This window comes from Halichoeres trimaculatus, unplaced genomic scaffold, assembly GCF_033239565.1.
Source record: "Halichoeres trimaculatus isolate MK-OKI-2021-1 unplaced genomic scaffold, fHalTri1.1 fHalTri1_scaffold_7, whole genome shotgun sequence".
Taxonomy (NCBI): Eukaryota; Metazoa; Chordata; class Actinopteri; order Labriformes; family Labridae; genus Halichoeres; species Halichoeres trimaculatus.
Window position 1 is genome coordinate 817,007 of NW_027437185.1, and position 144,179 is coordinate 961,185.

At 43.1% G+C, this 144,179-nt stretch overlaps 6 protein-coding genes across 16 annotated transcripts; 2 read left to right on the forward strand and 4 right to left on the reverse strand.

Annotated features, from left to right (window-relative positions):
• Positions 1-2,755: 2,755 nt before the first annotated feature.
• On the reverse strand, positions 2,756-12,764 carry rab33ba (RAB33B, member RAS oncogene family a). The gene is made up of 2 exons (XM_074674613.1): positions 12,301-12,764; positions 2,756-6,576 (listed from the first exon to the last, which is right to left on the reverse strand). Exons 1-2 carry the CDS (start codon positions 12,526-12,528, stop codon positions 6,073-6,075), a joined length of 732 nt encoding a protein of 243 aa, XP_074530714.1. The 5' UTR covers positions 12,529-12,764; the 3' UTR covers positions 2,756-6,072.
• A 2,010-nt stretch (positions 12,765-14,774) lies between these two features.
• fam199x (family with sequence similarity 199, X-linked) lies at positions 14,775-28,027 on the reverse strand. The gene is made up of 8 exons (XM_074674345.1): positions 27,944-28,027; positions 20,396-20,573; positions 19,463-19,682; positions 19,204-19,362; positions 17,574-17,735; positions 16,361-16,544; positions 16,143-16,246; positions 14,775-15,922 (listed from the first exon to the last, which is right to left on the reverse strand). The coding sequence occupies exons 2-8, from the start codon at positions 20,560-20,562 to the stop codon at positions 15,749-15,751; spliced, it is 1,170 nt and encodes a 389-aa protein (XP_074530446.1). The 5' UTR covers positions 20,563-20,573; positions 27,944-28,027; the 3' UTR covers positions 14,775-15,748.
• Positions 27,967-32,943, forward strand: commd5 (COMM domain containing 5). The gene is made up of 7 exons (XM_074674346.1): positions 27,967-28,299; positions 31,536-31,696; positions 31,782-31,810; positions 31,924-31,974; positions 32,230-32,325; positions 32,421-32,496; positions 32,763-32,943. Exons 1-7 carry the CDS (start codon positions 28,179-28,181, stop codon positions 32,862-32,864), a joined length of 636 nt encoding a protein of 211 aa, XP_074530447.1. The 5' UTR covers positions 27,967-28,178; the 3' UTR covers positions 32,865-32,943.
• A 2,024-nt stretch (positions 32,944-34,967) lies between these two features.
• Positions 34,968-46,354, reverse strand: dcps (decapping enzyme, scavenger). Its single transcript, XM_074674892.1, has 7 exons — positions 46,212-46,354; positions 43,446-43,731; positions 41,757-41,907; positions 41,533-41,678; positions 41,139-41,252; positions 36,817-36,927; positions 34,968-35,393 (listed from the first exon to the last, which is right to left on the reverse strand). The coding sequence occupies exons 2-7, from the start codon at positions 43,629-43,631 to the stop codon at positions 35,127-35,129; spliced, it is 975 nt and encodes a 324-aa protein (XP_074530993.1). The 5' UTR covers positions 43,632-43,731; positions 46,212-46,354; the 3' UTR covers positions 34,968-35,126.
• A 3,489-nt stretch (positions 46,355-49,843) lies between these two features.
• Positions 49,844-71,230, forward strand: hars (histidyl-tRNA synthetase). Of its 2 annotated transcripts, XM_074674925.1 has the most exons (14): positions 49,848-50,059; positions 51,500-51,851; positions 51,962-52,051; positions 56,590-56,709; positions 56,794-56,889; positions 57,115-57,240; positions 57,349-57,456; positions 58,397-58,495; positions 60,904-60,997; positions 67,063-67,190; positions 67,366-67,638; positions 67,756-67,872; positions 68,359-68,505; positions 70,745-71,230. In XM_074674925.1, exons 2-14 carry the CDS (start codon positions 51,717-51,719, stop codon positions 70,802-70,804), a joined length of 1,593 nt encoding a protein of 530 aa, XP_074531026.1. In that variant the 5' UTR covers positions 49,848-50,059; positions 51,500-51,716; the 3' UTR covers positions 70,805-71,230. The 2 variants fall into 2 exon arrangements, with proteins under 2 accessions (XP_074531027.1, XP_074531026.1); XM_074674926.1 differs by lacking the exon at positions 51,500-51,851 and having other exon boundaries at positions 49,844-50,059.
• A 2,116-nt stretch (positions 71,231-73,346) lies between these two features.
• Positions 73,347-85,748, reverse strand: dnd1 (DND microRNA-mediated repression inhibitor 1). 10 transcript variants are annotated; one of them, XM_074674203.1, is made up of 5 exons: positions 85,552-85,748; positions 76,900-77,005; positions 76,185-76,510; positions 75,846-75,978; positions 73,347-73,846 (listed from the first exon to the last, which is right to left on the reverse strand). In XM_074674203.1, exons 1-5 carry the CDS (start codon positions 85,573-85,575, stop codon positions 73,542-73,544), a joined length of 894 nt encoding a protein of 297 aa, XP_074530304.1. In that variant the 5' UTR covers positions 85,576-85,748; the 3' UTR covers positions 73,347-73,541. The 10 variants fall into 10 exon arrangements, with proteins under 10 accessions (XP_074530304.1, XP_074530306.1, XP_074530308.1 ...); XM_074674205.1 differs by having other exon boundaries at positions 76,900-77,057; positions 85,552-85,747; XM_074674207.1 differs by having other exon boundaries at positions 76,900-77,079; positions 85,552-85,747.
• Positions 85,749-144,179: the final 58,431 nt, after the last annotated feature.

The following is a 144,179-nucleotide window of genomic DNA, read 5'->3' on the forward strand; positions in this document are numbered from 1 at the left end:
GCTTGTTTTTCCCTGAGGAAACACTGGACAGTTTTGCACTGGTTGATGCTGAATTGCTTGGTAGAGTTTTCTCCCAAGTAAAACCAACAACCTGCCTTTTAGATCCTATTCCAACATCACTTTTTAAATCGCTTTATGGTTTCCTTGAAGTTGAGCTTTTAAACATGGTAAATTGTTCTCTTCAGACGGGCTGTTTCCCTGCTGACCTTAAAACGGCAGTGGTGAGACCCCTTCTTAAGAAGAACAATTTGGATCCTGATGTTTTTAATAATTACAGGCCAGTGTCCAACTTACCATTTTTAAGCAAAATTCTAGAAAAAATTGTTTTTATTCAGCTGAATGATTTTTTAAATAAACATTCCATTCTTGAGAAATTTCAATCTGGATTTAGGACGAACCACAGTACAGAGACTGCCCTACTAAAAATTGTTAATGATTTTAGGTGCAACCTGGACTTGCACAAACTCACAGTCCTTGTGCTACTGGATCTTAGCGCTGCTTTCGATACAGTGGACCACACAATTCTTTTAAATAGACTAAGACACCATGTAGGCCTCTCTGGTACTGCCTTTCAGTGGTTCAGTTCCTATCTCACAGATAGAAAATTTCTGGTAAGTCTGGACACATGCTCCTCAAGGACCCATGAAGTGAAATGTGGTGTTCCCCAAGGCTCAATTTTAGGCCCCATACTTTTTAATATATACATGCTCCCACTAGGAGATGTCATCAGGAGGCATGGTATTATGTTCCATAGTTACGCTGATGATACACAGCTGTATATATCCATGTCTCCTGATGACACAGGGCCCATTGATGCCCTTTTTAATTGTATTCTAGACATTAAATCCTGGATGGCAGAAAACTTCCTACAGCTCAACCAGGGCAAAACCGAAGTTTTAATTATTGATCCTAAGGCTCAGGGAGAGAAACTTTTTTCAAAACTCCAAACCCTGTCTTTAACTCCATGCAATCAGGTTAAGAATCTGGGCGTCATTTTTGACTCTGAGCTCAATTTTATTCCTCATATTAAAAATGTAACTAAAACAGGGTTTTATCACTTAAAGAACATAGCCAGAGTCCGCCCGTTTCTCTCCCGGGCTAACACAGAGACGCTAATGCATGCTTTTATCTCCAGTCGTATTGACTATTGTAACGCCCTGCTTTCTGGTCTTCCAAAAAGAAACATCTCAAGTTTACAATTATTACAGAATTCAGCAGCACGTGTGCTGACGAAGACCAGAAGGCGGGCTCACATTACCCCGGTTTTAAAATCACTGCATTGGCTCCCTGTGTGTTTTAGGATTGATTTCAAGGTTCTTTTAATGGTTTTTAAATGTCTTAGGGGTCTTGGACCTTCTTATCTTTCAGAACTACTTTTACCATATGAACCCTCGCGGACCCTGAGATCCTCTGGCACTGGCCTCTTAATAATCCCTAAAGCTCGAACACGGACTTACGGTGAGGCATCTTTCCAACATTATGGCCCCCGTCTGTGGAACAGCCTGCCAGAGGACCTCAGGGCTGCAGAGAATGTTCATATTTTTAAAAGTAGACTCAAGACCCACCTTTTTAATTTAGCATTTAATTAATCCCATATTTTTATCTGTTATTATTTATTTTTTTTATTTTATTTATTTATATAATCTCGCCTTTTTACTTGTTACTCTTATTCTATTACTATTTATTTCATTTACTAGTGTTTTATTTATTTATTTATTTTATTCATTTTATGATTCTTAGCATATGTAGTTTTATGTTTCTACTCCATATCTCCAGTGTTTCCTCAGCAGGGGGCTGCCTGCACTGGGGGCCGCTGTTGGCTCTGGCTGGGATGTCTCTGTCTGTGGCGGGCGTCGTCTTGGCCAGGTGGGGGTCTGCAGCAGCGTGTTGCTGCAGTGGGCCCCTTGCTGGTCCTGTAGCGAGGCATGCCCGGGTGGAGGCGTCCTGGCTTTAGACTGTGGACGTCGCCCAGTGCAGTCGGCCTCCTGGCGTTTCCTGACCTGGCTCCTCTGTACTCAGCCACACGATTTTTTATCTACACATTTAAAATCATGTATTGTGTGTGCATATGTATGTGTGTGTGTGTGTGTGTGTGTGTGTGTGTGTGTGTGTGTGTGTGTGTGTGTGTGTGTGTGTGTGTGTGTGTGTGTGTATATGTGTGTGTGTAGGTGGGTGGGTGGGTGGTGCTCTGGGGTGGAGTTTGAATGGGGGGGCGGGGACTGTTTTTAACATGTATAGCACTTTGTGCTGCATTTCTTTTAATGTATGAAAAGTGCTTTATAAATAAACTTGATTTGATTTGATTTGATTTGATGAAACTGATCACATCAAAGCAGTAGGAGAGAGAAAATAATTTAGTCATGAAATAAGACATTAGAAAATAAATAACTAAAGGGCATGACATTTTTGTAAGATTACAGAAACTTCCTGACACACACATACCAAAATATTGTTTATGAAATACAATAATCAATAAAAGCCTTCCCTGACTCACAACACTCAGGTAGTAGAACAAAGTAAGGAATTAAATGAAACAATATCTCTCTCAGCGTAGCAGCCGTACTCTAGCTAATATATTCAATCTGAAAAAGCTATGAAAATGGCAGCCATCTTTGATTTTTGCCAAACCATAATACTCAAAAACTCAGTATTTGAATAAAAGTTGATTCCCTACACAGTATTGACTTCAAATAGCAAAAGAAATTACATTAAAAAGTAAATCATAAAAGAATTAAGACCTTTTTAAAAAAAAACAAAAAAAAACATAAATTTGATTGTGGCAATTTTGGAAAAGGAGCTGAAAAACAATTTTCTTTCCATCTGGTTTCTTGACCCTTAGACAAAAATTCTTTCATTGACCCTTCTCTCCAATTTGGAGCAAAAAAACAAAACTTTTGTGTTAACTTGAAATGATGGAGTGCCAAGGCACCCCACTAGAAGGGGGGAAATGTCCACAGGGAGGAACATGCAGTCTGAGCTGTGCTGTCTGAGCCTGTGTCCTCCTTCCACTGGCCCTCATTTATCAAATGTGCGAACGCCTGAAAAATGGGTGTACGCTCCTTTCCACGCATAGATCAGCATTTATCAATCTGAACGTGGGCGTCGGGTACGCTCAAATCCCACGCCAGGTCTGAGTTCGTGTTCACAAGTTTCATGTCGGAAGGGAGTGTGTTGCAGCGAGGGAAATCTGTCTGTGGAGGAGAATTATTAGATCATATGAGCACAAAACATTTTCAGAATTAAAAACTGATGTTCTTGGATTAATATTTAGATCCTTGAATTAGATATGACACCAAGAATGTTTCTAACATTTCACTCTTCTTCGGCCAATCTATAAAATCCTTTGCTATGAAAGAGCAGCGCGAGCCAGCAGCTGATTTCTCTGTTTAAAAAAATGTTTCCTGCTTCGGTTTATTTAAAAAAATAAAAATCAGAGATGCAGTTATCAGTTTTTAATACACTCCCATCTTCATGATACAGTCTCCACAGAGAACATTCAGAAGACATTGGATCAAACTTTTAGCCTGGATTATTTTTAAGGAAGCTGTATTGATTACAGGAGTTACTGTAAAGATGATTATTTCACTAATCACAATGTTATCATATAAACGTGAACTGTGTACGAAAAAGTGACTATTTCATAACAAAGGATGTTCATTTACATGAACACATCCTCAGTCTGTGACAGGTTCAGGTTCAGGCTGGAGTCTGCAGCTTCTTTCAGAGCTCACACACATTTTTAAAAGACAACTTTTCATGTTTCTGGACCTGAACGGAAACAATTAATAATATTGTGGCTTCTAACAGTTGGACAACACGGATTAATTAATCAAGGTGTAAACCAAGGCTGTGTAAATTAAATGTTTAAAGCTCTGCTGTATTTTAGTATGTCACACCCACGCTGCTGAATCACTGCAGTGATTTCCTTGCAGGTGAGTTTTTTCTGATACATTCTACTCTTCCGGCTGCCAAACAATGAGGCGTCATTTCCTCTCTACCCGTTGCTATGGCGTTGTCAATTACCAGCATGGAGAAGTTCCCTTTTTCCTGTAATGCGTCCCTCCATGTCTTAAATTCAGTGGGTTTGGCCAGCTGAACCTAGAATATTTAGGGGCGTGTTATGTAAATTACGATTGGTTTCAGCCGCCACATTTATCAACAGCTGATCAGGCGTACGCCCTGATTGGCCCTGGTACGCACGTTTCATAAATCACACGTGAATGTTGCCGTAGGATTGTATTTACGCCCAGAATTGCGCCGATTCCCACAGGATTGATAAATGAGGGCCAATGTGTCCCTTCTCAGAGTGTGTGTTGAATCAAAGAGAAGACAACAGCATTTTAAAGATTTGATGTTCTTTACTCCAGTGCTACACACACACACATTAACAATGCAGGCTTGTCCTTTTACATGAATATCCATTCTGACATTGGTTCTGTCCTCAGTGTATGTGTTCAGCGGTGCAGCAGTGTTTCTAGTTTCTGGCAAAGAAACGCTCTTTTGGTGTTCAGTCCAAAAAAGCCCCAACTGAAGAGAGGGAAGCAGCCAGCAACATGGAACTTAAAACTCATCACAGAGCTCATCCTGTCCCTCAGCCAGCTCTCACGTAAAGGCACAGACAGACCTTTGATAGTCCAGATTAGACATGCACCGATCGATTGACTAGCCAGTCAACAGGTGTCGATTTCCTTCATTTTGGGGGATTGGTGATCGGTGACCAGCCATCGGCCCATCCTTGCATATGAAATGGATCTTATACACCTCCGGGAAGGTCTGACAGCCAGCCATTGTTGCTTTTTGCTCTGAGACCTAAAACTCAGGACACTTTATTGATTGTTAAAGTTAAAACATAGAGATTTTATTTTTTCACTGGCACTGTTCAATGATTTTCAATAAAATAAGATTGGAAAATTGAAGGTGTATGCTGTTAGTTACAAAAATTAAAAAACACTAATTGGTATCGGCCAAAATTGGTATCGGCAGGTCAGGCTTTTTATAGATCGGTGATCAGTGATCGGCCAGTAAATTGTGATAGGTGCACCCCTAGTCCAGATCCTTCAAGAAGCCATTCATGTTCAGCAGAAGAGCCACAGGACCAGCTGAGACCACAACAGATCCAGGCTGCAGTAAGGCTGTATTGTATGTCTGTATTGTGTTGCAATGCAATGTGTCTGTAAAGTCCTGTTGTTCCTGTATTGTGACTGACACTGGAATGTCGAGCATGAAGTGCTGTACCGAAGACAAATTCCACCAACTCTGTTGTGAGGCCATTAATAAATGATTCCGATTCTGAAGACACACACAGCCAGAGTTTAGGGCGTAGCTGGGACATGCTGCATGAGGGACCAGGACAGAGAGACAGAGGTGAACAGGATGTGTGTGTGTGTGTGTGTGTGTGTGTGTGTGTGTGTGTGTGTGTGTGTGTGTGTGTGTGTGTGTGTGTGTGGGTGCCCCCCATCTCTCGCTCTAACCCCATCCCAGTCTCCTCAGATGTCCATCTAACATGAGTCACACTCAAACCCACACACACACATACAAACCCACACACACACATACAAACCCACACACACACATACAAACCCACACACATACCCACACCCACACCCACACGCACGCACACACACACACACGCACGCAGGCACGCAGGCACGCACGCACGCACGCACGCACACACACACACACACACACACACACACACACACACACACACACACACAGAAACAGACACTGTCACGTTTGGTTCCTTTTTGGTTCCTCTCTGGCCAGCACAGACGTGCAGGATGGATCTGATGTCACTGAGTCAAGACTAGAATCTAGTCTGACCCCCTCCCTCTGAACCAGAGCCAGCACAGAGCCACCAAGTGTTCTGTCATGAGGAAGGTCTCACAGGAAGGGAAACCTCATGAACCTCATGTGGATTAGGACTTTTCTGGAGGGTCTGCCCACCCCCAGTCCCCCTCTCAGGTTCCCCAGCATCTCTAGGTTCCTCAGCCCCCCCCTCGTCAGGTTCTTCAGCCCCCCCCCCCCAGGTTTCTCAGTCTTGTGCAGTCTTAGGTTGAACTCCTCTCCCTCTCAGCAGCTGCTGCAGCCCCAGCTTCTTGTTCCATCTCCCCCCTCATCCCTCCCTCTTTTGAGGTTGACAGTGACCCCTGACCCCTCAAGCGGCTGGCTCAATACCAGGGGTTTCTGAGACTTCAGCTTGTGTGCCACGGTCATAAAAATGGCCTCCACGTGGTCGCTGTTGGCTCCGCCACAGCTCTTATCGTCTTCCTGGCCGTGTGGATTCTTGGCAGACGTCTCAAACACAGGCATGGAGTGGGCATCTGCGAACTGTTGTGCCACATCCGTGCCCACCTGGACAGAGTCTTGTAGGTCACACTTGTTCCCTACAAGGATCCTAGGCACCTCTGTGCCCAGTGCATGCTGCTTACACTCCTCAATCCAAGCGGGGAGGCTGCGGAAACTGGCAGCGTTAGTCACATCGTAGACAAAGACCACGGCGTGCACGTTCCGGTAGTAGTGCTGTACCATAGACTTACGGAAGCGCTCCTGACCGGCAGTGTCCCACAGCTGGATCTGTAGAGGGGCAGCAGGGAGGCTGGTCAGCAGAAATACTCACATTTAAGAGAAGTGTACAGTGGCCCTGAGAGCTCACAGCACTGCAACTTATGAAAACACATGCAAAAAGACAAAACACAAGCAAATTAAGAAAACATCTTCATCAGTTTTACAACACATTGCAGCATTTAGAAAAACGTGCTGCAAAGACCACAACACAACACTTTAGAACAGTGTTACCCAACCCTGGTCCTGGGGTACCCCTGCCCTGCATGTTTTAGATGTTACCCCACTCCAGCACACCTGATTCAAATGAATGGCCCGTTATCAGGCTCCAGCAGAGCTTGATGACGAGCCATTCATTTGAATCAGGTGTGTTGGTGTGTTTATGTTCCTGACTCCAACACACCTGATTGAAATGATCAGCTCGTCATCAAGCTCTGCTCGAGCCTGATAATGAGCCATTTGTTTGAATCAGGTGTGCTGGAGTGGGGTAACATCCAAAACATGCAGGGCAGGGGTCCTCCAGGACCAGGATTGAGAAACACTGCCTTAAATCACCTTCCTTCCCCATTCTGATGCTCGCTTTGAACTGCAGCACATCGTCTGGACCATGTCTACAGGCCTCAATGCATTGAGTTGCTGCCACATGATTGGCTGATTAGAAATTTGCATAACCAGTAGTTTAACAGGTGTGCCTGATAAAGTGGCCAGTGAGTGTATGTTGAGGGTAAGTTAAGGCAGCATGCTCTCCCTGAATTGTAATAAACTTCCCAGTCCTCTACAGCTCACAACTAACGTTACTGTAAGCCCAGTGTTATGTAAACATAAGTGACAGCTCTGCTCACTGGCAGTCCCTCCAGACGTGTTCGTTGACCACATGAATGTGTGTGTGTGTGTGTGTGTGTGTGTGTGAGAGAGAGAGAAATGTAGAAACCTAATGTACTCTCTTCTTTGGCTCTGTTACAGATCAGCTGCAGAGGGTTGATGCCCACGTGCCGGAGTAAGGCTGCGTGCGCGCCCCTCTGTGGCTGAGCAGTGACATTTGTGCAAGTCTTTGAGTTTTTGTTTGTTATCATGTGCCTACATGCTGAGGTGTTTTTTCCTGGATCTCTAACTACTCCCCCTGTTGGTAATAGTTTGGAATTAACCTTTTTTCCCCCTCTCTTCTCCCATTGTTTTTTCATATCTGTTGCAAATGGGCGCTGGGTAGCCGGCAGCTCCTTGGTACATCTCGTTTCTGTGTTTCCCCATGTTTGTTTTCTTATATGTCTTGAAAGGGATGTAAGTAAAATGAAATTTCCCCTCCGGATCAAAAAAGTATTCTGATTCTGATTACTCTATTCTCTCCTCCCTGAACGTGAGCGCTCAGCTCGGCAGATCGCTGAATGGTTCTCAGTGAAATGACAGACAGTTGTTGATTTGGTCATTTACTTAAACTCAACACACAAAAGCACTATAAAACAGATGGAATACTATAACTAACTAAGCAAAGGAAAGTGATTCTTTACCAGCTAGCTTTGGCTAGTCGGCTAGCTTAATGCTAATATCCATGGAAAATCCCTTTGACGGGCTAATGCAATCAGCTCGTGACTATCTTACTGTCTATGGGCTTATTTTAACTTTCACTGACACAAAAATCCCTCCTCTTATCAATACCCACAGCAATTTGTTTTTCTGCCTCTTAAAAAGTGACAAGGAATGTTTTAAACTGCAGACATTCAGGAGCTGCTTGTTGATGCTTCTCTGCCCAGTTTCCCCGTCTACGCTATGGAAGCTCTAGATGGTCAAAACATTGAAAATCAGTCATGTAAAAAATATAACTGAAAATTTATTCTACTGCGTTACATGCCTGCAAAAGGCAGCGCAAACTCAGTTCTGTACAGTTTTTTATTGCAGTAAAATTAAAATTTTGGAAAACTTTACTGTAGAAAACTTTAGCTATTTATTTTTTTAAGTTTTCATTTAACTTGATAAAATATGCTGCTAAGCCTGGGAGCCATTTAATAAACATATGCTTGAAGGCTTTTGAATGAAGTTAAGTGTTGGAGTTTGCATTATTCAAATTTTTATGCCAATATTTTCACTTTGACTGCAAATGAATATTGGCTTCTTCGGTTATCGGCCTCCTTGCCTATGAATAATCACTATCGGTATCAGCCCCCAAAAACCCATATCAGTCTATCTATACTTTGCAATAACTTCCTTAAAATAAATAAATAAATAAATAAATAAATAAATAAATAAATAAAATGAAATAAAATAGATGTAATCCACCAAACATCGATTCAAAGCTAATGAAAGGAAGTATACAACCACTATGTGTCAGTTGTCATACAAATATGATGTGCCAATGTGTTTTTTCATTTGATTTTAAAAAATAATTTTTGTATGAACATAGTTAAAAACAGCAGTGGGGGATTCCATGCCTTCATTGCTCTGTAGGCTCGTCTATGTTTCAGGAAATGTGTATTTGTTTTTGTTCATGAAAACTGTCCATTGGTTGCCCGTCTAGTGTTATAGGCCTGTCCCGTTCTCAGTGAAGTTTCTTGTGATTGTAGAGTTTTTAAAGTTTCCATGTTGCCAGCAGTGATGAAGCAGTCATCTCCTCCTCCACCTTTAGCCAGCCCAGACTATGCTGTTCATGCTAGCGTCGAATGAACACAAGAGCCAGGCGCGCTGCCTTGTTTTGTAACTGCGGTCAAGCCAGCCTCCATTTTGAAATCCTGTGTCAACCTAGCCGCCACTCAAGTTGGCAGGGCCCTTAAACACTGGTATTACAGTAATGCAGTGCCAGAACAGATTTCAAAACAAAAGCTGCCGATTTCAATGCGTCTGTCTTTTATCTGACAGATGAACGATTGTTTTGTGTGTGTCATTAGTCCAACTTAAATATAAACACAGGAGCTGGGGAGTCTGGTAGGGAAATACAAAAAAAAGGCCCACATAATAGTCAAATGTTTAAAATACTTCCCTCAAATTCAGTTAAATAAGATGAAGCTTCCTGTTTCCACAAACTCATGTCACTCCAGACCAAAATGAATGACTGATCACATCACTTTAAATTCAGTGAGCTTTAATTTTGAAAATCCACATCAGAACTTCCTGTAATTGTATGAGTAAGGGTGCTTCTCAAAGCTCCAAAGTTCCATCCTCGCCTCCTCCACTCGCCTCCTCCACTTGCGTCTTAGTCCCACCCACCAGAGATGCATGCCAGAGACGCGAGGAAACGAAGAGAGGAGAGAGGAGACGAGGAGGTTCATTTTATGAGCATTGAGATGTCCTCTCCTCCGGAGCGTCACATGAAGCGACGTCTTTTAGTGATGACGGCGTCACAGCTGGATAAACCGGTCTGAACGCACGGGAAAAACTAAAATAAGGAAAATAATGTAAACAACAGGGTGCTCGACCGTGGAAAATTCATATTCACTTTTAGATCAGTTTAACATGAATATGTTCATGAATGAAAAAGAAAAATGTCACGTTTTCCCAGCCCCAGAGTGATAGTTTTTAAGTCTAATATTGGGGCCACTTTGTGTTCATAAATAATGTGTTTATTCTGCTATAAGCACTGCTTAGCGCACTGGTGGGACAGGAGGAGAGAGAAGCGGAGCTGTCTGCAGCGGTGCCTTTCATCCATTACGCGTACGCAGAGGGACAGAGGTGAAACTGTTGCTGTATCAGCCAATAATGGCATGATCTCACATCAATCACTGATAAAACAACAGTTTGCTACTGTATGAAAATGGCGTGGTTATGTGTTATTTTTAAAGGCATTACTGAACTGGCTCGAGTGGGCCAGTGGAGTGCGCAGTCAGCTGACCCGGAGCCTTTCAGTTTCACTTTAAGCCTAAATTTGTTGACTGTTGTCCGGTCTCTGGGGCTCTTTCTAATTCTCTGTTGTCATCCTCAGTGAGAATGAATGTTGTAATCATCCAGATAAATATCAAACATGTCTGAAAATTATCAGGGCGGCTCCAAGGAGTCTGTGAGACGATCGTGGGGCTAAAGATTCATCTGTCAACCGCTCACATTAGAAGACAATCTTTGCCGAACGTCGGGGCTGATTTTAGTCCACGACCAGATTTCGTCCCTGATTGTGGGGAGGACTGAATCTGGGTTAAATCAGGACGAGAATCCTGTAGTGTGAGCCAGGCTTTACACTTAAACAGCTTGTCTTGCTCCATGGTGCTCACGTTTCACACATGTGGACAGCTGATGCTTTATAGCCGGCTCTGATACGTCACGAGGGGGCGTGTCTGTCAGTGAAAAACCTTCCGCGAAGCCTGCACTTGTGTTTCCTCAATTACGCCTCCTCCAGCTCAGTTTCCTCTCTCCTCTGTCCTCCGAGCGCATTTGGCGCTTTGGAATGTCCTCCAATATGGCTGCTCACAAAGTACTTCCGGTGTCGCGGAGGAGAGAGGAGATAGGAGACTGCATTTTGGCACATTGGGAAGCACCCTAAGTCTCTTAAGTTGACTACTGTCATTCTTAACTGAAAGGAGTTTGAAGAAACGGGCAGTTTTCTGTAAATTGAATCTAAAATCCTAAGGAAATATGATTACATGACTTTACTTTCAGTGGGCTTTAATTTAGAAAAATCACATCAGCACTTCCTGCACTTGTATGAGTGAGTCTTTGGGTTCGGTACTGTCAATCTTTAGTGTAATAAGTTTGTGGAAACAGGCAGTTTTCTTTAAAAGTTTATCTTAAATGGTAGGGAAATATGATCAAATGACTCTAATTTCAGTGAGCTTTAATTTTGATATTTCACATCAGAACTTCCTGTAATTGTATGAGTGAGTCTCTGGTGTTGAGTAACAGTAACATCAATCTACAGTGAAAGGAGTCTATATAAACAGGGTGTTTTCTTTTAATGATAATCTAACTTTAAAAGGGTATTAGGATCACAAACTTGACATTTCAGATGGCTTTTTCTGTAAAAATCCAGATCAGAAGTTCCTGTGATTAAATGAGTAACTTTGGAGTTGAGTACTGAAATGAGTTCGTAGAAAGAGGCACATTTTTTCAAATTTTCCCTTAAATTATAGGACAATATGATCAAATAACTCTAATTTCAGAGGGTTTTAATTTAGAAATTTCACATCAGAACTTCCTTTAGGTTTATTAGTGACTCTTTAGGGTTGAGAACTGTCAGTCTGGAGCGACATGAGTCTGTGGAAACTGGTAGCTTTCACGTAACTTCAATACAAATTTGCATGAAGTATTTTAAAAATTATTAATTGGGCTTTTATTTCGTAATTCCCCACCAGACTCCCCAGCTCCTGTGTTCTTATTGAGGTTGGACTAATGACACACAAAACAATCGTTCATCAGTCAGTTAAAAGTCAGACCCACTGAAATCGTGTGATCGTGCAGACAGCTTTTATTTTGAAATCTGTTCTGGCACTGCATTACCTTAATACCAGGTGTATACAGGCACCGCCAAATTGGGTGGCGGCTAGGTTGGCTGGGTTGACCGCAGTGTTTTTTTATGAGCTGCAGTCTGCTTCAATTTGTTCATGTTGTCTTTGACCATATATACTGACAGCACTCAAGCTGTGAGAGAACAAGAGTATTCAGTATAGGTTCTGCTTTCCCCTTCTGCTGCTAAAGACCGTCCTATTTAGCTTACAGTAGAATCTAAATGTTCTGACCAGGACACTTTGATTTCCTTAAGCTGCTCTATCGGTGAATTATTGATCAAGAGTTTCAGCAGTGTCATGTGGCTGCATCGCACACCTTGATTTTCTCGCCGTCGATTTCCACCAGCCTCTCCCTGAAATCAACCCCGATCGTGGCCTCGGTCTTCTCAGGGAACCTCCCGGCGCAGAAGCGATAGGTGAGGCACGTCTTCCCAACCCCCGAGTCCCCGATCACGATGATCTTAAAGATACGAGTCCTCGGAGGAGGAAGGCTCGAGCTAGTCAGAGTGCCGGAGAGCTCCACCGACGGCCCGATCTCCGTCATGTCAGACCGACGGGCTGGGTGGTCTCAGGGAAGAACCGGATCCTGCTCAGTCCTGCTCCCGCTGCTGAGGACGCGTCGATGGGACGTGTGAGTGCAGCAGAGACCGATCCTCATGGAAACATGGAGACACATGAAGAGACCAGAGGTTGTCAGTCTGATTACTCTGACCCCAACATCACAGTCAACACTCCCACACCACAGATCAGGACCAGCCACGTCGCGTTGTCGAGAACAGTCTGCTCTGCTCTCGCGAGATGAACCTGATGTGGCGTTCACTGTCCGGTGGGAAAGCTAAGAGAAGAGAGTTGTGTTCAAAATAAAGCAGTACGGGGTAAATTTCTTAGCTGTAATCTGCATCCAGCTTTGTTGAGGACTGCATCCTTAGTTCTCTGTTAGATCAAGAGGACCCCACGGTGGGACTATTCACCAAGGCTCGTCAGAACCAGCACCAGCACCAGTTTATGTTCATTCAAAGAAAGAAACCACACATTTTAATTAGATCAATTTACCTCTTCATCATAATAATCTTCCTCTTTTCTACTTTTCTCCTGTCCCTCCTTAGCTCACACTCTATTGATTTTTTCTTCTGTTTAACAGTGTTTGATTTGTTGACTGCTTAAATAATCTCTGTATGTATGTATGAATGTATGTATGTATGTATGTATGTATGTATGTATGTATGTATGTATGTATGTATGTATGTATGTATGTATGTATGTATGTATGTATGCTCTGTCATTACCCAGGGCAGTAATGACAGAGCCAATTGAAAATTAAACAAACAAACAAATAAAACATATACAGAAATTAAGTATCATATAAGGGAAATGTTATGTGAATGTGTATGAAAAGTATAAATATGTAAAAGTTAAGATATCACCGTAGGAGGTGTACTAGGTACTAGGGGTAGGATTAAATAAGTTTAACTTCTTCCTACTCCTTTTCGAGCATGTAGATATGTAACACATGCAGGTTGTTGCTGCAGTCTTCGTTTTTCTTTTAAGTTTAGTATGCATGTGTTTGTTTATAGTGACGACCTATTTGTTTTTTTTTCTTTTTTTTTGCATGTTCGAAATAAATTCATTCATTCATTTATTCATTCATTCATTCATATGTATGTATGTTTGTATGCATGTATGTATGTGTTTATTTTTCTTTATTGAAAGAAATTGTCAATAACAACCTGAGGAACATATGCAGATTCTAAACCCATGTCAAATTGAAGAATGAGAGCTGTGGAGACCGGTTTCTGGAGTTTGGAAGGTGCAATGTCCTACAGAGGAATTCTATGAAGCCCTGGAGATGACATCAATGGTTTTTTTTTTGTAAATATCTTTTGATACCATCTCACAGATAATGAAGTGAAACAAAGCAGGAGCAGTGAATGCAGGCTCATTGTCCAATCAGATACAGTTTGTTCCTAAACTAAACCATGATGAACCTTGGCTCAACTTTCACTCACTCCGGGGCACTATGAGAGCAGCTCGGGAACCAACACTAGTTGGCCTTCTGCTGAACATGCATGTGTCATAGGCAAGCGGCAACCTCCGGTCTAAGAATATGAGACAATGCAGAAGTGCTAAAAACCTGCTGTTTCTCGAGTGTCCGCTTGAGGCTGGCTCCGGAAGTACCGGAAGTCACATACACACCTGGCCAAAAAAAAAAAAGCTGTTTTCAAAGCAGAAATTAACCTTTTTACAGCCTGGTTCAAAAAAACGTCTCTTGCCTGAGTTGCTAAGTTTACACACACTGCACAGGGGGTTAATTTTTTTTCTAACTCTGCAATTCAGAGGATATGAAGATCACAAGCTCATCCAATCAGAGGCACAGCTCAGGGTCACGTGACTGACAGGCGCCCTATAGCTGTATGTGAAGCCCTTGCCACTACCACCATGGCTGTGATAGCGGATGTGCTTCATTTTCTGTATCAGAAACAGACGGGTGACGTCGAGGAGACTTCATACATGTTCTATACTGTCTATAGTCATAGGTCAAATGACCACAAAGTGAGGGGAAGACTTTGTGTTTGTATTGTGGCGCCCCCATGGACAAAGTGCTGTGACTACTTTCGAGATACACTGTATAGTACCCTTACAGACATTAGCATTGTGTTTTCCATTATAGGAGTCTTTGCATTGATATTGTGTTTTAGTGAGGAAAATGTTCCTTTTTCACCCTTCAGCCATATTTCTCCATCCAAATGTCCCAGAAAAGAGAGAAAGTCAAACTTTGGACTCAGACAGAGGATAGTCCAAGTTTATTCATGACTTTGTCAAGAAACTCAGTGAATGCTAGAAAACAAGTCAAGAAAGCATGTCTGAGTGTGTCTTAGAGAAGTGCCACCTTATCTACTGGAAACAATTCAGCTAAATGCATCAAAACAACGTTCAGATACAGCAGCAAAACAAAGCTGGAAACACACACAGAGGGAGAGGGAGAGAAGGAAAAAAAACATCACAAGAATATCCTCAAAGCAGTCAGTAACTGAGCAGATTTCTTATCTTAACACAACACAAGTTACATTTAGACAAGTGTTTTTAAATGTTAATGCTGTTATTTATTGGACAACACAGAGGTTGGTGGGGAGACGACTTAAACATGCATGGTTTCAGTGCTCCCTCTAAGCCTTAGAACTAACGACACGCTGCCGGAACACCAAGCACGTGGACTCAGACCAGTTCCTCCAACCTGGTCTGAGGACAGAAGACATGGTTCACTTCCTCAGGTCTGGACTTTAATGAGCGTTGTGTCATTATATTTCAGGTGTTTTTCTCTAAATTGACTCTGGAACAGACTCAGTGTCTATACTAACAGTATAAAGCATAGATTCTGGATCCACAAATGCATCTGTTAGGCCACCTTCATCCTGATTAATTAACCTTATCCCTAACCCCCATGACACACATGATCAGTGCATCAGCTAACTGTGACTTTAAAAATCTTCCTCAACAATGCTGCCTGCAGCATTTTCCATTACAGCCCAGGACGACCATAGCCGCGCAGAAACAGCCCTGCATACTGTGAATGTCAGTGTGGCTCAGGTGAATACCAGACAAACCAGTAACACCAGCCATAGCCAGGCTAAATCAGCGATGTACCACTAACTTGGAGAGCTAATCAGAGCAGGTGGATGGTGTCGGTTTTTTTGTTCTCGTGGTGTGTAGGCTCTAAAGGTAGTGAGAGGACAGGCGTAGAGGGAGCACTGAGTGATTCACTGGTGTCACATCAGTATGTCCAGGTCATCAGCATGGTTGTCCTCCTCTGTTACTCGCAGCGACAGAACCTCCTCGTTCAGAAACAGTCCACTCAGACGCTCTTTACGGGCCTGTCGCTGCTCCTTTAGCTGTCGCTTACGGAGGGCTTTCTGCTGGAGTTTACGTTGCTTTGAACGTTTCTGAGACAAAAAGGAATAAAAAGCACTCAGTGACATGATGCAGAGGAAATGGAATGTGTTCCAAGAATCAGGTGTTCTTGTTTGTTGTTGTATTTTAAGAACCTTTCAGACACAGTGGGAAATAAACAAACTTCAGGATCTGGTTCAAATTTACCTCAAAAGATCAGATTGGACTTAGTTTGGTTAAGGAGGTCTTTCTTCTCACACAATCATGTCTTACTTTGGAGTCTCGAATGCGCTCTGCAGCACTGGAAAGGTTTCCGTCACTGTGAGCTCTGCTGATGTTGGCGACACTGCTCCCACTACAGGCTGACGCTGTTCCACCTGGGAAGGCAAAGAAAAGCAGGAGTTAGACCAAAGACAAACCCAACCAGGGTCCCACTGAAAGCTGAGGAATTCTCCATGGAAGGACCAGTGAAAGAGCAGGTATCTTCTCACCTGTCACAGAGTTGGAGGCTGTAGAGCCAGTGGAGGAGCTAGCAGAGCTGACCATGCTGGCGTTACTGCTGCTTGCTCCACTGATGCCACCTGTGCTGGCGCTGCTGTGGCTGCTCCTCTTCCAGCCTTCTCTGGTGCCACTGGTGCGCTGCCGGGGGCAGTGCTCTCTGATGTAGTTACGCACCTGAGAACACACCAATGCTGTAAACATGTCTGTGTTCTGTTTCTTCCATGTTACTTAGGCACTACTGTGACCGTTACATCCACACCAGGGTGCTGTGAAACTGCACCCACATCAGGTACAAAGATCTGACTCTGAGCTGGATTTCCTGTGAGACAGTAGAGCTGGTCGTTACACACCAACCTGAACAGGCATAAAAAAAGTTTACAGGCGGTCTCTGAAAGATTCAGAAAAAGTCTGTAACTGATGAGGTAAGAGGGCAAAACCACAGGTGCACACATCATCAGGGCCTGATCAGGACTCTCTACGAGGAGGTGTTGATGAAACCTTTTGTCCTAGTCCAGGTCTATCATCAGGGCCTGATCAGGACTCTATCCTTTTAATAGCAGAGCTGATTTCTGCTCTGTCCTTGTCTCTTCCTGTAAACCTGATCCTGACCAAGGTTCAACGCTCTGATCTCATATGTGTTCTCTGTGAGCTGATTATGACCACAGTTAAACACTGACCTCACAGTGCTCTCTGGAAGGTGATTTTGACCACGGTTCAACACTCTGATCTCAAACACGCTCACTGTCAGCTGATTCTGACCATGGTTCATTGCTCTAATCTTGTACATGCTGAGGTCTCATACATGTATACTGTAAATTGATCCCAACAACGGTTCAATGCTCTGATCTTCTATGTGCTCACTGCAAGCTGATTTTGACCAAGGTTGACAGCTGTGATCTCATACATTTTCTCCTTAAGCTAATTCTGTCCATTGTTCAAGGCTCTGATCTCATAGGTGCTCTCTGTAAGTGATTCTGACCACAGTTCCATGCTCTGATCTTATACCTGCTCTTTGTAAGCTATCCTGTCTACAGTTTGACTTTCTTATCTCATACATGCTCACTGTAAGCTGATCCTGACCACAGTTCTATGCTCTGATCTAATATATGCTCACTGTAAGCTGATCCTGTCTACAGTTTGACTTTCTTATCTCATATGTGCTCACTGTAAGCTGAACCTGAGGTGCTGATGCTGGGGACCCACCTGCTTGAGCTTGTCGTCTGTCAGACAGTTGAGCTCTATGATGAACTCGCTGTCTGTTGGGGAGATCTGAGCATTAGGGTCGATGATCTTGATTATGTCCAGCTGCTCTCTCAGGCCCATCTCTGTGCTCACCTTCCGGCTCAGGTACTCGATGTACTCCACCTAGATGTGGACAGAGAAAAAAAAGAGTGTTTGGTACCTCTGTCCAGGAGTCTGTGCACTGCAGACTTCAAAGAATGGCAGAACCAGACATAAATGTGTGCAATGTTTGTTGTTGGTGTTGTTGTTAGTCTGTAATGTACAGTCAGTGGAAATGAATTTCCCCTCCGGCGACCAATAAATCTAAATCTAAATCAATGCTACATTATGCTAAGCAGCTCATTATAAATAGCTGGTTCCTTATGTTCCTGACAGAAACTTTGTGGATCAGCCCTGATCCTGGAGCCGGCTCTAGACCTATGACAGAAAAGTGCAAAGACAGCTTGAGTTTGGGGTTTCAATGTTAATGGCTAACAATTTGCTTTACAGAGCCTTAAGATCCCAACAATAAAGGCAAAAGTTGCTCATTATTTCCTTTCCCTTTAAAAGTAATGGCACCAGAATCAGGACTCCATAAGACCCAGAACTGAACAGTTAAACTGGATCCAACCAGTCACTGGATCAGTGACATGTACTCTGACTCAAGACTTAGGCTGTTTCATGGCTGATACTGTACCTAGGACTGGGTTAACATGGCAGCATGAACACACACACACACACACAAACACACACACAAACAAACAAACACACACACACACACACACACACACACACACACACACACACACACGCACACACACACACACAGAGAGTAAGCTTGGTGGCAGCCAGAATGACTGCTTCAACTGGGTCATTGTTCAAACCTGAACTCCTAACAAGAGTCGGTGGAAGGGTGGGGTAACAATTTCATAGTGCGGCCACACCAAACACGAATTTGTGGCGCGATTACATACAACATGGTTGCCTATAACACATGCACGGGCTATCACTGAGTCCGACTGTGTTTTCCTCAGTGGAGTTTTGAGCCTGATAGTGGGAGGAAAGAGCGGGGCAGGGGCAGAGCCAGGGAAAAGATGGAAGTTCTCTGTGCTCCTCTCTTTCCTCCACCCCTTCATTATCCCCAGGGAGACCTCCAGGAACATGGGTCGGGGGTTCGGGTGGTCGGGGGTTCGGGAGGTCTCAGGGAACAGCCAAGCAGGGCTGGTGGATTACCAGGGAGAGGCAGCAGGCATTGATTGTGATCTCCAAAGCTTTCACACACTCTCCTGTCATGCTTTGTTTTTCAGCTGCTCTTTAGGACTTTGGGTCTTTAAATGAACGAGCTCTCTACTCCGCATGCGCAGTACCGCGCTAACGCGCGTTCACCCCTCAGCTTGTCAAAAAAAGTCCAGCGGCGAGACTCGGGTGTTCACGCGGCGCGTGACAGGCAATTCGCGCGAGTAAATTCGCGTGTTCGCGTTTGGTGTGGCCGCGGCATCAGACAAAGACTAGATTCAGTCTAGAAATGGGTTAGGTGGACTCTGTGTATCAGATTCAGCAGAGAGGTCCTGTGCTCATAGACACTGCTTTGATAAATCCCTCTTTTTTTCACCTGCTCATCGTTGGTCATTGCGCTCCACGGCAGCTCATCCAGGTTACGATGTGGGTGGCTCTTTGGCTTCCTCTTGGAGAACAGACAGGGGGAGCTTGGAACGCTTGGGATTATGTCAGAAAGCACATCACTGCCACTGGCAATGTCACTCCCTGGTAACTGGAAGAGAACAAAGAACAAGGAGCAGGTTCTCATTATCCAGAATTAAAGCTCATCAATGAATCCTACAAAGAAGACTTAAAACATTCCTGGTACCAACCTGCCATTCAAACTCACTGTCTGACCAGTCCCAGTACGTGCTGATGGAGGAGGACACATCACTGCAGACGCTGCCCTCTGGGAAGAAGTCCAGAGACGTCAGCTCCTGGTCATCCAGAAGAGAGAAACAGTCATCCTGGTCTCCCACAGATACGGAGGAGAAGAGCTCCTCGCTGCACTCTGAACTGGCAACACTGGTCCCACAAGAGGTCAGGTTCCACCTGAGGAGAACCATCAGTTAGTGCTGCATCAGTCCTGTGAGAGACGATCCACCTGCTAGAGGACACTAAACATGCTTGATCAGGGTAAACCACCCAGAGTTTACATCAACAACAACCAGAGGATGGGGTTGGGGGAGCAGACCATCAGCGTATGCTGGATCAGTCCTGTGAGACAATCCACCTGCTACAGGACGCTAAGCACGTATGATCAGTGCCAACAATCCAGAGTTTATATCAACAGCAACCAGTGGAGGAGGAGAATAGGAGAATGGGGGTGGGGGGTGGGGTTCCTGAGTCTAGTGGACCTCCACCATCAGAGGAGGTGTTAGAAAAAAAAAGTTAATGACACTAAATGTAGTCCCTGATAAACACACCGCTCCACTGACCGTCAGATCCAACTACCCACACACACACAGACAGACACACACACAGTGCTCCATATAAACCCACTGAGCCACACACTCACACATCAAACACACACACACGCACACACACGCACACACACACACACACACACACATACACACACATACACACAGTGCTCCACATGAACCCACTGGGCCCCACACACACACACAGTGTTCCACATGAACCCACTGGGCCACACACACACTCACGGTGCTCCACATGAACCCACTGGGCCCCACACACACACTCACAGTGCTCCACATGAACCCACTGGGCCACACACACACTCACGGTGCTCCACTCACCTGTTGCTGTGGAAACGATGCAGAGGATCTGTTCTGTGACAGGAGGACAGCTGACAGCTGAAGTCACTGACATCCAGGTTCCCCACATCACTCAGGTTGGCTCTTTGGGAGAGGAGAGGGAAAGGCTCCTCTGGGGCCAAGAACTTCTCGTACAAAGACTCAGACATGGCCAAAAGAACTAAAGACACATACACACACCATACACCACACACCACACACCACACACAAACACACACACACACACACACACACACACACACACACACACAAACAAAAGAAAAGGGATCAGACATGTTGGCAGAAGAAGCTCCTGAATTCAGAAAGAACTGAGCCCAGAGTAAGGCTGCATGGACGGGGAGGACCTGTTGCTTTCAGTGACACAGTGAGCAACTGAGGACTGTGGTTAGGAGCAGAGCCAGGCAGCTCCTCCATCTGACAGCTCCTCCTCCTTCAGATATCAGCTCCTCTAGCTAACTGCTCCTCCAGCTAAATGCTTCGCCTCCAGCTTCCAGCTAACTTTTCTCCTCCTTAAGCTAACAGCTCTCTCTCCTCTAGATTACTGTACCACCAGCTTACTGTTCCCTCAGCTTACAGCTCCTCCTCCTCCTCCTCCAGTTTACAGCTCTTATAGCTCTTTCAGCCAACAGCTTCCCCAGTTTACGACTCCTCCTCCTCAAATTTACAGCTCCTGCAGCTAAAAATTGCCCCAGATAACTGCTCCTACCTCCACAGCTTACAGCTCCTTCAGCTAACAGCTCCCCAAACTTACAGCTCCTCTTCCTACAGCTGACAGCTCCTCATACAGCTGACAGCTCCTCCAGCTAACAGCTCCTTCATCTTACAGCTCCCCCAGTGAACTGCTCTTTCAGCTGACAGCACCGCCTTCTACAGCTTGTCCTCCTTGTCCTCCTCTTTGTCACAGCTGGTGATGATGTGAAACACTCCAGCAGCCTAGTTCTGCAGCTTTAGCTTCAAGCTGTGAAACTGTGGCACAGTCATGTGTGTGAGTTGATCAAGGGTTAATAGAGGGCCTCACAGAGCTCACACATAACACAAAGGAAGATCCAAACACATGCTTTCATCTCTACACATTGTCCCTGTCTCTTCCTCCCATGTCCCTGTCTCTTCCTCCCATGTCTCTGTCTCTTCCTCCCATGTCCCTGTCTCTTCCTCCCATGTCCCTGTCTCTTCCTCCCATGTCCCTGTCTCTTCCTCCCATGTCCCTGTCTCTTCCTCCCATGTCCCTGTCTCTTCCTCCCATGTCCCTGTCTCTTCCTCCCATGTCCCTGTCTCTTCCTCCCATGTCCCTGTCTCTTCCTCCCATGTCCCTGTCTCTTCCTCCCATGTCCCTGTCTCTTCCTCCCATGTCCCTGTCTCTTCCTCCCATGTCCCAGTCTCTTCCTCCTATGTCCCTGTCTCTTCCTCCCATGTCCCTGTCTCTTCCTCCCATGTCCCTGTCTCTTCCTCCCATGTCCCAGTCTCTTCCTTCCATGTCTCTGTCTCTTCCTCCCATGTCCCTGTCTCTTCCTCCCATGTCTCTGTCTCTTCCCCCCATTTCCCTGTCTCTTCTTCGCATGTCCCGGTCTATTCCTCCCATGTCCCTGTCTCTTCCTCCTGTATCCCTGTCTCTTCCTCCTATTCCCTGCTATGTCCCTGTCTCTTCCTCCCATGTCCCTGTCTCTTCCTCCCATGCCCCTGTCTTTTCCTCCCATGTCTCTGTCTCTCCCTCCCATGTCTCTGTCTCTTCCTCCCATGTCCCTGTCTCTTCCTCCCATGTCCCTGTCTCTTCCTCCCATCTCTCTGTCTCTTCCGCCCAGGTCCCTGTCTCTTTCTCATGTCCCTGTCTATTCCTCCCATGTCCCTGTCTCTTCCTCCCATGTCCCTGTCTCTTCCTCCCATGTCTCTGTCTCTTCCGCCCATGTCCCTGTCTCTTCCTCCCATGTCCCTGTCTCTTCCTCCCATGTCCCTGTCTCTTCCTCCCATGTCTCTGTCTCTTCCGCCCATGTCCCTGTCTCTTTCTCCCATGTCCCTGTCTATTCCTCCCATGTCCCTGTCTCTTCCTCCCATGTCCCTGTCTCTTCCTCCCATGTCTCTGTCTCTTCCTTCCATTTCCCTGTCTCTTCCTCCCATGTCTCTGTCTCTTCCTCCCATGTCCCTGTCTCTTCCTCCCATGTCTCTGTCTCTTCCTTCCATTTCCCTGTCTCTTACACCTATGTCCCTGTCTTACCCTCCCATGTCCCTGTCTCTTCCTCCCATGTCTCTGTGTCTTCCTCCCATGTCCCTGTCTCTTCCTCTCCTGTCTGTTTCTACTGGCTTTGTCTCTGTCTCCACTGTCAACTTCTCCACTGTCTCATCTCTCTCTGTTCTCCCCTTGTCCCCCCCTCCTCCTTCCATATCTCTGTCTCTTTCTCCCTTGTCTCTGTCTCTTTCTCCCTTGTCTTTGTCTCTTTCTCCCTCGTCTTTGTCTCCATCTCTTTCTTCCCTCTTTCTCTCTCTTTCTCCCCTGTCTCTTTCTCTTTTGTCTCTTTCTGTTCCTTCCCCGTCTCAGTCTCTACTAACTTTGTCTCTGTCTCTTGCTCCACTGTCTCTTTCTCCATGTTCTGTGTCTCCCTCTGTTCTTCCCTTGTCTCCACCTCTTCCTCCCTGTCTCTGTCTGCAGCACACTTGAGAGCTATGCTTTGCGGAGGGCGGAGGGTTAAGAGGGGCTGGACTAGCAGAGGCTGTCTCTCTGGGTCAATCCTTAAGCTCTAAACCACGTCTCTCCTCTCTTTTAAGGCCAACAGGAAGTACTTAATGAGCCGCCATGTTAACGTTGCTTCCCGAAGCTTTTCATGCTGCCAAGATAAGAGAGGAGACATGATACTGGACCTGAAACTCCACATCACTCCATCCAAACTGTCCCAGTCACCAGGACAGAGACTTGCCACAAGGTTTTAACTGTTTTCTGTCTGACAAATCCTCAAATGAGTCCATTTAGTGAGTTCAATAACACAGACAGTAAATAAATATGATCAGCTGGTTCTTTGTTTCTTTATGAAGAGATACATACATTGTGGTAATGTATCAATCAATATGTAAGAATTTAAAAATATTTTTTCTGTCATGAATGCAACTGGTTATCTATTTTGTATTGACCTTTTTAATGTTGTACCAATAAAATGTTTGCATTCTTGATGTATTGATAAGAAATAACCAATCTTAGAAGAAAAAAAAATATATATATATATATATATACATGAACTTCTCCAAATTAATATTTTATCCATAAGATTCTGAATCTGGAGGTGATTCAGGTATGGAGAACTGTGAGTCTGACATTTGTTTGTCCTTAAGTTGTAATATTATTGCTCTCTAGCCGAATGCTGTCGCATGTCCGACAGGCCACCTCGGGCATAGAAAGCACTTTGCTACAGATTTTACCTTGTCCTTTGAAATCGCTTCACTCACACTCACATCTGTGCTTTGTCTTCCTTTGCTTTTCAATGAGGCACGGTGCGGAGTGCCAGATGCAGCCACAGCCGCAGGCTGTTAACTTCTGATTTCCTGTGACTGTCTCTCACCCAAATAAAGATGAGCACTTATTCCACACTTAAAAACAACCTACCAACTGCTGTTTCTTGTGTGCGGATGCGAACATATGTTGAATTTAGGCAGAGCGTTGCTGCGTTCAAGGCAAACTGGAAATACAGGACAAACTGCGTCCTGTATTGATTTAATACGGGACCCACTGTTCAAGTGCGGGAGGATTCTGTATTTTAAGAGACAGTGGCATACCTGCATTATCCTTTGACAGGTGTACCGCCCCAGTCATACTAGACTGGAATAACCATGAATCAATACGAGTCAGATATTAGACTGTCTGTCCCTGATGCAGGAAAGTCAGTGGCTGAGTGGTTCGAGTGCAGGACACAGGCTCGCAGTAATCTGTGTTTCACTTTCAGCGTGGGTTTGATCCCACCAGTGGTAACTATTTGAAAATATCTGATTTTCTTTCTTCTGTCACCCTCAAAGTACAGTCAACATATTACAGAATAAAGACACAAATTGTGTGATGATATAAAAGGTGACAACAGCCACAATTTTCAATAGAAATACCTTCCTTTTACCAGCAGTCCGTTCTGATCATGATGATAACACTGGGTAACAAAAAACTTTTTTTTTGAAAATTGTCTAGAGTTTTTTAACTGATTTAGGGGGATTAAGTGGCGCTTAATCCAAAAATGACATCCGTTTTACTCTGTCAGGTCAGGCTTTGAAGCTATACAGATTGGTTGAAAATCTATGTTTTTGCCCACCTTAAGGGCTGAGTTATGCCAATAACTTATCTAAGAATTCCTTATCATGCTATATTATTGTTACCATTGTGTAGTAGAACACATTTTAGGGATCGCTTGCTGCTATCAATGAACAGTTTCCAATCTTTGGGGTCGTTCTTTGGCACTCCTAGTTTGTGCAAGAGACCCTCAATGTCTGAGCAATACACCGAATCATTCTCCTCAGAGAAAAAACAGAGGTATTCCTGATGTCTGTTTCTGTAAAATGTTATGCGAGTACTGTCTGCAAGAAGGTTCTTTTCCATAGATCGGGAAGCCAAAAGTTCAGCAGAGGACTTGGACAAGCTTAGATCACGAACTAGTTCATTTAGCTCTATTTGTGTGTAAGGATGTGGAGCATCATCATCAACAAACACATGATTCTCTTGATCATCGTTGTCACTAGAGGAATCTCCCTCACTTATATCTGGAAGCTCTCCAAAGACAGGTACTGGGATTTCATCACAGTGAGCAACAGGATGGCGTGCTGATTCTAGATCAGGATACGTAAGGCAGCCCCTGTTTTTTCTGTTGATCCCAGTTACATTGACCACACAGAAGTAGCAGTCGGTGACATGGTTTGCTGGTTCTCTCCAAACCATGGGAACTCCAAACTTTAGACAACTCTTCTTGCCTTTTGTCCATTGATGGAGATACTCAGTACATGCTTTGCAAACCATATGTGGGGCCCAGGCTTTATCTTGGTCACCAAGCTTTATACCAAAACAGGAATTATAGGCACACTTTATGAAGCTTGGAACAGAGTTCCTGTTAGGTGCCAATGTGTATTCACGACAGATGTAGCAGAATACATCAGGGTGATTTTTGCAAGCTCTTCTACAAGAAGCCATGGAACTCACCTCTGTGATAAGAATGAAGATGAGTCATTTACTGAAGGTATTTCAAGAAGAAAAACTGGGTAACATCCAAAACGATATAGGATATAGATATACACCAAAAATAAAGTGACTGTAAGTTGTAGATGTGTGAACAATAAAGCAACCATACACGTAAAGATAAAGAAAAGGTGAAAAACAACAAATGGTCATAGTTTAAAAAGTTGACCTGATAGAGCAAAACTAATGTTATATTTGAATTCTCCACCCCAAAATGATCTTAAAACAGCTTTAAAACCTTAGACAATTTTTTAGTTGTTAACCAGTGTAATGTAAAGGTGATTCCAAATGGTGAGATGACTCTGTGTCTTCCCCCTTATTTAAATATAGAACACTGTCATCATTAAAAAATGACATCTCATCTATACATGTTTTTTTTTCCTACTGTTTTATTCAGTGTTAGATGAAACATCATCACATTATATATATATATATATATATATATATATATATATATATATATATATATATATATATATATATTTCGACAATCGACGCGTCAGGGCAATAGCCCGGCCATTTTTAGCCAGCTTAATGGAATACTCCCGATCCGCACTCAGAAGGTGGAGCAACAACACTGCAGATCGTTGATTGGTCAAAAGAATTGTCACTTACCCTGCGACTGCTTTTGCCTGTAGTATGACTGTTCTGCTGGGTCTGTTTTGTAGTACTCTGGTTTTCAGTCTTGGTAGGCAGAGCTACAGATGATGTTGGATTTTTTGCCTTAAATTTAATATACAAAACAAGTAATTCCAGGTGCATTTGGTTATTTTGTTAATCATATCAAACAGAATCATCATTCTTGGTTTCTAATCTTCCACCAAAAGTTGTATTGTTTACTGAAAATAAATCTGAAAGGGATTATTATTATTTACAGCTGATGTTAAAAAAAAAACACTTTTAAATGTTCTACGTATGGTTTAAAAAGTGAATTAGTGGTTCATATGAGCTAATGAATTTGTAGAAGTAAACGCCTCTTTTATGACTGGAAGTGACCAGATATATTACTATCTCATGGATGGTCCAACATAGGTGTTGTGTTGTGATTATAATGCTGATTTATTCCAGTAGATGGCAGTAATTCACCAAAACATGCCACCTGCATCGACAAACAGCATTAGCGCCGTGCATTGTGGGAAACAGTATGACAGATAGACTGGTCCGTTGCATACTGAGAAATGTTCCTGGATCAGTAGGACATCAGTGGATTTTTAGTACACTGCAGATTTTGCGAGTTTTTGCAAACTACCTACTAAATACTAAATTACAGCCAAAATAGGAGGCACTGCTAGTGCAGTAGGCGGTTTGGAAAACAGCCACAGTCTTCTCTGAAACAAAGCTTGGTTGTTCTTTGTATCAAACAGCTACATGCCAATCACAGAGAGGGCGAAATGCTGCATGTCTTTTATCTATGCTCTTCATTTATTGTGTCGCGTTTTTCTTCTTCGTTGGATTTATTACTGTGCCGCGCTGCTACGGCGTCACGCTGTTATGTAACAGATGCGGCTTTCGGCATCCGACTTGCACGCCGCCCACCACAAGAGGGCACAGTTTGCTGTGGAAACGCAAACGGGATTAGGCTTAACTGTACCAAACCTTGCCGAACGGTACTGAACTAAAGCAGACTGCTTGGTGGGAGGTTTACTGTTTGTTTCTTAAAGGTGTTGACACCAGCTCAAAGTTCAAACAGGCCTGACACCACTGAACACTTAGAGGCACAGTTTGATTTTCCAGCATTAAGAAAAACGTAATGTAGTTTGAGCATGAATGACGCATGACGAGTTATTGTTTTCAGATCAGTAACAGTCAGTGTTCAGCCACAACAACAAAACGTTATATCACGTTTTACCACAACTGACGCAGACCGCATCGTTACGGGGAGTAACTGTGGTTAAAACAAGGAAAATGCAAGAAACTGGATGCATGTCTGTGCTTTAGGTTCTCTCAAAGTTCCCCTCTGAAGCTAGCATCTATCAAACTGAAGCACGGACCGATCCACAGACTGAACAACAGACCGAAGCACGGACTGAAGCACAGAAACGGATACCCGTTTACCGACCCTTATACTGTGTTTAACTGATGATCAGTATAACAGGCATAAAGTAGGTGATCCCTCAGACCACCACATTAAATGAGCCGTGTTAGTCAGCTGAAAGGAGGACATCCCGTCACAAGACGGACTGGGTTTAAGTTAGCTTGTTGCTAAAGCTCAACTGTCCGTGTTGCGTTCAAAGAGGGCCAGCTGCTCCTGGAGGATCTTTAACCCGCCATGGTGGGACCAAGTGTTACAGAGCCTGTCAGAGTGATCACCCACCCGCTAACTGTAATAGTGCACTGACCTTTAGACGATCAATTTATGGTCATTTCTCCTGCCTCCATTTGCAAATCTGTTTTCTCCCAGCAGCGATGACGTAAGTAAGATGGCAGCGCGAGACTGCCTGGATCAAGACGAGAGTCTCGTGACAATAGGCGGAAGTGGTTCCTCAGACAGTAAACAAAGCAGGTATGACGGTTTGGGTGACTGAACTCCGAGTTGTTATCGCCTTAACCAACCCATCCATCTCCGCTTAAAGGATGTCCTCAAGTCACGCTAAGGATTCCAGCTTCCTGGGGGGCAGGGTCCCTCCGGAGATAGAGGCCATGTCCAAAAACCTGAAGGATGTGGACCAGGACATGTTCAGGAAACTACTGAAAGGTCAGCTGCTGGACTTGATCGTCAGCTATCGGGATGTTTAAGCCTCTTTACTTGTGGCGTCCAGTGTTTCATTAAAACGATTCAGGGCTGTGTACGTGGATAACCGTTAAAAGTTATCGTGCTTTCAGTCCCCATGGTTCAGAGTGGGTTTGAAGACAGTTTACCTGTCCAATGGCTCTGCTATTGCCAACTCTAAAAGGTAACACCACAAACATGGGATGAGTGAGTAAACAGGTTTATCCTTATAGAAACACATTGTTAACATTAAAGCTGCAAGCAGCGTTGGACGGGCCCTCCTGCTCTCGATCACCTCGATTACCTCCACTGTTAGGGTTTCAATCCTTTCTGGCCACCTTTCGCTATGAGTTGATACAATGTATTATGTCCTATGCTGAGTCAAATGACCAGCAGCACGGAACTCCTAATTATTGTGCGACATCATCAACTGTAGCAGAGTGAAAAGTGAAATTTATTCACAAAAGTTTTGGAAACAACTCCACACAGAGGCCATAAATTTACCCAAATCTGTGTCAAAATATGATATATTTGTAAGGGATGTTGTCAGGAATCCATCCATGCCATTTGTAAAGCTTCACAAGCATTTTTACTTTCTGTCTGGAGCAGTGTTTCCCAAACTTTTTTTCAGGTGACCCAATTTTTGGGGGGAACAAGCCATGGCGACCCAATCCAAAATATGTCATCTGTAAATCAATTGACAGGATAAAAAGGGTTCTTTAATCATGTTTCTGCATCATCTTACATCTTTTGTACCAGCCAACAGGCCTAACATATTCAACAAATGCATTACAACTTTATTAGGCTTACGCTCTAAAAAATACTTGCATTTTTAGTATATGGGTTAGCCTGCTTGCTTTTCAGAATTGTATCCCAGTCATGTGATATTGAGGACAAGATATTAAGATGCAATGTTTATCCAAAGGTAAAACCAAGGTAAACAAAGGTAACAGCATCTCTCCATTCCTCTTTTTCAGTGTGACGCTACTGCACAGCTGTAACAAGCTGTAACAGCCCTGTTTCTGCAGCTGGTGTCTAACCAAGAGCCAGAAATGATTTTGGACTCTCAAACTCAAAGGGGTTTTGAATCTGACTTCAGATCTTTCTTTTGGAAACTAGCAATCAGAGTTATCAATGGGTCAGCTCTTTCATATGTGTGATGGTGACACAGTGACAGTGTTTTTCTCTGAGTGCTGTAAAATAGCAAGAAAACATACAGTGGTTTGGCTTTGGTTTTTTGACATCGCCAGCTCATGGCTTCAGACTTTTGAAAAACAGTTACATGTTTCCAGTTACAGTAAACACTGTGGCAATGACCCTTCACAATGAAACCATAACCAGCTATGACAGTGTGAGGAGCCAATCATCAGTAAACAAATTAAAATTAGATTAAATCAAAACTAATTTGGTGACCCATAAAAAAATCTCTGGCGACCGACCTTTGGGTCAGGACCCAGACTTTGGGAATGACTGGTCTGGAGGACCAAAAGCGGCAGCCTGCGCGAGCTGGCTGGAGGGAGTTGAGAGGGCCTCTGTGGGGTTCATCGACTTTGAGGGCTCGTCATTCGAAAACCGGGTCCAAAACGTCAAAATCCATAAGAACTTTTGTAAAACAAAGTCTTCTCTCTCATGTGAGCCATTATCAAGCTGTCAAAATGTATGTTTTCGGAGGAGATACAGTAATTTTTGCAGAAAGGGTAAATAATGTGGCAAAATCTTAATTTGGAAGGCAAATTACTGGCCGCTAGGGCCGTTTAAGTGTGCCTAGGTGGCACAAGAGAGCATAGTATTGGAGGTTGGGGGTTGTTATTTGGAATTTATTTGCGATCGTGAGGTGCGTGCCAATTTTGGTGAGTTTTTGAGCATGTTAAGGGGGTCAATTTTGAGCTCAAAGACCGGACAGAGTACTAAAGAAACGGACGAAGAACAGGGGCTCTTGGCTTGGGCAGAGTAAACTGCTTCAGTCTTCCTTTGGGCGAGGACCCTAATAATGGCTCATGTCTTTTTCAGGTTTTGTAACTGACACATAAAACCTGAACCAGTTATTAAAAGTATGATAATTATTAGTAATAATTTCACGCTTACTATTGAAGCTTTGCAATAATAGATGACTACTGCCATACTAGTAACAAAGTCTGTCTGTAAACTGACAAACACACCAAGTATTTAAGGTGCCTGCCTTATATGAAACAGACTTTGGCCTGGGTTCACATTTCAACCACAGCGCCATGCTCAGTGGTTGAGGCTGATTGCTTTGTGGATCAAAAGAGAGCATCTCTGAGCAACAAGGAAAAACAGACCCACACTGGGATGTGTTTGGTCTCAAAGGTGGGATAACTCTGAAAAACATTTACTGCCTTTTACTCACATGGATCAAACTTCCTCAGAGATCCCCAAAGGGGTGTGCATAAGCTGTTCTGAAGACTGACCAACAGTCAGAGTATTATAATACAGTGGAAGTGATTTTATAGCCACTCATTTATGCTCACTGAATAAACAACCTGAGAAACGAAAACCCTTTGACATTTTTTAAAACACTTCATTTTCAGCTTTTAAAACTTTCAGATCTTTCTGGATAAGATCACGTAATATTAGAATAAGGAGAAAGAAACTGTAGATGAATTGTTTGAAAAGAGGAAATATTTCAGTCTCCACATGTTGCTTGCTTCATGGACTTCACTATACAGACTAAATAACTATATTCACAGTAAACTTTAATGCTTACCCACAGGGTACGAGCTCTGATCATGATAATATCCTCAGTGGTAGATTTTGGTCTTCTTGAAGAAGAGGCCACTTTGAAAAGTGTGTAAATTGCCTCTGTCATTCTGCCTTTTGGCTTGGGCAGAGTAAGACGCCTCAGTCACACTCCTGACAGAGGCTGTTACACTCCAGAGGTTTAATCACTACATGATCTGTTTGGTTGAGGGTGGAAGAGGTTGACAGCTCCATGAGGAGATGGTTCTAGCCAAAAACAAACAAACAAAAAAAAAAAAAAAAAAAAAACCTTTGTCAAGAAGTGAGTTAGGCCATTTCTTTTATACTGATATTTTGTTTAAATTGATATTAATGCAATTTGTGTGTGTGTGTGTGTGTGTGTGTGTGTGTGTGTGTGTGTGTGTGTGTGTGTGTGTGTGTGTGTGTGTGTGTGTGTGTGTGTGTGTGTGTGTGTGTGTGTGTGCTTGTGTGTGTGTGTGTGCTTGTGTGTTTGTGTGTGTCAGCTATAGTCAGTTCCCTGGAGGGGAAGGACTGCAGAGCCTCGATGACATCTATAGCAGAGAGCAGTACAGTGCCACAGGAGAGGCTCAGTCTCATCACATCTGGGATGTACAGGATTTTATTTGAGGCCATACGCATCCCATCATCCTCTCTAAAGCCTGAGGTAAGCTGGTGTGTAACACTTTGACACAGGTTTAAGCTCCTGCCAAATAAAGTTCACACTTCCTTTTGTTTGTGTCACTTTTTAGGCTTTCAAAGAAGATCTCAGAGAGCTGAGGTACCAAGTCAACTTCTCTATCACACCCTGTGTTTGGATCAGTCGTACACATGCACAACTGCATTTAATGCTGACTCTGTGTGGGTCTCTGTGTCTGTGTCTCTGTCTCCAAGGATACCTGAAGACTTCATCTCAGACTTTGCCAGTGTGGTTTTTGGCAGTCGGTGCGTGGTCTCTTCCTTTACTTTGTCTAAATATGGACAGAGAGAAGTCCTGCTGTGTCTGCTGTTACCCCAGGCTGTTAGATGAGCATTCATGTTATTGAACAAACAGAGCCAGCATGATGAGTTCACAGACAGCCCTCTCCTCTTTCTGTCCGTCTCTGTCCTTCTCTAACTGCTGGGGAACTTTGTTTCAGTACCTGAGCCAAGCAGACTAACCAGGGGCTCTCATCATGTCAAACCTCTTCACACCCACAGGCGAGCAGCTCTAGAGACAGTGACCTCCCAGAATGACCCTCACCTTCCTACATTACTGGACTTTAAATGGAGGGTGGATGTTTCCATTTCCACCAGGTAACCATGTTGTTGTCCAGGGTGAACATGTTGAAAATGTCAGTCTTGTGTGAGGCTAAAGTTGGGGGTGTTCTGTGTCTCCTGTGTGTCTGCAGCTCCTTGGCCAGGGCCCTGCAGCCCTCCGTCCTGATGCAGATGAAGCTGTCAGATGGGAGTCTTCAGAGTTTTGAGGTAATTTGTTGATTCTTTCAGATGGTAAAGTTAAGTTCACCCTGTGCTAAACCCCTACGACGCCTTCCTCCTGAAGTCTAATCATGACTTTACATGTAGCACAGCTGAGTAATGAGTCAGACAGCAGCGGAGTGAAGGAGTCAGACTGAACTTCTTCCTGAGTTTGGCCTTTGTAATGATGTCCAAGACCAGGATCACTGCTCATGAACCCTGACCTCTGGACACCTTGGCTGTTTTATCATTTGATTGTTTGTCTTCTGATCCAGGTTCCTGTGTCCAAGTTCCAGGAGCTTCGTTACAATGCAGCTCTGATTCTCAAAGAAATGACTGATCTGGAGAAGAGGAACATCCTTCAGATCCAGGACTGATGAGCCAATGTCTGCTCTCTCCACACCTTAGCTTTGTTTTAATGATACTCATTAAACTTATTTCATGTATGAAAGATCACATTTGACCTGTCATGACTCTTAATGTATGTTTACACCACCCTTCGTGTTTGGCTTTGAGCTGGCTGCACCATGAGAGTTGGTACCCAGCAGGATGAGTCGTATCAGTATGATACTGTAATCCACTCCAGTAAACCTCCCGTATCCTCCGTCCCTACATGTCAGGTGATATCTTTAAACTGTCAGGTGATTTTGATGATAAGGGCTCAGATGGTTTCTATTCACAATCCAGAATCTCAAAATCCATGAACATTTCTGAAGGTCCACTCAAAAGGAAGAGGACACTGACTGCAGGTCGGGGGGGGGGGTCCGGTCAGCACAGTCATCTAATGGCCAGCCAACTGTTCGGGCTTTCTTTTGGCACTGTGGCAGTGGCGTGCGCAGACTTTTTGACGGGCAGGGGTGAAAAGAAAAAAAGGCACAAAGTGCGTTCTCACTCCTGAAAGAGGAACTCCATTCTGAATTTTTTTAAGGGAACATTTTCCTCCACCCAAGAGGGCAGTTCAGAGTCTTTTTCCAACCAGAACTCACACTTTGGTGTGTGTTTTGGCTCCTCCACCCTGTGTGGACAGATATTCTTTTTGTCTGGTGTGTATGACATGCTCAGGGTTTCCTTCATGCTGTGACCTCACGTGTAGTGTGTGTAACTCACAGTTACAGCATCAGAGAGGATCAGATCATCCTCCCTGCTCAGAGACACATCCATGTAATACTCAACCAAAAGAGCTGTGTCAGTGTGGGTTAATACAGAGCCTGGGAAAAGAGACCTGCCGAGACCACACTCAGCTGTCCAAGATCAGCTCTTCAGTTCCACTGATGAACTTGAACTCTTCAAATCAGACGGGTCAGTTCGCTGAAATCCAAAATAACCTTGCATGTGAGAGAAATGGCATGTTGATGAATCAAACATGCATATCTGACTGAGACGTTACGCTGGCTTTAACTGGGTACCTTTGGGTCAGGAACATAGAGCCATGCAGACCTTTCATTCTGAGGAGGGAACAGATTAAAGCTCCAACACATCACCCTCTCTTTGGCCCTATATGACTGAACATATCACATTTGATACATGAGTTTCAAAGACCTCTATCTCATCAACGTGGTAAGAGGTTTCCTTAAAACCCTGTTAAAAATGTGTTCTTCCCCCTTAAGGATTATCTCTATCTTCCACAGCACAACCAGCTGAAGTTGTACTTTAACTTTTTCAAAATGCCTGCTCTCCTGAAATCACCTGCAAACTTTTTTTCAGGGCAGTCATTGATAACCTTAGAGAAGGCGTGGTAAGAATAACATCCGGAGTGTTCCTCATTTTAACATGAGTATTTTCTGTATTTAAAGAACTCATATTTACTAAAAACTTCACTAAAAAAGTTTCCAAAATCTCACAATTTTCCAAATATGACATAAAATATATCATAAACAAATCGCTATAGAAAACTTTCTGTGGATTTTGTTAAAAGGGTTAATAAACATCTCTTTTTTTAATCTGTCTTTTTCATGTTTGATGGGTCAGGATTTAAAAACGCACTAATCTGAGTCAATGTATTAGCTTCACAGGGACATAAACCATTTCAACAGCCAGTCTTCAATCACACTGTCACTTAGAAAAGCTCCTTTATTTGCATCTATCATGCTTTGCATTGAATAGATTTTAAATTCAAGTCTCTTACTTTACATTTCACCCTCACTATTCAGTGCGCACACCTCACCTAGTGTTTGTGTTCTATTTTTGAACATTTTGTATTCTGATCACATAACCCTGTTCATACATGTCCAACGTCTGCTCTGTATGAACACCTGTTCACATGTTGTTGCCCCGCTGTCTCAGCCATGGAGTGAGTAAAAACCCTGCAGGTGTGTTTGAGCCTATCAAAGAAAGGAAGGATAAAAAGAGCACTGACACATGGAGCTCAGTCTCTCTGTCACACAGCTGAGGAACACAGAGATAAATAAAGAAGTATAACTATCAAGTTTAGTTAAAAAAAAGTTTATTCAGTCAGAGGAAAAAAATCAGCAGACTTATAAAAAATATTTTAAGTGGAACTTTACACCTTCAATGCTGTGACCTAATAGGAAAATGCCAAAGCAGCCTCAAACCCGTAAAAATCCCATGTAAGGCTGACCACAGAGTTCTTGGTAGCATAAAAAGCTCACTTCCTGTTTGAGCATCTGTGTGACAGCAGGTCATAACCTCCCTGAGTCTTTAAACCTCTGAAGGAGTCCATCTTCAGCCCTGAGGGGGAAGCACAGAGCCCGGGTCCTGTAGTACTGAGAGTCACTCTGCAGGTTCTGAATGACGTCTGACAGGAGGTGGGCTCGCTCCACACTGCAGCCTGGAGCCTCGTAGCCCAGCTTGGTAAAGTGAACGTGAAGGTGGTAGTACGACGGCTGGTAGTGCAGGTAGACTCTCAGCTGATTGCCTGGAATGCAGTACCGCTCCGTGATGGCCTCCTTTGTCACAACAAACAGGTGGGACATTATTCCTCTGTGACTGACATGACCTCACAACAGGACTACGGCTGCACCTAATGTAGATCTCATGACCTGTCCAAACACTCATTAACAGGAAACACTGACTCCTTCATATGGTTCCAATACAATAATCAAACTAAAAGTTAAACAATCAAACAGTCCAACATACAATAGATTAATCAATCAACCAACCAGGCCCACAAACAAACAATCAGTTAAAAACACAGTCAGTCAAACAATCAGTGAAAATAAATGATAGTCAAACTAGCAATCCTACCATCAAACAGTCAAACAAAAAATCCAACAGACAAACAAACAAACAATTAAAGGGCAACTCCAGTTTTTTGACACCTGGACCTTATTTATAGGTGTGTGCATGCTCATATACTCACTCAGACAAACATCGTGCAGTTCGGACTCCTTCAGAAGTTATTTAGATCCAACCGATTTTAGCCGCACTTCGCAGGGGCCACGGCAAGGGAGCTTCAGCGCGGGACATAATCCCTGCAAAATCGCTCATTCTGGCTATATTTTCTCATTCATCACTATCCATCATTATCACAAACACACTCCTCTTCTGTTGCCATAGGCGAACACTGTCCACAAGCGCACCACCAGTTCACATTGAGTGGTGGACGTGCTCCTGTTTGTTGTTCTCAAGCCAGCTCTTTGTCTCTCTGCCTCTGCATCCTTCTTTCATGGAGCTCCTCGTCTGTGTACTCAGGCTCAAACCGGTAAGGACAACCGTCAAACGTTTGTTTACCAGGTCAGCTCTGGGTCAGCTGACCCACCTGAAGACGGTAGACGAGCTGACTTAATGATAACACTGGCAATGGATGAAAAAATATAGCCGAAATGAGTGACTTTGCAGAGATTATGTCCCGCACTGAAGCTCCCTTGCCGTGGCCCCCGCTAAGTGCGGCTAAAATCGGTTGGATCTAAATAACTTCTGAAGGACTCCAAGCTGCACAATGTTTGTCTGAGTGAGTAAATGAGCATGCACACAAAAAATATATAATAAATAAGGTCCAGGTGTCAAAACCACGGAGTTGCCCTTTAAACTGTCTAAGCAAAAAAACGGTCAAACAATCAAACAGACAAACGAACAATCATACAATCACGCAAACAGTTGAACAAAGAATCAAACAGTCAGGGCAGTCATGAACTTAAAACAAAAAATCACAATGATTATGTTTTCTTAGGTCCAGGTTCACAGACAGTGTAGGCCCTAAATACAGTCACTGTGTACTGTACTAGCTTTAACTGCGTGACTAAACCACCTTCAGTGTGTATCAAACCATTTCTAGTGTGTACCAAGCCCACATCTTCTCTGACAGCCCTGATTCTTTCACTCTAAACCACAGTTCTGGAAGCTGCTCTATGGGTAATGGTGTCCCCTCACCTTTCCTTTCTGCAGGATGTTCTTCAGTAGCGGTAGATGCTCTGACTCCAGATCTCTGAGGCTCTTGATGTCTCTGCAGTGTGCTATGGCAATTAGGTATAGGTCATCCAACTGAAACATAAAGAGAGACTTCACATGTTCTGAAATATGACAGACACATAACAATGTGAGAGCAGCTCAAACAGCTCAGCTATCATACATGACGGCTCTCCTATTCAAAGTTAATCAACTAACTTAAGTTGACTTAATCAAAGCAACAATGGGATCAAGATTCAGTCTGACCACATCTCTGCATCTGAAGTGTAAAGACATGACCTGCTCCTGGTTTCCTGCAGCACTACCCTCCACCGTATGCACACACAGCAGTGACTGTAGACGCAGAATGAGTTTATAAACTCAACAGCTGGGTCCAGAGACTCACACACATGGGTCCACATGTCCACAGGGGTAATGGCCAGACTATGATTTGTTGATATTGAGAGCAGGAGTAAATGGGTCACTTAAGGACAGCCCACATTAACATTCAGTTGGAGAGAGAAAGCAGTATCCCACACAGACATTAATGCTTGAGAAGGTGTTTGACTTTTGCCCGGTTAAACACTGAGTTCATGTCTTTTACTGTTGTCTTCTCTGTATTAAAACTGACAACTGACACATTTAGCAGACACTTTTGTCAAAAGCAACATACAACACTGAGCAGTTGGGGGTTTGGTGCCTTGCTCAAGGGCATGAGCAAACTAACTGAATGTATGTGAGGTGAGGTACAGTGTGGAAAATAAGTATTGAACGCGCCACCTTTTTTCTCATTACATTTATTTCCAAAGCTGCATTTCAAACAATATTTCTACCAGACATTGGTATTAACTCAAATAATCCACACATGAAAAGAAATCACAACGTTCAGGTCTATAAATCGTGATTATGAGGAGTTAAGTACGATAACACAGGAAAAAAGTATTGAACACACTAACTGACACTCATCTTATACTTAGTGGAGAAGCCTTTGTTTGCAATGACAGCTTCAAGAAGCTTCTCGTATGTTTGAACTAATGGCCCACACTGCTCAGGTGTGATTTTGGCCCATTCCTCTGCACAGATTGTCTTTAAATCTGGAATATTCTTTGGTGCCCTCTGCTGAACCCTTTTCTTTTCTTCTTTCCACAAATGTTCAGTTGGATTGAAGTCAGGTGATAGACTAGGCCGTTCTAACAGATTGATTTTCTTTTTTTGAAACCATTTGAGAGTCAACTTTGCCGTGTGCTTTGGATGGTTGTCCTGGTGGAAGGTCCAGCCACGTCTCATCTTCATCATCCTGGTGGATGGCAGCAGATTCAGATCAAGAATTTTCCCATACATGGCTCCATTCATTGCTCCGTCAGTTATATGAAGTTTGCCAACACCATGAGATGAGAAACAACCCCATGCCATGATGCTTCCACCTCCAAACTTCACTGTTGGTGTAGTGTTTTTTTGGCTGATGTGCAGAGCCATTTCTCCTCCAAACATGGTCTGTAGTATGACAGCCCAAAAGTTCAGTTTTGGTCTCGTCTGACCAGACAACATTCTCCCAGTATTCTACAGGCTTGTTAAGATGCTGTTTAGCAAACTTTAAACCAGCTTCAACATGCCTTTTCTTGAGGAATCGAGTCTTGCGGGCTGAGCGTCCATAGAGACCATGGCGGTGGAGTGCATTGCCTATTGTTTTCTCTGTAACAATTGTACCTGCTGCCTCCAAGTCTTTCTAGAGCACTTTCAGGGTGATCCTTGGCTTGTTGAGTACTCTTCTGACTATCTTTCTGACTCTCTGGTCAGAAATCTTGGAAGGAGCTCCTGTGCGTGGCCTGTTGATGGTAAGGTGGTGCTTCTTCCACTTACGAATAGTGGCCCCAATGGTGCTGACTGGAATATTCAGGTGCTGTCTGTAACCAGTTCCATTGTGATGCTGAGCAACAATCAGGCTGTGAATGTCTTCAGAGAGCTCTTTGCCTTTACCCATCATGAGGTGTGTGGTATTTAACTGCTTGGTGAAAAAATGACATTTTTTATAGGACCATTAATTTGCTCTAGCCCAGCTGATGTTGGTTTGCACTAATTGGAAGTTCAAGTAATAATTACTGACAGATTTCAGGTGGTATGATGCATTTCCTTGCCAAAGTATACAGCCTGTCCATGGTGTGTTCAATACTTTCTCCTGTGTTATCACACTTAATTCCACATAATCATTATTTATGGACTTGAATGTCAGGATTTCTTTTTATGTGTGGATTATTTGAGTTAATACCAATGTCTGGTAGAAATATTGTTTGAAATGCAGCTTTAGAAATAAATGTAATGAGAAAAAAGTTGGCGTTAGCATACAAAGTTAGCATACATAGGGATGCAATCAGGCATGCAGAAAGAGAAACATGGGCTGTTTTCGAATTCGCATACTATACTAGCAGTGCCTACTGATTCGACCAAAATGCAGTATGCAGTATGCAGTATGCGAACAAATGTCAGAGTTGTAGTATGAGAAAAACACCCGGATGACGTACTGAATCGGGAAAAATCCACAGTATGCATCGGACCAGTCTGCTTTGCATACTGTTACCCACAATGCAACACGCCTGGTCCCATATCAGAAGTGAAAATGGCAGAGGGCGGAGCAACAACAACCAGAGTAGCAGAGGAATATAAATATGAGAGCCATTTCTTTTTTTATCTTTAAATCCTCATCATCTCCATCACTGAAAGTTAATATAAAATGCTCTCTTTGGCAATATATTTGCAGATAAGTTACTCGTGGTTCGTTTATTTTCTACATTTTCAATAAAGTTTTTTTGGGAAAAAAAGTCAGCCGTAGCCAACTTCCGTTTTCTTCGAACTGAAGACCAGCGTAGCATACTACAAAAATTAACCCAACTGAACAGTCATACTACATACTGCTTATGAAAGTAGTATGTAGTAGGCAGTGCCTACTACATACTACTTTAATAAGCAGTATGTAGTACGCGAATTCGAAAACAGCCATGGTCTACAACAGGGGTCACCAACCTTTTTAAGACCGAGAGGTACCTCGCGGGACATGAGTGGCATGAAGGGCTATATGTCTGATCTCAGTATTATTACTAGTATTTTATATTCTTGTTGCAAGGTGCCAACCAAGTGCCTGCCTGTTGCTGCCTGTCATTTTTTCGTCTCTTTTTCATCATCTTAGTATTTAGAGTGGATCATTTTGTTGCTGCTGTTAGCAGCCTGTAGCATATCAATGCTAACTGGTGCAAGGCCTGATGTTTCCCCACAAGGTTAGGAGAAGGAGGTGAGGACAACAAGCTGGTTCTGAGGTGAGAGCTAAGAAGTGACGACATCGACCTGTCCTTCCATCCATGGTTACTGGGAGCGTGAGGAAACATATTTGGAAAAAGTGTTGCAACTTCAACAAAGTCTCAAACAGCCATCACTACACGCATGGGCATGGATTACTTCAGGATGTGCACTGCACAGAGACCTTGGGCCATCATTGTGGACTCACTCTCTAAATCAGGGGTGGCCAACCAATCATAGACCAAGAGCCACAAAAATTACCATCGTACTACAAAGAGCTGCATCACACACATGGTCTTAGAAACGCACTTTCTCTCACACATAAATGAAATGACATAAAATGAAAATCAATACATTTCCAATTTCCAAAGTGAGATTTATTGTGTTTGTAAGTGTGTTTAAATTGGTACTTGGAGCTGTGTCAAAGACAAATGTCTGTTTTCACTTCAGAAGAGAGTTTCACCCATCTATCTATCTATTTACCTATCTATCTTTCTATCCATCTAGACAGCTATAAGCACATGAGCGATTGAGAGGAGCACATGTAAAGAAGAGAAACTGAAACTTAAGTGTCAATCTCATCACCCAAGTATTGATCAATACAGGTCCCAACATTGGCATCAGTATACCAATATTTTTGATTACTCATCACACCACTACTCAATATACAACAATATAACAATATATAAATACCTATATTTCTTTACATAAATTGATCAAAGAGCCACACCCCAAAAAGCAAAGAGCCACATGCAGCTAGCGAGCCGCAGGTCGGCCACTCCTGCTCTAAATGCACACAGAACTCAGAGGAGAGAGGATGGAGGTCATACAGGGATGCTGCTAGTACACATGAGATCTACAAGAGGTCACTGATCTGTTTATGCTGGACTAGAGTGAGACTAGATCTCAGCCTATAAAGGTGGGCATCTCTATCATCCAGGCCTCTGTATCAGAGTGTGTGAGCATGTTGCATGTTTGTGTGTGTGTGCATATAACCCATAACATCCACTGCCCCTCACCTGCTTCTGGTCCCATTTGAAGTCTGGAAGAAGGACAAAGCCAACCTTTGGGTCAGGATCTTCATAAACTATCCGCTCAGCCTCTGCCTTTTTCTCCAGGATGTTGTGAACCCACTTAATAATACAAACACACACACACACACAGGCACAGGCACAGGCACAGTCACACGCACACGCACACACGCAGGCACAGGCACATGCACACACACACACACACACACACACACACACACACACACACACACACACACACACACACACACACACACACACACACACTGTATTTCAGTATGAAGCTGTGGATTCTGTTTGGACCAAAGGTTTCCTGATTTCAGGTAAAACTCAAACCCTGAAGACAAACAGGTGAGTGGAGGAACAGGGGGATCAGACTTACCTGCACACTAAAATTGTGCTGCTGAAGGTAGGGCAGAGTGATGGACTGATAGTCCTCCCCGGTCTCCTCAACCAGGTAACTTTCCTGGCGCTGGTATTTCTTCACATGCTTCTCAGTAGCTGGACAGACCACTGTAGTCTTTATCTCTGCAAAGAGGACACATGTAGGTACCGAGCCTCCACTGCAGCAGCGTTACTGCGGGCTTCATCTTTGATTTGTCCTACCATTGAACAGAAGAGGAGCCTGAAGTCGATATGTGCTGTAGATGTCATTCTTCATCTCCAGCCTTAGTACAGATCCACTGAAGAGGTCAGGCAGAGAGTCCTCTGTGAAGGGAGTCTTCTCCAGGATGACCACGGCCTCTTCATCAGCGAGCTGTGGGGAAAGTTAAGTGTCTTTCTGTGGTGATCATAGAATTCAATCCACAGTCTATGACAGGGATGTAGTCATGATGAACTACAGAGCACCAAGCTCACAGACATGTAACAGGGCTCCAGAGTGTGACCAATTTGGTTGCATATGTGACAAAAAATTTTCAGAGTGCAACAAAAAATTTTGAGGTTGCACAGATGCACCTAACCCTGCTGGTCCTGTTCACTCACTGCTCTAAGTTTTGTGAGTGTTTAAAACTCCCAGCACACATAAGACACACAGTTATTGGTCAAAATTGATTCCACTCTTACAATGATCATTCACCAGTGTTTACAGACGTGTTATCATCTAACTCTAGGTTCTTATAAGCTGTAACGATGTAACGGGGCGGCTGTGGCTCAGTGGTAGAGTAGTCACCCCTTCATCAGAAGGTCGCAGGGTTCGATTCCAGCTCCTGCAGTCACTTGTCGAAGTGTCCTTGACACTTGAGCAAGACATTGAACCCCGAATTGCTCCCACTGTTGGTCAGTGGATGTGATGTGTGGTGTGAATGTGGTAGATAAAACTGATGGTTTCCAATAGGAAAAAAAACTCTACCATCAGGGTGTGGATGGGTAAATGAGACTAGCAGTGTAAAGCGCTTGAAGTGGTCTGAGAGACTAGAAAAGCGCTATATAAGTACTAGTCCATTTACCATTCCATTTAGATGTCACCACTCATCTCTATGGTTCATATCCACATATAAAGTCATCCGCATCAGCAGAGGATTTTTTTTTATTTTCCTTCATGTTTGGGTTTAAAATGTTTAATCTCAGCCCAGTGGAGCACTTTGAACACTTTAAACACAGATTTTCTTTTTCAATATAATTATACTTCAAAAAAGACAAAAAATTCTCTACACCTTATTCTTGTTTACAAGAAGGTCATGGAAAGCAATAAAAAGGGGACCTGATGGCATTTAAGGTGGCGCAATCAAATATTTGGGTGCACCTAAATTATGTGTTGATGCACCTAGAAAATAAAGTTAGGCTCACCTGTGCAACCGATGCAGAAAGTTAGTCTGAAGCCCTGTGTAATATATGGATATATATATTTGGAAGATATGTTTCAAAGTGTTAAGTTGACTGTAAGTTTGAAAATGATAACTACTTGGCTGCTCTAAGCTTAAAAAATGACTTGTAAGTGGCAACCACAGAGTAAAGCATATTTAATATACAGTCAATGTTTACTGTAAACTCTATGTTAAATATACAGTCAATGTTTACGATAGAGTCTGTGTTTAATATACAGTCTGAGTCAGGGGCTAGCTTATATAACTATAGCCTGTATGATGATATCCATAGACTCTATAATAACCATGAACTGCATTATGAATAACCATGGACTTTATCATAACCATAGACGGTATGAAAATAACCATAGGCTGTAAAATAACCATAGGCTGTAAAATAACCATAGGCTGTAAAATGACCATAGGCTGTAAAATAACCATAGGCCTGTATTTAAATAACCGTAGACTGTAGACACAGCTATTTTGTTACCTTCCCGTGGATGAAGATGTTTTTCTCCCGGGCGGAATCCCTCAGGACTCTGACTGTTTGAAACTCAGACAGAATGTGCTCAGGTCCATCTTCTTCTCGCCCTCCATCCTCTTCAGTTTTTGCTATTTTCACCCTGACAGGTAAACTTTCCGCCTCTGCTCCGTCAGCCTCTCGTTTGTCCGCCATGATGCCGTGAGCAGCTCCGCTCTCCCTCCCGCTGTGGTTCTTCTTCCTCTGATGACGCTGCGGGAGGCCGAGGCTGCATACTGAAGGTCAATACTGCCCCCTACGGACCGGGAGGAGAAAATCAGTTTCTGAACAACCTGTGACGAGCACATAAACCAGTTGGATTAAGAAATCTCATTAATTGCCTTTGCTCTATATTTTAAAACATAAATGGGCTTTGTGTACAGCCTGTTTCAGTAATGGAGTACTTTTTCAGACACCCCGTGCATCTGTGAAATATTACATGAAGAATCACTCTTAGCATGCTCATCAGGTGAATTGACCACTCTAAATTGCAACTGCCTCTTGCCCAATGACAGCTGGGATAGGCTCCAGCCACCCGCAACCCTGAACAGGATAGCGCTTAAGAAAATGAATGAAATAAATCACTCTTGGGCCTTAAGTGTGATTTCTTATATTACAGACAGGCTTTTTACTAAAAGATATTTTTTGTTGCTGTAAAAATCCAGAACATTTCAAGTTCTTCAGAGACTAAAATGTCCCAAACAAGGAACCTAACACAGGAAACACCTGAAGATTCAGACCCTCAGCCAGAAAGGGATCTAGAGGTTTCCTCAGGAAGAAATGACCTCATCCTGATCCACATGAGCAGGGAAACCCACCACATGACATCACAGGAGCTTCAGCAGTAGACGTCGCAAATGACCAACAGGCTATATCTCTGACATCTCCCCCTTTTATAAGAAAATACACACTGTTGGGTGCATGAAAGATAGTGTACTCATTTCTAATTATTAAACAGCAAAACAACTAAACTTTGCCATTTGTCCAACTTCAGTCATAGGTTACTGTGACTAAAGAGAAGAACAAACACTCACATAGACATAACAAGACAGAGTTAAATGTCACTTTCAGTCTCTAAATCTGACAGGCTGTTTGAACTCCCATCCTCTTGAAGTCACTCTCCGAGGGGTCACAGGCTGGACAGGTAGCTCCAAAGTGTGGCCTGGTTGTGGCTGGCTTGGTGATAGCACCTGAGGGGTAGCCTCCGCACGGCTCGGGAAGCGTATGAGCTGAATGTCTGCGGTTATTGAAGAATCTATATGCTTCTTTTTCTTCTACATCCTTCTGGGTGACAAGATCCTGGCTGACTGGGTGTGGCAGCAGGCCTTTTTGAGTACCTGGACAGTGGTGCGGATTTTTCCTCCAGTCATAAGCTGGACAGGGCTCTCTCCGGTTGCAGCAATTATTGTCGACCAACAACACATTATGGCTAGACAGGGGTCAGGCTATTTGAGGATGTGGTTTGCTGTTTGGACGGCTCTCTCAGCGGCCCTGTTTGCCTGAGGGTAGTGGGGACTGGATGTTGTGTGTGAGAAACCACACCTCTGTTTAAAGTCCCAGGACTCCCCTGACGAGAACTGCTTACCGTTGTCACTGACGAGTTCAGGTGGAATTCCCCATCTCACAAACATGTATTTCAGCTTGCCAATGACCAGGCGCTTGCAATAGAGGGGAGGAGAGCAAATTCAATGTCTCTGGAAAATGATTCCACTACAATGAGGTAACTCTTACCCTCCAGCTCGCACAGGTCAGCTGCAATCCTTTGCCAGGGGCCACTGGGCAGGGGAGTTGGTACAAGTAGTTTGCATCTCTGTGTAGGTTGGTAGGGCACTGGACCGTCTGACCCAGAAAGGTGAGCTCTGGCTGCATCGAATCCTTGCCAGGTTGAGAACTATGTTGAAGGTCACCCTTCTCTGTGGAGGGTGGTTACTTTTTACAGTTCAGCATCACTGAGAGTGGCTCTGCAGATTTATACAAGTTTGGGTGGTGTGATAGGCCTGTTAGCCACTGTGATGTTCACATATGGTTTTATCTGACCATTTGTGTCTGACTCACCATCCCCGTCTAGGGGATGCCTCGAAAGGCCGTCGGCCATTTTTTATCTGTTTGCCTCGAATGTGCTCAGCAGTGACATTAAAGTCCATCAGGTGCAAAGGAAGTCTCTGACAACTTAGTGGGGCTTTATCAAGGTCACATTTTTTAATAAGTGGCACCAAAGGTTTGTGTATGGTGGCCCTGAGAGCCCAAAGCGCTGCAACTTATGAAAACACGTGCAAAAAGACAAAACACAAGCAAATTAAGAAAAAATCTTCATCAATTTGACAACACGTGAGCAGCATTTAGAAAAACGCACTGCAAATATAAAGCACAACAAAAGTGTTTCCAGAGGACACCTAAAAGTGATTCACATGTCCAGACACGCTTCTTGTTGCTGAGGATTTTTCAGTCACAACTGAATGTTTGTCGTCAAATCATCCAAAACTGTGCTTTTGCTGTTGCTGTGTGGTTCATTCTAAAAGTTATATTGATGTTTTTAAAGTCAAGAAACTGAGATAACATCTTGGTATGTACATAGTCTAGAATGTAGGAGCCATGAGTACATTTATAGTTTGTTTTGGTATTTCTGGAATTTTGAGTAATTTTTTTGGTTTGTGAGGGGAGCACGTAAATTGGTGAATGGTGTATTGAGTGGGGGGCGGAGATATGAAGTGATTTTCTTTTTTTTTTTAAACTCACCTGTCATAGTTTGTGAGGTGTGGAAGGGAGAGAGGGATGAGCTGCGTCGTCGTATTTTTTGTTGACCGTTGTTTCCTTTAAATCACCGTTGAAATCAGGGGCGTCACTAGGATTTAGGGACCGGGGGGGGGTTCAGCCCCAGGAGATGCAAATGATCACATGTGTAACAAATAAAAAACAACACATAGAGTTAATAACTGCTCAACATAGAGACTAATGCCATGACTTTTGCAGACAACACAATAATAGTTTTGTATTTTGAAGTCAGATTGATAAAATTTTGGCACATAAGTAACTAGAAAAGATTTAGAAAAGAATCTAAGGTTCTTTTATTAGTCTAAAAAATCTCTTAAAGGTCTTGCTCCTTTATATTTATCACATTTGCTTTTATCATTTGAGCCAAGTAGGGCTCTCAGGTCATCAGGTAGTGGACTTTAATGGTACCTGAAGTTAGAACTAAAACACTTGGGGAAGCCTCTTTCTATTATTGTGTCCCCCATCTGTGGAACAGCCTACCTCAAGACCTGAGGGTAGCTCCTACTGTTCATATTTTTAAAAATTAACTCAAGACCTACCTTTTTAGTCTGGCTTTCAGCTGATTGTATTTAGTATAATTTGTTGTTATTATTTTATTTATTTAAATCCTCGTAACCTGTTTTATTTCTCCTTTTTAGACCAGATCTATCACTTCTAATATTATGACCTGCTCTGCTTTAGCTGTTTTTATTACCCATCGAGTTAGGCTATCTCATTTTTACCATAGCACTTATTCATAATTTATTTTATTTATTTCAGTGTCCTACAGACAAATTACTCTATCTTTAGACTCACCTTTCCAGTGGAGGTCTCTCCCCTCTCATTCCCTGTGCTTCTCTGCCCTCACTCCTTTAGATCAACAGGGGTGACGGAGTGATAATTGTGACTGTATTATTATTGTTATATTCATCACAATAATATGATGATAATAATAATCATAAACTACTGTTAGCGGGGGGCTAGAGTCAATTGTTAACTACCATCAGTGATAAATACTTACTTTTCGGAAAAACGTCCTGATATCCATTCTATATTGATGGCTTAAATAAAGACTTCTTGTGTCTTGCTTTACTCCTGAGTCCATGACAAGAAGATAGCCTCCATCCTTTTGACTTGTCTGTCCAGTAACAAGGAAGAAGAGACGGATAAAGCCTGCCCACCGCTCCTAGCTTAGCTCAAACGCTGGGAGTCAATATAAAAGTTTAGCCTGTCTCTGCCTCATCAGATAAACTCTTCAGCCCTCCAAACGGTCTTGAGTTCCCTCTATGAGGCGTTTTTACCTCATTAGTTAAGCTTACTTCTACTATCAAAGTGTTATCTCCTTCCACTACTTAAAAGAGGCTTTTTTCCGTAACTTTTGTTGTCCTAGTACCGGGAGTTTTTAGCGAGAGATGGGAAGTTCTTGAACGAGTCGACTCTTTTGAACAGCGCTTTTCAGTGAACAAAAATAACTGATTCGCTGCTCTGTCTCAGCCCTTTTGTTTGCAGGCCATTACTGAATATTAATTGCCTGCACGTTTCAGAACGAACAGCTCACTTACGCCTGTCAATCGGTTCTTACCGTTCATTTGAAAAAGCTATACAAAAGACTCGCCCGTTCGCGATTTAACATCTCCCGCGAAAACCACAGCGGGTGTGAGTAGTATGATGAAATCACCTCAAATCATTTAGGGGGGCTTGATGATACTTTAGGGGGGGCTTCAGCCCCTCAAATTAGGCCTGACGACGCCACTGGTTGAAATCCTTTTGTCTCATGTTAAACTCAGTTTGTTATGATTTGATCATCTTCAACAATAAAAGATCAATCGTTTATTTTAGGATTTGAGTGATTTTTTTGTTTCTTGGAAGTCGCTACATAGAATAAAAAGAATAAAAAAAAAATAAAAAAAATAAATCAATCAATCATTTATCAACCATAATCAATCTATATTTCCACTGTCAGATGAATGTACTTCTTGTCAGGATGACACACAGCGATAATGATCCAGTTCTGATGCATCATTTCAATATTGGAGCCCCTTAAATTTTTGAAATTGAGCTCACTTTCTGTTTTATTCAGAATAGCATAAAAAGGTCAAAACAAAATAATCGATTGTTTCACTTCAGGGTGATAGCAGACCTACTCAGGATGAAGCTGAGTGAAAGTGGTCCAATTCTGATGCATCATTTCAAAATAAGAGCCCTCTAAATTCTGTAACTAAGCTGTTTGCTTGTTAAGTACATTTTCCAGAATAAAAGGCTAAAAAGAAACAATCAGTCAACCACCCCACCACAGGGTGATAGAAGACCTTGTCAGGATGACAGTAAGAAAAAACGGTCCAATTCTGATGCATCTGAGGCCGTTTTATGGTGCAGTCTGCTGGAGAAATAGTTTAAAGCAGAAGGACAAGAGGAGACTGGAAAAACTGGTGAAGAGAGCTAGCTCTGTGGTTGGATCCAGTTTGGACTCACTGGAGGCTGTGGTGGAAAGGTATACACAGAAGAAAGTGGAGGCCGTCATTCATCACACTGATCACCCACCTCACATCATCCTTGACCAGAGAAACAGCAGCAGTGGACGACTCACCTCTCCGCGCTGCAGGACCGAGAGATACAGAAGATCGTTCCTCCCTGCAGCCTTCAGAGTTTTTAACTCTTTAATCTATGGAAGATGAGCCCAAACTACATGAATTTCCCTTCGGGGATGAATAAAGTATTTTCATCTTTATCTTTTATCTTATCTTATCATGTCAAAGTAAGAGCCCTCTAAAGCAGAGGTGCCCAAATTCTTTTCAGTCAAGGGCCAAAAACGAATCAGGGTCGAGGTCGTGGACCAAAACTCAACATTCATGTCGCAGTGCATGATATTTAATACGCCTACAGCATAACTGTGCAAAATAAATCCTAATACAAGTAGTTTTGAAAATGAAAACATGTTTCTTTACTGCATTTCACAGCATGAAATTACTGATCATCCATGTGGCACAAATACTAGACCTATGTCTTCAAAGAAAGTGGCCCTCTTTTATCAAACGTGTGTACACCCAAAAAAAAAATGGGTGTTTGCTCCTTTCCATGCACAGATCGGCATTTATCAATCTGAAAGCCGGCGCCAGGTACGTTCAAATCCCACACCAGGTCTGAGTTCGTGTAAGTTTCATGTCAGCGGGGAGTGTGGTGCGGCGAGGGAAAGCTGTCTGTGGAGGAGAATTATTAGATCATATGAGCACAAAACATTTACAGTAATTAAAACTTTTATTCGATTAATATTTGGATTGTTGAATTAGATATGACACCAAGAATGTTTCTAACATTTCATTTTTCTCCCGCAAATATATAAAATACTTTGCTATGAAAGAGCAGCGCGAGGTGTCAGCTGATTTCTCCGTAACGTGCTTCCTTAATTGGTTTAGAAAATAATAAAAAATAGAAAGGCGGTTATCAGTTTTTAATACACTCTCATGTCCAGTTGCGAACATTAGTCAAAAATGGCATTCTTGTCCATCTAATGCAGACACACTTTAAGAAACATACACACACACACACACACACACACACACACACACACACACACAGGGTATCCAAAACTTTTTCGACCGGGAGGGGGTGACGTGTGTCCGCCTCTTACGGTCTACGTGTTTCCGGATCCTCGGCAGCACCTCAGCGGCTCACTGCTGACTCCGGGCCGTGGTGTGGATTTGTGTGAAGGTGTGAGCACCGGCAAAGCCAGACTTCTGGACGCCATGGAGGATAAGGCACAGATCCAGGAAGCCATTAAAAGCCAAGGCGAAGTTGTTCGGAAGCTGAAGTCAGAAAAGGCGAGCAAAGAGCAGGTGAGTGCACATTTAAACCTCTTTATTTAAGATAACCTTACACATGTGGTGGCTAGCATGTCCGTTCGGCAGAGCAGTGTTCAGTTAGCCTGCTGTGACTCAAACAAGACGAACTGTCTTCACTATCAAGAGAGCTGTGGACCAAATCACTGTTCACTGTGGTAATAATATTAAAAAGCACAGCATACAAAGTGCTGTGCCTTGCCTTAACACCGCATCCTACATGTCCACCGTCTTTACCTTTAAAAGCTAAACGAGTCTTTGAACTAAGTCTATCCCCTTTAACTTACAAGCCGAACTTTTAAGAAGGGATCGGAAATGTGTAAAATAGTGGCATTGCATTCAACAAACCTTAGCTTTTTATTGATGATACACTCATCGTTAAGATGCTCTACATGTGAACGACGTTTGGCTCCGGTGAAACATGTCTTAGCAGCTTCTGATAGCGCCACAATTAGTTCACCACACTCCTGTAGGTTAGTAAGAAATGTCCAGTTCACCTCAAATGGCTTTGAACTGACTGGATAGGCCAATGGGTTGGAAAACGAAGTCAGTTTATCTATACGGAACGGCTAGGTGTGGCGGATTTAAGAACGACCCTGTTATCTGACGTCTTCAATCCAAATGTGCTTGTACAGAAGCTGTTCTTGCATCATTGAGAGGTTGTGTTGCATTTTTCTGTCTGGTGACAAATCAGGAATGAAACGAAAAGGTTTTAGACCTCTGACGTATCTATGACAACCTCCGTAGACTGTCCGTCAACCACTGATGCTAAATGTCGCCAGTAAACATGGACACGCGTCTGTCCGTCGATCTCCGCTCAGTGAAGCTAACTGGGCTAGCTTCTCTCGGCTTTCCTGGTGGGTCTGACATGTCAGCTGGTGTGGAGGCCAGTTTTCTTTACAAAGTGGCCTCCACATCACAGAGCAGGTTATCAGGGGGCGTCTCCATGGTGACAGACCTCAAGTCAAAGCGTGTTCGACAGATGATGCACTGTCCCAATAAGCTCAAACAGGCGTCATAAAAGAGATTCATCATTATACCAATAGTCCGACAGGAAAACAGAGTGTGAAGCTTTTCTGGGTTCATTCAAATCTAACAACCACCGAAGAGTAGAACGACTTTAAAGAGAGCTGTTTTCACAGAGCGACCGACTGACAGTGGCTTACTGAGCAGAAATGTACAGGAGATGCAGAGAAGGGCCGTGTGTGTGTGTGTGTGTGTATGTGTGTGTGTGTGTGTGTGTGTGTGTGTGTGTGTGTGTTTGTGTGTGTGTGTGTGTGTGTGTGTGTGTGTGTGTGTGTGTGTGTGTGTGTGTGTGTGTTTGTGTGTGTGGGGAGCTGTGTTTGGATGACTCTAATGATTGTCTTGCTGCATCTCATGTTCTATCCTCACCGCTGTGATGATGATGATGCTGCCACATGGCCCGCCTCCCCCTAGTGCTAGGGTTGCTTACCACTTTTCTCCTGTTCTCCCGGCCTCGCCTTGGATGACCCCAACCTGCCTCACCCTTCATCATCTCTATCATCTTCCTCCTGGACGTCGTTGGACTCTCCTCCTGCTGTGCGTCTGTCCACTGTCGTCACTGGCTGCTGTGGCGTGCTCTGGGCTCTTACCTCTGGACGTTTCTTTCCTATGATGCACTGCTGAACTGTACATGTTTTTGTATTCCTGGTGCTGTGGGACCAACATGCTGGGCATGTTTTGTGTTCGTACTTTTGGACTGTTGGGCTGTCGGACTTCAACGTTTGCCCGGTTGTTACACACTCCCCCTGGGATCACTGTTGCCCAGGTAGGCCTCTGTTGCTCTGTGTGCGCGGGTGTGTGTGGTAGAAAGATATTTTCTGATGTTTTAATGTAGAAATTTACCTATGCTGTTTCACTCCCACATGTTCATTTCAGATTGATGAAGAAGTTGCCAAACTGCTTGAGTTGAAGGCCAGGCTAGGAGGAGATGAAGGCAAGCATCAGTTTGTCCTCAAGACAGCCAAGGTAGGACTCAGTCTCTAACTGTACACACACTTATAGAAACACACACTTATAGAAACACACTTATAGAAACACACACTTATAGAAACACACCCTGTCTGCACCCCTGAAACTTCCCAAAGCTGCGCGTTCAATGGGTGAAGGACGCTCTGAGTGACCCTCAAAACTGTATGGAAAGTGTGCAGCCCGACACACGGCCCAGGATATAAAGATCAGGAGACGCTGAGATAATAGCTTCACGGTGAGAATCTGAATCAATCAATCTTTATTTGAGTGATTCTTTAATTAGTGGTACATTTCATGTCCCTGGGATATACTTATCAACTTTACTAGATATCTCAAGTAATGACCAATTTTACATAATGTTGCTTTAGTCAACGAAAATTATGACTAAATTTCAACGTCAACGAACCTTTATCACGTGACGGAAACGGAACGTGAATGGTGTCCATGTGACTAAAACTATAATTAAATATATAATGTGATATTGTTGATGAATAAAAACGGGATTAAATGTGGTTTACAAGATGAAAACTCTGCAAATATTTGTTAACCAAAACGAGATGGGACGTAATGTCATTGCGTTCTTTATTATCCCTTTTATCTTGTATTATTTCCATTTCCTGGGTCGCAGTTCAGCGGCTGTTTCAAATCAGAGCATCTTCTGTGTCTGGAATTGAATGTATTCTTGAGTCTATAAGGTAACAATAACATAATTACAAGATATCCATGTTTGACTTGTGAAATGGATGACTTAGAGAAAATTTTGGTTACATCTACTCCATACTGAGTACTTGTACTAAATTAAGTGGGTTAAAGGATAAGTTCGGTTTATAAAGCTTTCACATTGTTTATAGAATGAAGTAGAACAAAATACTCACCCAGAAGGCTTTCCTGATCCAAGCAGTGCTTCGGGAGATATTTAGATCCAAAATCGTGCAGCGGACGTCCGTATAATGGGATCCATCGGGAGACAGCGTCGCTCCTAAAACTGCATTAATCGTCCAAAAACTCATGTTTTTCACCAATATTCCATCATGGTCCGCTCCGAGATAGTCCTCTGCTGCAGTCTGTGTCACTCCAGACGGCGCTGTGTGGCTGAACTGACCTCTGAACTCACAAAGACTTTGTTTACGTTTGCCCCTCAAAGAAAGGAGTCAGCTCTCCAGAGAGTACTGCACATGCGCAGCACTTTGAGGGGCAAGCGTAAACGGAGTCTTTGTGAGTTCAGTTTTCATTGACTAAAACTTTACATTATATTTGTGTTGGAGAACTCAGCATCAACCGTGTTACCCATTGAAAAAAGGCCTATAAATCAACAATGGGTTTGCTCCAAAGTCATATGACTTAAATAAATTTAAGTCACATCCTCTTTGGAGGAAACCATGAAGAAAGTGTTGCATATTTTAACTCCTCCTCATCATTATAATCAGTCAATCTGATTATAATATAATCAGAATGATTGTCTGTACATGGTGCGCTTTAAGTGTTTGTCAACTGTGTTGTCAACATTTTCTGCTGCTCTTACTTTAGATCAGTGGTTTTCAAAGTATAAAAATAATGATTTAAAAAATGTCTGAAAAGGCGCAAAAAGTATGGAAACAAGCGCGCCATGGTTTCATCATTATTTTCCCTGATGCTGTCCGCTATACGGCGTGCTCGTCTCTGTATGTGGGTGTACATGTGTTTGTGTGTCTGTGTGTGCATAGGGGCGGAACTTTGCCATGCCTTATGTAGGGAGTGGGGGAGAGTTGTGAGCGCGCGACCATGCAAACAGCTACAGGACAATGCCACAACTTCTTTGCTCTGTTACTAAACAGGACACCGACACTCATGGTGTCCAAACCATGTATGGTGAATTGCACTTCTTCAGAGACCTCTGGAAACGTTGCAGTTGAGCCTTTTAGCCGGTCTCATATATCAATTTAGGGGTCTCAGACCCCGCTAGACCCCATGCATTTTGCACAGTGATAAATACGGATATTTAAAGTTGGGTTTTTCTTCGACTGGATTCTCCAAGGCCACAGTGTGTACCTTGTTTACTGTGAGTTTGTAATCTATTTGTGTTTAAAAGAAAAATGTCTCCTTAAACAAGAGTTTTGTAGATGCTAAAAGCAGCTCTGTGTATGATTGATCTGTGATCGAACGATGTTTTAATTACTGCATTTTGATTGATCTTTTATTCTTTGTTGCCACAGAGGCCGTGCTTTCTCTCTTGGCTCAAGAGCTTTCATCTTATTTTATTTTGATGTTTGAAGTTCATGTTGTCATAATAGTAAATGAACAAATAGGCGTTGACCTAAATTCATCTAATTCTTACCCATTTCAACTAAAACTTGGGAGACTGTATTAGGACAGAATGTTTAAAATAAAAATTTATATGTATTTGTTGTTAAAAACAGTGTGAATTGTTCAGTTATTAGAAGTAGAACTTGTTTTATTAAAATAGGGGAGGCCCCAATGACTTCATGTTCTCTGAAGGGAGGCTCACACTTTGAAAACCCCTGCTATAGATGTAAAAAAAAACAAAAAAATGTGAAGAAAACACAGAGGAATATGAGCCAATTGAGGTCAGGTAGTGCCATGTTCAAGGTTGCACTTAATACAAGAGCCAAGAAATTGAGAAAATGTCGACCGTGTTACCCATCACAAAATTTAATGTTTTAGTGACAGGTTTGTCCTGTCAACTGTGTTACCCTGTCAACCCTGTTACCATGTGTTGTCAACCATTGTACATGTGATTTTTGTGCCATAATTCTTTTAAATTTGGCCAAACAGTGATATAAATGATGAGAGACATTTCTAGGGAGTGTAATCTTGCATAGAAATTTTGAATAACTCTAAATTCAGTAAATATAGATTTATGTTGAAAAAATAGTCACAACTTTTGCCCATAACACGACAAAATTATGCTCCAAAATTTTTTTTGTTACTTCACTATTTAAAGATTTATTAGAGCTTGAGCTGTCAACTAATGAATGAAGTACATTCCAGGTGGGGCTAGGGATATATCGAATACACTCCATATATCACGGGTTTTGCACGTGAGATGTGTATAAATATATAAAATGACTATATCGCGATTATCAAGTACAAACAGTCCCCCAAATGTTTTCAAACATCAAAACAAAAATATCTTCGGTGATTCGCTTGTTTCTCTCTGTTGTTCAGCCGGTGCTCCTCCCACAGCGAGCACCATGCTCCCCTGCCCACCCAGAATAATTCTCCTGCGCATGCGTGTTTTGGTATTAGGAGAGGAGGAAAAAAGTCGCTTACACGTCTTATCAGTCACGGGTTGTGGGTTCTTGGGGCTTGTTTTCTAAAGTTTAATTGCTTATTTGGGCTTGCTAAGCTGTCGGTATAATCCCCGAGTCTCTCCCAACTCTCCTCAAATAGAAACAAACGCAATTTGTTGTTGACTTTTACTTTTACTTTTTTTTTTACTTTTGCTTTTCTGCGCACTCTGTCCCTCCCCCTCCTTGTAGCTAAGTCACGGCATTCAGCAGTGCACTGCTCGACACATGACAGCGGATAGAGGACTTTGATGCTATTTAACAACTGAATACCAAAATACTGCTAGCTGGGATATTATCAGAAAACAAACCCAAATCCAATACAATTCAACCAGACCCCAGGCTCATAGACAGAAGTCACTAGAGTTCTTTCAGCATGACCAGCATCATCCAGGTAGCTGGCTCATAGAACTGAAAGTAATATTATCTCCAACTTTAGGTCATTATATTTTCAAAGTGTAATATAATATCATACAATGACATAAAATCTGAATGAATTATTTTACTGGAACTAAAAATATGTAACTACATAAAGTTTGGTTTAAAATTAAAGGTTTGCTAAACTTTACCTGATTGAGATTTTTTGCCTTTTTGCTTTCAAATTTTAAAAATTCAACTGAAAGGTCTGCTTGAATCATCATACTGATGTCCTTTTATGCATCAAAGGTTTGCATTTAACAGCAATACAGTAATTTAGAGGAGAAATCAGAATATTGAGATATATATCGTGTATTGAGATATAGCCTTAAATTATTGAGATTTTGGATTTTGGCCATATCATGCAGCCCTAATTTCAGGTGTATCATTTGCAATCAAATAGAATATGAAACATAAAAGGAAATAATTTTTTTCACTTTTTTGTATACCTGAAATGTTTCCCTAGTTATAGAATCACTTATTTACAGCTCCAAACGATAACAAACTTTGTCTCAAGACTCTTTCCAAACACGTTAGCAGGTGTAGACCTGTTGACCTTACTAAAAGTGTATGATTGTACCTGCTCTGAACTGCCTACCACATTAAACCACATGAGTCCATGTTTCAAGTGTAAGTTTTACATTTTCTTCACTGCAGCATGATGTTCATTTAGTGTCCGTCCAGACAGAGAGCAGGTTTCGAATCAAATCACAACCTAAAGAATCAAAATCAAATCTTGCAGTTTTTAGCAAGACCCAGCCCTACAGCCTTGTCTGATCTCATGTTAAGTCAACAGTCAGAGTGAAAGGCATCAAATTTCTTCTCCTTCAGGGAACGAGGGACTACAACCCTAAGCAGATGGCCATCAGAGAGAGGGTTTTCAACACCATCATCAGCAGCTTCAAGCGCCACGGAGCTGAGACCATAGACACACCTGTTTTTGAGTTGAAGGTAGATTTTCTGACTACTTTATTCAGATTTAATGTCTAAAACCTGAATATGGCAGGCTCACATCATCCACTGGTTGCTTTTTAGGAAACACTGACAGGGAAATATGGCGAGGACTCCAAGCTCATCTATGACCTGAAGGATCAAGGAGGAGAGCTGCTGTCCCTGAGATATGACCTCACTGTATCCTTTTAACCATCATCATCATCAGCAACAGGACGTGCTGTCTGAGTGACCAGCTGCATGGTCAGCTGAACATGTGAAGGGGAATCCGAGTTCCCACAGGGTTTGCATGGAGTGTTTGTTTCCATAGAGAGGAGCAAACAGTAAGCAGCGATCCTTCCCCTCAGTGTACCTCAGTGTGATCAAAGCACAGCCTGCTTTTATCCTTCACCTGCCAACCTTCAGGTCCCCTTTGCCCGCTACCTGGCCATGAACAAGATCACCAACATCAAACGTTACCACATTGCCAAGGTGTACCGCCGTGATAACCCAGCTATGACTCGTGGACGCTACAGAGAGTTCTACCAATGTGTAAGTCACCCTCCAGCGCCCTCCTGTGGTGGAAACAGAGATTCCCTGACCCTCTGGAAACCCTCCTGCTTTGGGTTAGATCATGAAATCATTGAACGTGTGTTTCAGGACTTTGACATCGCAGGGCAGTATGACGCCATGATTCCAGATGCTGAGTGTCTGAAGATTGTCCATGAAATCCTGAATGAGCTGGACCTGGGGGACTTCTGCATCAAGGTTTGTCATGTTGATTCAGGTGAAAACCAGGTGACACTCACAGGTCTGCCCACCTTTGGCTGTCACCAGACACTTAAATGTCCTACACAGGAAGTTTCTTTTTCCTATGGAGTCAATAAAAGAAAAACTAGGCCCATATGTTGCTTTATATTATTTATTTTAAAAATGAAGTTAAAAAAGTCTTTATGGGACATTATGGGAGATAATGCTGGTGAGATGTTTGGTATTTATGATTATATTACTTCTGTAGTTTTGTTTTATAGTTCTTTTGGGTAATGTTCTGAGTTTTAGACACTTCACAACTCTGACATAGAAAGTGATATATTTTATTTATCTCATGTATTAGACTTTTTTGTTTCATATTTTTGATGTTGTATCATGAATTCAGACTTTTATTGAGGATTAAGCTTATTGGAATCATAATTCTTAGTACAAAAGTTCCACATTAAATTATGTTATGTCACACTTTTGTATCTCCCTTGAACTTTAGGTTTGTCTTTTATCACAGTGCTTTGAATTTCTTATTCCTTACAGTCATAAATTATATGAATGTTTGATTCATAATATCTCCATTTTGATGATTTAATCTTTTTTTTTTCTTTCACATCTGTGACATAAAGTATCATTGATTGGTGTAATTCATCCTCCATTATATTGAATTATTAATTATTTTCTACCAATCAAATGTATTTATTTCAAACCCACCAGAAAAGCATTATGCTATGAAAGCTTTATTTGTTTTAATAATGGATCACTTTTATTTGTCAAAGTAACTTAATGTGTAGTGTCCCATTTACAAACGAGTATCTAATGGTGACATTTTGTGTCATTATTCAGACTTTTGAGTGATTTTTACCCATTATTTTGACTTCTATCTCAGTTTTGAACCTTTCTTTGTGAAATGTTTGACCTACTCTGTGACCACGTCCTCTTTTTGCAGGTCAACGACAGACGCATCCTTGATGGCATGTTCGCTGTGTGTGGTGTCCCAGACAACAAGTTCCGCACAATCTGTTCAACTGTGGACAAACTGGACAAGGTACAGTCTGCTCAACATACACACAGGTTCTCAGCCAGAGGTTAAACCCTTTGATGTGCAGGTGAACTGTTGATTTCTCTACCTGGATTAGATCCCCAGGTGGTGTTGGATTGGGATACCTTTAATCCAAAGTAGGGATAGACCAATTATCGGCTGGGCTGATTATCGGGGTCAATATTTGGCATTTTGGAACATATCAGCACCAGCCTTTTTTTTTTAAATCCGATGGTGATTAATCCGACGATATGAAACCAATTTAAAACTGTTGTTTCAACTCTGATTCATTCGCGCTGCTGTCTGCAATCACTCCTCAGTCCCCATCACTGTCCCACCCACAGTACCATCTGATTGGTTACAAGCAGAGCCTTGGCTTGGGTAGCAGCCAATCAGCAGTGAAAGCTCTGCGCATGCAGCGCTGTCTATCTCTCTCACACACACAACATAGATTAAAAAAAGGTTTTGCCAAGAGGAGAAACCCTGGATAGCAGAGATGTGTTTCAAAGGTAAGTTAAGGCAGCAGACTCTCCCGAAATTGTACCATCTTCCAGTCGTCTGTAACTCAAAGCTAATGTTACTGTGAACCCATCATGTTATGTAAACATGAGCGACAGCTCTGCTCACTGGCAGTTCCTCCAGACGTGTTCGTTGATCACATGAATTAAGGTTGCTGATAATGTGAATATGGAAATAGTCTTAGTAGAAGTATGTGTGTGTGTGAGTCGAAACCTAGGACGGGGTCACACTGGCCAACTGTGCTGTGCCTAAGCACGTTTCAGCCCTAAAGCATGTTTGGAATGGCCAGTGTGACCGCAACTGTGCCGTGCTCAAGCACGATTCGCTTCCGTGCTTTGGTACGCTTTGGAGAGGCGTATCTGCTCCCTGCGTGGCTGTCCTGATTTGAATTGCAAATTTGGAGCAATTTTCCTTGTAGGTTGGTGGACGCTAGATAAGCTTGTCTGGCAATATGGGAGCAACCATATCCCATAGTGAGACATCGAGCGAATTATTATGAAACAGAACTTAAGGTTATTTACATAACCCCGGTTCTCTGAGTAATATGAGTGAGATGTCTCACCAGACAACCCTTCTTACTTGGGCGAGTGAGAAGAGGTGCTTATCTTGAATGACGTGGTGCCGTCCGCATGAAGGATTTAAGGTAGGGGGACTCATGACTTTCCCTCCGGGGATCAATAAAGTATATCTTATCTTATCTACCTGTGGCGGACGGACACGTTTCACCAGCCAATCAGGATTGGCGTAATGAGATTAATGCTTCTGAGGGCTGCAGCAGGGGCGTGCATCCCATAGTGAGACATCTCACTCATATTACTCAGAGAACCAGGGTTATGTAAATAACCTTAAGATTTGGCCATTTATTAAGACTCAAAAAAGAAAAGCGCTGTAAAACAGAAAGCAAACTATATACACAGCCTAACTGAGTAAAGGAAAGTGATTCTTAACCAGCTAGCTTCAGTTAACAAAAGTCGGCTAGCTTAATGCTAATATCCATGGAAAATCCCTTTGACGGGCTAATGCACACAAAAATCCCTCCTCTTATCAATACCCACAGGAATTTGTTTTTCTGCCTCTTAAAAATTGATAAGGAATGTTTTAAACTGCAGACATTCAGGAGCTGCTTGTTGATGCTTCTCTGCCCAGTTTCCCCGTCTACGCTATGGAAGCCCTAGATGGTCAAAACATTGAAAATCAGTCATGTGAAAACTTAACAGAAAATTTATTCAACTGCGTTACATGCCTGTACAAGGCAGCACAAACTCAGTTCTGTCCAGTTTTTATTGCAGTTACATTGAAATTTAGGAAAACTTTACTGTAAAAAACTTTAGCTATTTATTTTTTCAAGTTTTCATTTAACTTGATAAAATATGCTGCTAAGCCTGCAAGCTGTTTAATAAACATATGCTTGAAGGCTTTTGAATGAAGTTAAGTGTTGGAGTTTGTATTGTCCAAAATTTTTTACGGCGGTATTTTCACTTTGACTGCAAATATTGGCTTCAAATATCTGTTATTGGCCTCCTTGCCTACGAATAATCGGTTTCCGTATCGGCCCGAAAAGTCCACATTGGTCTATCTCTTATCCAGAGATGAGAATCAAAGAAAGGGGTTGGATTACAGGAACAGGTGTGAACACATGTTTTGATGGGTCAGAGAAAACAGCATTCCTACACTCAGGCACACTCAGATAAGAATAGATTATCAGGTTATATTAAATTCAGCTCTGTACTTCATCATGTCTGCGGTGACATGGTGAAGAAAGTCCACACCAAAAATGTTAAATAGAGAAGTTGTGTGTGTATGTGTGTGTATAATCTTAGATTGTGTGGATTTTGGTGTGTGGTATCATGTCCTTGTGCTGATGTCCCCCCCCTCCCCCTAACACCTTCCTGCAGATGCCCTGGGATGAGGTGAAGAAGGAGATGGTGGAGGAGAAGGGCCTGTCAGAGGAAGCTGCTGATCAGATCGGGGAGTACGTCAGTATGCAGGGTGAGTCCTCCTACACAGCATGACAGAGCAGCCACACCAGGCCTTGGCTTTTCAGCAGCAACGCCAGGCTGTAGCTTTTAGGCAGTGATACCAGGCTGTGGCTTTTCAGCAGCAACGCCAGGCTGCGGCTGTGAAGCAGCGACCTCAGGCTTTGGCTTTACAGCAGCGACTTCAGGCTGTGGCTTTAGAATAGAATAATTGAATAATAGAATAGAATCCAATCAAAAGAAGATACTCTATTTGTCCCTGAGGGAAGATTCAGGAGGAGTCACAGCAGCAATCAAAAAAACAAAAGTAAGAAAATGTTTAGAAAGTGCAAAAAGGTCAGTAAGAAAACAGGTGATGACAGCTTGTCCATCATTGTCCAGTTCAGCCAGCCTCCACCTCCACAGGGTCCAGGACTGAGCTTCTTCAGCAGTCTGTTCAGTCTCTGTCTCCTGGATCCTGTCTGCTCACAGCAGGTGATCTTCTTCTAATGTGGCGTTGGTGTTTGGTGTTAGCTCCTTTAGCCATGTCTATAAATAGCATAATCATACTCTGCCTTCTGGTATTTCCTCTGTTGCTGGGTTAGCATGGTTAGCTTGTCCATCTTGGCGATAGATCCTACGTTTCCAGTAAGGATGGATGGAAGGACAGGTCGATGTCGTCACTTCTTAGCTCACACCTGAGCACGCTGTCCTCACCTCCTCCTCCTCCTCACCTTGTGGGAAGACATCAGGCCTTGCACCAGCATTGACATGCTACAGGCTGCTAACAGCTGATTCCACTTGTAAACACTGCGGCCATGGTTACATGAAGGAACTCCAGACTAGAGGCTGACACTTTTTCAGGAATTCCACGGGTCACGGAATTCCTGTGGGATTCCCGCAGAATGGGAGTCAACTTTGCTATTAGTCACGGGATTGGGACGGTACAGGATCAAAAGTTAACGGGAGCAGACGGGAGCGGGAACCCATCAGGAAAATAAATATGATATGTGACATGTGCTGGCATTTTGTAGTTTATTTCCAATAAGCCTACACTGTATGGCGTGTAAAAAGAACTACACTTCATAGAGGCCAACAGTGCTCCTGGCAGCTGTCTTCCGTTGAAATCAAAAACAGCAACAGAAGGAGTATACACTGCCGTAGAATCCAATGCGCTAAAAACTAACTGACTGACTGCAAATAATGTCTACAGCCATCGCATCACTGGAGTTTCCATTTTTGTGCTTTTTGCTTCCTTCAAAGATCAGGGCTTCACACCCACTCACTGGGCTCAAAGCGCAACTGAAAGGCTCTGGGTCACCTGACTGCGCTCTCCACCAGCCCACTCGAGCCAGTTAAATAATGCCTTCAAAAATAACACTTAACCACATCATTTTCATACAGTAGCAACCTGTTGTTTGTCCGTGATCAGTTTGAGTTTACACTGTAATTGACGGATTCAGCGACAGTTTCACCTCTGTCCCCCTGCGCGCGTGTAATGGATGAAAGTCACCGCTGCAGACAGCTCCGCTACTCTCTCCCAGTTCACTTAAACGCCAGATCAAACAGTGGTGCGTCGCTCTCTGTGGTCAGATAATCTTAGTGAAATCATGTAGTGTGTGCTGGTCAGTATTTGTGAATCTTGTAGTTAGAGCGTGCTTAAGGTGGTATTCAGACCTGGACTGTTTGGTCCACTATAAACGGACCAGGGTTCCTTTCCCACGCTGGTCCGGACTTTTTATGCAGATGTGAATAGACACAAACCAACCCTGGTGCGGACCAAACAACCGGACCGAGACCCACTTTCTGAGGTGGTCTCGGTCCGCTTCCAAATGAACTCCAGTGCAGGTCTGAATACAAACCAAGGTCCATCAGAACTAATTACAGGATACATGCGCCTTTTGGGCCTATAAAGCCACCGTAGCCAAGCATTGTGCATGAATCCCCACGTATTTCACTCGCAGCCCGTAGTGAATGTTGTTCTTTAGTTCATACCTGATCTTCCGTCTTCTGTTTAGCCACGCTGTTGCTAGCATGTAGTGGGTCAGGACCATAGACTATTAAAAAACATGGACGTCCGCTTGCTCGGCTCAAAGTGAGGTCTCCACAAAAACTGCTCCCCCTGGTATCTGGCTGCAGTATAGGTTAAAGCCCATCTGGAATCAGCCATTCCAGATGGGCTGTGGTCAAACTTAATAATATTATTACACCTCATAGAAATGTTTCTCACGTCCGAATGTTAGGGTGATTTGAAGATATTATTTGGCTGTCTTGTATCCAAGTCCTCTCTTTTCTGAAAAGTTTCTTTTTCATTAGTTAGGTTAAAAACAAGGCTTTATGTAACATTTAACGATGATTGACAGCTGACGTTTTAGTGTATTTTTTTGGGGGGGGAACGTAAAATATGTCGGGAGGTAGAGTCAGGAAGTGACTAGACTCTTGAAAGAAAAAAAATTATTATTATTTTTGTTACCCAGCTCCACTCAGATTCTCCCAGAATCCCTCATTGTCTCTACTGCGCAGACTCTGGCTCCAAGCTGCTACAATGGTGGCGCCTGAGATGGCGGTATTTTGGCTTCAAAACCGTATAATGATAAATGGCGGAGCCACTCTGTCCGCTCCATATACAGTCTATGGTCAGGACACGCAGAGCATAGCGTCTCCTTGCTGCGTGCATTCGTCTTTGCTGTTCCAAAATTTAAAACGAAGCAATGTTAAGCTGCTTTGAAGGAGCTGCTCTTGAAACTGAAAATGATTTAGCAGCTCTAATAAGAGCACAAACACGTTTACCTCCATTTCCGGGTCTGTACTCTGTGTGCCGCCCTTTGTCAGTGCTGTCCAATGAGAGCACTGATCGTCACACACGTGGATGTGTTTACAGAATATAGTCCACTTGCAAAAAGTACAACCTGAATACAAACCGCACCAAACAAAAAGAATAAGGCTGTATTCAGACCAGAAAAGTCCTTTGGTCCACTTGTTTGGTCCGGACCAAAACCGGACCTTATTGGGATTGAGATGGGACAGGATTTTTTTCTGTGGGAGTGGGATGGGACAGTAGTGAAAATCCACTCCCTTATCAGGCTGTACTCCAGAAAAACAAAGGAGCAAAAATAGTAAAAATATCACTGAAGACAAACCAACAAATGAGCCATACAAAGTAAAGATCCACTCCAAATACAAAGATGACGAAAAAGAAAAAAATGACAATAAACAGACAAAGAAGACTGACCTGCTGCAACAGGCAGCCACAACCAACAGGGCAGCAACAAGGAAGCACAGCAGTGACTCCAGGCTGAGGCTTAACAGCAGTGATGCCAGACCGTGGCTTAACTGCGGCTCAAGGCTGTGGTTTTGGGGCAACAACGCCAGGCTGTGGCTTTACAGCAAAAATGCCACGCTGTAGCTTTGCAGGGCTCCAGAGTGTGACCAATTTGGTTGCATATGCAACCCAGAATTTCAAGAAGGCGGCAAATATTTTCTCTTGGTTGTGCTTGTGCACCTGAGGCTGCTGGATGAAAAGTTTTTTTTTTTTTTTGTTGTCGCAAGCGTATCATCTCCGTGTTCTCCTTTGACAGTACTCACACTCAGGGAAGGATCATACCGTGATCTGAACCAGTAAGAGACAGAGTTCAGGCAGTTCTTTTCCTCTGATTGGCTGTGGTTCTGTTCACTCACTGCTCTAAGTTGTATGCACGTTTACATATCCCCAGCTCTGCATGGCACACAGCGGAGTTCACCCTGCTGTGTGCACATAAGACCCACTGTTACTGGAGAAAATTGACTCCACTGTTACTACGATCATTTGTGTTTACAGACGTGTTATCATCTAACTCTAGGTTTCATAAGCTGTAATGAATTACATGTATCAACATAAATATCCTGCAAAATGCAGAGAAAACGTTCATCTCTATTTCCAAGTTTATATCTGCATATTAAGTCATCAGCACCAGCAGAGGTACCCCCTGTCACTCTGTGTGGTTTGTATTTTCTTTAAACTTCATCCTGATCACTTTGTGGAGATTGTCATGATGATCAGTGAGGTGCTGGCACTGTCAGTTAAATCATACGCATTATATGTCAGCTGATTGTTAATCCTTCTCACTCTAATACAGGAGACACCTTTCTGCTCTCTTTGGGACAGAAGTTGTAGTTTGTCCCCCTTCTCCATTCTTTAAAAACTAACAAGAGTTTCCCTCAAGCTGCTGGTGAGCAAACCTGAAACCTCTTAGCTTTGTACCAATGTCACTATGTGCCGCTGTGCAGGGGCGTGTCCAGACTTAGAGACTTATTACCATTTCTCCTCTTTAACTTCACTCTCTACTGGAACAATTAAAAGTTAATGTTATTGTATAGATATTATATTCAACAATGACTTTAGTATAGAATGTACTGTACATAAATCTGCATCAGCAAGTTTAATAAATTTAAAGCAGTTTAAACCCAAAAAACAAAGATGAACCTGTAAATTACACCAAAAACCAACAAAGCCTGAGGAAAACACTACTGTTGTATACAACATTAACAAAGGGGAGTTGCCGTTCACCAGATTTCAATCAAAAAAAAAATTCTCAATTAAGAAAAATGGATTAACATCAATTCAGATCAGTGAAGCCCTTTAGGAACAGGCACTTTGATAAGATAAGAGAAGATAAGATAAGATAAGATAAAAATACTTTATTCAACCCCGAAGGGAAATTCATGTAGTTTGGGCTCATCTTCCAAATATTTGGATTTAATTTAATATTTGGATTTGGGAATATTTCATTTTTCTTCATGTTTGGATTTAAAATGTTCAATTTAAGGTGGTGCAATTAAGAATTTGGGTGCATCTAAATTTTGTGCTGGTGCACCTAAAAAAAAAAAGGTAGGTGCACCAGTGCAACCAATGAAAAATGTTAGTCAGGAGTCCTGCTTTACAGCAGCCACTCCAGGCTGTGGCTTCACAGAGGTGTCCCCAGTCTGTGGCTTTACAGCAGCAACTTAAGGCTCTGGCTTCAGAGCAGCGTGCAGACCATGTTGAGCAGGGTGATATAGCCTGAAAATAAAATTTCCCCATTTTTTTCCACAAAAAAATTGATTTGCAAATTGTTTCCCATTTTTTTCCCAACCTTTTAAAGAAAACAACAAATGCAAAATTCTGAGAGAAGCTAAAACCAGTTTTGTTTTAATTCTATCAAAAACCTACAAAAGTAACCTCTTTTTCACTCCTGGAACTGAAGTGTTCACTGTTCTTCTTTTTCAACGAATTCACTTTGTAGTTTTAAAAAAGTACAAAGTGGAGACAGACTTGTTTGCATTCACATTGAAAGCTGCTCCATTTTATACATTTTGAAACTAAAAATACAGCTATAAAAGCTTGTACCGTACTGTTCGGGTCACTACAGCACTATTCAATTATATTCTACTTTTAAATAATTTTCTAAAAAACGATTTGTTTTAGTCTTGTTTTATTTTTTGCCAAAGCTGTAGCCTGTTAATGTAATTGTAATACAAACAAATAAGCAAAAATAAATGCTATTTATTCTAGTGTGGGCTCACAAAATTCATGCCTCCCTGTGTAAGTCAGTGCCCTGGTCGGGGCACCCCAGTCTAAAATACCTGGACCCGCCCCTGCTTGTCAGAGGGTACCTCGTTGCAGTTTCCTTATGTTGCTCTGCTCATCAGCAGATGGATTAATGTTGAAGGGAGGGTTCAGCTGGTGGAATAGAGGGAGTTACAGAGAAAGACAGGACTCAGCCCCCCCCCCGATAAAAGTCAAACACCTTCTCAGTCGTGTCTGTCCAAGCAGTGCGCTGCTCTGGTTGGTCAACTGTCGTCGTCCCGTCTCCCTCCCCACAGTCTGTTTTCACAAATCATGATCCATCCATATCACCAGAAAGAAGGAATTTCTTAGGTAGAGTGGGGGTCTGATTTATATTTCTCCACTATCTAAATCTAAAATTGATCAGAGTATTAATTTTAAAGAGCAGCAAGTTTTACACCTGTCAATTACATCATTAATAATCTTCAGGTGAACCTAAAAGGGTCTCGGCTTTGTAAATGTTTCAGTCAGAGATCCACGGGGCACACGCTAACAGGTGTCTGTGTACTCTTTAGGGGGGAGGGACTTGGCAGAGCGCCTCCTCCAGGACCAGAAAATGTCTCAGAGTAAGCAGGCATGTGCTGGTCTGTCCGACATAAAGCTGCTCTTCAGCTACCTGGAGCTGTTCCAGGTCACAGACAAGGTAAGACCTGAAGTCACATCCTGGAACATTTTTATGCATAACAATCGATTTGATTTAAAAGCTCCTTTCATACCACTCAAGGTCACTTTACAAATAGTTCAGAGGCAACAAAGAAGAAACAAGGTCACATCCTGTTCCTTAAACTTCCTCTCCTTTCTGTCCCCCCCCAAACAAGGTGGTGTTTGACCTCAGTCTGGCCCGGGGTCTGGACTATTACACCGGGGTCATTTATGAGGCAGTGCTGACTCAGGCAGGCGTGACCCTGGCCAGCGCTGAAGCAGAGAACGGCGCCCCTGCTGAGGAGAGAGTCAGTGTGGGCAGCGTGGCTGGTGGGGGCCGATACGACGGCCTGGTGGGCATGTTCGACCCCAAAGGAAGGAGGGTGCCCTGTGTGGGCGTCAGCATCGGCATCGAGCGGATCTTCTCCATCATGGAGCAGAAGGCAGAGGTGAGGAGCAGACTGCTAGGAGGTGACAGAGGACATGCGTGCCCTTCTGATACATGGTCTCTTACATGTTCCGTAACTGGTTCCGTCACATGTTCTGCTCGTCCCCCTTTTGTCCAGGCCTCAGCAGAGAAGGTGCGTACCACAGAGGTTCAGGTCCTGGTGGCGTCAGCACAGAAGAACCTTCTGGAGGAGAGACTTAAACTCATCTCTGAACTCTGGGAAGCTGGCATCAAGGTGTGTGTGTATGTGTGTATGTTCTCTCTCATGTATTCACTAATTTAAAAATAATCATCAAAAAATCAACATCGACATTTTCTACTTTAAAAATTAAAACATTTAAAAAATCACTTTCTTCTGTCTGTTCCTGTCTCTCTCTCTCTCTCTGCCTGCCTACCTGTCTCTCTCTCTGCCTGCCTGCCTGTCTCTGTCTCGTTACCTGCTCTCTCCCTGTCTGTCTGTCTGTCTACCTGCCTGACTCTCTTTGGCTGCCTGCCTGTTTCTCTGCCTGCCTGTCTCTCTGCCTGTCTCCATGTCTCCCCGTCTCTCTGCCTGTCTCTCTGCCTGCCTGTCTGTCTGGCTCTCTGCCTGTCTGCCTGTCCCTCTGTCTCTCTGCCTGCCTGTCTGTCTGGCTCTCTGCCTATCTGCCTGTTCCTCTGTCTTCCTGTCTCTCTCCCTGCCTGTCTTTTGGTCTACCTGTCTGTCCCACTGTCTGTGTCTCAGGCTGAATTGATGTATAAGAAGAACCCAAAACTGCTGAGTCAGCTCCAGTACTGTGAGGAGTCTGGGATCCCTCTGGTGGCCATACTGGGAGAACAGGAGCTGAAGGATGGAGTGGTCAAACTCAGAATGGTGGCTACCAGAGAGGAGGTATGAGTGACAGACAGGCACACACACACACACACACACACACACACACACACACACACACACACACACACACACACACACACACACACACACACACACACACACACACACACACACACACACACACACACACACACACAGGGTGCGTCTCAAAGCAATAATTTCATGCCTCCTCTCTCCTCTCTATTCCACGGCACCGGAAGTACTTTCTGATTCGCCATTTTGAAGACTGTCCCAAAGCGGTAATTGTGCTCAGAGGAGAGAGGAGACTGAGCTGAGGAGCTACGATAGGGAAAACACGAGAGCTTGCTTTGCGGAAGTCTTTTCACTGACAGACACGCCCCCACATGGAATATCACTCTCTGATTGGACGCTGCAGCAGCTTCTCTACATGCAACCTCACAAACACAGTTTGTAAGTTTTTTATGTTTTTTATGAGAGAAGACGAGCTGAGGACAGGCATCGAAGATCGTTCAGAAACGGGTCATAAATTTGGGAATAAAAAGTGGAGTGAGTTGAAAGAACAAATTACTGAACACAACCATCATCATTTGTTTAACTGGTTTAAGGAACAGACAAAGCTCTGTTACTGTTTATGTTTTATCAGAGTTATTACAGCGCACATGTGCAGACACACAAACAGCTGATAGAGCTGACTGACAGATGATCCAGAGGTGATCAGCTGATGCCATCATCACTGAAACACGTCACTTAGGCCCCGTTTACACGGAGACTCCCGCAACAATTCTTCCTTTGCGTTTTCAAAAGCCACCCGCGTTTACATGAGGACGGCGTGAAAACGATCCGCGTTCATACGACTCCAGGAGGACAAGTCACTTCTTCTGTTCTTTCTTTTTCTGCCGTTTTGTTGTGACAGACGGTTGGCAATCCAACCATAACGCGTATTACCACCACCTATTGGCTCAACTGGAAATGTGGCTGAGCGCGCAGCCTTCACCTGAAACTGCGAGTGCGCATGCGGTGATGTCAGCGTTTCACCCTGAGACGCTTCGCTCTGTGTTTACACAAAGCTGGATGGAGGAGCGGATTCAGATCTTTCCACTCTGGGGAGCGTTTTCAAAAGTTTGCGTTTTCACTGAAAACGCAACGTGGTCTCGTCTAAACAGAAGGCCAAAACGCAACGAAATGTTTGCGGAATCGACCGTTTTCAGTGTCATGTAAACAGGGCCTTAATTTGACGCTCCGAAGGAGAGGATGTCCCATTGCTCTAAAAACCAATCTCCTCCATCCTCTCTCCTCTCTTTATTTCCTCGCGTCTCTCCCATGCCTCTCAGGTGAGAGGAACTAGGATGCAAGTGTAGGAAGGAAGTAGGGCTGGGGGATATATTGAATATACTCCATGTATCACAGGTTTTTGCACGTGAGATGTATAAAATAACTATCGCAACCATTGAGTACAAACAGTAACCTAAATGTTTTCAAACGTCAGAATGTAAATCTCTTCGGTTATTCGCTTGTTTCACTCTGCTGAATGCTGAATACCAAAATACAGCTAGCTGGAATATTATCAGAAAACAAACCCAAATGCAATACAATTCAACCAGACCCCATGCTCATCATCCAGGTTGCTGGTTTATGGAAATGAAAGGAATATTACCTCTAACTTAAGTTCATGATATTTTCAAAGTGTTATATAATATAATATAATATAATATAATATAATATAATATAATATAATATAATATAATATAATATAATATAATAATAATATAATATAATATAATATAATATAATATAATATAATATAATATAATATAATATAATATATTCAGTCAGTTGAGTTAATCCAAATGAATTATTTTACTGGAACTAAAAATATGTAACTACATAAAGTTTGGTTTAAATAAAAGGTTTGCTTAACTTTACCTGATTGAGATTTTCCCCTTTTTGCTTTCAGATTTAAAAATCCAACTAAAAGGTCTGATCTAATCATCATACTGATGTCCTTTTCTGCATCAAAGGGTTGAATTTAACAATAATAGTGTGATTTAGGGGAGAAATCAGGATATCGAGATATATTTCCTGTATCGAGATATAGCCTAGAAATATTGAGATATGGGATTCTGGCCATATCGTGCAGCTCCAGAAGGAAGGATGGAACTTTGGAGCTTTGAGACGCACCAACACACTGAGCCAAAGAGGACCCACACACTCTTCCTGAGGACAGACAGCTTCAGAGGTTCAGGGCTAACCTCTGTGTTTCTGTTCCTCTCCACAGGCCGACATTTCCAGAGCAGACCTTATAGATGAGATCAGGAGGAGGACACCCCAGGCCTAGTCCCCCCATGCCCCACCTCCTCACACACACACACACACACACACACACACACACACACACACACACACACAGTGAATGAGAAACAGTGCATGGGGGTCAGCAGGTGATGCTCTGAGCAGCAGCACCCCCCCCCCCCCCCCCCCCCCCCCCGGCTGCTCCGGGTCAGGACTGACAGTCTATGACAGAAGAGGAACCAACCTTGGTTGGATTCCTGTCTGAGGAGTCCAGGGGCTTTCTGCTGCACTCTGATTGTTGGGCTGACACCAGTCACAGCACATTAAAGAAATAAATCAATAAATGAATCAGTAAATCAACCTTTGTTGTTACATCACAGCTCTGTGCAGGATTAAACAGAGTTTATGTTCAGCGGTTTAATCTGGATCAAACATGCTCATGCTCTCAAGTGTCTGAAATAAACACCTCCCATACCCCTCTGTGTCCTTTTTTGTGCAGTTACACTTGTTTTTAGTTACAGTTAGTTATTCCAGTGCAGGTTAGGCTTCAGATGGTCCAGAATGAACTGTATAATAATCCTAAACTCAGAGTTTTACTGGTGCACTCAGATTCAATAGGACTACATTTCCCAGATCATGTTCCACCTCTGTGACTGATGGGTGGTTACTGCTTCTTTTAAAAAAACAGCTGAAAATCAGGCTGAGACAGTCTGAGCGTCAGTGCCAAACAAAGACCGTGTTCAAGTTGTAAGTTGTTGAATAAGGGTGAAGCTAAGATCCTGCTCTCTTCCATTGATGGCCTTCCTGAGCATGTAGTTCAGGACTATGATGAAGAGGAATGGGGCTAGTGTGTCCGCTTGAATCACCCCTGCCAAAATGTCATACTCCCCACTCCACTACCCTGGCCCTTGTACCTGCAAATCATGGTCTCTATCACCTGGAGTAGGTTGGGAGGAGCACCGTAGGCTTTAAGGATCTTAACCACTGTGCCTCTGTGGTTCAAGTCAAAGCCTTTTTAAAGTCAATAAAGCACACAGCTACTTGAAAAAAGTAATCTGATTACTCCTTCAAAAAGTAACTTACTTTACTGACTACCTGATTTTAAAGGTAACTTAGATTACAAGTTACTTTATTAGTTACTTTCTGCTGCTGCCAACAACACCTGCAGCTGCATAATTTGGCAAAATTGTGAAATAGTGATTAAAATAAATAATCTGAGTCTACATGTTTTGTTTTGAAGTAATATTCAGACAGTGGTAGTTGTAAAACATGTACTTTACATGTAAAAACAAAAATACTCATTTTATATGTTTTGAATTTCAAAAAACAACTAAAAAAAGTTTTTACAGTACTGTTCTTGGTGCACGACAGCACTGTTCAGTTCAATTTTAGATTGAAATTATCTTCTTTTTAAATGTTTTGTTCTAGTCTAGTTTGATTTTAATCAGTTTCATTTTCTGTTGAAGCTGTAGTCTGTTAATCCCTATTTGTGAAACAATAATCAAAAATAAATGTTCCTGGAGTGTGGGCTTAAGTAATCCTTAGTACCCTGCTCAGGGCACCACAGTCTAGAAAGTCTGGGCACGCCCCTGCTTGTCACTGAGTGCCTCATTCTAGTCTATGTAATGTTGCTCTGCTCCTCAACGGATGATATATCAGCTCATGGAATAGAGGGAGTTACAGTGAAAGACAGGACTCACCTTTCCCCAGGTAAAAGTCAAACAACTTCTCAAGCATTATATCTGCGGTGCACTGATCTCTAAATGTTTCTTGATGTTTCAGTCAAAGATGAGCAAACTGCCAGCACAGAGTGAACAAGGAGCCATAATACTGTCATCTTTCGCTGACACAAACTCAAGACAGTGACTGTATTTCCAGCTAGAAAACGCACATCTGTTTACCTTTGTGTGCTGGCTTACATGTGAGTTGTACACATGCTGAAAACGTGATAAACACGCAACTCCCGTCACTCCTTGAAAAGCAAGGAAAAAGGATGTATATATATTTTTTCTACAACAAAAATGAAAAGAAAAGTAAGGCACAGTGATTTGGATAAGTAACTTTAATCTGACTGCTGGTTTGGAAATAGTAACGTGTTAGATTAGTGGTTATTGGAAAAAGTGGTCAAATCAGTGTCATACATTACTTAGTAGCGCAATATTGACATCACTGAGCTCAACCTAACTGTTGATAAATACATTACTTTGTGGCGTTGAATCTGTTCAAAAATTGACTTGAACAAAGAAAAGTCGAGTTATAAAGAAGATCTGATCTCCATTCCAGAACAAACACACACCTTGTTCAGTCATGTCTTCACCACAGTGTGTGTGAGACTACTGGACAAAAGGTGACGCTGCAGATCCTCCTCAGAGTCTCTTTAACCTCTTCCCTCCACTGTGAACAACCCTAACACCAAACTGCCACTCTTATTTTTCTGCTTCAGGGCTTAGTTAAGCCCAGAGCTGAAGCATCACTTAGTCCTCCATGACCACATCCTGTGATGAAGACTTTAACGGCCTGTAGAGACAAGCTGACCAAGGAGATTCCAGCTCCTCATACAATGAGACGTCACACACTTCACATGGTGTATCAAATCTCATTTACTTAAAATGAGGAACAGATATAAAAGCAACACACTGCATGCTTGGAACAAACCTTAGAAATGCAAACAACACAAAGGCCCACACAACGATAAAAACATGCTGAACAACCAACCACATGAAGAGAAAACTGTTCTTACACAACTATCAAGATCAAGAAGAAATCAAAACACACACACACAATCACACTGTGTGGCACCAACCACCTCCACCTGGAAGGGGGAGGAGCTGGGCAGGGAGGTGCTGCTGGGGGGTGATGGGTCCTCCCACAGCTCTGCAGAACGAAGGGGGGGCAGTCAGACGCTGTGCCAGATGAGGAGGCAAGGCAGCAGGCCAGGCAGAGTTCAGGCTGTGGGACAGGAGCTTCTGGGAGGACGGCATGTGACTCTTCAAGGACCTCAGTGGAGGCGGAGGAGCAAAGTCCACACCTGACTTCACTGCTGACTGCCACTTTATGGAGATGGACAGAGAAAACTGCCTTTTAAAGGCTAACACACACACACACACACACACACACACACACACACACACACACACACACACACACACACACACACACACACACACACACACACACACACACGGAAGAACAGAGTGTTTTAAAACACTGTAAACTTCTAATAAATGAGAGCAGTACATAGAAATACTATTATTTTCTGTGTCCATCAGCTGAGAGTTTTCAAACTGATGGTTCATACACACCACACACACACACCTCACACACACACACACACACACACACACACACACACACACACACACACACACACACACACACACACACACACACACACACACACACAGCCAGTTGCAGTAGGTCAGGGTTAAACCTAAAGCACAGAACAAATTTAAAGACAGGCCCAATGGTTGAGCCTGAGGGGAGGGGGAGTCTCTCAGAAGGGGGCACTTTTCACATCAATGACATTCCGTCTGTTGTATCACTGTGCAACACCAACCTCTATGCTGATGACACCAGGGCTTGGTGGTATGGGAAAAAATGATATCAAAGTATTTATTAAGATTTTGATGGTATCGCAGTATGACGTAATATTTCTCACTTTGAATTTTTATTAAATTTGAACTGCACATGCCTTCCACTCATAAACAGCAATAAACATGGCGAGCGGTAGCAGTGTGACTGAGAGAAGAGGAAGAAAAACATTTTTAGCTGGAGAAATGGAGATTAAGTTATAAGAATACACATGGACAAACAGCTGTTATCTGTGAGTCAATCAGGTAAACAAAGAGAAAATTTGGTGATCTTGAACAGAGTAAATGTGTGTGGTGTTTCGAGCACACAGTAGAAAACCTCAATAATAAAACCAGTAATATGAAAGCTGCTTTGCAGAGCAAAAAAGCAGCAATGCTCCAGTACCTCGATGAATTACTTTAAAAGCAGTTTATAAACTCCAACATTTCACCACACACATCTTGAAGGACCAAGACACATTAAAGCAAAGAGCAAATCAAACTGATGGCAGCAAGCCTCGCCGGTTTGAGACTCGGACTGTCTGCCTATTTCAACAGTTCACTGCCTTTATACAGCCAAACAGGCGCTGTAATCCTCAGGTTACCCCCTGTGATGGTGGGGTGTAAATCGGTTTAAGGGGACATATTACACAAAATCCACTTTTGTATGGTTTACTGACAGAAATATGTGTCACGGTGTCTACCAACCCCTTTTTTGCTAGCCCCTCTTCTGAAAATCTCTCCCCAAGCCAGCCATTTTAAATACAGCTCAAAACAACGTCATTTTGGGCTATACATCTCCAGAACAGAAACATGCCATCAGTTCGTTCATTTGTACTAAAGCTACCATGGTAAAGGAATGCTTGGGCTGCAGGTTACTTCCTGAAGAGGCGGGGTAGACCCAGGCTCATTTGCATCCTCCCTTCCAGAGGATGAAACAGCTGGCTGAGAAATGCAGTGGAATAGAGGGATTTTCAGCAGGCCTGAATTACTGATCGTACTTTTTTGGGGGGGTGAAACAACGTCACATACATGATTTGGAGACATCACATTTCTAAGTCAATTGACTTTTAATGTTTTTTTTTAAGTATTATTTTTCACCTTTAATCAATCAATTAATCAAATTTGATTTATAAAGCACTGTTCATACATTAAAAACATAGCACAAAGTGCTTTACATGATTAAAAGAGCGGTCCTTGCCCATTCCCAGGCCCCAACTCCACAAAAACACACACGCACGCACGCATGCACGCACGCACGCACACACACAAACACCACTAATCAATTCTTTTTCACCCTTAGTATAAAAACGGTCTGTTTTCCCTGCTATTGACTTGTCATGCATACGGGCCCTGTTGAACATGGCCTGGTAAACATGGCCTGGTGAGTACGGTATTGTGAACACCAGTTGGTGAACATGTCACCCCCCTCATATAGACTTGGCTCACAGGATCAATAAGTAGTGAACTGATTCTTCTGAAAGAGCAAACAGGTCTTCTCTATCACCCTGAGCTTACCTTCCACCAGAACCTTCTTGGCCATGGACGCAACATGATGAGAGGAGAAGGCCACTATAGCAGACACTCCATCTATCCCGGGGCCAGTCTTCAGAGACACTCTCTCCACACCATCCACCAGACCACCCAGCACCTGACATCAGAAGGTGGTCATCATAATGAGGCATACATTAATAAAGGTGAAGTTATCCAGGAATGAGTGAAGTTATTCAACCACATCTGGTGGAGAGGGGGCGCTGATTAATGTAAATAAAGAAGCGTTTCAAACACAGGAGCTATCATACAGTCAGAAAGAGACCCCCCTCCTCCAGCTGAAGGGAATAGACCAAGCAGTGGTACCCGTTGGAGGTCCTCCTGTTTGGTGGTGGCTGGCAGGTCACCTATGCACAGGTGCCTCTTCTCTGTGCTGTGGCGGACACTTATCCGGTGGTTAGACTCCAGCATGTAGCCATGTAGCAGGCGGATGGCATCTGCAGCCACGGCCGGGGATCCATATTTGGCATAAGCAAAGCCGCGGTTCTGTCCGCTAAAGTTCATCATGAGTCTGAACTCCCAGAGCGGCCCTATTGAGGAGAACAGCGGGATCAGCTGGTCCTCATACGCATTCCTTGGGATCTGGCTGATGAAGACCTCACAGTGGGCTCCTGGCAGGGGGCCGTCCCACACTGACAGCAGAAGAGAAGAAGAGGCGGAGCTTCAGTTAAAGGTGACTCAAACTTTTCTTATACCCAAATACAGGAGCTGTCTTTCTACAGGAGCCCAGAATGGACAAACTAGCAATGTTTCTGTTTTCAGAAACATTGTGGCTGTGTCTACGGATCAGCTTCATTTCACTGTTTCAGCAACAGACAGGTGATGTCACAGAGACTATGTCCATATTTATACAGTCTCTGGTGGACTCACTAAATGAATCACAATGAGGAAGAAGAGAAAGAAGAGGACTGTTGTTGTGTCTAACAAACTTTGGATTATAGAAGGCGCTTTTTAAAGTTTAACTTGAGAATTGGAGGATGATCCTTTTGATCCACCATTACACCTGAGCAGCCCCTCTCACCTGCAGGTGGTCCTCCATACTTCCTCTGACCGTTCACTTGGGTCAGCTTGGTGTTGGTTGAACTTAACCACATTTCCAGCTCCAAGACCTTCTGAATGTTCAGACCCTGGAGGGGGTCAAACAGCAGCTCAGAAACTGGAGGATCAGCCTTCACTCATCTTCAGACACACACACACACACCTGTTGGATGTCAGCTGTATCTGGCACAGATAGACCAAACTACACACAGATCAAATATGTTAACAAAAATCCCAAACCTTCTGTATGTCTTTGGCATTTCCTCTACAGGTGAGTTCTTTATAAACATGTCTCTAACTCCACCTTTCCTCTACATGCTCTTAGTAGTCAAAAGATGATGTCATGATAGGGTTTCCGCTACATGTAAATGACTGTGGCGCACTGCCACAGCAAAATAAAAGCCACCATGCCTTCAGAACTATGACTCTTTTTTCTCAGATATTTCAAATGTGAATAAAACTGTACTGGGCTTTTGTACACCCAACAAGAACTGCATTGACTAAAACTCACACTCATGATAGGATCATATTGTGGTCAAAACCATTAAAAGACAGAAGTCAGGCACGTTTTTAAAGTTTACAATTCTCCACTTTGTTCATCGCGTAAGGCAGAATTCCACCCCGATGCGCACACGTAAGACATGCAGTTACTGGAGAAAATGGATTCTGTGCGTACTTTGATCATTAATCAGTGTTTGCAGATTTGTATTATTGTCTAGCTCTATGCTTTATAGGCTGTAATGATGCAAGTCACATCATAAATATCCTGTGAGTCACAGAATGACTTTTGTTTTCTACGCTGCATCGCAGTGTTTCTATCCGTACATAAAGTCAGCTCGAGCAGAAGTTCCCCCTGTCACTCTGTGCGGTTTATATTTACTTTAAACTTCATCTGGATCAGTTGGTGGAGACTGTCATGATCGGCTCTGTGAATCCAGTGGCACATGTTGCACCAGCTGATCGTCAATCCTCCTCGCACTTGTACAGAAGTCACCTTCTGGACAGAAGGCGCAGTTTGTCTATCTTTCCTTTCATTCTTTAAAAAACAACAGAGGAGTTTTTCTCCAGCTAGTGTTGAACAAAGGTGAAAGCCTGTCAGCTTTCATACCACTGTCACAATGTGCCTCCGAGCAGGGGCGTGTCCAGACTTTCAGAATGGGCAGTGACATAAGTAGGGTGGCTGAGAGGCTCCCCCACAGTTTCAAAAACTCCTGGAGGGAAACCCTGCACGTTCAACTGTGTTCTAATGAGTCCTGCCTGATGGAGTTAAAATCTAACAGACTAAACTTTGATGATGCACATCAGAACCACTCTGTTACCTAAACAATAACCTGACCTGCCCCTAAATCCTCCTCACCTGCTGTTCACATACCATCCTTCTTACCTGCTCCTGTTGCAGAGATCTGGCCCACATGAGCAGTGAGTTGTGTGTCTAAATGTGAAACACCTGTGGGCTCGTTGAGGCTGATTGAAACACATTCAAAGAAGAGTCACCTGAGCGCAGGCTGCATGTTCCTGACACCTGACAGGGGGACTCTCAGGTCTGTGCAAGAAGAGACTGATTTCATTTATTTTAAAATGTCACCACTGAGTCCTGATCTCATTCTGATTTAAGGCTTATAACCTAGTTCTTCCATACAGTTTAACACACTTCCAATTCACAGACTGCACTGTCTCTTTAAGGTCGCTCAGGGTGACACTGTTCTGACAGTGGTGTAAAGGGATCACTAGGGCTGCAACTATTACTCGAGTAACTAGAGTACCTCGAGTACAAAAAATGATCGAGGCAAATTCTTTACCTCGAGGCTTCGTTTGATTAACATCACATGGTGATGAGAGCAATCAGGTGCGCGCCCGTTTGTGTAGCCTATGTATGTGTGCGTGAGAGAGAGATAGTGTGAGAAAAGGAGAGAGAGAAAGAGAGATGAGGTGTGTGTGTCACCGGACTGTTGTGATTGATAGATAGAGAGGGAAAGAGAGAGAGGTGTGTGTGTGTGTGTGTATGTGTACGTGTGTCACCCGGACTGTCTTAATTGACTGACATATACCAGCGATGCCGGACTTGAACAATGGCGGAAGGTGGATGAAAAAGACCGAAAACGTCTGGTGTGTGGGACCACTTCACACTTCGAAGTGCCGAAAATATAATTCAGTGTGTATACTGCAAAGCTGGACTTGCATACCATCACACCACGTCAACGATACTGCAGCACCTTAAACGCAAACACCCTCACTACACCACTTCAAGTGGAGGAGCTTCTACCGGGTAACTTACCTAAAATTGCTAACCCTAGCGCCTGCACATTATACAGTCCTGCGCTGGGTCGGGTACCCGCATAAACAGCTGATTTGTGGGTGGTTTTTAAAAACTTTTATTTTTCGGGGTTCGGATCTGGGTGGAAAAAATAACTTGCGGGTTTTAGTTTAGTTGACACATCAAAATTAATATAAAATAACAATAAATACAATAAAATGAAACATAAGATGTAAGCTGAATGTAGGGCTGTGACCATATAGCCACGCTATCCAGTCCTTATAATACATCCATGGTTGTGACATGATCACAGCTCGTACCCTGAGCGTCGCTTAAGTCTGGACAGAAAGTAAGTCTACTATTACACACATAAAGGTCCTTTTAAGAGATTAAAAGTTTAAAAGCATTAAATGTAAAAAACAAGTGATTTTACAGTTGTATGTGAGAAGATCACAGAGGGTTGATGATGGAGCTGAAGTCAGGCTTTTATTGGAAGAGTTGCTTCATTCAGGTGCGTTGTTTACTCACTGGCATCTGAACTACAGCGATATACCATTCAATTTTCAGACAATATGACCCAAAATGAATACTTTAAATAATGTTAAGGGTCGGGCTGCGGGTCGTGTTTCAACGGGTCGGGTCAGGTTGCGGTACTAATCAGGCTGATGCGCGAGTTTGCGGTGCGGGTTTGTACGTCCCCAGGTCGGGGGGGGGCGGGTCGGATCTTGAAAATAGGACCCGAGCAGTACTCTGTTATATAGTACGAAGCATGACAAGTTTTACTCACTCACGTAAATACAGCTGTAACCACTTCTCACAGTTTATGTGTTAAACTCAAGACCAGGGGCCATGAGGGACAATTATATCTGGCCCACGCGATAGTTTTATATTGTTTTTTTGTTTTGTTTTTGTTTGTTTTTACTAATGGTCTAGCCCTATGAAGTGCTGATAACACACAAAATACAGATCCCATAATGCAGTGGAACAGCTGCCTTTCTGAACAATAGACAAATGGAAAACAAAAGCACAATTTTATATAATATTTTCAGGGCTTTTTTGGTTTTGTTTTTTTCATGTTCATATTTTCAACTTTTTATTTTGACAGGACACATTTTTAGGGAGAGCAAAGGCTTTTTAAGTTATCCATAGTTATTCATATTTTTCTTTTTTTCTATAATGATAGTATTTGTGTCCATTTATTCATATTTATTAACAAAACATTTTAGATTTAATGTGTTCAATCAACTTTTCTTTTTCTGCCCTTGACCTAAAGTGTGTGTTTTGAGTTTTGGACCCATGTGCAATTGAGTTGATTTTTTCTTTTTCTACAGGGACTTTAGAGTTAATCTCTCTCTCTTTCTAGCCTTCCTTAAACATGTTTGAAAAATTCATACTAATACACTACATTCTTATGCCTCATGTTTTAGGCTGCTTTGGATTGCAGAATTATATTACTGTTTTGTAAAGCAGTATTGAATTGGCTTTGATTTTAGGCCAGAACTGGTTAAAACTTTGAAAGTTGTTGATTAAAAAAACCTTTTCTGAGGAAAAAACGGTATTCGGTTGCTCATTTTAAAAGCCTTAACATGTTGCATTCTATATAGTTGATTAATTTGTTTAAAAAACAAAATAGTATAACTCGTTAGAGTACTCGAGTACTCGAAGAAATAATCCACAGAGTACTCGATTCCAAAAATACTCGATAGTTGCAGCTCTAGGGATCACATTAGTTGCTTAGTCCACATGCTTTTATCAGGGTTGCCAACCGTCCCTTATTAGCCGGGACATCCTGTATTTGAGCCAAAAGAGGCATGTCCCGTATGGGACGTTGATTGTCCTGGCCGCATAGGTAAAGGCAAGATGCATATATTTTTTCTCTGTGTGCCATGCATTGTGTGTCTGCCTGGCTGCCTGCATGGCCAGCTGTACACTGTGGGCACTCAGACTGCTCAGTTGACAGGTAGGCAGCCACAGATTCAGCCTATGGCTGCAGCGCTTACATACGTGTGACTCAGTCCCAGTACATTCACATGTAGTATGTAGTAGGCATTTTGGAAAACAGCCTGGGTGCACAAAAAAGCGAAAGTGAAAGTCAACAAATTGCGTTTGTTTCTCGTTGTGGAGAACTGGGAGAGAATCAGGGATCATACGGACAGCGTAGCAACCCCAAATAAGCAACTAGACTCTAGAAAACAAACCCCAGGATCCCACAACCCGCGACTGATAAGACGTGTAAGCGACTTTTTTCCTCCTCTCTTAATACCAAAACATGCATGCACAGGAGAAGGGTCTGTCTGCGGCTTGCAAGACGGAGGCGTGTCGTGTAGTGGGCGTGTCGTGTAGTGACGTAATGACTACACGACACGCCCACTACATAAAACGGAAATCACAGAAAACCATGCGAGACACTGTCAAAGTTTATAAAAAGGAAGACGACGAAAAATAAGAATGAGCCATAGTGAGATTATCATTATTATTATGTAAAAAATTAAAATGATGTATTTCTGTGTGTACTGCAACATTTAATAACTTTAATCTTCTTTTTGACAGCGAATTGAAAATGATGGAAAAAACCCTGGTGCAGCACCTGTTGGAGGAGGCAGCATTTAAACTAAAAAGTTTCCAGCTGAAAATAGAAAGAGCCCTCTCTTCTGAGGCTTTTCTCAGCCATTTATTATATAAAATAAAGATTGGAAAGCTTTGAAACCTGTTGCATTTTTATTATTTGCATAGCAACATTCAAGTTCTACATTTCACAGAGCCATTGCACAAATAAATGGGAACAAACGTTACAAGCTTCACTAAAAACATTGAGAGCTGCATCCCTCCGTCCAGAAATTGCCTGGACGCATTTGTCTTTTCCAGCTTCCTCCCACGGTTCCACACAAAAATAAACTCATAATCTCACTATAATCAACACATATTACAATCATAAATAGGCTACTTAATATCACAAAGACATATTATATAGCCTATCAAGGGACTGTGACGGGCCAGGAACAGTTCAAGCTCCATATTATGAATCCATTCTCATAAATATCTTATCTAGAGATAACGATTTTACACACACACACACACACACACACACACATATAAATCATACATATATAAATATATATATATATATATATATATATATATATATATATATATATATATATATATATATAAATATATATGTATATATATATATATATATATATATATATATATATATATATATATATATATGTATATGTATATATATATATATATATATATATATATATATATATATATATATATATGTATATATATATATATATATATATATATATATATATATATATATATATATATATATATATATATATATGTGTTGTATCTTTAATTATTATTATTATTATTATTATTATTTTGTGGCAGAGTCAAAGAATATTAACATTTCAAAGCTTTTAAATCAATTCATTATAAGGCAACAAGCAAAACGGTATTTAGTGTAGAAACAGAGCAGAACGTTCAAACATTAAATGCTACACAAGCTCATATCTCTTTAAGAACAGCATAGTGGGCGTGTCACGAAGTGACATCACTACGCGACACGCCCACTTCACTATACCACCAGGGTTTTTCCATCATTTTCAATTCACTGTCCAAAAAGAAGATTAAAGTTATTAAATGTTGCAGTATACACAAAAAGACATCATTTCATTTTTTTCACATAAAATTAATGATAATCTTACTTTGGCTCATCCTTATTTTTCGTCGTCTTCCTTTTTATAAACTTTTAACAGTGTTTTGCGTGGTTTTCCGTGATTTCCGCCTTAAATAGTGGGCGTGTCTTGTAGTCATTACGTCACTACACGACACGCCCACTACACGACACGCCTCCGTCTTGCAAGCCGCAGACAGATACACTTGATGCACAGGAGAATTATTCTGGGTGGGAGGGGGAGCATGGTGCTTGCTGTTGGAGGAGCACCGGCTGAACAACAGAGAGAAACAAGCGAATCACCGAAGAGATTTACATTTTGATGTCTGAAAACATTTAGGTAACTGTTCGTACTTGATGATCGTGTTAAAGTCATTTTGTACATCTTGTGCAAAAACCCGCGATACATGGAGTATATGCGATATATCCCCTAGCCCTACCTGGAAGTGTAGTTAACTTTATTTTCCATATAGGGCCAGATCACAGCAGAAGTAATTAAGACTTAACTTTCTTGTAATTCAGGTGTAAAACTTGTTTTATTATTATTTTTAGTTTTTTTTAACAGACTAAATAGCTGTATCTTGTTAATTTAATTTACATGACGGCATGTCATTTGTACAATGTTGTGTTCACATTTCTCCCTGCACTGTTGTGTGCATGGCGAAGTTCCGCACCAAACTATACACGGGCACACAAACAGGCGCACACATTTGCACACACAGATAAGCAAATTCTGAATAGTGAATGCAGAGCTGAAAAAACACCGCAAGAAATGTTTTCCAGCACCTTCTCCGTAAAGACTGCAACACACGCTCTCCTGAGCTAAACAAACAAAAAGTAAATAAAGTAACAGATTGCATAAATGAAGTGGCACAAAGTAAGTGAAGTGACACACGGAGAGTAAATAAAGTGACACACACAGTAAAAAAAAGTGACATAGAGAGTAAATAAATTGACACAAAGTTAATAAAGTGACACAGAGAGTAAATAAAGTGACTGAGTATTCAAAGTGATAGAGTAAGTAAAGTTACAGAGTACATAAAGTGAGTTAGAGTTTACAGAGTAGATAAGTGACACACAGTAAATAAAGTGACAGAGAGTAAATAAAGTGACACAGGGAGTAAATCCTTCAAATCAGGTAAAAAATGTGAGCGTTATTTTTTTTACTCTGAGCTCAGTTTTATTCCAGATATTAAACATATCACAAAAACAAGATTTTATCATTTAAAGAACAGAACCAAAGTCCGGCCTTTACTCTCCTGTGCTAACACAGAGATGCTACAGCACGCTTTTATTTCTAGTTATATTGACTTATTGTAACGCCCTGCTTTTTGGTCTTCCGCAAAGAAATATCTTAAGCTTACAACTTTTTTACAGAACTCAGAGGCTCATGTTCTGACAAAGACCAGGAGGCGGGCACATATAACGCTGGTTTATAAATCACTGCATTGGCTCCCTGTGTGTTTTAGGATTGATTGATTTAAGGTCCTTATAATGGTTTTTAAATGTCTTAGGGGTCTTGGGCCTTCTTATCTTTCTGAATTGCTTTTACCATATGAACCCTCATGGACCCTGAGATCTTCTGGCACTGGCCTTTTAATTATCCCCAATGCCAGAGCACAAGCTTTTGGTGAGGCATCTTTCCAGCATTATGGCCCTCATCTGTGGAATAGCCTGCCAGCAGACCTGAGGGCTGCACAGAACGTTCATATTACTAAAAGCAGGCTCAAGACCCACTTATTTTACTTGGCTTTTTACTAACATCTTCTTTAGGTTATTTTGCATTTCTAATGTTTATACTCATTATAATACTCATTTTATTTATTGCATTATTCAATTCACATTTTAGCACTTATCTATTTATTTTCACAAGCTATAAAGTTTTATGGCTTTATATCCCCTGTAGTTTTATGGTTTTGTTCTGTGTTTTTATTCCAAATCTTCAGTGTTTCCTCAGTGTAGGGCCCAGACACACAGAGAGTAAATAAAGTGACAGAGTAAATAAAGTGTGCCTGGAGTTAAGAGTCGTTAAGCAGCGATAAAGGGGACCGTTTGGAAACATCAAAGACTTTCCTCTTAGTGCTCCTCCTTCTGCTCCTAACTCTCCCACTAACGCCCCCTTTTCTCCTCCGGACGCTCCTATCACTCCCCCGAACGCTCCCACCTCTCCCCCTAACGGTCCTTCTAACTTTCCCAACTCCCTTCCTATCTCACCCGCAAGAGCCTCTTTTTCTCCTCCTAACACTCCTCTCTTAGTTCTCCTCCTACTGCTCCTAAATCTTCTCCTAACTCTCCCTTTTCTCCTCCTAATGCCCCTATCTCTACTCGTATCGCTCCCAACTCCTCCTCCAAACACTCTTCTCATAATGCTCCTATCTCTCCTCCTACCACTCTTCTCCAAACAACTAATGATGAACTAGCGGCCTTCTGTGTTTAACCAACCTGAAGAGAATAACCAAAAACAGTTACAGGTCAAAGAGGAAACAATGTTTACAGTCACCGAACGTCTCGTGGACTCTGACTTTGTAGCCAAGAAGGCGCGTGTTCGTCGGAGGTATACCCGAAGCACGTGCATAGTCATCTCATACAAATCAAAGCTTGTTCTCGCGCCGCTGCTCCCAGTCTCAGACTAATGTCAGACGGTTCGGTTGAATGCAAATTATCTAACACCGACAGGTGTGTTGACTTACCTGACCCTGCTCGTTTTTGATCATCCTCTCTGTCGACTGACGCTCGATCCGCGCCTAACGCCGCCTCTCTGTCTGTGTCCCCCTAAAGACACACCTGAAGCTCACGATTGGCCGCAGGAAAACTTGACTCCGAGTCGACGTCATTGCCCGCTCGTGCTGTGAGTTTCCATTCTGTGGCGCCAGGGCGTTCACCCTCCAATGCTGCTCCTCACTCCTCCGGAAGCTCCTTCCTAACGCTCCTATCTCCCCTCCTTACTCCCTACGCTCCCATCTCCCCTCCTAACACTACCCCTAACGTCCCCATCTCTCCTTCTAACACTCCTTATCTCTCCTCCTAACGCTCCTCCTAACTCTCCTCCTAACACTCCTACCTTTCCAAATAACACTCCTCCCAACACTTTCCTCCTTACTTTCTTATCTCTCCTCCTAACGCTCCCATCTCCCCCCCTTACTCCCTACGCTCCCATCTCTCCTCCTAACACTACCCCTAACGCTCCTATCTCTCCTTCTAACACTCCTTATCTCTCCTCCTAACGCTTTTCCTAACTTTACTCCTCACTCTCCTCCTAACACTCCTCCCAACCCTTTCCTCCTAACTTTCCTATCTCTCCTCCTAACGCTCCTATCTTTCCTCCCTACTGTGCTCCTATCTCTCCTCCCTACTGTGCTCCTATTTCTCCTCCTAACACTCCGAACACTTATAACGCTCCTCCTAACACTCCCCCTAATGCTCTTCCTAACTTTACTCCTAACACTCCTACCTCTCCTACTGAACTCTCCTCCTTACCCTCTCCTCCTAACTTTCCTATCACTCCTCCTGATGCTTCTATAGCTGCGTTTCCACCAAGCAGTACGGGTCCGTTCAGTACGGTTTGGGACGGTTTGGGACGGTTTGGGACAGTAAAGTCTCATCCCGTTTGTGTTTCCACAGCAAACTGTGCCCTCTTGTGGTGGGCGGCGTGTAAGCCGCATGCCGGAAGCCACAGCTGTAAACAATAGCGCGACGCCGTAGCAGCTTACCCCGCGATTAAATCCAACAAAGAAGAAAACGCGACACAGTAAACAAAGAGCACAGATGAAGACATGCAGCATTTCGTCCTCTCTGTGATTTTCATAAAACTCTGTTACAAAGTGCAATCAAGCTTCGTTTCAGAGAAGTCTGTGTGCCGCCAGGAGAAATGCAGCCGCTGTCGGGGTGAGTGACGATTCTTTTGACCAATCAACCGTCTGCAGTGTGTTGCTCCACCTCCCGAGAGCGGATCGGTTCAGTCTGGCACCCATACGAAAGGGTCCCAAAAAAGTGGGACGGCTCGTCTCGGTTTTTAGGGATCTGTCCCGGGATGAGTCTGTGGAAACGCCGCTAAAAGCGCACCGTACCGAGACGAACCGACCCGGATTGCTTGGTGGAAACGCAGCTTATCTCTCCTCCTAACACTCCTTGTCTCTACTCCTAGCACTCCCCCTAATGCTCCTCCTAGCTTTCCTATTAACTCTGCTCCTACCACTCCTACCACTCCTACCTCTCGTACTAACACACCTCCTAACCCTCTCTCCCAAGCCCCTATCTCTTCCCCTAACACCCTTTTTCTCCTCCTAACACTCCTAATATTACTCCTTAGGCTTCTATCTCTCCTCCTGACACTCCCACCTCTCCTCCTCACACTACTTCTAACTTTTCCAACTCTCCTCCTATCTCTCCCAAAAGAGCCCCTTTTTCTCCATCTCCTGTCTCTCCTCCAAACGCTCTTCAAATGCCCCTATCTTTCCTTTCTCTCCTCCTAACTTCCCTCTTAACTATCCTAATGCTCCTCTTAATGCTCCTAACGCTAATATTTCTCCTCCTAACTTTCCTCCTATCACTCTCCTAATGCTCCTTCTAACTTTCCCCCTTACACTCCTCTCTTAAGCTCCTGTCTGTACTCCCAACGCTCCTCTTAACACTTTTAACTCTTCTTCTACTTACTTTCCTCTTGGTTCTCCTCCTAACGCTCCTAACTCTTCTTATAACTTTCCTCCTTACTCTCCCCTTGACACTCCTTTCTATCCTTCTAATGCTCAAATCTCTCCTTCTAATCCTCCTATCTCTCCTCCTAACTCTCCTTACAATGCTTCTCCTACTGCTTCTAACTCTCCTCCTGACTCTTCTCCTAACGACTGTTGTCATTATATTGATAAGATGATACTGCCACCAGGGGGCAGCGTGTTCATTCTGTGTTGAGGTGCTACGGAGAAGACATCATAAAGATGTTCTGACCACGCTACTCGGTGTGTATGCTGTAAACATTACATGGTACCAGGAGAAATCGGAAAAAGAAATAAGAATGATGAATGCGGTACGACAGCCTGATGAACTGAAGTTGTCCGGCAACGTTGATGAAAACTGGAGAGTTTTCAGGCAGAGTTTCGAGCTTTATACTCTGGCTATTGGACTAACGGGCGATGATCAACGCAAGATAGCATTGCTGCTAATGGTGGCGGGACGCAGCGCCCTTGATGTGTACTACACATTTGTCTTTACAGAAGAGGAAAAGGACAAGTATGACACGGTCATTTTAAAGTTTAAGCAGTACTGCACACCGAAGAAAAACGAGACCTACGAAAGGTACGTCTTCAGGAACAGAATGTAAAAAGAGTCAGAATCAATTGAACACTACGTTACAGACTTGAGATTGAAGAGTCAGTCGTGTAACTTTGGAACCATAGACTGTAAAAAAAATGGACGAAGCGTCGCTGACGTCACCCGTGCGTTCTGAGACACGGGCTGTGTCCAAAATGGCATACTAACGTACTACTCATACTAAGTGTGACGTCAAAAATAGTATGTAGTGCGTTCACATTAAATAGTATGACAAGATTGTGTGCGCGAGAAATACCCGGATGTATACTATATCGGTAAAAATTTTAAGTATGGGAGGTGGGCATACTAGTCGCACTAACACGCCCCATAATGCATTGCGAGCCCCGTATTTATAAACGTAAATACAGAATGACATGACAAGATGAGAAGCAACTAAAATGGACTTAGCTCTACAGGGAAACCTAAACGTAAGTACAAAGAAATAAAGTGCCTAAGGCGACGGACGGATCGTCTTCGGTGTCTGCAAGCAGTTAACATTTTTTAATTTTTTGATGAGAGATGAATTTGTCTTGAGACCGGTGTTAGCTAAAAATCATCCACTAGCGAACTTCTTCGTTTTCAAAATAAAAGCACCCGTTTATCTCCTTTAAGTTCTTTAACGCTTTTGTAAATTGGGCTCTTGTTTTGGAGCGGACCGGAAGTTTCTTCGATAGCATATTGGCGCTCTTAACAGAATGTCCGAAATGTCGAAATTAAATTTGTATCCGTGCGTTTTATGGCCCAAATGACCACATTTTGGTATTCTACGTGATGACTTTCTCGCCTAAAATGTTCTTAAAACTTTCAAATGTGGAGAATCAACAGAGATATTTGATAGCCTGGTGTGCTTCCATAGACTTATGTGTGCTTCTAATTTTTGTCGTCGGAGGTTTTGAAATGCATCATGGGAAACCGAGTAGTATACTACTGTGTAAACGGTTGGCACTCTAATCATACTAATAGTATGTAGTATACAGTATATACACAACGACCATGTAGTATGTAGTATGTTAGTATGCCATTTCGGACACAGCCACGATTTTGAAGCCAATCCATGGCTGCGGCCATCATGGAAATGCAGCCTTCCGGTGGGCGAGTTTCCGAAACGTAGGAGGCTCCGCGATGGCTCATTAATATTCATAAATCTAGCGTTATGATTCGTTCTTGAAGCGCCCGTTCTGATTCGTTCTTGAAGTACGTCACCCATCGCACACTTCCGCGTTGGAAGTTGTAGTCCGCATTGCATTCGCGTATAGATAAGTATGAATCAAATTATAAATAGCGCGATTATTCTTGAAGTATCATACACTTAAGCCCAAAAATATTCATACCCCTGTAAAATTGTCAAATACAAGGGATTTCTTTATTTTTTTCACTCACAAATTAGTATTTCAGCACAGTTTTTACTTAGACTGGACACTGTACGGTACACTGACTGTAGCTGCCGGTATTTGTACCACTGGGAATATGAATCATTTTGGACAGTGTGATTTTTTGTTTTCACCCTGTTAAAGATGTTTATTTATACTTTCTATCTAAAAACAAATCGGTTATGACTTCAGACTTTCTTTTTTTGTATCTAAGTAAAAACTGTGCTGAAATACTAATTTGTGAGTGAAAAAAATAAAGAAATCCCTTGTATTTGACAATTTTACAGGGCTACGAATAATTTTGGGCTTAAGTGTATGATACTTCAAGAAGAATCGCGCTATTTATAATTTAATTCATACTTGTCTTAGACTTCCAGAATAATCGTGCTATTTATAATTTAATTTATACTTATTTTAGACTGATGTCTATACCAACTTTATACCCATTCATACTTTAATTTAACTTTATTTATACATTTATACTTACCTTGGACTGATGCCTCCCCCCCCCCATGCCTGCTGCCCTCCCTGCACTGTCAGCCTATGCTTATACAGACTGTAAGCTTTGTTGTAAAATGTGACTAAAATTTGAACAATAATATGCTGTTTTTGTGATACAATAAATTACTACAAAAAGCAATGCACCATGGAAGAAAGAGCTGCCTCCAAAAATGAATGACAGCACATTCAAAATTTATTGTAAAAAAACAAAACAAAACAAACAACAACACAACTTTACAATGAGCAGCAGCACATCACAGCAATTTATTTCTTAGAATGGCTGCCACCCAGGGCCACCCCATCAGCCACACACTGAGACAGTGAATGTGGTGCTGGTCTTTTAGGCAGCACACCAACCCCCTCCTTAACCTTGCTGTACCCGTGTTCCCTCCGGGCTCTTTTAGGTGGCCGTCCTGTTTGTAGGGCATGTCTGCCACCCAGTGGGGCCTTCCGCCTTGCCACAGCGGTGGGTTGCACACCAATTGATGTGCTCGTTTGTAAACATCTCCTGGCTCTTAACTTCAGAAGTTTTACAGTTGTGTTTGTAGCAGCTCTTGTATGGAGTCTCTCTTTTCAGAAGGAAAAGCATGCAGAGATCAAGCCACTGTCAGTCTTTATTTTCTTGTAGCTGGAGAGAAGAGTTTGAATTGGAGCCTCAAACATTTCATCCTCCCTCAGCTTCTGAGCTAACTCCTCAAACATAGTTTTGAGGCCAGCCTCCAGCTCCTGTTTGCGCCCTGCTCCAGTTGCTGATGCTTCCCCATCGATATACCCAGCTCCCTCCTCTGGTTCATCCCCACAGGCTTTGTCCTCTGGCTCACCTTTAACGGTTCTGTGCTCTTGCTCACCCCCAGTCGGATGGACATCAGCTCCCTGTTCATGGTTTCCTATTTTGCAAGGACACAGAGTACAAAGTTGTTTAGGTCGCGTGTGTTGGAACATGGAACAAAAAAGTATGATTGCATGCATGAGAAAACACATCCTATACAAATTGTTAATTCTACTGCATTATTAAGTGATTATCTGTACAAGCTACAAATGAAACTGTTGAAGGACAGTACAGGAGCAACTTTTGCCAATAAAAGCCTTTTTATTCTCAGGGTGCAAGAACAAAGGACAATGAAACTCAATAAATCAATAGAAAACATTAGCACCAACCCCTGCTACACAAAACTTACCTGCAATAGGTGGAGTCTGAGCAAATGCCAAACCAGCGAACCAGTCCGCTGCAATGTTGACCATTCCTTTTGACAAACAAGATGGTTGTCATTATGTGTGTGAGAGAGAGAGGAACTGTAACTGATCTAAAATATGTAACACGAATAAACTTTAATTATTTTGCAACCTGGGTGTAAAGTTCTCTGGTAGTCCTTGATAAACACGAAGACATATAGGAATTTAACTTCTGCATTTAATTGACAGTGTAAGCTGTGCCGTAGGTCCACCATGCAATACACTATAAAGCTAAGCCGTGCCCAATGCATAGCTGAGGTGCACCTTTTCAAAATTGTAATGCAGCACTGCGATGTGTGTACAATAGCACTGGCACAGTTGCACTAACTCAATGCAGAAATATTCAGTGCTTATGAAAGAGGATGACATTCCAGAATAAGAAAGCAAAATATTATACCTGTTGCAATTTCATAAAACAGCTTGCGATCGTTTACGTTGGGTTCTGTGTAGCCTTTGAGCGCAGCCTGGTTTTCCAACAGAAATGGGCACATTTCATCTTCCTAAAAATAGGAAAGACAAATAAATACAACTATTGAACAATTACAAAAATCTACCACAAACACATATAACCATACAATATGAGCTTACAGGCATACATGTGCAAAATAAATACCTTGTCAGCTGGCATGCTGGATTGGCGCACTTGCGCCCTGTTATTTGCCACATCCAGCAGCCTCCGGACATAGTAGGTCTCCAGTCGTGTGGATATAAAGTCCACAAGCTGAGTAACATTGAACGCCTTCAGCCTGTAGGTGTGAGAATTTAGAACTGGGATGGTTAAGAGAATCCTAACCTATTGACAGTCTTCCGAATTATGATAATGATTATGAATTTATCTGTACAGCACCTTTTGAAACAAAGTTACAAAGTGCTTCTTAGAAAAAGGTAAACATACAAAGCATCACAACTTAACACCGGAGAGTGCATCAAATACAATTTCTAAATTCAAAACATCAATCAACAACACAAAATTTAAATTAATATCCATCTCTACCATATCTACCTGTAAAATATCTTGTACTTTAGGACCCTCATAGCACTCGCCACAAAGTTGTTTGTATGGTTGCCCCTTGTCGGAAGGTCCGAGCACAGGCAGATTGACCACTCGTCTCTGCGCTCAAACACAGATGTGAGGTGCTTGACATACTTAGTGTGGGGCTTCACTATGGGGTCCTCTTTCTTCGTTGCTAGGCGCTACCCAAGTAGCTGCCTGTTGCTGCAGCTCTCTTGTCTTTGTCCGTTTCTTGTAATTTTTTCGTCTCTTTTTCGTCATCTTTGTATTTGGAGTGGATCATCACTTTGTATGGTTCATTGTCGGTCACGGACACCAAACTTTTTGTGGCTTCGGTGGTATTTTTTACTACTTTTCTCCTGTGTTTGTCTGGAGATCCTACATGTAACCATGGCTGCATTGTTTACATGCGAAATTAGCTGTTAGCTGTCTGTAGCATGTCAATGCTAACTAGTGTAGGGCTTGATGATTTCCCTCGAGCTGAGGAGGAGGAGGTGAGGACAACGTGCTGGTTCTTGGATGTGAGCTGGGAGGTGACGACGTGGACCTGTCCTTCCATCCATCGTTGTTGGGAACGTGGGATCTAGCCCCGGGGGATGGATGAGCTAGCTGTGCTAACCCAGCGGCATCATGCTGTTCACAGACGTGGCTGACATCGGACGCCGCAACACATTGGAGGAGCTTCGCCTGCTGTGAGCAGACAGGATCCAGGAGACAGAGACTGAACTGACTGCTGGGGAGGCTCAGTCCTGGACCCTGTGGAGGTGGAGACTGGCTGGGCAGGAGAGTGGTGGACGAGCGGTGGACGAGCAGTGGACGGGATGTCGTCATCTAATTTCTTATGGACATTTTTGCACTTTCTATACTCTTTCTTACTTTTGTTTTCTTAAATGCTGCGGTGACTCCTGAATTTCCCCTCGGGGATAAATAAAGTATTTTCTATTCTCTATTCTATTCTAGGGCGTGGTTGTGGGAGGCCTTCAACTGAGCTGCTGACTTGGCATACACAAGTTTTTTAAAAATACCAAGGAGGTACTGGCGGTCATTCTTTCCAATCCCATGGTGGCTGTCCCACAACCACCGCCACATCACCTGCAGCATGTGGAACACACATAGGAGAGGGGTGGTCTGTGGGTACACTTCTTTGACTGCCTGTGTAACAGAGAAAGGTAGGTAAAGTCAGAGGTACAGGGTAACTGATGGCCAAACTGTTTGAGTTATCTGTGTTTTAACACAAACTAAAGTTTGAAAATGTAGGTGTTGACTTTAGGTAACCAACAAAGACTGTTCAACTGATTTATGTCTGTTGATAGTCAATGATTATGATTAGTATTACATCACCTGTCGCAGAGCCTTGCAGTCATCAGTCATGACCACCTGGGGCCCAAGCACTCCCCTTCCAGAGAACGCCTCCTCTTCAAGGATGTTCTTCAGCAATTGGAGTCCCGCACTGATTGTGGTCTGGGACTCTGAGGTTGTGACCACAGGTACACCAGGTACATTGCAGCTTCACACCGTGTGTTTTTCTTGCTGAGGTTGGCATGGCGAGTATTGTGATGGCATCGGAGGTCAACCTAAGTAGATACAAAAAGCTTCAATAAACATATAGGAAACAAAGCAGAGTGGAGGATTGGCAAAAGACTGCGAGGCTCTGATGTAAATCTATTAAAAACCCTTTATTGGAGATACAAACTGAAAATGTACACATCAGAGCACCTTGGGCTGCCTTGCCAACTTCCTTTCAGCCTTTTCATCATCTTCATCCCTGCTTAGTTTGCTCCATCTAATGAGATTGACATCATGTTCAAGGCAGTATGGCAAAAAACTATTCAAACATTCATAAAAACAAATAACATTCATCATCATTAATGGTCCTTACTCTGTACTCGTTGGCTACAGCATTCTCGTTGGGATATGTTTTTGCTGTACGCCAGGTGGTTTGTGTGGTATCCTGAAAGACCTTAAGCCACGTCTGAAGATCGTCTCTAGTGCTCAGCCTAACCTTCAAGGTGACTTTGAAGTCACCAGGCCGCTCCAACGTCTTGTATGAGCACACAATGTGTATAGCCCTCAGGGAAGGGTAGCTGTATAGAGTTTAAAGTATAATTTTACAAATTTCATAATGAAAATAACACAAACGTTAATAGCAGAGCTGCCTGCGAACAACGTAGAATTCTAGATTTCAAACATAATCCAACAATTGCATTTACCAGTAAGGACAGTGCCTTTTTCCTTTATCTGCAAGCTTGGGTATTGCTGTTACGCAGCTTCCCAAAATATTTTATGGTGTGCATTAGTGCACTTATTTACCTCATTAAAGGCTTGTACCTGCATAACCTGATATTAATGTACTTTCTTAGCAGTTTATTTCTAAACAAACCTCAAGCAGAAGCTCTGAGATGTCCCCAGCATCTTCCTTCTGACAGAAGTGGCACCACTTAACTGCCATACTCTAGTGTAGGCTAAATCTGTAGATGGGATGAAAATTTTTACATTTGAGGAACATTGTATTAGTTACAGATATATTTCTACATTTGTTATAGAATTGTGTGTATCATATTCATCATATTTGCATTTTAAAAACATATATGCCAAGCACTTGTACATGATGAGGACATCAGGTTTTACCTGTCATAAGGATATGTATAATCAAGGAGCATCTCTTGTGAGTTAAAATTGAATTTTTATAGGGAACCAATTTAAGCTGAGACTCACAGTCAAAAATCTAACATGGTTTTTACTTGTAACTGGAGCCTCCACACCCTCAACTAGAACTGAGGAAGCCTCTTGGATGAGAGGCGAACGTCTTCAAGCAAAATTTACGTACAGTTGACCTGATTTTATTACACTTGGATTAACTGGAGCATTGTTTGCAAGAACACAATGCATCTTGCTAGCTTTAACTTGAGTTTTTATAGGTGACCAATTCAAGATGAGATTCCGCCATATAAGTTATTAGCGAAATTTAATTTTCTCCGATTTTTCAAGAAGAAAGGTTTAACTTAAATTCAATTTCCACAGATTTTTAAAGAAGAAAGGTTTAACTTACATCAGTTTAGGACCCTCGATGAAGCTGTCGCTCTTCCACACCATAGACTGTAAAAAAAATGGACGAAGCGTCGCTGACGTCACCCGTGCGTTCTGAGCTTCATTTTTACTAGTGATGGTGAGATGAAGCCTCATGAAGCATAGAACCACTTGAGCCAAGTGGTTCGAGAAAGGGTTCATCTCGCGAAGCTACATTTGCTCACAAAACCACCTGCTGGTCAGGCACATAATCACAGGCAGTTATAGCTTAACCACATAATGTGTGATTCATTGAACTTCTGTGCCTGTTTTTGCTCTTGAGAATGACTGTTAATTACAAAAATGAAAATTAAAAAATGTTAAACCAAATAAATTCTCTACATAAATGAACACATATTCATATAAAACAGCATTTTTTAATATTCTGTGTGTAAATTTCCCACAAATGGTAGTATCAATGATATGGCAGGTTGTGTAATAATGCTTTTCTGTTGCTTTAGGAAAATTGCCTGAGCTCAAACAGGCAGAGCACTGTGAAAGTTTGGAACTAGGGAGCACTGAATATGCTTATATATTCATCCATCCATCCATCCATCTTCTTCCGCTTATCCGGGGTCGGGTCGTGGGGGCAGCAGCCTAAGTAGGGAAGCCCAGACTTCCCTCTCCCTAGCCACTTCATCCAGCTCTTCCGGGAGGATCCCAAGACGTTCCCAGGCCAGCCGAGAGATGTAGTCTCTCCAGCGTGTCCTGGGTCTGCCCCGGGGTCTCCTCCCGGTGGGGCGTGCCCTGAACACCTCACCAGGGAGGCATCCGGGAGGCATCCTCATCAGATGCCCGGGCCACCTCATCTGGCTCCTCTCAACGCGGAGGAGTAGCGGCTCTACTCCGAGCTCCTCCCGGATAGCCGAGCTTCTCACCCTATCTCTAAGGGAGAGCCCGGCCACCCTACGGAGGAAGCTCATTTCGGCCGCTTGTACCCGCGATCTTGTTCTTTCGGTCACTACCCAAAGCTCATGACCATAGGTGAGGGTGGGAACGAAGATCGACCGGTAAACAGAGAGCTTCGCCTTCCGGCTCAGCTCCCTCTTCACCACGACAGACCTGTGCAGAGTCCGCATTACTGCGGACGCTGCACCGATCCGCCTGCCGATCTCTCGCTCCATCCTTCCCTCACTCGTGAACAAGACCCCGAGATACTTAAACTCCTCCACTTGGGGCAGGATCTCATCCCCGACCCGGAGAGGGCAGTCCACCCTTTTCCGGCTGAGGACCACGGACTCGGATTTGGAGGTGCTGATTCTCATCCCAGCCGCTTCACACTGGGCTGCGAACCGCTCCAGAGAGAGTTGAAGGTCACGGCTTGATGAAGCCAACAGGACCACATCATCTGCAAAAAGCAGTGATCCAATCCTGAGGTCACCAAACCGGACCCCCTCAACACCCTGGCTGCGCCTAGAAATTCTGTCCATAAAAGTTATGAACAGAATCGGTGACAAAGGGCAGCCCTGGTGGAGTCCAACCCTCACTGGAAACGAGTCCGACTTACTGCCAGCAATGCGGACCAAGCTCTGGCACCGGTCGTACAGGGAGCGGATGGCTCGTAACAAGCAGCCCGACACCCCATACTCCCGGAGAACCCCCCACAGGAGTCCCCGAGGGACACGGTCGAATGCCTTCTCCAAGTCCACAAAACACATGTGGACAGGTTGGGCAAACTCCCATGCACCCTCAAGGACCCTGCTGAGGGTATAGAGCTGGTCCACAGTTCCACGGCCAGGACGAAAACCACATTGCTCCTCCTGAATCCGAGGTTCGACTATCCTACGGACCCTCCTCTCCAGTACCCCCGAATAGACCTTACCAGGGAGGCTGAGGAGTGTGATCCCCCTGTAGTTGGAGCACACCCTCCGGTCCCCCTTCTTAAAAAGAGGGACCACCACCCCGGTCTGCCAATCCAGAGGCACTGCCCCCGATGTCCACGCGATGTTGCAAAGTCGTGTCAGCCACGACAGACCCACAACATCCAGGGCCTTAAGAAACTCTGGGCGGATCTCATCCACACATGGGGCCCTGCCACAGAGGAGCTTTTTAACCACCTCGGCGACTTCAACCCCAGAGATGAAAGAGCCCACCCCATCATTCCCAAGCCCTGCTTCCTCCAAGGAAGGCGTGCCGGTGGGATTGAGGAGGTCTTCGAAGTATTCCTTCCACCGATCCACAACATCCCGAGTCGAGGTCAGCAGCGCACCGTCCCCACTGAACACAGTGTTTACAGTGCACTGCTTCCCCCTCCTGAGATGCCCGATGGTGGTCCAGAACCTCTTCGAAGCCGTTCGGAAGTTGTTCTCCATGGCCTCACCGAACTCCTCCCATGTCCGGGTATTTGCCTCGGCGACCGCCGAAGCTGCATTCCGCTTGGCCTGTCGATACCTGTCTGCTGCCTCAGGAGTCCCACACGCCAAAAAGGCCCGATAGGACTCCTTCTTCAGCTGGACGGCATCCCTCACCGCTGGTGTCCACCAGCGGGTTCGGGTGTTGCCGCCCCGACAGGCACCAACCACCTTACGGCCACAGCTCCGATCGGCCGCCTCAACAATGGAGGCAGGGAACAAAGCCCATTCGGACTCAATGTCCCCTACCTCCCCCGGAACACAGTTGAAGCTCTCCCGGAGGTGGGAGTTAAAGCGCTCTCTGACGGGAGATTCTGCCAGACGTTCCCAGCAGACCCTCACGATACGTTTGGGTCTCCCAGGTCTGACCGGCATCTTCCCCCACCATCGGAGCCAACTCACCACCAGGTGGTGATCGGTTGACAGCTCCGCCCCTCTCTTCACCCGAGTGTCCAAGACATGCGGCCGCAAGTCCGATGACACGACTACAAAGTCGATCACCGAACTGCGACCTAGGGTGTCCTGGTGCCAGGTGCACATATGGACACCCTTATGCTTGAACATGGTGTTTGTTATGGATAACCTGTGACGAGCACAGAAATCCAACAACAAAACACCTCTCGGGTTCAGATCAGGGGGGCCGTTCCTTCCAATCACGCCCCTCCAGGTCTCACTGTCATTGCCGACGTGAGCATTGAAGTCCCCCAGTAGGACGAGGGAATCCCCAGACGGAGCACTCTCAAGCACTCCCTCCAAGGACTCCAAAAAGGGTGGATACTCTGAGCTGCTATTTGGGCCATAGCCACAGACAACAGTCAGGATCCGTCCCCCTACCCGAAGGCGGAGGGAGGCTACCCTCTCGTCCACCGGGGTGAACTCCAATGTACAGGCACTGAGCCGGGGGGCAATAAGTATCGCCACCCCTGCTCGCCGCCTCTCACCATCGGCAACTCCAGAGTGGAAGAGAGTCCAACCCCTCTCGAGAAGGCTGGTTCCGGAGCCCTTGCTGTGCGTCGAGGTGAGGCCGACTATATCTAGCCCGAACTTCTCAACCTCGCGCACCAGCTCAGGCTCCTTCCCCGCCAGAGAGGTGACGTTCCACGTCCCTAGAGCTAGCTTCTGCAGCCGAGGATCGGACCGCCAAGGTCCCCGCCTCCGGCCGCCGCCCAACTCACATTGCACCCGACCCCTATGGCCCCTCCTGTGGGTAGTGAGCCCACTGGAAGGGGGTCCCATGTTGCCTCTTCGGGCTGTGCCCGGCCGGGCCCCATGGGAAAAGGCCCGGCCACCAGGCGCTCGCCATCGAGCCCCACCCCCAGGCCTGGCTCCAGGAGGGGGCCCCGGTGATCCACGTCCGGGCAAGGGAACCGTAAAACCATTTTTGTTGCTCATCATAAGGGTCTGTCTGAGCTACACTTCGTCTGGTCCCTCCCCTAGGACCTGTTTGCCATGGGAGACCCTACCAGGGGCATAAAGCCCCCAACAACTTAGCTCCTAGGATCATTGAGACACGCAAACCCCTCCACCACGATAAGGTGGTAGCTCACGGAGAGGATGCTTATATATGGGCAATATAATATAATATACAGTATAGGGGAGATTTTACTCATTTTCATTTTGAACTAACGGTTCTTCAACTGTTTCAAACTATTTTCAAACTAAAAATACTTTCCCAACTTTAGTATCAACACTATCAGTGACTGATCAACTCTATCAAAAGCCTACATTTTGAATGGAGCCTGATGGGCTTATGCTGCTGTCAAACCTCGCGGTAAGCTCTGACCCACTTTCCAAAGCAGTCACGTGGTACAGTCGGGCAACGAGGCTTCGGACGTCATCATTTTTGGCTCCTCCTCCTAATGAAGCAAGCCTCGATACGCGCTTCACGGGAACGCCCCCTCCATTACTCGATCTCAGCTTCGAAGCCTCGGCACATCTTGTAACATCACTAATTTTTACGAACCGGATGTTGCCCCTTGGTCAATCTCCCCGAGCTAGCTACTTCCCAAGTCATATGTCGCTAAGTTAAAAGCATCATTTGTGAGCCTACATAATTACCTTAGTCAAAGAAATTGATACGAGTTAACAATGATACTATAGATGATAAAGACATTATAGTATAAGGAGTAAAATACTTTTAAACATGACTTGGGCAGTTATGCTATGAGGCTAACAGTTAACTACTGTAATTCGGTTACCCTAATCTGTCTTCTGTAGTTTCATTAGCTTCATTGCGGGTTAGCATTTTTTAGCATGGAATGTTTCATTTTGGTGATTAAGTGACTAAAACACCACTGGACAAAGAAGAAAGGTGCTTATAGTCAGTGTAGAGGTTTAAAACGCTTTCATTTTGGTTTGAGGACGATGACATTTTGACACATTTTGATGGAATGATTTGAAAAATAATTGATCAGTGAATTTTTTTTGATGCACATTTTGTGCACAGCTTCTTAATGTAGCAGAGCATCCCTTGGCATTCTTTATTACAACCTTTTCAACACACACTCTCTCGTTAGAGGTCAGTGTAAACTCAGTTTAAGGTCCTTTTTTTTCCTAGAAAAAGTGGAATCTGTCTGAGTGAAAATAGTTTCTTAGTCATTTTAGATTGTCTTGATGTGTGTCAGCTCAGAGCAGCTGGCGGGTCAGTGAACTTTAACAGCACTGAGCCTGCAGCTGGTTTTGCAGCTCTGCCTGCGCTGGCCCTGTCACAGCTGACGAGGAGTTTCTCAATGATGCCATGGTGTTTCTGTGGATAGAGATGTTCTCAGTTCTTCTCAGATTTTCTTGATCTGTTCCAAATATTAAGTGTTTAACGAGTCTGAGTTTTAAATCCTGCTCCCCGACGCTCTGACTCTTTCTCTTCAGATGGTGTGGGCTTGATCTTGGAGCATCCTGAGGACAACATGGTCCCTGATGTGGCAGTCTTGGACTACAACCCAGATGATCCTTTACCAGACGACGTCTCCTCCTCTGAGCAAGAGGAGGAAGATGAGGGGGAGGATGAATGGGTATTTGTCCCAGGTGCAGGTCTGTTTAATCCCAGACTCCTCATCGAGGACGGTATGAGGATTATTCAACAAGTGATGGCGCCTGATGAGTGGGACGACGAGGGCTCTGACAGATGGGACAGTGACGACTCCGACGACAAGGACTCCGACGACGTTGACACTGATGACGCTGACTCCGAGGATGCCGACTCCGAGGACGCTGACTCCGAGGACGCTGACTCCGAGGACGCTGACTCCGAGGACGAGGACCCTGACTCGGAGGACACTGACAGAGAGGACACCGACGACAGCGATGACTGGGCAGAGGAGAGCGACGACTCTGGCTACATCGAGACTGAGGATGAAGAGGATGAAGAGGATGGTGACATCAGACCTCACTCACCTCTCAACCAGGAGCACCAGAGGACTTCTGGCAGGGATGGCGCCAAATGGTCCATCCCGTTTCTTCTGTTGGTGCCAGTCCTCCTCTCAGTCCCCCAGGCCCCTCCTGGAACCCTCAGAGTCCTGAGGATCTTGCCCCCTCCACCTCTGGCCTGGGCTCCTCTTTGAAAAGGAGCAGGGAGGAAAGCAGCACGGAGCAGGTAAGTAGCAAGAGGCCCAGGACGAGCGACGAAGACCCTGCCCCCTCCACGTCCTCGGGCTTCAGATTCAGCCCAAACAGAAGGAACTGGCACGTTCCGTCTCACCACACGGGATGGAGCGATGACAGTGACTCTGACTGAGACAGAGACTCTGTTTGAGGCTGGAAGGGGAAGTATACACACACACTGACACGCACACAGACATGAACAGGATAATAACAAAGCTTGGTGTCTTTTCTTTTTTGAATGAAATGTAGACAGGTGAGGTGAGTAACTCGTCAAGTCTCGGTCAAACTGACTCTAAAACCTGAAGCCATCATCTATCTGACTCTGTTGTCCTTTCTTTATTTCCACAGAGAGCAGAAGAGACCACGAGGAGAAGAAATCGGAGCAGAGAGACGACCATTCCGGACCAGACCAGGATGACGGATGAGCACCGACCAGCTGCAGAGCGGTGGTGGCCTGCCTTTCAGCGCTCGGTGAGCGATACCCTATCAGACCACAGCAGTGGCGGTAGAGTCACAGAGCAGCCATTGACTTAATTTGAAACTCTGAGTTTATGGTGGGAGCAAGTTCAGAAAATCCTCGGTCCGTTTGTAGGATACCATTTAAGTCACCTCAGGGGGGAACTTGGGGCTAAAGCTGTGACTGAACTCATCCTGGTTTGTTTTTCTTTTGCTGCTCAGAGCGGAAGTGAACCGATGGATCGTCACAGGGAGACCATTGACTCACCGCAGAGACCCACCAGCCCCCTCACGCCACCGTCTGCAGCTGCCAGCCCAGAGGAGGAGGAGCGCCCCCTCCTGACCAGCACAGAGGACGCTGTTTGCTTCCGCTTCCTCTGAGCCGGACGGTTGGGGACGCTCTTCACCCACACACACTCTTACAGTGGACGCAATGTGGCAACAAAAGGAAGACAACTCTTTGATGTGTTCCAGAAATCTGATCAAACTATCGGTGACACCATGAATGAAATAAACACAGTTTACACGCACCACCCACTGGATTCTGGTTTGCTTCACCAAGAAGGTTCTGTCAGCTCTTAGGTTCAAGTGTTTGAGATGTTGAATTGTTTGTCAGGAGTAACGGCAGGGAGGAGGAGGAGGAGGTGGAAGAGGAAGAGGAGGAGGAGGTGGAGGAGGATGAATCCAACTCAGTCCAAAACAGTACACACAAAGTGTCTGTAAAACCAGGTGAGAAAAAAAAAAAAAAAACTGTCGTCTGCACCGTAATGTTGACATGATGTTTGTCATTTTAACACCTGCACCAGCTTGAGTTTCTGCTGTAAAGATGATGGATTATACTGAAGTGCTGAGGAGGAGCACACGGACACGCAGACTTTAATAATAACCTTCTGGTTATTGATATGTTAATAAAAAGTTTTCTAACCACTTAAAATCATACTTGTTATCTTTTTTCTCACCAAAAATTAACTGTGCACATTTATTAAACCTCTGCGTTTCACTGAGCAAAGAGTTTTTCTCTGTCTCATCATGACGTTTCAAGTCATGTGGAGTTTGGTGTTTACATGTGACATTTTTATTTTAACTGCTGGATTAAAAAAACTGGTTGGGCATGCGTTAGTGTATTTTAAATTTTCAGGAGTGCTGGGATGAAACTTTGGGGTTCTATAGCACTCCTTTAAAATGGTCTAAAACACCCATGCTCTGTAGCAACATGACACATATACATTAAACATATTGTACATGTGCCTATCCATAAAATAAAATACTTTTAGAATATCAAAAGGAACAGTTCAGACACATTTAGTCAATAATGATTCTAATACCAAAATGGGCTGATAAATTACCCACACATGCAAATGTTTGAAAAAAACTTCCACAGCATTTTAGATGATCAGGGGCAAAACTCATAAGATAGGCATTTTCTTTTCTTAGTTCCCCAGATCACTTGAGACAAGTTAACACCAGGCTTGACCACCTTTGTGACACCTGCAAACCTCTTGGGAACCAGAAATAAGGCCTGAAAGCCAGAAATTCATCATCAGTTTCCAGCTGGGAAGGGAAGATTTTTTGTACCCGAACCCCTGCAAAGGAGCCTCTAAAGACCATAAAGGGACTATGGATCAATGACGGTTTTCAGTAGGACACACACACACACACACACATACACACACACACACACACACACACACACACACACACACACACACACACACACACACACACACACACACACACGTTAATGTTATTAATTTTTTTTTCCCGGATTAAGACTGCTTATTCTGTGGGACGGTTAAGATCAGTTGTGTGATTAGAGTAAAATAAGGAATTCTAGATGCTATGGCTGGTGTAAATAAAGGACAAGATATTTTAAGAACTGAAAAATGTGGGGATACTTTTATTGCTTTAATGTTGTGTGACCTGATGCTAAGCGATATGTCAAAACATAAATAGAACACTGAATCAAGTCAAACTTGAAAGTACAAAAACAACTTTAAGAAAGAAAGAAGAAAAGTTTTTTTTTATTTTTTTTAAGTCATTCTAATGTGTTCATGAAATACTGATGTGGAATGTTTAAAGGTAAGTGAATTTAAGTCATACTGTTGATAACTGCTGAAACACAGTTGGTTTGAGTTGGGTTGATTGCAGTTCAGTTTAGGTGCTTTGGCTACCCGTGTGAGGGGACCATGTTTTGGGGTGCTGTTGCAGTTGCTGGATCTTCTCAGCATTTTAGATGATTAGTGGCAAAACTCACAAGACTGGCATTTTTTTTTTCTTAGTTCCCCAGATGACTTGAGACAAGTTTACACCAGGCTTGACCACCTCTGTGACACTTGCAAACGTCATGGGAACCAGAAATGAGGCCTGAAAGCAAGAAATTCATCATCGGTTTCCAGCTGGGAAGGATATTCTTCTTGTACCTGAACCCCTGGAAAGGAGCCTCTATAAACCATAAAGGGGCTAAGTTTTCAGGAGGACACACACAGAAACATACATGCACACACACACACACACACACACACACACACACACACACACACACACACACACACACACACACACACACACACACACACAATCACACACACATTAATGATATATATATATTTTTTTAAGGATTAAGAATGCTTTTTCTTTTGAACGACTAAGATCAGTTGTGTGATAAGAGCAAAAAAAGGAATTCTAGATGCTCTTGATGGTGTAAATAAAGGACACGATTCTTTAAGAAGTGAAAAATAGGGGGATAATTTTATTGCTTATATGTTGTGTGACCTGATGATAAGTGATATGTGAAAACAAATAAGGCACACTGAATAAAGTTGAATTTGAAATAAAAAAACAACAACTACAAAAATGGGGACAAAAAAGTTTTTTTTTTTTTTTTTTTTAAGTCATTCTGATGTGTTCATGTCGTATTGCTGTGAAATGTTGAAAGGTAAGTGAATTAAATTCATGCTGATGATAACTGCTGAACACAGTTGGTTTGGGTAGGGTTGATAACTGAGGGGACCATGTTTTGGGGTGCTGTTGCAGTTGCTGGATCTCAGGTATAGGCCTTTGCTGGCTGCATTCCTGAGGCCAACTGCACTAGCTGCTCTGGCTACCCGTCTGAGGGGATCATGTTTTAGGGTGCTGTTGCAGTTGCTGGCTCTCAGGTATAGCCCTTGGCTGGCTACATTCCTGAGGCCAACTGAAACAGCTGCTTTGGCTACCCGTCTGAGAGGACCATGTTTTGGGGTGCTGTTGCAGTTGCTGGATCTCAGGTAAAGCCCTTTGCTGGCTGCATTCCTGAGGCCAACTGCAACAGCTGCTTTGGCTACCCGTCTGAGGGGACCATGTTTTGGGGTGCTGTTGCAGTTGCTGGATCTCAGGTATTGCCCTTTGCTGGCTGCATTCCTGAGGCCGACTGCAACAGCTGCTTTGGCTACCTGTCAGAGGGGACCATGTTTTGGGGTGCCCTTGCAGTTGCTGGATCTCAGTTATAGGCCTTTGCTGGCTGCATTCTTGATGCCAACTGCAATAGCTGCTTTGGCTAGCAGTCTGAGGGGACCATGATTTTGGGTGCTGTTGCAGTTGCTGGATCTCAGGTATAGCCCTTTGCTGGCTTCATTCCTGAGGCCAAGTGCAACAGCTGCTTTGGCTACCCGTATGAGGGGACCATGTTTAGGGGTGCTGTTGCAGTTGCTGGATCTCAGGTATAGCCCTTTGCTGGCTGCATTCCTGAAGCCAACTGCACAGCTAGTTTAGCTTGAGTGATGGTGAGTTTCAGTGCTATGGCTACCTGTGTGAGGGGACCATGTTTTGGGGTGCTGATGCAGTTGCTGGATCTCAGGAATAGCCATTGGCTGGCTGCATTCCTGAGGCGAACTGCAACAGCTGCTTTGGCAACCTGTCTGAGGGGACTGTGTTTTGGGGTGCTGCTGCAGCTTCTGGATCTCAGGTATAGCCCTTTGCTGGCTGCATTCCTGAGGCTAACTGCACAGCTATTGGGCTTGATAAAGGTGAGTTTCAGTGCTTTGGCAACCCGTGTGAGGGGACCATGTTTTGGGGTGCTGTTGCAGTTGCTTGATCTCAGGTATAGCCCTTTGCTGGCTGCATTCCTGAGGCAAACTGCAACAGCTGCTTTGGCTACCCCTCTGAGGGGATCATGTTTTGGGGTGCTGTTGCAGTTGCTGGATCTCAGGTATAGCCCTTTGCAAGCTGCATTCCTGAGGCCAACTGCAACAGCTGCTTTGGCTACCCATCTGAGGGGACCGTGTTTTGGGGATGCTTTTGCAGTTGCTGGATCTCAGGTATAGCCCTTTGCTGGCTGCATTCTTGAGGCAAACTGCAACAGCTGCTTTGGCTACCCATCTGATGATACCATACTTTGGGGTGCAGTTGCAGTTGCTGGATCTCAGGTATAGCCCTTTGCTGGCTTCATTCCTGAGGCCAACTGCACAGCTAGTTTGGCTTGAGTGAAGGTGAGTTTCAGTGCTATGGCTACCCGTCTGAGGGGACCATGTTTAGGGGTGCTGTTGCAGTTGCTGGATCTCAGGTATAGGCCTTTGCTGGCTGCATTCCTGAGGCCAACTGCAACAGCTGCTTTGGCCACCCGTGTGAGGGGCCATGTTTTGGGGTGCTGTTGCAGTTGCTGGATCTCAGGTATAGCCCTCTGCTGGCTGCATTCCTGAGGCAAACTGCAACAGCTGCTTTGGCTACCCATCTGAGGGGACCATGATTTGGGGATGCTTTTGCAGTTGCTGGATCTCAGGTATAGCACTTTGCTGGCTGAATTCCTGAGGCCAACTGCAAAAACTGCTTTGGCTACCCGTCTGATGATACCATGTTTTGGGGTGCTGTTGCAGTTGCTGGATCTCAGGTATTGCCCTTTGCTGGCTGCATTCCTGAGGCCAACTGCAAAGCTAGTGTGGCTTGATAAAGGTGAGTTTCAGTGCTATGGCGACCCGTGTGAGGGGACTATGTTTTGGGGTGCTGTTGCAGTTGCTGGATCTCAGGTATAGCCCTTTGCTGGCTGCATTCCTGAGGCCACCTGCAACAGCTGCTTTGGCTACCCGTCTGAGGGGACCATGTTTTGGGGTGCTGTTGCAGTTGCTGGATCTCAGGTATAGCCCTTTGCAAGCTGCATTCCTGAGGCCAACTGCAACAGCTGCTTTGGCTACATGTCTGAGGGGACCATGTTTTTGGGATGCTTTTGCAGTTGCTGGATCTCAGGTATAGCCCTTTGCTGGCTGAATTCCTGAGGCAAACTGCAACAGCTAGTTTGGCTTGAGTGAAGGTGAGTTTTAGTGCTATGGCTACCAGTCTGAGGGGACCATGTTTAGGGGTGCTGTTGCAGTTGCTGGATCTCAGGTATAGCCCTTTGCTGGCTGCATTCTTGAGGCCAACTGCAACAGCTGCTTTGGCTACCCATCTGAGGGGACCATGTTTTGTGGTGCTGTTGCAGTTGCTGGATCTCAGGTATAGCCCTTTGCAAACTGCATTCCTGAGGCCAACTGCAAAAGCTGCTTTGGCCACCCGTGTGAGGGGACCATGTTTTGGGGTGCTGTTGCAGTTGCTGGATCTCAGGTAAAGCCCTTTGCTTGCTGCATTTCTGAGGCCAACTGCAACAGCTGCTTTGGCTACCCATCTGAGGGGACCATGTCTTGGGAATGCTTTTGCAGTTGCTGGATCTCAGGTATAGCCCTTTGCTGGCTGAATTCCTGAGGCCAACTGCAACAGCTGCTTTGGATATCGTCTGAGGGGACCATGTTTTGGGGTGCAGTTGCAGGTGCTGGATCTCAGGTATAGCCCTTTGCTGGCTTCATTCCTGAGGCCAACTGCACAGCTAGTTTGGCTTGAGTGAAGGTGAGTTTCAGTGCTATGGCTACCTGTCTGAGGGGACCATGTTCAGGGCTGCTGTTGCAGTTGCTGAATCTCAGGTATAGCCCTTTGCTGGCTGCATTCCTGAGGAAAACTGCAACAGCTGCTTTGGCTAGCAAGCATATGATACCATGTTTTGGGGTGCTGTTGCAGTTACTGGATCTCAGGTATAGCCTTTGCTGGCTGCATTCCTGAGGCCAACTGCAACAGCTGCTTTGGCTACCCGTCTGAGGGGACCATGTTTTGGGGTGCTGTTGCAGTTGCTGTATCTCAGGCATAGCCCTTGGCTGGCTGCATTCCTGAGGCAAACTGCAACAGCTGCTTTGGCTACCCATCTGAGGGGACCATGTTTTGGGAATGCTTTTGCAGTTGCTGGATCTCAGGTATAGCCCTTTGCTGGCTTCATTCCTGAGGCCAACTGCACAGCTAGTTTGGCTTGAGTGAAGGTGAGTTTCAGTGCTATGGCTACCCGTGTGAGGGGACCACGTTAAGGGCTGCTGTTGCAGTTGCTGAATTTCAGGTATAGCCCTTTACTGGCTGCATTCCTGAGGACAACTGCAACAGCTGCTTTGGCTAGCAGTCTGATGATACCATGTTTTGGGGTGCTGTTGCAGTTGCTGGATCTCAGGTATAGCCCTTGGCTGGCTGCATTCCTGAGGCCAACTGAAACAGCTGCTTTGGCCACCAAGGGGACAATGTTTTGGGGTGCTGTTGCAGTTGCTGGATCTCAGGTTAAGCCCTTTGCTTGCTGCATTCCTAAGGCCAACTGCAACAGCTGCGTTGGCTACCTGTCTGAGGGGACCATGTTTTGGGGTGCTGTTGTAGTTGCTGGATCTCAGGTATAGCCCTTTGCTGGCTTCATTCCTGAGGCCAACTGCAACAGCTGCTTTGGCTACCTGTCTGAGGGGACCATGTTTTGTGGTGCTGTTGCAGTTGCTGGATCTCAGGTATAGCCCTTTGCCGGCTGCATTCCTGAGGCCAACTGCAACAGCTGCTTTGGCTACCCGTCTGAGGGGACCATGTTTTGGGGTGCTGTTGCAGTTGCTTGATCTCAGGTATAGCCCTTTGCTGGCTGCATTCCTGAGGCCAAGTGCAACAGCTGCTTTGGCTACCCGTGTGAGGGGACCATGTTTTGGGGTGATGTTGTAGTTGCTGGCTCTCAGGAATAGCCCTTTGCTGGCTGCATTCCTGAGGCCAAGTGCAACAGCTGCTTTGGCTACCCGTCTGAGGGGACCATGTTTTGGGGTGCTGTTGCAGTTGCTGGACCTGAGGTATAGCCCTTTGCTGGCTGCATATCTGAGGCCAAGTGCAACAGCTGCTTTGGCTACCTGTGTGAGGGGACCATGTTTTGGGGTGCTGTTGCAGTTGCTGGATCTCAGGTATAGCCCTTTGCTGGCTGCATTCCTTAGGCCAACTGCAACAGCTGCTTTGGCTATCGTCTGAGGGGACCATGTTTTGGGGTGCTGTTGCAGTTGCTGCATCTCAGGTATAGCCCTTTGCTGGCTGCATTCCTGAGGCCAACCTCAACAGCTGCTTTGGCCACCCGTATGAGGGGACCATGTTTAGGGGTGCTGTTGCAGTTGCCGGATCTCAGGTATAGCCCTTTGCTGGCTGCATTCCTGAGGCCAACTGCACAGCTAGTTTCGCTCGAGTGAAGGTGAGTTTCGGTGCTTTGGTTACCAGCCTGAGGGGACCATGTTTTGGGGTGCTGTTGCAGTTGCTGGATCTCAGGTATAGCCCTTTGCTGGCTGCATTCCTGAGGCCACCTGCAACAGCTGCTTTGGCTACCCGTGTGAGGGGACCATGTTTTGGGGTGCTGTTTGGTTTTTTACATAAAGAAAAGTGAAAAAAATAGCATACATATATCTACGACTTAAAAAAACACAATGAGTAACCTTTAAAAAAAATTGAAAATGAACATAATTGAATTTGTTGCATTTTTGGAGATGCACACCACTTGCGTGTGTCGTTGTCATGGATTCAGAAACGTCATCAAGGGCACGCTTACTGTTCTACATACGTAAGTGATTTTATAGCTGTATAAATTTTCCTTCCAAAGTTAGGGTATAAAAAGTAAGTGAGATAGAAGCTGTAAAACTCTGTTTCTTCCATAGGCAGGGTCAAAAATATAAGTGAGATATTAGCTGTAAAACTTTATTCTACCACTGGTAGGATATAAATGGAAAGGTAGATAATAGCTGAATAACTCTTTTTCTTCCAGAGGTAGGGTATAAATGTTAAGTGAGATAAGCGCTGCATATAATTTGCCTTTGACAGGTAGGGTTTAAAAAGTAAATGAAATAATAGTTGTGTAACTCTGTTTCTTTCACAGGTAGGGTATAAATGGCAAGTGAGATAAAAGCTGTATAACTATTTTTTTCCACAGGTAGGATTTTAAAAGTAAGAGATATAATCGCTGTATAACTTTTTTTCTTCCACAGGTAGGGTATAAGAGGTAAGTGAGACATTAGCTGTATAACTTTCTTTCTTCCACAGGTTGGGTAAACAAGGTAAGTGAGATAATAGCTGTATGACTGTGTTTCTTCCACAGGTCGGATATAAAACGTAGGTGAGATAATAGTTCTTAAACTTCTTCTTCCACAGGAAGGGTAAAAAAAGTAAGTGAGATATTACCTGTATTACTCGTTTTCTTCCACAGGTAGGGTATAAAAGGTAGGTGAGATAATAGCTGTATAACTCGTTTTCTTCCACAGGTAGGGTATAAATGGTCAATCAGATAATAGCTGTTTAACTCTGCATCTTTCACAGACAGGGTACAAAAGGCAAATTAGACATTAGATGTATTACTTTCTTACCTCCACAGGTTTGGTACACATGGTAAGTGAGATAATAGCTGTATGACATCGTTTTTTCCACAGGTAGGGTATAAAAAGTAGGTGAGATAATAGCTTTATAACTTTTTTTCTTTCAAAGGTCGGGTTTATAAGGTCAGTGAGATTATAGCTGTAAGACTCTGTTTCTTCCCCAGGTAGGGTATAAAAGGTCAGTGGGATAATTGCTGTATACCTGTTTCTTCCACAGGAAGGATATAAAAGGTAAGTGATATGCTGTATAACTCTGTTTTTTCCACAGGTAGGATATAAAAGGTAAGTGAAATAATAGCAGTACAACTTACTTCTTCCACAAGTAGGGTGTAAATGGTTAATAAAAAAAAATAGCTGCATATCTTATTTCTTCCACAGGTAGGGTATTAAAGATGAATCTAATAATAGCTGCATAACTCTGTTTCTTCCACAGGTAAGGTATGAAAGGTAAGTGAGATAATAGCTGTATAACTCTGTTTCTTCCACAGGTAGCGTAAGTGAGATAAAAGTTGTATATCTTTATTTCTTACACAGGTAGGGTATAAAAAGCAAGTAAGATAATAGCTTTATTACTCTGCTTCTTCCAGAGGTAGGGTATGAAAGGTTAATGAAAATATAGCTGTATAACTTATTTCTTCCACAGGTATGGTATTAAAGGTTAATGAAATAAAAGCTGTATAATAATGTTTCTTCCCAAGTAGGGTATTAAAAGGTAAGTGAGATAACAGCTCTTTTTCTTCAACAGGTAGGGTATAAAAGGTAAGGTAGGTTATAGCTGTATAACTTGGTTTCTTCCACAGGTAGTGTATAAAAGGTAAGTAAATTAGTAGCTGTATAACAATGTTTCGTCCCAAGTAGGGTATAAAAAGGTAAGTGGGATAATAGCTGCATAACTTATTTCTTCCACAGGCAGGGTATTGAAGGTAAATGAAATAAAAGATGTATATCTCTCTTTCTTCAACAGGTAGGGTTTGTTCTTCAAGCAGAGAGCAAAAGAGACCGTTCAAAACGTCAGCTTAGAATAAACTATCGTGTGTTCTGTTGATGGGGGGTGGGGGGTTCAAATTATTTTTTTAAACAAAACAACAACAACAAGCATCAAACAAAGACTGGTACCTGAACACAGTCAGATGACCTGGTGTTGTGGTGTCATATTCTTATATAGATTGACTCATGGTGTGAAGATGAGCATGAGGATAGAGAGTACAAAGGAGCTGAAGACTTTAGACTTCTGGATAAAGATGTCTCTGACACGGAGGCTCACCTCAACGCGGCCTCAACGGCTTTTCAAGATGACTTCTTCCAGAAATCGTAGACTCATCCTCACTGCTCCATATTTGGACACAGTTTGACTTCTGTGGAGACAGTGAACTGTTCTCTCCTCCAAGGGGCTGCTGTCAGTGAGCTGCTCCACATGTAGCAGTGAAGTATGGAAAGCACCTGTTGCCTGGATCAGTGTGGAGCCAGACTGATCAAAAAGGGCTTCATGGGTTCTAACCACCAAACTTGCATTTCTTACAATAAATCTGTTCATAACTCTTATTGGTGTAGGAGTCTTCAGCCGCATTTATTGAATTAGCTTTATGGTGGAGGAAAAAATGATTTACATGACAAATAACTGATAAATCACTGTAAGTATTTGACTTTATGACATTTTATTTTTCAGTAGAGAAAAATGGTACGGACCCTGGAGAGAAACTTTTATAAACTAATGCTTGGAAGTTTCTTTTGTAGTTGTTTTTGTTGTTGATGATGATGATTGTTTCATTCTTAATATTTATATCAGTGTTTTCTGTTCTGTTTCTCCTCTTCTGACACTATACTTTAATCCAGAACTTTGTGATATTGTGAGTGTGGTGAAAACAAAATAAAAACTGAAGCTACAGCTGTTACTGCCCTTGCAGAAATAAATGTGAATATAACATAACTTTACTGAAAATTAGAAAAACATGGAAAAATGAATTTGTTTTTCTGTCTCATGCACATGCACGTGTGTGCATCCTTTTCATGGAAATAGGAGCCAAGTTTGCTGACCCCTTCAGTACCCTTTGCGCTTAAACTTGAAATCGAGCAGCTGTACAGCTCCCCCTACTGATGGAAACAGGAAGTGCTGGATAACAGCAAAACCCAGATAGAAACCAATGGAGCTGTTCATCATTTTGACATTTAAAAAAAACAAAAACATTTAAATATTTGATAGATTTAGACGCATTGCAAATACAATTCAAAGCGTTTTTCTCTTTGACGTATGATATTCTGACCTAAAAACTATAACTGTTTTCAGATGTGTTTTCAACACTTTATGAACTTAATTATTCATTTTACACCTACCACACAGAGCACTGTTGAGAAAAACCTTGATTAATTTGCAATCTTTGAATTACACAAACACACGCAGACACACACACACACACACACACACACACACACACACACACACACACACACACACACACACACACACACACACACACACACACACACACACAGAGTTTCATAGATTACATGCAGAATCAATCAAGTCCTGGAGGGAATCTGAACTCAGAACTAATGAGCAGGTAAAATAACCCTGTTTGACTTAGTTAGAAAACTACTTGTCACTTTTTTGAACTGTGTCAACACCACAGCTCTGTGACTCAGGGCTGCGTGTGCTCCACACAGCTCATGTGTTTATGACGCTGATTATTTGTCATACCAACAACAAGCAATGGTAAACTAGTTTGCTTGTCACAAAGTAGTTGATGCTTGTTTGCCTTTTGTGTTTCGGCACGTCTGTCACTCTTGCTCTTTAAGGAGGTGAGGATGCTGAACGGTGAGGTGCTTCTTCATGTTCGTAGTGTTTCCTCTGTGTGTTTCAGTAGTAAGCTTTATAAATGGACTTGGATAGGTATATTGGCTTACGAAGCCACCCAGCTCTCGGCTTTGTAAGTAAAGTAATGCCTAATTTTGCACCGGCTTTTTCGTCAAGCTGCAGCCGGTTCACAGGAGTGCTGGAGCTTAAAGCTGATGTCTGTAACACTGTCTGAACGTTTGCATGCATCTTAAGAAATCAAACTGTGAGCTAGTCAACTTGAAATCAGATGATTAAGATGCAGAAAACGGACAAGCATAGCTCAATCGACACATGTAGCTAATACTGGCTCACTGTTGAACTTCACAACACACACACTTTGGAAAGAGAGCAAGTCTCCGCCCACTTTAGAGAGGAGAGAGGACCCAGCTCCGTGGCTGCAGACTCACAAGTTGCTTGACTCAAATTGTCTCTGATTCAGATGAAAAAAATGCCTCGGAGTATTGGTACTTAAAACACATGGTATTGTTTACTTTTTGAAAACATAAATACTTTCTCAGTATCTGTATTTGGTGTAACTGTACTCCTAACTTAACTATCCTCCTAAAGCTTCTAATTCTTCTCCAAACTCACCTCTTAATTCTCCTCCTACTGTTCCTCATGACTCTCCTTCTGTCAGGAAAAGTCCAGAGGGAAAAAAACAAAAAGGTGGAGGACCCAAATGCAGATTGAAATGAAACTTTATTGTAACTGAACTCAAAAACTCAAACCAAACATGAAACTCCAACAAAAGAAACAAAAACCAAAAACACTAAGAAACTCACAAAAGGCACTGGAGACACAGGAGGCATGAAGACACGACGACAGGAACAGCAAACAAGGACAGCATACAATGAACCCACAAAAAACATACCGAACACAGACACTATATAGACAGGGAGTGATTGGCACAGGTGTGAAACAAGACACAGGTGAAACACATGAGGAGCAATCAACAAGGAGGGAAACACTAGGAGAACCAAACCAAACACAGGGAAACTCAAGACAGCTACTAAATACATAAGACACCAAAACACTAGAAATGATGATCACAAGAAGACAAACACATGACAAGAAGCAAATCAAAACCACAAGAAGCACAAACTAAAGACAAGAGACACAGACATTCCACAAGACTAACACAGGTGACACAGAACCAGAACAGAATACAAAGAAACACAAGGGCAAAAACACAAGAAAACTCAGAAACACAGAAACCAAAAACCCAAACCATGACACCTTCATTTGTGTCCTTCTTCTCAGTGGTGATTGGAGGATGTGTTTTGTTCATGTCTTCACATCTTTCCATGTCTGATGATTTTCTGCAGTGATAGTCTCCTTTGTTCATGCTGAGTGACAGATTTTTCCAGATCATCAGATTCAGCCCCCTAATGCTGCGGCCACACCGAACGCAAATTGGCTAATTTAAATGTGCGTCACGCCCCAGGCTGGACGCTGGACTATTTTGACAAGCTGAGGGGTGACACGCGTCGCTGTGCTGGCGGAGTAGAGAGCCCGCTCATTTAAAGACAGAAAGTCCAAAAGAGCATCTGAAAAACAATGAGCTGTGGTTTCAAAAGCATGACAGGAGAGTGTGTGAAAGACATCACAATCAAGGCCTGCTGCCTCTCCCTAGTAATCCACCTCCACTGGCCCTGTCTGGCTGTTCCCTGTACCTCAACCTCGATCCCCGACCCATGTTCCCAGAGGTGAAGGGGTCAAGGAAAGAGAGGAATTGCAGAGAACTTCCATCTTTTCCCTGGCTCTGCCCCCCCCCCCTCCTCTCTATCATGCTCAAAACTCCACTGAGGAAAACACAGTCGGACTCAGTGATGACCCGTGCAGGCAAATCCAGCTGTCAGAGTGCTATCATTGTAGGTAGTCAAGGTTTTTACTCTGTACCCAATTGTCATCTACCCCTACAGTGTGAGGCAAAATGTGTGTGCGTGTGTGTGTGTGTGTGTGTGTGTGTGTGTGTGTGTGTGTGTGTGTGTGTGTGTGTGTGTGTGTGTGTGTGAGTGTGTGTGTGTGTGTGTTTGTGTCTGTTCAGGTTCTAAGTTCAGATGTGTGTTTACGGGGCTTCGTTCTGATATTGGCTGACATATGGTACAATTTTCATTTGTTCTTGTAATACAGCCTGTTAACACAATATGTCTATTTAAAATCCTTGAAAGTGCAATTTTATGCAATAGTTCTTTTAGTATTATTTATCCTTTTTTTCCACTATTGTTCCAAGTTTAGGTTTAGTTATATTTGTATTTGTGCAAAGATGCTGCTCATCTGTGTTTTGTACATATTGGGACATTGTTCTCCACTTGTTTAAATAAAAATAAAAAAAGTGATAATTAGTGCCAATTTTGCTGGTTACAGGTGTTTTGAATTGCTACTTCTTAGCTTCCCTGATCAGGTCGAGCAGGACTGGGTTGATTTACAGCATGTCTAGGTCTCTATGACAACATCATGCCAGCTGGAGAAGTGGAGTAATGAGAAGAGATAAAACACAGAGATCTGTGTCTGACCTAATAAGACATCGAAGGTGCCTGAAATCATCCTAAGATGAGAGCATAAGCCTTTTTCAGAGAAATTGTACAGATTGGCCTTTTCAGAATTTTTGAATGTTTGAAAAGGAAACAAGGCTGCACGGTGGTACTCCAGCCTCACAGCAAGAAAGTCACCGGTTCGATTCCCAGCTTGGCCTGTAGGCCTTTCTGTGTGGAGTTCACATGTTCTCCCTGTGCATGCGTGGGTTCCCTCCGGTCCCCGGCTTCCCCCCACAGTCCAAAAACATGCTCATCAGGTTAATTGGTCACCCTAAATTGTCCGTAGGTGTGAGTGTGTGAGTGAAAGGTTGTTGTCTCTGTGTTAGCCCTGTGACTGACTGAAGACCAGTCCAGGGCATACCCCGCCTCTCGCCCAATGACAGCTGGGATAGGCTCCAGCCACCTGCAAACCTGAGCAGGATAAGCAGTTAAGAAAATGGACGGATAGATAAAAAAAAAATAATAAAGAGAATAAGAGTAAAAGAGATAAAACAGAGAAGAAATAGAGGATAAACGAGAAGAGAAAAAGACAATAAAAAAAACAAAAGCAAGTGAGGATCTCCCTCTGGCACTTGCTGAAACTTGCGTTAGACCAAGTGTGTGATTTGGGACGTGGTCACACTGGCAAACCGTGCCGTGCATGCTTCAGCCCTAAAGCAAATTCGAATGGCCAGTGTGGCCCCAACTGTGCCGTGATTGAGTATGATTCACTTATCTGCTTGGGCACGCTTCGGAGAGGTGGGCTTCGGCACGGTTTACTTCATGCACAAGCACAAGCACATGACAGCGCGTGCGATCCATGGCGTATGATCGCAGTGAGTGCATATCTCGACAATCATTTTAAACAGTAGCGGAGTATTAGAGGGCTGTGTCGGGCCAAAACAACTTACTCTAACTCTAAAAGTCTCTGAAGTTGTAGCAGTGCTCTCTGTGTCTCATTGTGCTGACTCTGATGAGATCACGCTTCATCTAAACAGACGATGACATAGGCAGGCCATGCGCGTGTGTGATACCTGCTAATGTCTGGTTCATATAGGGGTAGTGTGACCGCTGGCTGTGCTCTTCAGCTGGGGAAAGGTGCTGCAGGGGGGCAATGGTGCTTAAGCATGGCACGTTTTGGATGGCCAGTGTGACCACGCCCTTAAAAAAAACAGAGAGTGCAGACAGGTTGATGCGCAGTGAATGGCCCCCTCCATATGCACCACGTCCTCATGTGCAGGCACTGTAGTTTCTAGTGGCAGAAGGCCAACTTGATTTGACTGAGCTGAATCAGGGCAATGACTGCATCAGATGCAGTCCAGGAGAGGATTGAAGTAATGCTAGATATGGTAGAACACATGGAAAGTGTATGCCAGGCCAAACAAGCAAGAAGTAGAGGCAGAAGGACATACGCCCCAGAGGAATTTATTTACAGAGTCAAACAGATGTGGGCAAATCAGAAAGGCTCATACGCAGATGGGAGTGGGGGTGGTCATGCACTTCTCTTTAAACAAGCAGCAACCTCAGGCCTTCCTTCTGTAGTCAGGGATCGCCTGTTAGATACTCCAGGCCTAAGCTCAGAGCCACTCTCGAAGTGAGGGATACATCTTGTCCAACATTTGAGACAGTAGAGAAATAAACAGATTCAAAGAAAGAATTGGAACTCAGACTCCTGAAAATGCAACTTGGAGAAGCAGAGACTAAATGTAGCTCTCTTGAAGCAAAAACAGCAAAACAAGCAGTCCAAACCCAACCTGAAGCCCCAGTAGCTCCATTCTCTGTTGTACCACAGCCAATCATGTATCAGGGACCTTATACTTCACCACAGCAACAGGGAGGGGTGGGGTCCCCCTCAGCAGCACCCACAGGGGCGCAGCTGCGGTTTTAAGAAGTGGTATGGGGAATTCTGGTGGTGGCAGGGGGCGTGGAGGTCCGTCTCCCTGTTTCAACTGTAACCAGCTTGGACATTGGGTCAAAGACTGTCCAGACAGGCCACAACAGCAGCAGCTCAGCTCCAGCAGCCTTTTCGGCACGCTCCCGGACCAGCTCACCAGGTCACAAACCCTCATGCAGCTCCTTCACAGCCTCAGCCTCAGATGTGGCAGAAGCCTGGTGGCTGGAACGCAAAGGGAGGTTAAGAGGGCCCCCTAGAGGAGGGCCTGGCAGAACCCCTCCTCCCAATGACTGTTGAATCCGTGGACTTGCCTTTTGTGGTGGATACATGGGCCAGGTATTAAACTCTTTCTGGAATCATCCGAGACCAGCCGCGGCACCAGACAGATTTCACAGGGGCACATGCTCCAGTATTTATCTGCAGTGCCCCAGTAAAAATTTCATCAATAAAAAAAATCACTTCAGAGTTTTAAGTCTACATAGCACAGCGCATATACTACTTAGTATGGTAATTCATTGTTACTGTATTCACTCTACATAAACAATGCGCACATGGCTAATTAATATGGTAATTTATCCACGTGTAGCAACTTCAGCTGATAATACTTCCATGCCAACTCGAAGCAGAGAGAGCGAGAGAGAGCGAGAGAAAGGGAGCGAGAGAGAGAGAGAGAAAGGGGCAGGCTATGGGAATCACTGTGTGAGGTAGGTAATGTTAGCTGCCAACAACTTGTTAAATATACTGTTTTGATTTTGATTTGACTCTAACAGTAACTTCTAGATGGATATCAGAAAGTTATTTGCAGGGACAAAGCAGCAAGGAATGAGAGAAGTGAGTGAAGTCCTAGCTAGCTAGGCAACATAAGTCTGTCTTAAGTTAATGCTAAGTTAGCTGACGTTATTCCTTTTATCAAGACAACCATTTTAATTTGCTGTATGAGCTGTCGGGGAAATTTCCAGTGAGTTTCATCAGCATGAAATATAATGTTGGTTATGGTCTGCTGGTTCTGTTCAGGACCTCTGCATCAATGATAATGCAGAGTAGGCTTGTGTTAGTTGACTTATATAGCCTATGGATGGTGCAGTGTCCTCAAATGGTCTATCTTCAGGAGGAAAAACATTTTTTCCTGAGATCAAGTCGTGAGCCAAATTTTTAAACCATTCAAGTTTATTTCACAGGAAAATAGCACAGTAAGCTTGTCTTGTTAATCGTTTTGTCTTTGACTAAAATAATCTTGTTTTGTCACTAGAAAAATTGATACAGCTAAAGCATTTGGTTTTGTTGCCAGAAAAAATATTAAAATTTCTGTATTTGTCACCAGAAACATGGCTAAAAACATTGAGTTTTGTTGCCTCAAGTAGATTAAAAAAATATATATATATTTCCATGTCCGTCCAGACGAAGTGGAACAACAGAGTGCTGGAAGAAGTGAGGGAAAGATGAAAGCTGATAAGCAAGGGCAGAGGTGAGTTGACTATCAGCGAATGATGTCCCAGACATGTTTTTTTTCTTCTCTTTTCTTTTCTTTTCTTTTCTTTTCTTTTCTTTCTTTCTTTTTTTTGCCTCTGAGTCATTTGATTTTGAACATTGATGACAGAAATACAAAACCTCCCATATGAGGAAAAAACAAAAAACAATTTTAACAAAAAACCTGTCAGTTTCTTACAGAATGCTTTTTGGTCAGGTGACTTTTTTGTCACAAGGAAGGGTGGGATAACTTTGAACTAACTCAGACGGGGCATATTTTACTTGACCAAAAACACAAATACACAGACTCCCACCGAAAAAATCTGATATGGGTCTGCATTCACGCTTTATTTAGAGAATTTTCGGCATGTTACTTTCACACAAAAACACAGCTAAATAAGGCTCTAGTTCTCATCATGTCGTAAAACAGCGCTACCTCTGCTGCAGAGCCACAGCTGGCTACGAGGCGCTCGCCGCTCAGTGTATCAGTCCGCGCACGGCGTGCCAGATATAAACAAACGCAGGTAGTCTGCCTGGACGAAGAGACACGATGAGAACTAGAGCCTTATTTAGCGGTGTTTTGTGTGAAAGTAATGTGCTGAAAATTCTCTAAATAAAGTGTGAATGCAGACCCATATCAGATTTTTTAAGAAGCCCCTGACTGCAGCCTGCAGAACGAGGCGTGCTTCAACGTGGGCGGGGTTCAACGCGTTGCGCTCTACCCACTGTGAGGCTTGCCGTCTTCTTCTTCACATTTTACAAGTTTCCACGCACGATACCGCCACCTACAGGATTCGGGAGTCTATACTGAGATGATTAAATTCAGGCTCGCCGTGTATATTTTTTATAACTTGAGAGATTAGTTATTTTGATTTTAGGATATGTACACTCTTGTTTATGTTTTTTTTTTTTTTTTTTAAACAAAATCCTCCCCTATATATGACTAAGGGAACAATAAAGGCAGACTGAACAAAACTGCTGAGCGTAGCATTAGTTATCTCTTGGAAATTGAGTTCAACTTATCAAATGTACCTGTCATTTATTAATTTACTGGAATTATTATGTAAAATTATTTAACAATATTAAATATATCCTATATTTAACCCCAGGTTCCACCGAGATATTGTTTGTCGTCGTCTTCTTCCTCCGCTCTGTGGAACCGCTAACATAGTTTATGTATGGTTTGGAGGGTTTAACCCTGCCCACATCGAGGTACGTCGAAGTGATGCTAATGCGTTTAACCCCGCCCACATTGAGGCACGCCTCGTTCTGCAGGCTGCAGTCAGGGGTATTTGGATTTTTTCGGTGGGAGTCCGTTTATTTGTGTTTTTGGTCAAGTAAAATTTGCCCCATCTGAGTGCAGAGGAAACCAGCAGAGGAGCAGGGAGGGGGTGTTTGGTGTGAGCGCTCTGGGCTTCTGCTGCACAAAAACACTGCTGTAGGGGTAATTTCTGCCCTAAACCTTGTGATAGGACCAAACTTGTTCCATCCTGGAGTATCACTTTCATGGATAAGCGCCTAACGGTAGCTGTGAGTGAGTGAGGAGAAAAGAGAAGATCTAGTTGGCAGAATGTGAAGAGAAATGGCGGAAAGTAATGGAGAAGACTGTGTGGTTGCTGGATTACTTGGATTACTTTTTTTTTTTTTCAATATTATATCTTAATTTTTCTTAATTGTTTGAAGTTGTGTTAGGTGTTGCAGTGTTCAGGCACATGATAAATTTGTAATCCCACAAAACTATCAATATACTAAACTTCCATGTCACATGATTTTGGCTATTGTTTTTATTTCTTTGTTTGATTGTTTATTGCCACGTGTGGTCCCATGGTCCTACTGAAGGCCCAGTGGCTGGGGCCACGGTTCGCCACTGTGACACAGAGAGTAGACACTGAGAGGTGAGACCTGGTTGACAACGTAGTTAGCTAGTGTAAACTACCCCACTTGCAGATTTGATAAATGTTAGTCGTAAAGGTTGTCTGAGGACAGAGGACAGTTAATCATAATAGATAAGAGCTGAATATGTTTTTTTTCTTGCGCACTTTGCACGCTCTCGTGAATTCTTTGTGCCCCAGGTGTGCCCCAGTACAGTATCCAGTCTAGTGACGCCCCTGGTGTCGTGTAGCTTTTAACTGATTTTGAAGCATGGATATAAATGAACGGCCTTGAGGTATCACACACATGAACCAGCAGGAAGAGCAGATCTCTTTTTAAAATGGATTTTGAAACTTGATCCTTCATTAACTCTCTGATGCGATTCTAATTTCTCGAGAGCCAGGGAAGCTTTCCTGAAGAACACCGTCTAATTTGATACCTAGAAATTTAATAACTTGAAGTGGACCTGAAGCTTTATCCTCTGATAAAGGACTCTCAGGTTTTTAAAAGTATCTTTAAGCGTAGTGATTGCATGATTTGGCTTGGCATGAGGAAAATCTATGAGTGAAAATCCTCTAACAGGTGAAGCACGAATGACAGATGCAATTATTCAAGAGAATCCAGCAAGGAGCTCAGACAAAGTGTCAAAAAGTTTTTGGACTGCTGCGACATCCAAAGAAAGAGATACAATTTCTCTCTCCATTTATCACTGAACAGGAGCCATTGTAAAGGGTGTAGAAGTATGACTTTAAACATGTCTGTGATGTCATCCTTTGATAACCACACTCCTCTGCCTGCTTGTTTGATGAGCTGAATGGCATCGTCGATTGAGGCACAGGGAGAACGGCTGATGTCGATAAAAATGCTACTATTACAGCTAATGTTGATAAGATAAGATAAGATAATACGCACTTTATTTTCATTGCGCATGTCTCACAGATATTTTGTCAATATTGATGCTAATGTTGATGTTAATAATGATGCCACTGTTGAAGTTAATAATCAAGTCAATGTTAAAGCTGAAGTCAATGATATTTATGTTCTATGTTCAATGTTAATGTTGAAAATAATTCTAATGGTCATGTTTAAAATATTTTTAACGTTGATGTTAATGTTGAAGCTAATATTTAAGTTCATGTTGAAGCCAGTGTCTATGTTGAAGCTAATGTTTATGTTAATGTTGTAGATAGTGTTGTTAATATGAAAGCTAATGTTGATTTTTATAACGATGCTAATGTTAATGTTTTTAAGGATTCTAATGTTGATGTTGAAGCTAATGTTGATGCTATTGCTGATACTAATGTTGAAGCCAGTGTTGATGTAAATAATGATGCCAACGTTGATGATTGGTTCTGAAGAGCAGATTGAGTCAGAGGTGTTATCTTTGGCATTATGGGTGGGCAACATGGCCCAAAATTTATGTCACTGTGTTTTTTTTTCATATTATGGTATTATATTATGGTTTTCAAAAATGAAACAAGGGAAGTCTTTTTAAAACATGATTTTGACTCTGTTCTGTGTTATAATTGTACATATCCTACCTAGCAGGGGGAAAATGTCTACTATTATGATAGAAAAAAGCCTTTGCCCACAATATGCTTTTGGAAGAGAAGCTTATCCCATTACAAGCTTGAAGTGCGCTGCACTGGTGAGCAAACTAGGTCTGAGAAATGAAGAATACTTTTTGAAAAAAAATACAACTTTTTGAATTTCATTTAAAAAGGATGAGCAATTAACTACATTTTGGATGCCAATTAATGTGTTAAATTAACATTACTAGTTTTTAGTTCTATGAGTTTTCCTAAATTTATGTTTAGTATGTTTTCTAAAGCCTGTAAGGTTGTCTAATGAAGCACTAAAGATTTCGGAGCTTTTATTCCTCTAAACACTGCTGCAGTAGTACAAACGGGTGTGGCATGAGACGTAACATTTTGCTGGTGTGTTTTTTCCCCCGCTATCGTGTTTTTTCGGACAACAAATAGACATACACAGAGATACAGACAGATCAGTGGCAGTGATTCTGATTGAAGAACAGAGGGCGAGAGTTCAGACTCAGAGCTTGAACTCCAACCAAAAAAACAAAAACTTTTGCGGCAGTTACTCAGTCTACAGCTTTGTCAATCCAAGGTAGGATTCCTGAATTATTTAATTCTGTTTTAAGATATTTATCACAAGGAGCAAAAGCAATAACCTGTCCCAGCAGAACAACATGATGTGGCGCTGGACAGGGCTAAGGCTTCATCCTCAGAACAAAGTCTATCAAAAGCATTTTGTAGCTACATTTTTACTGGACAAAAAAAGAAAAAAAAATTTAGAGCAAACTTAGACAACGCTTGTTGTACCTTTCCCATCAGCAGAAACACCTGCTGACATGACAGCAACCACCCCGTCCAGACGCGCCAGAGCAGGCTGGCTATTTATGCCTCAACTTCATCAAAGCTTGGCAAAACTCATGTTTTTCGTTCGCACGTATTTTATTAAAAACGAAAATCATCGAGAAATTTATTAGTTCTAATGCTAAGAGGCTATGAAGCTTGTTAAGGCTGGTACACATTACAGGATTCTCTAAATTTTCACACATTCAGAGGGCACACACTTGATGATAAAAAAAGACCGATCTCACAAGATTTCTTTCCTGATCTTACAGTGTGTGGTCTGCACTCTGAGGACACCACACACTAACAGATTCTTCAGCAGAGCTTCAGCTTCTTCACGCTCAACATTCCAAATCTCGTGTAGTAAATATACAGGAAAAAGCAAAGATGTTTGTTTTTGGAATCTAGAATAAAAAAAAAAAAACACAAAAGCAAAGGGCTTATGGAAAAAGTTGTGGAGATGTCGGGGATATGGGCTGCATTAATCACAATGCGAGTTAGAGGTGAGTAAAGTTGTTTTTAGTATTACAGATAGATTTTATTACTTCCTCTTTGCTCAGTCAGCTGAGTCAGCTATTGTTTTGATTGGCTTTGCTCCGTTACACGTGACATTGCACGGTGTACCTGCTCGGCTCCTCTCAGAGTGCTCACACACTAAAGGATTTTTGGTGGCAAATATTAAACATGTTTATTATCTACTATCTCTGAATCGGAGGCCTTATGGGTGGCTCCGATTCTGAAGAAATTACTCTTAACACACCCCACACCACAGGAAAATCACACAACTTCATCAGACAATCGGGCCTTTGCTAGCTTTGATCGTAAGGGGGAGATCTGGACAAAAATCCGCCCCATTATCCTGTAGTGTGTACCCGCCTTTAAACCATAAAAATCTGTAATTTAGCCACACTAGTCTTTAAGACACAGGGTTCAAAGTGTGTGAAAAATGTAGCAGCTTATAGTCCACAAAGTACGGTTTCAGTTTGCCTCAAAATATTTATTTTACTTTTGTTAAAAAATGGTTGTATCACATGTGTCCAAAACAGGGTAGCCGTCATCATGCACACCAGCTGTTTCGCTTTCTGCACGTGGTAAATGTTTCCTACGTCACGTCACTGACTCGGTGCTACTGGACTTAAATGTGTATTAATGTGTATTAATAAGTCTCCCACATAGATGAACCACTACTTGGACTAACTTATGTGTAACAATGTTTTACCCCGGTAATTTCGGTATTGCAAAATTCATTTTGTGGTATCATATGATACCTGTGACGGTGATGAAACCGGTATACCGCCTTCACCTAGTTGCTATATTCTATGACCATCTTTCAATTTAACAACAGGCTGTTACACGCGCCCAGGATGAATGATGAACTCTGTAGGGTCTGAAACCACAGCTCCTGCTCAGTGTCAGCATCCACATTACAATCAGACAGAAGATTGATCCATGGCCACAAGGTGGCATACAAACCTTGGAAATAAAGGGGAGTGATAGACTGCACTTTCCTTACACTCTAATTCTTATTTCTAATACCAATTTATTTTATAGTCACATGAAATAATAATATTCCACTTAAATACATATCATTGGTAGTTTATTTTATTTAATTAACTTTCATTTTATTCTATTTGAATTAATTTAATATTATTCTATTTAGTTTAACTTAATTTTATTCTTTTTAATTATATTTGTTGATTTATTTTTAATGATGTTCTTTTATTTTCTAATTAAATGTATTGTATTAGTGATTTGTTTGCTGAATCATTTCATTTGAACACTGGCTTTAAGAATCTTAATGTCTCAAGAGATTATTTAAATTAGAATTAGAGATAAAAAGAGACAGAGAGCACTCTGAGCTGGTTTAATGTTCTTAGAGGCTGAAACAGGGCAGCTCAACAAAAGCTGGGTCACAACACACACAAGTACACACACGCACACACACTCTCACACACACACACACACACACACACACACACACACACACACACACACGCACACACACACACACACACACACACACACACACACACACACACACACACACACACACACACACACACACACTCACTCACTTTGATATGTGTATCCTGTTCTAATCTGATGTATGTGTCCTGGTCTTATCTGGTCTGTCTATCCTACAGACATCTTTTGTGAGTGTACTTGTGTCATCTAATGTGTGTGGGTTAGGGTTAGGAGGGGATGATCAACATGACTCCTGACCTTTGGACACAGTGTTTGCTTTTTAACCTAATGTCTGACCTCAGGACACAGTGTTTGTTGTGGGGATGGTAAACTAGATTTCTTACCACAGAACCCAGGGTTTACAGTGTTTGCCAATAATCAACATTAACATCATTATTTTCATGCTGTGGCAAACATTTTCTTTTACAACATGCAGCATGTGGGCGCTCTAACCTCACGCCAGCTTGGAGTTTGTGTACTCGAGCTTCATGTCAGAGGAAAGTATGGTACAGGGAGCAAAATGTGTGGTTACAGAGGTTCACAGAGTAATATTAAGATATCTTCATTAGCTATTACACAAGGAATGTTTCTAAAGTTTCACTCCTCCCCTGCCAATCTGTAAAATTCATTACTTATGAAAGAGCAGTGCCAGCTGTCACCTGATTTTTCTGTATAACAAAATGTGTTGTGACACATTAAATGGACAAGTTAGGACATGGTAAATGGACACAGTAAATAGTACATTGAAATGGAAACCCAGTAAACTCAGGTAGGATGGGTCAGGACTCTGCCTCGGGGTTGGACTCCGTGTGAAAGTATAACAGATGACAGAGTGGTGGAAATCACAGTGGATTTCAAAATGAACACAATGCCTTAAAGTGTTTTAGAGGAGAGAAAGCAGTGAGTTACTCTGAGTTGAATCAATCATTTAAATCCCACAAATACTGATTCTCTAATTTCCCTCTCTTTATTCCTTTTTCCTCTAAGCTTTATCGACTTTCAGCACAAAGCAGTAAATTCATTTCATTACCAATCCCAGAGGAAAACCACTGCAGGGTTTGGTGTGATGGCCCAGTCTGCTGGGTTTCAAGCACAAATCTATTTACCAAGTCTCAGTCTGAGTTTGAGGGTCAGAGCCTTCATCAGAGGAAACAGAACAGCAACTCTTTATCCTCAGATCACTCAAGCTCCTGTCGCTGGAAACCTTAGTGTTCATAGGAAATATGACCTTTTTCTGATCTTTAAATCACTTTAACTCTGAGATTATTAAAAGTCCCCCTCTTTCAAACTAGCTCAAACATTTTTCATTAACTTAGGACATACCCAGGAGATGATCGGGGAGAAAAATAGTCTGGCTGTTGGATGGAATCAGAACTTTGACTTCATCCTACACCGTCTCTCATGATGGACGTTTCTACCACCAGCTCTGGATAAATTTAACAACTGAAGGCACGTATAGACCGACTCCAGGGCCCTGACATCAGGATGAACAGACCCAGCATCCTGTCAAATCATCTCATGGTCAGAGTCACTCATTCAGAGAGCAGAGAGGACACAGATGAGCTAACGGTAATGTGCACTGAACCAGGCTGTAGATGCTTTAATGAGAACATCTTAGTGCCGCACCTCTGTGTGGCACCTCTGGCTGTAGACAGCTTCGGGCTCAGGAGGTAGAGAACATCATCGATTCCATGCTGTGAAAGCAAAGGTCATGGTTTATACCATAGGTTTTCTTTTTTCTTTCTTTCCTTTTTTTTTTAATAGTGTACAAAACTGTAAAACTAATGAAATTATCTGTAAATCAACAACCTGGATGTTTTTTTAAGTATTATGCCAATTATGACATACTTTGTTTATTTCTCATTTTTAATGGCTAAAAAGGCCTTTTCTTATCTTTTCTGCTCTCGTAAATTACAGTCAGATTTATCTACAATGACAATAGTTATCTCCATTGAAATATGTAACTCATTATATAAGGGTTTATGTCCTTACTAACAATCTAATGTTTTTTTTTTTTTTTTTTTTTTTTACTGTAAATTGAAGGTAAATCTTATTAGTGTTATTTATACTTTTAAACACTGTAAGACAGGTTGGTATAGATAATGTACTGTAATAAAATTAGATTTTTCTGTTCAGCCTTTTTAACAGGCCTATTATCTGCTTTTAATTCATATGTTGTATCATGCTTCTGCTCCCTGTTCCTTTCCTGTTTTTAATTAAAAATCTGTTTTATCTGTGTCAAATATTTTAAAGCATAAAGCTTCCAAACAGAACACACTTTTACAGTGCAGGAGAACAAGCTGGAACCAGATCTAGTCAACAGGTGCGCAGGTAGCTAAGGAATAACTCAAATCTACAGATGTCCTGGAGTGTGAATGATGCTTCAAATGCAAGGACAAAAATCAAACACACCTCAGTCAAGTAAATAAAGTCTACAAAGAGAGGAAACCTGAGAGTCATAGTTGGACGTAGCCTGAGGACTGATTGTGGTCACATGTGTGCCTCACCCTCCAGGACGCCCCGGTCATCCAGTGTTATTTAAGCAGCTCCTCCCTCTTATCCATTCTCCATCTCTTTGTAAATCCATTAAGCAGTGGGCTGGAAGAGGAGAGGTGGGGAAGAGAGATAGTAGCCTCTTTCTTTTTTCTACTTCCCTATAAATCACTGAAAGCCCCCCCTCCATGTGCTGCAGTAAAAAAGAGGCAAACACTTCTTTTTATGATTCAGACTGTATGTTGGAGCTGATGTGCTTCATGTTCAGATGTTCCACAGTAACAGAGGATTTACAGCTTAATGAAGGCAATAAAATCTCAGACATGCTCCTGCAGCTATTTAAATATGACTGAAGTCTTCTGAAGTCAGCAGAAACCACAGCTTCCATCACATCAGTGGATATAACAACCCCCGATGGTTGTCTCTAACACAGAGCAGGAGTTACATCTCTAAACTAACAGAATCATGAGACTTTATTCACTCTGTTAGTCTGAGGGCTCCACTGGAGGATTCTGGTTTTAGTTTTACTTTCCAGATGATGCCTGGATCAATCCCCCATGTAGAATGCTGGTTGGTCCAGGGGATGACCCCCTAACCCTCTATGTACAGAGGCTGCAGAGCTGCAATGGTGACTGCTCAGAGACCTAGTGTGCAGGACAGACAGCGTTCATGGAAGTGGAGTCCACTTCAGTCTTTGTGTTCTACAGTTTCATGTTTAACTGAGGAGCAGTGAAAGCCAGAGGATCCGCAAGTCCATGACAGAAAGGAGGAGCTGTCTCCTCTGCTGCTGTCTGATGGTTGTTTAGAGTGCAAGAGACTGCAGCCCCCTCCACAGATCTGTGCCCCGTTTCTCAATGTCACATTCATCCTGACCTGCTGCTCAGGCTGAGACAGTGTTTCCAGAGCCCTGAGGTCCTGAGAACATTCAGTACCCGCTAAACAGAGCCTGAGGTGGTGTATGACACCCTCAGTGTTTGGTTCCTGATCTCCAGATTACCAGAGTCAGAGAGGAAACAAACACTGACACAGAGTCTTTACAAGACCCAGAGAGTCCACCTCAACCAAACACAGAATCCTGTTCTGATGTAGACTAGACAACACCTGAGGACAACACATGGCAAAAACACATGAGGACAGCACCTGAGGACAGCACATGGCAAAAACACATGAGGACAGCACATGTGCACAACACATGAGGAAAACACATGGGGACAACACCTGAGGATGGCACCTAAGGGACACCAACATGGCAGGTGTACCACCAGTCTTGTTATGCCACCATAGACTGCAGTTTCTCAAGTGGACACTCCTATAACTGTAGTTTTCTCACATAACCTTCATATAAAACACAGCACCACAGCTGCACTCTTGGTGTCCTCTACATTTTGTCATACATCTTGCTCTGCTGGACGGAGAGGTGGTTAAGACATGCATTCCAGACAGTTGGAATTTCAGGCCTGAACCAAATGTATATGGATATATACTTAAATGCACATTTTTCTATCCAATTGGGCCTCTCAACTACACGAAGACAGCGATTTCACCCACATAAACGCAGATTTTTAAAAACGGATAAAAAAGTGAAGAAATAAAAAATATCCGGTTAAGTGGATCCGTGTAGCGGTGTTAAATGGAGCTGGTGTTGACGCGATGACGTCAAGCGCCTAGCAACAAGTCACTGTGTTTGACTGCGCATGCACATAATGTTCTTCTTCTATAGTTTTCACATTTTGCTAACCTGCCACTTATTGGCCGGGCATGGCATTGCAGGCTTCAGAGGCGATCGTTTTCAGTTTGGCCTCTTCGTATGGACAGAGATATTTCTGCGGTGTGGACAGAGATTTTTTTTTAAACGAGGACAAAGATATCCAATCAAAAAAATATCCATGTACGTGTGGTTCAGGCCTTACTGATCTCTGTCCACTGAGCAACAACACAGCACTTGAACAAAGTCTGTGAGCATTTCCTGAAAAACAACCTGATCGACTCCTATCAATCTGGCTTTAGGTGTGACCACTCCACTGAGACTGCACTCCTGTCAGTCACAGAATCACTGCGACTGGCTCTGTCCTACTTCTGCTTGACTTGTCTGCTGCTTCTGACACAGTAAAGCATCAAATCCTCCTCTCCATACCCTCTGAACTTGGCATCTCAGGATCTGTGCTGTCATGGTTCAAGTCCTACCTCATAGACTGATCCTTCAGTGTGTTATGGTGAGGAGAAGTGTCTAAATCATATGCCTTATCAACAGGGGTACCCCAGGGTGCAGTGCTTGGTCCCCTACTCTTTTCCTTATACACCACCTCACTTGGTGCAGTGATCCACTCTCATGGCTTCTCCTACCACCGCTATGCTGACGACACCCAGCTCCTCCTGTCTTTTCCTCCTAATGACACAACTGTCTCGGCTCGGATATCAGCGTGTCTGGCTGATATCTCCACATGGATGAAGGAGCACCACCTCCAGCTAAATCTGTCCAAAACAGAGCTCAGTGTCCTTCCTGCTTGTCCCTCGGTTCAACTACAGATCAGTGTCCTGCTTGACTCCAATCAACTTGTGCCCACAAACTGCCAGAAATCTTGGTGTCATGACTGATGACCAGCTGACCTTTAAGATTCATGTGGCCTCAATTGCTTGGTCTCGTCAATATGCCCTCTACAACATCAGGAGGATCAGACCCTATCTGACATAACAGGCTACACAGCTTCTGGTACAGACCCTTGTGATATCACGCATTGACTACTGCAATTCCCTCCTAGCAGACCTCCCTGCGTGTACATTCAAATCTCTGCAAATTACCCAGAATGCAGCAGCATGTCTGGTTTTTAACCAGCCCAAAACAGCGCTTCCAATAGCAGCTTGAATCCAATTTAAAGCTCTTCTTCTGGCTTACAAAACATTGACAAGAATGGCTCCTGTTTACCTGGGGTCCCATATCCAGGTCTACACTCCTCCTTGCTCACTTCGCCCTGCTTGTGAAAGACGCCTGGTGCTCCCAGCCCAGCGTGGCTCTGAATCTCTAGACAGACTCTTTTCCTCTGTTGTGCCCAAATGGTGAATGAATGACCCAACTTTATATGATCCATAGCGTCCCTTTCTACTTTTCAGAGATGTCTGAAAACTCACCCGTTCAGGGAACACTTGAGCTGACCTTTCTTCTCTTTTTCCTCAGGAGAAGAATTAGTCAGTAGGTCTAAGACTCAGCTCTTATTGATTTTTCAGCACTACAACTAAATTTACTTGAAGATTGAAGTATACTGTTGCGGCAATTAACCATGGTTTGTTGGCTAGATTATTCTACTACTTCTGTCTAAATTCTTGCTTGTGTTGAATGTCGCTTTGGACAAAAGCGTCTGCTAAATGAAACTGTAGAACTGTAGAACTGTATTATCTGGTCTACAGCACGGTACCCATACACAGTGTTTATTGTAAACTAAGAGGATCAGGGCTTGACATTAGCTTTTTTGCTCACTAGCCACTGTGGCTAGTAGCTTCTCAGAGCTACTAGCCACTCAGCATTTTCACCAGCCACAATTTTTTGTTGGATAATGATGTTTAATATGATTAAAGTTGACAATGACATGCTTAAGTTAGCTTAAACTAGATTTACAACCTTTTTAAATGCGAATGACCCCTGTACACACTCAAATAAAGACTACATAAATATTTGACACCGCAGGTCATCATCAGGTATTTAGTTTTGAAACTGTTGTGTTGAAGGTTGTGCTCCTTTAATATGAAAATATGCAGACTATTGAAATAAGTAATAAAAGGGGGGGTTTATTATTGCATTTAATTAAAGTTGTGAAGGTTGAAGATCAAGTGAAAAGATTAAAACTAAAGTGAAAAAAACTAGCTAGAAGCTATCTGCTGCTATCTGCTTAAATATTTATTGACAACAGTATTTTTTCAGTTATAAAGTAAGCACCATACCTTCTGGACTATAAGTCACTTCATAGCATAACCAAACATTTCTTGAAGTTGTATCAGTCAAAAAATGTGTCATGAGAAGAGGAAGAGGAGGAAACAACAGATTTACTAAAGTCACACTGGACTATTATGTCATTATTTATAATGATTTGGTTTGTTTACAGTCTTTACAGAGTGATTTTTTTTACTTATAACTTTGATAAATGTTTGTATATTAGGAGGTTTAAACATTGTTCTTACAGCTCCTCATATCTGTGACCAGTTTCTCTTCTCTATGTGCGCTTCTCGACGCCCACGCACCCCTCTCCTCCCCTGCTCTAGGTAAGTGTTGCTGGTGAGATCGGTGCAGTGCGAGCTTAAATGAGCTCCATTTGATAAATATCCTCACTTTTAAAAATTTATGGGAGTTATGACACTAGTTTATGACTCAAATCCCTGGATCTGTTTACAATACAGAGCCAAAAAGACGCGAATGAACTTTTAAATCAAGTTATCAGGCGCTAAACACCAGGAGCTGTCACGGTGTCCAAGCACGAGGCTGGAGATGAAGTCTGAGCACCTCTCAGCAGTTATGCCAGCAAAAGCCTTCGTGGATGGACCAGGCAGTGTTCATGGGAGTTGTAGTGTTGTACTCCCATATAGCAACTGGTTTAGTATTTCAGATGCCATTTCAGAAAACTACAATTAAATAATTCAACCCGCCAAAGTGCCTAGTAGGAGTGACAGTGTTACCCGCCACAGCTGAAATCCACCTGCATTTGGCAGGTTGGCAGGTGTTAATGTCAAGCCCTGAAGAGAATGGTAAAGACCTTTTGTGACTAACTCCCTGTACTGGGCTCAGACTGCGTGCTGCCTGTGGACACTGGAGGTGAACTGAAGACCAATGTCAGGGGGAACATGTCTTCAGCCTCTGGACCATTAGCTGAATACACAGAGTTTTACCAGAAGTTTTAAACTGTCCAGAAACTGGAGGTGATTGCTCAAATGACCTGCTTGGAGTGACTTAATAAAGGCCCTGCTGCATATGTACAGTGAGGTCCAGGGTAAAACAACCAGTTCTCTGCTCTGATGCGTTTGTTTTCCCTCCCAGGACAACTGACCGAGGCACAGAGAGCACAGGGTGGAAGATGTAAATCCAGAGGTGCCGCTGTTAAAGACATGTTGACCTCATCCAGATGGTGGTGTTGTCACCATCCACTTCTCCTCTGAATGACCTCTGACCTTCACCTTTCTCTTTCTTTCCCGCCCACCATCGGCTTTCTCAGGATGCTATGATGTCATGTCTCTGTGCCTCCCCCTCCCCGGGGACTACACCCAATCAGCCAAAGTGCTGTCCCCCCTCTGAACCTCTTATCTCTCCAACCCTGCCTCCAGCTTCTGACCTGTCACCTCACCATTATCTGCCTGGCGACACTTACCACTGCACGTAAGAGTGTGTGTGCGAGTGGGTGTGTGTGCACAGAGGTGAATCCTTGCATGTTGGAGTGTACTAATCTGTGTGTGTAAATGTGAGTGATTGTTTATGTGTGCTGGTGTGTGACCATCTTTGTGTCATAGTCAGAGGTCACATGCATAGCTCCTCCTTATAGCAGTAGTCATTTATAACACACACACGCACACACACACACACACACACACACACACACACACACACACACACACACACACACACACACACACACACACACACACACATACATGACAGCTTCTATATCAGAGAAGGGCAAAAGTAACTTCATCACACTTAAAGGCCTATTTATCATGCAAAGCTAGTGACCCACAGAGGTCATAACACACACACTCACACACACACACACACACACACACACACACACACACACACACACACACACACACACACACACACACACACACACACACACACACACACACACACTTGCTGGTTTATAGTGCATAGACTGACAGAATCTCAAAACCTGTAATTTGGTGGTTTACATTAACACACCTTTCTCCAAGGTCCCTGAGCAATGGGAGTCAGGCCAAACTACTCAAAAAAAAAGAAAGAAAAAAAAAGAAATAAAAAAAAATCATCACAATCCAGCTTTTAGAAAAAAGCTTCAGAGCCTGAGATATCACACCTGACTGGATGGTGGTTTATGTAGACCTTCAGATTGTGGTTCATAATGACCAAAACTGGTTTATGGGTACTGTAAGGGGACAAGTATGCCACGCCCACCACCACCGCATTAGCATAAATACACACACCAGACACCATTACACATTAGAGGGACAGCGCCAAAAGACAGTATTTAGTCTTTGAGTGATGATAATTTCACCCATTTAAGTGCTTCTTTTTGACAAATACACACAAAAAAAAGACAGTACCAAACACTTCTGGACAGCATCAACATTGTAGGTGTGGTATATTGGATCAAGTACTCAGTGCTCAACTATGTTGTTCTATCTCTAGTTGATGTGCTCTGTGTTTGGCTGTGTATGTCTGAGACCTGAGACACGGGGCACTCAGTAAAGTGAACTCGGTTGAACTGCATTCCAGCCTCCATGTGCATTTTTTAGATACAATCACAGTAGTAGTACTACACTAAATAACATGACATAGAGTCACAACAGTAGGGACTTCAAAGCATATAGAAAAGTTTTTTTTTTATTTTTTATTGAGAACATCAGCTCCCTCAACTTTCAAGAGCACAAACCTTAAATCAAATTTCTAATAATGTTTTAAACTTAGATATTTTCTACAATAATATGTCTATGACAATGCATCAGGCTTTCATAGACAACAGAGGTGAAAACTTGGTGAGTATGTAAGCAACCTTAGCTCTGGACCACATATTCTTTGGCCGTCATCTGGGCTCAGGACGTTTTCCTAAAAGATATAAAGGAGAAAAGAAAAGACAATTATTGACAGGTACTGATCCAACCACAGTCATGGCCAAATATTTTGAGAATGGCACAAATATTACATTTTCACAAAGTCTGCTGCATCAGGGTTTTTAGGTGTTTTTGTTAGATATTTTTATGGCATAATTAAATACAATCAGAATAATTTCATAAGCACCAAAAGTTTTTATTGAGACTTACACAGAATTCATGCAATAAGTCAATATTTGCAGTGTTGTCCCTTCTTTCCCGAGACCTCTGCAATTCTCCCTGTCAACTTCTGGCCCAAATCCTAACTGATGGCAGTCCATTTTCGCATAATCAATGCTTGGAGTTTGTCAGAATTTGTAGGTTTTTGATTTTCTACCTGCTTCTTGAGGATTACCACAAGCTCTCAATGGGATTAAGATCTGGGGACTTTCCTGGCCAAGGGCCCAATGTCTGAATGTTTTGTTCTCATTTTGTTGTTGTTTTGACTTTCGCTTTACGGCAAGGTCCTCCATCATGCGGAAAAAGGCATCCTTCATCACCAAACCGCCCTTGGATGGTTGGGAGAAGTTGCTCTCAGAGGACATACTGGTGCCATTCTTTATTCACGGCTGTGTTTCTGGTGCAAGCTTACTCGCTGCTATAAACTTCCCTGTAAGGCCCTTTTCGTGCGATGAGAGCTGCATGTGTTTCCTTGCAGGTAACCATGGTAAACAGATGAGGAACAATGGTGTCATGCACCATCTTTCTTTTAAAGTGTCCAGTCACTCAATCATGACATACTGATCTCCAGCCTTGTCTTCATCAACAACCACACCTGTGTTAATGTGTATGACACCTGTGTGCCATTGAAATGATCTTAGCTGGTCCTTTTGTGGCAGGGCTGAAATGCAGTGGAAATGTGTTTTTGGTGATAAAGTTCATTTTCAAAGCAACGTGGGACTTTGTAATTTATTGCAATTGAGCTGACCACTCCTCATAACAGTCTGGAGTATATGGTAATTGCCATTATAAAAACTGAAACAGCAGACTTTGTGAAAATTAATAGTTGTGTCATTCTCAAAACTTTTGGCCATGACTGTAATGTCACAGATTATAAGTCAATCAGAAGGGCTGCAGAGCTCCAAACAGGAAGCAGAGGCTTTTGGGCTAGGCCAAACAAAAATTTAATGACATCCGTTAATATAAATGTATCAAGTCATCTTACATCCTACAGGAAGTGGTACTTGTACACAGCATAAATGCTAAAGCTGTGCTTCTTAAAAGCCCAAACTGATAAATCCTCAGTCAAAGTGGAATAGAAGTATGTGGAAGCATGAGAGAGGAAACAAGAGACCACTGACTTCACTCACTAATAAGAGCAGCAAATAAGCGAAAAAATCATACTGTTAGGGCGAATTTAAAGGCTGATTCTATCGTCTCGTCATTGATATATGTGTATTTGCATCTGGGAAATCCTTAACAATACACATGATGATACAAGCATGAAATTTGGCACAGATGCTTTCTGAGAGCCACTCTATTGAAATAGAATGTTAGACACCGGGAAATTCGAGACGGCGGACATTTTTCAAGATGGCTGCCATTTCCATTGAAGGCTCATTTTTCCAAAAGTTTGAAAGGTGATGCAAACATGAAATTAGGCCAGAATACTCTCTAAGGGCCACTCTTTTGAAATAAAACATTAGACATCTTAAAATTCAAGGTGGCCGCCACTTTTTAAAGATGGCGCCATTTCTATTACCGTTCCAGCATTTCAAATGGTGATGCAGGCATGAAATCTGGTACAAATACTCTTTAAGGGACACTCTTTTGAATAATGATGCTAGACTGTGCAGTGCTATTGGAACCATGAAGACCACAGGCATGCCATTCTTATATATATTTCAAAGGATGTCCCTTAGAGAGTATTTGTACCAAATGTCATGCTTGCATCACCATTTGAACGATTCTCTTGAAACTTGCAATTATGTGCTGCACTAGATAGGATGCTGCAGCACACCAGACTTCACTGAAACTTCATAAGAGCAACAAGGTTTAATATGGGAGAAAAGACAGACCTGGAGTATTAAAATCATGACTTTAATATTAATTGAATAAAGATCATTCTTTTCCAAATTTGAATTGACTCAGATTCACCATCCAACAAAAATCCCCAGATATTAACTCAAAAAGTACTATGGGCGGTAAAGCCTTCAGTTGTCAGGCACACACTTTGTATTTTTCAGAGCAGACTTTCCTTTTTGATAAATGTTTTGGTCAGGGCTAGTCAAGATCAGTTCCTAGTTATGCTGCTATAGGCTCGGACTACTGGGGGAACGGGCAAATGCAACTCTCTCCCACACTCTGTCTGTGCATAATCGTCGTTTTACTGCATGCTATCTGTAAATCTCAGTTACCAACCACTTTGTTTCCTGGGAGCTCCTGAGCTCTCTTAGGTTCCTCAGAATTGCTGGTGAGGATAGCCAATAAACCAATAACCCCTCTGCTGCCCCTCTTCCTGTATCTTATCCCATCTCCCCCTATCCCAAGGTTAAAATAAATTTAAACCACACGGAGTGACAGAGGGAACTTATGCTGCTAAATCTTATAAATCTGGACTTTAGCATAGAACAGAAGTTTTCTCTGCAACTCACGGCTATGACGTGAATCATTACAGCATAGAAAACAGAGGAAAATGATAACGCGTCTGTAAACACTGGTAAATGATCGTAGGAAGCACGGATTTGATTTCTTCAAGCAACTTTACCAGACATAGTCCCCATTTGTCTCTAACGTGTGTGCTTCAGGGCAGAACTGCATCATGATGAGGAATGATTCATTTTTCAATCATTCTCAAGATCTACCGGATAAGATTGACCAGTCGATTGTGATTGACGGGTTGGCGACCTCTGGTCTACAGTTATCACTTTGTAAACCTATCTTTGTATCAATAAAGTTTCATACATAGCTGATCAATGACCAGCTGGGTTTGATTTTTGATTTCTAGGAAACTTTAGACCTCCGTCTTGATTTCTAGAGTTCCCGAGACAACATTACAATATGCGGTGTAGTGGCAAACCCTGCCATGCGTTTAAAAGCCACCTGAAAGAGAGGAGCCTCAGCTGTTGCTGTGACGCGTGTCCATTTTTAAGAATAAGTCCAGTACACACAGGTCTGTTCCTTGATCCATTTATTTTTTACATGGAAGCTCCATTATTGTTATTCTTTTCTTAGGAACCTCTTTCCACAAAATCCAACACAAAATCCAACATAAAGACCTTTTTCTTTTCCACGGTCACAAAAACGTTTGGCTTGCACTCCCCTCACCCTGAAACAAAAGACTGACCCCCACACCTGAATTGACTGCCCTAATAAACAAAAACTCCACCCACAACCAAGCACCTCAAACGGTCTAAATAAAACTGTGAATCAAAGAAACTACCTACTTAATTATTTTAAAGCTAATAAATTTAAATGAATTTTATACCCAGAATAAAACTGTAATTAATTTTCTTTGCCATAAACAATTTAAAATGGCCTCTACATGCGGGTCAATAAAAATCACAGAGGCTGATCACCACTAAATAAAAAATAAGTAGATCCTGAAGCATTGTGCAGGTAGAAATAGTCCATACTGTTAAAAGACTCTGAAAAAACAGTCTGCAGGTTACCCTCGTGTGCAGGTATTTGTTAAGCAGGCACTAGTATCAGGTTATTTCACTCTGTTGGGAACATTACCGACCAAAAAGGAATCCTTTTAACTCATCATGTGTGTGTAACGAGCATCACTTAACCACAAATCTTGCGCCTTCTTTTAAAATCATCACCTGGCTGGCTTTTCGCTTGGCACGGCCTGTAGGCTCAAGATTCTGCTATTGCTGGGCTCGGCTCATTGCTGCTTCTGGGCTCTGGCCCTCTGCTGTCCTTGGGTTGCAGCAACTGACTTGTTTTCAGAGCCGGCTGCAAGCTGCATTATAGCCTATAGCCCCCAGCCCTGTGCTAATAGTTTCTTGAGCTGGCCCCTCAAACCACTCCTTTTCCTTATTTAGTCTGCATATTTCAATACAATGTTTAATAAAGTATTTTTATAATTTGAAACTCATGTCTCCTTGTCCTGTGGACTTAATTTGAATCGTGTGCCTTCTTTTGTGTTGGGTTATTCTTAAGTTTTTGATATCCTGGGGTGTAAGTCCCTAGGTGGCGTTGCCCCTGGGTTTTTAGAAATTAGACACCTTGCCACATAACCCTCGCCTCCAGAGCTACAAATAAGCTGCATTTAATGCATTTATTGTTATCCATGAAGGAGGACGAGGAATGACTAAATATCTGACACATCGGGCAGAAACGAGCCGCAGAAGGAGAGTCAGAGTGAGAGCTGGAGCTACAGTGAAAAGACATCACTAGTGCTGGGGAGCTAAAAGGCTAACAGAAAAACCAGTCGTCAGAACACCGAAAAAAGTGTACACCCTTGTGGGAAAAAGGGCAGAGTGCTTGGTGAAAACTACTACAGATCGATAAGATGGTAAGTTTGAAAAGAGGGAAAAGTCTGTTACAAAGAAAACTACAAAGATAGTTGAGAGCTAGTGACCAAACCGTGCTGTAGACACAGTAAAGGAAAACCGGAAATGATACCACACACTCACATGACCGCAAAGATCCAATGGAATCCTATGTGTCTCTCATGTCTTTGTCTGTGTGTCTATTGTCTCTCTATTTATCTGTCTTTCATCTATGTGTCAGTGTGTCTCTGGCTCTTTGCATCTCTGTGCACCTTTGTTTCTATTAGTCTCTGTGTGTCTCTGTCTCTGTGTCCCTGTCTGTGTTTGTGTCTCTGTCTTTGTGTCTCTGTGTGTCTTTCATGTCTCTGTCAGTGTGTCTTTTGTGTCTCTTTCTGTGTGTCTTTCATGTTTTTTCTCCGACTCTGTGTGACTCTGTCTGTCTTGGTCTGTGTGTCTATCTGCCTCTGCATCTCTGTTTATTTGCATTGTGTGTGTGTGTCTCTGCGCGTCTCTGTCTCTGTGTGTTTCAATGAGACTGAGCATGAGTCTGTGTCTTTTTGTGTCTCTGTCTTTATGTTTCTCTGTATGTACGTTTCTGTGTCTGTGCGTCTCTGTCTCTCTGTGTACACGCCTTCAGTTCCATCCAGTGATCTTCTCTGCAGGCCTGAAAGATCTTCTTGCTTGGAGGTGTGTTTTTGACTGATGGGGCACAAGACCATGCTGAGATCTGAATCATCTGACTCTGAATCTGGAGCATATTAATTTCCAGAGTTCTGTAGCTGATCGAGGTCTGATGTTTGGTTCTGATTCAACCGGTTGTTGCAGGATATATGCCAGACACCTGCACAAAGTGTAATGGATTTAGAATATGTTGGTTTTAAAAAGTCAAACTAAAATGTCTGTCTAAAAATCTCCAGTGACAACACAACTACTTTAAACTACTTTTGTCTCTGTACCAATTAATGTAACCTTTACATTGTGTACAAAAGACTGGCAATAGCTCAGTAGTTATGGCTAATGGTAAATGTACAATGGTTATGGTCCTTAAAGCAGGCAGCCCAGGTTTAAACCTGACCTGTGGCCATTTGAACCAAGTCTCTCTTTTGGTTTCTGACTGACTATCAGCTTAAATTGGACACCAACATTTTCCATAAGCCATACATTTAAAAGATGTTCTACCTTTGCATTTGTACCCAGTCCATTTCAAAGGAGACACAGGTCCCTGACAGTGAAGGCACTCGTAAACAGCTGACATTGTTACAAAATCAGGATCATGTCCAGAACACTGCTGAGAGAAAAAAGACACTGTAGGCAAAAAATTCAAAGTGTGTGTGTCTACAAATACAAAGTGTTAGTTGAATCTGTCCACATACTTAAAGACATTCATGTGACGACAAACACAACTTGGAAATCCCTTTAACAATCTGACATACCTGTTCATGGTCTCTAGCTTCAGGTGCTCTGGGTCACATCTCTGCATCAGGTTTCTGTAAAGAGACAGAAAGCAAACATCAAACACACATTATAAAAGAGACCTTTTAAACCAATCATTCCCAAAGTCTGGGTCCTGACCCAAAGGTGGGTCGCCAGAGATCTTTTATGGGTCGCCAAATTAGTTTTCAGAATGTTTACACGAAATTCATGCTTTCCTTAATGAGAAGAAGTCTCCCCTCAATTTGTTTGTCAATGATTGGCTCCTCACACTGTCATAGCTTGGTATGTCTTCATTGTGAAGTGTCATCGCCACAATGTTTACTGTAAACTGTACAATATTTTTCAAAAGTCTGAAGCTACGAGCTGGCGCTACTCAAACAACCAAAGCCAAACCGCCATATGTTTCCTACTGTTTTACAGCACTAAGAGGAAAACGCTGTCACTGTGTCACCATCACACAAATGAAAGAGCTAACCCATTGATTACTTTGATCGTTAGTTCCTAAAAGAAGTGAAGTGAGATTCACCACTGGATCTAGGACATGCACCAGCTGCAAACACGGGGCTATTACAGCTTGTTACAGCTATGCAGTGACGTCACTCTAAAAAAGGGACATGGACAGATGCAGTTACTTTTGTTCTGGATGAACATCGCATCTTGATACCTTTTCCTGAGTATCACATGACTGGGATCCAATTCTGAAAAGCAAGCAGGCTAACCTGTCACAGTAAAAATGCAAGTACTTTTAGAATGTAAGCCTTACAAAGCTGAAATGCATTTGCCAAACATGTTAGGTCTGTTATCTGGTACAAAAGATGTAAGATGATGCAGAAACATTTATAAGGAACCCGTTTTTAATCTTTGCAGAGTTGTCCTGTCAATTGATTTGCAGATTGAACATACTTTGGATTGGGTGGCCGAGGCTTGTTCCCCCAAAAAAGTAGGTGACCTGAAAAAAGTTTGGGAAACACTGTTTTAAACTGTTCAACTGTTTGTGTGAGTTAAGGAGGAGCATTTACATTAGACTTCGAGTAACAGTAAGGTGCAGTGAGAAACAGTGAGGGGCAGTGAGTTACAGTGAGGTACAGTGAGCACCTCTCAGCAGTATGGGGCATTCCTGGAGGATCAATCCCAAATTCTCGTTAAATGAGCTGATTATAGCTGTATATATAAACTTTTTGAGATTGTGCACTTAGAACAAATATCTTCTTATCCACACAGAAGCAGGTTCAGTTTAACTGCAGCGGTTAACAACAGACAAACTAGTCCAACACACACTTAGTTTTCCAGTGAGCAGCTTATAGAGCAAGTGACAATTCTTTTCACCAATCAACATATTGCAGTGTTTCTAGCTCCACCTTCTGGGGTCAAATCATAATGTCTGGTCTCCCAAAAAGTAGGATGGTACAGGTTGTTAATTTAGGGACCTGTCCTGGTTTTAGATAAAGGAATTAGCACAAAACGCGTGCCATACTGAGATGAACTGCTTGGGGGAAATGGGGCTTTAGCGTGCTGAGCATGTCCCTATAATGTGCTTCTTCAAAATACTTTAACACTACTCCATCTTGAAAAGAGCTGTGAGGACTCCTAGTGCTGATGGCAGAGTGAGGAGGAATAATGAGACTCTGAAATCTGTTAAATAAATCCCTTAGGGAGTGTGCATGAACTCTCCTTCCCCTGAGAACAGGTCAGTGCGGTCTGAGGACGTAGTCACACTGGCCAATCGTGCCGTGCCTAAGCAAGCTTCAGCCATAAAGCACGTTTGGAATGGCCAGTGTGACAGCAACTGTGCCGTGCTCAAGCACGATTCCCTCCCGTGCTTGGGCATGCTTCGAAGAGGTGGGCTTCGGCACGGTTTGCTTCATGCACGAGCACAAGCACACTGACAGTGCGTGTGACCTTTGACGCATGATCACCGCAAGCGCATCTCTCGACAATCATTTTAAACGAAGCGGGAGTGTTAGAGGGCTGTGTCGGGCGAAAACGACTTAATATAAGTCCAAAAGTCTCTAAAGTTGTAGCAGTGCTCTCTGTGTCTCATTGTGCTGACTCTGAGATCGCGCTTTATGTAAACACACGTTTCACGATGACGTAGGCTGGCCAAGCGTGTGTGTGATACCTGCTAAAGTCTGGTTCATATTGGGGTAGTGTGACCGCCGGCTGTACTCTCCAGCTCGTGAACAGCGCTGCGGGGGGCAATCGTGCGTCAGCATGTCACGGTTTGCATGGCCAGTGTGACCGTGCCCTAAGATACCGGAGCTGGTCGATTGTCTGTAAACACAGCTGGCTATCACTCCGCACAATGCACACCAAAGTGTTAGCATGGAGCCCTCTATCTCTGCTCTCAGGGGTGGGATTACAAAGGGCCCTTTGTCTGCATAAGTCTATAATAAGTAGGTCATTTTATTCCCTGACAGAGGCCATCTGTGGAGTGAGAGTGAACAGTGACACCAGGGTGAGAAGCCCAACAGTCACAAACCACAGCAGTTAGCCTCATCCATGCATCAATATAGGAAGGCTCATTATCACATCGTCCCTCTGGTCCAATTCCTCTGCTTTACATCAGCCTTTGTTCTCTGTACATAAGACTCCACTCCCTGTGTTCTCATTTAGCTTTGAAAAACACGTCTGTTGCTTTTCCAAAGAAATTTGGCAAACTGTGTGATTTTCCTGCTGACTGCAGCCAGCACTTAACAAAATGTTGAATGTTGTCTGACATGGATCACATTACCCTGTGAGCTTGTGCAATGGCTTTAAATGAGTCCTGGCAATACAGGCAGCAGCAGTGGTCCAATGTTCTTAAAAAGCAGCTTCCAGTTCCAGTGAAAATCATGCAAAGCTGACAGACGCTGACTACAAGAGTGCTTCTGTGAGAGCTAAAAGGAAAAGCAAACAACAGCTCAGGGCTGAGTGGGTATTAATACTATATCTGTTGGTTTGTGTGTTTATAACCTGTTGATTTGACGATCACGGTGATCATGACTGAGCATTGTTTGGCATCAGGATTATCCTGTTTATTTTTGTGCACAACTTGGCTGCTCAGTGTTTAATCACCCACTCACCAGTCTGATGAAGAGCAATGCAAGCTCCAAATGTCACTAAACTGGAGGATTCCTTTGTTTGGAGTGTTGGGGCACTGTAGTGTGTGAGCTGTTTTTTTCTTTGTTTCACAACATGAGTTACTAAAAATAGAACAGAGACAATATCGAGTGTTGAAAAAGGAAACTGAAGTTTTGTTTGGAAAATAAAATCAATTTGATGCAAAATGCTTTGGAAAGGGGGAACTAGGGTAATTAGTTGCTTGAGCTTTGGACAATGCTCTTCTGTTCACCTCTTTGTTCTTCAACTTCTTCATCTTCTGGACAAAATTTTGATTCGCTTCTCCTCCTAGAATTTTGAGAAAACCCCCACAAATTATAAAACGTGCGGTTTGGCTGGGAATGGTGTGCTATGATTTTTTTCGCTATTAAACAGAATTTTGGCCGAGTTATTAACAAAAAAGATGAAAAATGTCTCATTAGGAATGGTTAGGTATGTAGGATTCTCCCCCCCAAAATTCCACTAACTTCGGGATGCTAAAGCTTCAGCACACTTCCACTTAGAGCAGGGATGTCCAACTCGTGCCATG

Coding starts and splice junctions, on each gene's coding strand:
- fam199x (XM_074674345.1), bottom strand. CDS start 20,562: ATGTCTGAGTCTTTGTACGAGAAGTTCTTGGCCCCAGAGGAGCCTTTC. Junction 17,736..19,203: donor CAATGACCAACGATGAGCAG/GTGAAAAAAAGA, acceptor GTCCACATCTAG/GTGGAGTACATCGAGTACCT. Junction 15,923..16,142: donor AGCGCATTCGAGACTCCAAA/GTAAGACATGAT, acceptor TTTTTGTCTCAG/AAACGTTCAAAGCAACGTAA.
- dnd1 (XM_074674199.1), bottom strand. CDS start 85,442: ATGACTATGCACGTGCTTCGGGTATACCTCCGACGAACACGCGCCTTC. Junction 76,511..76,899: donor GTATGGAGGACCACCTGCAG/GTGAGAGGGGCT, acceptor TTCTGCTGTCAG/TGTGGGACGGCCCCCTGCCA. Junction 73,847..75,845: donor CAAGAAGGTTCTGGTGGAAG/GTAAGCTCAGGG, acceptor TGTGTGTGTTAG/CCTTTAAAAGGCAGTTTTCT.
- dcps (XM_074674892.1), bottom strand. CDS start 43,631: ATGGCGGACAAACGAGAGGCTGACGGAGCAGAGGCGGAAAGTTTACCT. Junction 41,679..41,756: donor GGCTCCTCTTCTGTTCAATG/GTAGGACAAATC, acceptor TCCTCTTTGCAG/AGATAAAGACTACAGTGGTC. Junction 35,394..36,816: donor ACATCCTGCAGAAAGGAAAG/GTGAGGGGACAC, acceptor GTTGTGACAAAG/GAGGCCATCACGGAGCGGTA.
- commd5 (XM_074674346.1), top strand. CDS start 28,179: ATGTCCTCAAGTCACGCTAAGGATTCCAGCTTCCTGGGGGGCAGGGTC. Junction 28,300..31,535: donor GTTCAGGAAACTACTGAAAG/GTCAGCTGCTGG, acceptor TGTGTGTGTCAG/CTATAGTCAGTTCCCTGGAG. Junction 32,497..32,762: donor GGAGTCTTCAGAGTTTTGAG/GTAATTTGTTGA, acceptor CTTCTGATCCAG/GTTCCTGTGTCCAAGTTCCA.
- rab33ba (XM_074674613.1), bottom strand. CDS start 12,528: ATGACGGAGATCGGGCCGTCGGTGGAGCTCTCCGGCACTCTGACTAGC. Junction 6,577..12,300: donor TCGACGGCGAGAAAATCAAG/GTGTGCGATGCA, acceptor GCCCCTCTACAG/ATCCAGCTGTGGGACACTGC.
- hars (XM_074674925.1), top strand. CDS start 51,717: ATGTTTTTGTATTCCTGGTGCTGTGGGACCAACATGCTGGGCATGTTT. Junction 56,710..56,793: donor CACCTGTTTTTGAGTTGAAG/GTAGATTTTCTG, acceptor GTTGCTTTTTAG/GAAACACTGACAGGGAAATA. Junction 67,191..67,365: donor TGTTCCAGGTCACAGACAAG/GTAAGACCTGAA, acceptor CCCCCAAACAAG/GTGGTGTTTGACCTCAGTCT.